Source organism: Chelonia mydas, chromosome 10 (genome assembly GCF_015237465.2).
Source record: "Chelonia mydas isolate rCheMyd1 chromosome 10, rCheMyd1.pri.v2, whole genome shotgun sequence".
NCBI lineage: Eukaryota > Metazoa > Chordata > Testudines > Cheloniidae > Chelonia > Chelonia mydas.
Genome location: NC_051250.2, coordinates 43711656 through 43819052, shown reverse-complemented (window position 1 = coordinate 43819052; position 107397 = coordinate 43711656). Strand labels below are relative to the sequence as shown.

The window sequence follows — 107397 nt, the reverse complement described above, 5'->3', positions numbered from 1 at the left end:
GATAAGGGGGAGGGAAACCTTCCCCAGTTCCACATCTGAACACCCCTCGCGCCCATGTAGTCACTCCGGGGGGGCAGGAGCAGCTGCCATTTCTGTTGCTGAGCTTCTCCCATCTGCAAAGTCTCCCTGGGGCTCGCCCCAGCCCCGCCAGTGCAGTGGCAGCAGGAACCGTTACAGGCACTAGGTTGGGTTCTGAGAGTGGTTAGATTTCAGCCATGCCGTTCCAGTCTCCTGTTAGGTCCTCCCCACCTCTGGGGTAGATCTGAGCGGTAGGGGTGAGCTCCCCACCCCCAGCCATTCAGCCTCTGACAACACCCCATCGCTCAGCCTTACCACCCCCTTCACATGCCTTGGAGCAAGGTGAGCTCTCCCTGGTCTTCCTCTGATGGGCAGCCTCTTCTTCAAGGAACCTTCCCATAAAGAGCTTGGGCGGGGCTTAGACAGAGCCAGAACTAGAGGCCAACTCTGGCCTTTTAATGAAAAGGTTTAATTGATTTCATAATCGAAAACACAGTGTAAAACCAGCCCTGAGAGCCCCTGGGCCACAGGCAGCCCTGGCCTTGGGCAGCTTCTTTGAGAGCCACCAGTATCCACCAGGGCCTGGCATAGCTCCAGCTGGTCACTGCAGGCAGTTCTGCGCATGAGGAAGTGTAGAAAGCAGCCCCTAGCCCATGATGAGCGCAAAGGTCCCAGGAAGGGCTGAGGCATCGCCTGGCGAAGGGGTGTCAGCAAAGGAACGGTTATGGTGCACTGGACTGTCAGATGACTTGGTGTCAAGACTATCTCCCAGCTTTTGTAGCCTCGCTGGACCTCACCCCCAGGCACATGAGAAATTCCTTCTGGCTCCAGGACTTTTGCATTAAAGCAACTTCTGCGGAGCCAGAGAAGAGAGGAACACAAGTTAGCTAATGAACGGAGACACCAGGTGTCCCAGAAATATTGGAACCCAGAGCAAGCACTTACATTTCCCGCCTCTCCAGTAGGAGGAACGGGGGAGGGGGACACTCAAGAGAGAGGGGACAGTCACAATGAGCAGCCACAGGCCCACAGGTTTCCCGTTCCCTACCATGCTCCCAACCCTTGTGTTCTGGGGGCCCATGCTGCCCTTCCAAGGCTGGAAGAGTGCTGTCTTGGCCAGCAGGGAAGGGCTTGAACCCAGCTGGGAATCTTCCTGCCGCTCTGCTCCTTCCCCTGGAGGAGAATGGGATCAGCATTGTGTCTTGGTACTGTACCTGCCCCTATGCAGCTCACTACACTCACCAGCCCCTGCTCTGCAGCCTGCAGAACGCAGCGCCCAGGCTCTTGCTTCCGCCTCATGGCACGGCCGGCTCATTGCTCCTGGAGACACACCTCATGCACCCGAGCCTTCCGGCCAGCAACATTCAGGTACCCGGTTAGGGACCACAGCTGGGCCAAGAAGGCGAAGGGATTAGTTTACCTGGATGGCTCCGTGGCAGATGCCACAAGGGATTTCAGCCTCCACGCCTCACTCACCCCCATCCTCAAAGAGCCACCAGTTCAAAGCACCAAGACAACGGGGCACAAAACCAATGCCTGCTGGTGGCTGAGCCAGTGCCCTGGAAATAGACTCAGATACCAGCCCTGGCAGGCACTCCAGGTAACACCCACTCTGCTCTCCTCCCATCAGGGTAATTGGTTGCTATGGGAGGGAATGCTACAGGGCAACGGAGGGAAGTACTCAGTTCCAGACAGGGTCCCAGGGGAAGCCCTGAGTGCCCAGTGACCCCTGCACCACAAAGATATGGGCATTGGACGGGGCAGTGAGCGCCGAGGCCTAGGCCGAGGGCACAGAGCAGCCCTAGGACACTTTAGCTGGGAGAGGGGAACTGCTCAGTGGCTCCCTGGGTGAGCGGTTCAGGGAGGGCTCCAGGCTCTGCTGAGACCTTCTGGAGCAGAGATGAAGGCTCCTGCCCCACTCCATGGGAAAAGGTGGGGTCACCTTTCAGAATCTCAAGATGGAACGGGTGGGCTCTGCTCAGCCTCCCTTGGATGGCAGTCAGGAATCCTCTGCACCCGCCTGGCTGGGAGAGCCAGGCTCTGCCCCATTTCCCTGGACAAGGGCATCAGGGCCTTCTGTCTGCACTTCCAGAGCCACAAGGAGCTGCTGGATTTCCCAGCTGCAGCCTGATGTTTCACAACAGGCTTGAGGGGCCAGGGCCCACCAGCCAATGAGCCCCCGATGCTCCTGTCTGCGATGGCCCCAGCTGACCTGGCTAGTCCTCTTGGTGACAGCACAGCTGCTGTGGTGGTTTGTTGGGCTGAGGCTCCAGCGCCCTGAGGTGCCCCGCTGGGACAGTGCCTTCACACCGAGCTGATCGCTGAGGACAAGGTCTCCACAGCTGTCCCAGCCTCTGGTGCGGAGACGGCCCCACATCACCAGGAGCCCCTCGGTGTGGCATGGCTGCTCCTCTGGCCATCCTCAGGGGCGCGGTGTTTGCCCTCCGCCTCTCCTCGTGTCCCAAAGAGGGGAACCCGCTGCTCAGAGCTTCCTGCTTCTGTTCCTTGGGCACTGTCTGGGGAGAGCATGCAGAAAGCCTAGTCCTACCCTGCTCAGCCAGTACAGGCCTGCCACAGGCTTGGGTCTAGGGTTGCCATGTGTCCAGTTTTCGACAGGAACGCCCGGTCAAAAAGGGACCCTGGCAGCTCTGGTCAGCACGGCTCACTGGGCCATTAGAAGTCCAGTTGGTGGCACAGTGGGGCTAAGGCAGGCTTCCTCTGCCTGCCGTAGCTCTGCATGGCTCCTGGAAGGAGCAGCATGTTCCCCCTCTGGCTCCTATATGTAGGGGCAGCCAGGGGGCTCTGCATGTTGCCCTTTCCCCAAGCACTGGCTCTGCAGCTCCCAATGACCGGGAACCGTAGCCAATGGGAGCTGTAGGGGCAGCGCCTGCAGATGGGGCAGTGTGCAGAGCTGCCTGGCAGCGCCTCTGTGTAGGAGCCGGAGGGGGAACATGCTACTGCTTCCGTGAGCTGCTTGAGGTAAGCGCCACCCAGAGCCTGCACCCTGACTCCCTCCCACGCCCCAACCCACAGCCCTGATCCTTCTCCCAGCCTCTGAACCTCTCGATCCCAGCCCAGAGCACCCTCCTGCACCCCAAACCCCTCATCCCCAGCCCCGCCCCAGGGCCTGCACCCCCAGCCGGAGTCCTCACTCCCCCTGCACCCCATCCCACCTTCCCCAGCCCGGAGCACACTCCTGCACCCTGAACTCCCCATTTCTGGCCCCACCCTGAAGTCTGCACCCCCAGCCTAGAGCCCGTACCCTCTCCCACACCCCAACCCCCTGAGCCAGCTTGGTGAAAATGAGTGAGTGAGTGAGGTGGGGAGAGTGAGCGACGGAGGGAGGGGGGGATGGAGTGAACAAGGGGCGGGGCCTCGGAGAAGGGGTGGGGTAGGGGCAGGGTCTCAGAGAAGGGGCAGGGCAAGGGTGTTTGGTTTTGTGCAAGTAGAAAGTTGGCAACCCTACTTGGGTCTCCCAGGGACACAGAGACCCTCAGCCAAGGGGGGCCAGGTTCTGTGAACCTCTCCCACTATTCTGGGGGGGTGGGTCTTTGAGCCCCCCCCTCCTGCCATTCAAACCACAGGGCAAAATCCTGGCTTTGTTGAAGTCAAAGGCACAACTCCCCTGGGCCTCTTTCCCAGGAGATGTAATTAAAAACTAACCATCCTGCCCTTCAAAGCCTGCTACCAGGCAGCACAGCCTAGAGCACCCCCTAAGGCTGGCCCGGCACAAGTGGGGTGCTTCCCTCACAGGAGCATCTGGACCCCTGATTTCAATCAAGGAAACCTTAGGTTCTGCTGACCAGCTGGGGCTCCCAGAGATGTGCAAGGACTGCTGTGACACAGGGGCCTCTCAGTGCCAGAGGGTGCAGGGTTACAGGGATGCCCTGAGCCTGGTAGCCTCATACCTGTTTGCCAAAGAGTGTCAGGTCTCTGCTGCAAGCCTGGGTCATGTTGGGCCTCACAATCACTGCGAGACGCGTGTTTGGGTAAAGTGTATGGTAATTATGTAGCTATACTGGGGATCATGTTCTTAACACTGTGACATGGGGCTGGGCACCAGCAAGTGTTTAACAAGTTTCTTTCAGGCAGGAGACGGTTCTCTACCTGCCTGGGTGTGTGTAGATTGAGTACGCTGTCTATTCTCAATGGAGGCTGTGACATTCTGTACCTTGGGGGCAGGGCCAGTGCAACTTCCACCTAGGTGAAACTTCCACCTTGCACCTGCCTCCCCCAGCCCTGCGGCAGCTCCCCCCCTACCCCCACCCTGAGGTGCCCCCCCTGCGGCAGCTCCGTGCCCCCCCCCCCGCGGCAGCTCCCCGCCGCCCCCTCCCTCCCCTCAGCCCGGGGAGCCGTGCGGCAACTCCCCGCCGCCCCCTCCCTCGGCCCGGGGAACCGTGTGTGACAGCTCCCCATCCCAGTTCACCTCTGCTCCGCCTCCTCCCTGAGCACGCCGCCGCTTCTCCCACCTCCCAGGCTTGCGGCGTCAATCAGCTGTTTGGCGCACAAGCCTGGGAGGGAGAGAAGCAGTGTGGGGCGGTGCTCAGGGGAGAAGGTGGAGCAGAGGTGAGCTGAGGCGGGGAGCGATTCCCCTGTGCGCCCCCCCCACTACTTGCTGCAGGCGGCCCTCCCAAGGCCCCCTTGCCCCAGCTTACCTCCGCTCCACCGCCTCCCCAGAGTGCGCTTTTGGCCGTCCCCAACCACTTGGCGCCCTAGGTGACTGCCTAGTTCACCTAGTGGTTGCACCAGCCCTGCTTGGGGGAGCGCCCTGTAACCCCCATATTCCCCATTTATATATGATTGTGATCCTGCATATAAAGCATGCCTTGTAAGGTAACAGGGGAAAGGTTATGATCTGCTGAAAGTCATTTCTCTATCCATATATGTGTATCATTAATGCATATGTAGTTATGAGAATTGTGTTGTATGGTTGTCACTAAAACATGCTGTAAGTTGGGGAATCAGCCAGATATTAGCTCACCAGAGACAACAGCAAGGAAAGTAACCAACACCCGGTTGGGGTGTCAAACAACCCATCCACAACCATTGTCCAGCAAGGGAGCTACAATTCAACGACTCACCAGCATGAGGCTACACCAGGGGAATTGCTCAACCTTGCCTGGAGACTCAGCAATGCACCCAGACATGCCTGGACTTGTGTCCTCCAAGCACATGGACTGAGGGTATAAAGGCGAACCCAGGGGGCCCATGCTTGGCCTTTCTCCTTCAATCACCTACACTGCAAGCAACAAGGACACTCTGAAGATGCCAACTGAGGGGACTGGCCCAGATTTCAAGGGTGAAATCTGTATACTATGAACTGCAATATCCAGTGGGGTGAGAAAAACTGCTTAATCTAGATGTTGCTCAGTCTAATAGGGTTGAGAGTTAAGACTGCGTGCTTATATTTTATTTCTTTTGGTAACTAACTCTGACTCTTTGCCTATCACTTAATATCACTTAAACTCTATCTTTTCTAGTCAATAAATTTGTTTTACTGTTTATTTTTACCAGTGAGTTTGTATGAAGTGTGTAGCAAATCTGCTCAGGTTTTGCAAAGGCTGGTGTATATCCACTTTCCATCGATGAACTGGTGAACCAATTAAAAATCTGCACTGCCCATCTTGAGCAGTGCAAGACAATATATTCCTGGGGTACAGTGCTGGGAGCTGGGGGGATTTAGCTCTGGTGCCTTTCTCTGTGTGATTCATTAGTTGCTCTGGAAGCATTCATGTAATCTGGCTGGGTGTGGGGACTCCACATGTGTTTGTGCTGAGTGATAGCAGCACTTGGAGGGGTTTGCTGCTGGTCACTAGCAAGGCATTGTGAGAGACAGCCCAGGCTGGAGAGAGTTAAGGGGGCACAGCAGTCCCACAGTCCCAGGCTGCACCCCAGGGATCCCATCAGAGATGCCTAGCTAGAATCTGAGCAAAAGGTCAATCACATGACTGCAAAGTCTTCCAGGGGAAAACTGAGCAGCGGGGAGTCATCTTGTTTACAAGTAAAGACAATGGGGAACTGTAACTGGGGGTGCAGAGGCACCCCAGGGGTCCAAACTGCCAGCTGGCTTGTCTTACGAATGGAGGGGCACAGCCAGTCTGGCTGTTTGATGTTGGAGAGCCGCTTTGGGTGAGCTAACCTTTACGGGACAGGGAACGTCCGGATAGTTCAGTTTAGGCTTTGAAAGCGTGCTATGATTTATTTCATGTGTAACCATTTGGTGCCATTAAATCGACTTGCTTCTTCTCGAGTCTCTGCTCTCTGTTAAATGATCCTGTTTTGTTTTGACTAAAATGTAGCCACATGCTGTGAGTGGGGAGCCGGCGGTGTAACTTGCAAGCTGGTGTGCACTGTTCCTTAGGGGCAGCGGAGTTGTGAATTCTGTCAGCGCCCAGTGGGACGGGGCTGGGTGCTCCAGGGCATGTGTGGGGCTGGGCTGACACAAAGTGAGGTGTCCTTACAGAGAAGGGAATTGACCTTTGGGACAGAGGCCCTAGGGCCAGGGTGGGTTCCTCATCACTTGAGATCTCTAAGTCAAGACCGCGTGTCTTTCCAGAGAATCTCCTATGGGCTCCTGGGGGAGGCTCTCTGGCCTGCACTATGCAGGAGGCCAGACTAGGTCACGATGGGCCTGTCTGATCTGAAATCTACAAATTGCTGCCCCATCCCTCCCCGGCCCCTGCGTTCCCAGGGGCTGCGTTTCCAGCTGAGCACGAGGGGCTCCAGTTGGAGCCAATGGGAGTTGTGGGTGCTCCCCACCTCGGAGGATCCAGCCCATCTGTGCATTTCTAGCCCCACCCGACCCCAGTGGAGTGCGTACAACCCAGCTTGGACTGGGAGCGGGTACTCCCGGTGGTGGGCATGCTAACGGGCAGCCTCGAACCAGGGCTCCCCCCTCTCTAGGACAGGAGAGGGGTGCTGAGATGGGGAGTGCTGGGAGTGTGGGGATGAGTCAGGGAGGGAAAGCGGGGGGCCAGAGGCACTGTTCCCTCTAAGCTGTGCGCGTGTGCACGCACACACAGATCCTAAACCCCGCGCACACGGCGAAACACCACATGCACAAAAATTTGCACAGAAGAATTTTTTTGCACACACGGCCTGTCAAAAATTTGCACAGAAGAAATTTTTTGCATGCACGGCCTGTCAAAAATTTGCACAGAAGAAATTTTTTGCCCACACGGCCTGTCAAAAATTAGAGGGAACATTGGCCAGAGGGGAGCACGGCTGGGGAGGGCAGAGCAGACGATGTCGGGGGCGGGGGGGAAGCAGCAATGGCTCTAAAGATCTCCCTGCCCTCCCAGCCCAGCAGCGACTCAGTTGCTGCCCAGCCCAGGCTGCCCCAGGGGCTGGCGTGAGGCAGCAGCAACCCCTCCCCGCCCCGGCCTCCCTGGCAGCCAGTTACCTGGGGGGCCCGCAAGCTGCGGGGGTAGTGGGCAATGCCGTTGCGGATGAGCTCCACCGTCTCCCAGTGGCGCTCCCAGGGCTCCTGGGCGTGCTCTGCCTGCTGCTGCCTCAGCTGCCCTGCGAGCCGCTGGTTCTCCACCCTGATCTGCGCCAGCTCCCAGCGACGCCTCTCACTGCTCAGGCTGGGGGCAGAGAACAAGCGGAGGGGCTGTGGTGCCCCTTTAACCTCCCCTCCTGGGCCCAGCCCTCTCTGCAGGCTCCCCACCTCTAGGTCCCTCCCCGACGCTACTGGGCCAGCAGCAGGTCTTACTCAATAGCCTCAGGTCCAGCATTCTCCCTGATGTGGGGTCCCCCTGCCCTTGCCTTTTGCTGGGCAGAGACAAGCAGGGGGGCCAGCCCAATCAATCCACCGGATGCCAGCTGGGGCCTATAGGCCCCATCTCCCACCCCCAGTTTCTCCAGGCCCTCCCTCAGCTCCAGCAAGCCCAGCTGGGGCAAATGGAGCTCTGTCCATCCCACACAGGCTCCCCCAGCCCCGCCCATCCTCCATCATCCTGCTCAGCACATGGGGGCCCTGTGGGATGGGGCCAGGCACTGCACCCCACTCTCCAGCCATGGCCCATCAGACAGCTGGGAGCCAGGGGGTGGAGTGTGGCCAGTGGGTGGCTCCAGTGGTGGAACTCCCTGCTGCAGGGAATCAGACCAATCCCAGAAGTTTCCACCTCTTCACACAACCCTTCCCAAGCAGCCAGGGAAGAAGTCTGGGACAGGGACAGAGGAGGAGGATGGGGGAGAGAGAAGCAAGGGGTGGTTTGGATCTTTCATGGCCAATTCTAGGGCCAATTGTGGTTTTGTATCTGGTGGATGTTAGAAATGCAGTGGAGGCTGGGCAGACAGCTGGACAGGCACAACTGTGGCTGGCCTGAGCACCACTCAGATGTTGAAGGGTCTCCTGTAGGGAATGGCAGGGGGAAGCTGGGGAGAGGGTGGATGGGGCATATGGGGCAGAGTGATGGGATCCCTCTGCATTCAGCACTCGCTGCAGGGATGCCTGAATGTTCTGCCCAGCTTGCTCCTTTCTGCCCCCCTCCAGAGCAGCAATGAGTCTGAGTCGCACCAGAGCCTGGCTGTGGATGACAAATCCTGGAACCACATGGGGGTCCCAGCCTGGGGTCCTGGCTTGGGCCCACCTCTCCCCACGTGCTGCTGCTGAGGAGACAACTGGACAGACCTGTCTGTTGGGCTCACACAGCCTAGGCCCCAGAGAGGCTCGGGGTGGGCGGGACTTGCACCCTGCAGCACTGATCTGTTTTAAGTGTCCCAGCCCACGGGGCTTCCCCAGGCCCTTTGGAGCATGTCCTCAGGTGCTGAGCTGCTCTCGCGGGCTGTCCCATGCTCTGCCCCAGATTTCCTGGCTGACTTGGGACCCCTGTCACAGGGACTGAAATATCCAGACACATTTGAGCAAGTTACAGGGCGAGGGGGCGTGGCTCACTATGGGGCTAGTCGGCACCTGCTGCCAGTCCTGGCTCATGGGCCACTTCCTTGTCCAAACAGACCCAGGGGAGGGGCTGAGATGATGTTACTGGGTGGGGGAACTGGCCGGCTCCTCTCCACTCAGGGGTCCCTTTGTCCCGCGGATCCTGCCCCCCCAGCCATTCCCAGCTCTTAATGCCGGCCCCATGCCCCGCCAGCGGCCCAGACCTGCGTACACTGTAGCTGTTCCAGTTGTCCACGCGCCCCCTGGACTGCGCAATGGCGACCAGCCTGGCCGAGTGAATGCGGTCGTCTCTTTCTCTAACGGCCTGGCGCTCTCTGTCTAGCTGGAGGGGGACAAAATCCAGAGTGTAGAGCCACCCCCCCCTCGAGGCCACTAACAGATCATGTCATCAATCAGTCACCCCGTCAGCTCTGCCTGCTCTCTGCCCCTCTCACAACAAAGTGCTTTACAAATCGTCTCAGGACAAGGCTCCAGTGCAATGCAACCAGCTCTGGGGCTTAGGAGGGGATTGGAAGTGGAACAATGTATCAGGCTGAACCTGCCGGCAGCCCTTGAGCTGGAATTGCACAGGCCCCCAGAGCTAACACGGCAGCCTTGGGAAATGTGCCAGGGGATCCTTAATGATCACAAGTGACAGGACCAGCCAGCAGAAGGGCCCTCCGGCAGCACAGCACCCTAACACCATGCTGGGGCATTGGGTCAGTAGTGACCCTGGGGGAAGAGTGCCCGCTGCTGGCTCGCCAATGCCAGTGGCCATGTCTGGGTGACAACATCACTCACATGCAAATGGCAGGTGGAAGGCCATGGCCAACCCCCTGCCAGGCGATTTATAAAGGCTCTGAGCAGGATGAGCAGTGAGGTGGGGGAGATGAAAGGGAGCTCCCTGTCCCTGCCCCCCGAGGCCCAGGCCAGGAAATCTCCTGCCAGGGTTGCCATCAGGGGCTTCTGAGGCCAGTACCCAGAACACACTGGGGGGTGGGGGGGAGGTCTCCTTTGGTAAGGGGCTGTGTCCCATCCTGACATCAGTGGGAGTCTGCGAGTACCAGGCCCTCAGGCTGGGGCCTTCTCTTCAGCCCTGCCCTAGTGAGCCCTGGCCTGCAGCAGCAAATCCCTGGGGATGGGTCTTCCCCAAACCACCTCCCCCCAGCCTTGCTGGACTCCCTGGCAATGCCCGCCCGCCGGAGCAGGCATCCCACACACTGCCCCAGAGGCTGCTCACCTGCCTCCTTTTCAGGTTGAGCTGCAGGTGGCTGGGGGGGCTGCAGTCCCTGGGTGTCCACGGCTGGGGAAGCTGAATCCACCTGCAGACAGGAAAGTCACAAGGGCTGCGGGGCTGGGCACACAGAGTCGGCTCCGGGAGCGCTGGCAGCTAGAGCCCAGGCTCGCCCCAGCTTTCACAGTGCAGGGCCAGACCTCAATTCCTTTTGGCCCCACTGCAGCCCTGAGCCATGCCACCCACTGCTGGCCCAGAGCAACGCCCAGCAGTCAGGAGCCACCCAAGGGCCCCTTCGCTGCTTGTGCCCGAAGTGGGCACCAGCACGTCGTGCAGTCACAGCCTCTCTGATCAGCACCTTTCTGGCAGGACTCTCTGCGCTGGACTGCTAAACCCTCCCCAGAAGCAATGCAGGGATAATTCCGCCCCACGCACCCTCTCCCATCAGTGGGATGTGGCCATCTAGGGAGCGGGAGCGGGGCTGCCTAGTAGCGGTGGCTCTTTAATGAAGAATTGAAGCCCTTTGCCCTGGGTGACCCAAGGTGAGTGCTGCCAGTCACAGCTCTGCTCCCCAGCGCTGGGAACGGCTCCCCAACTCCTGCACACAGGCCCCAGAGAATGACATGATTAAGGCTGCGATTTAGCCATCGAGGTCACGGAATCCATGACTTCCAAAGACCTCCGTGACGTCAGCCAGCACCGGCTGGGAGCTGCAGGACCCCCTGCTGTCTGCAGAGGCAGGGAGCTGCAGGGTACATGGGCTGCCTCAGGCGGCGGGAGCCTTCCGCAGCTCCTGGCCACCGCAGGCGGCAGGGGAACACCCCGCAGCTGCCGACCGCTGCAGACGGCAGGGACCCCTGCAGCTTCTGGCCACTGGGGATGGCAGTGGGAACTCCCGCTGCTCCTGGCCACTCTGGCAGCAGGGGGAAGCCCAGAGTTCCTGGCGGCTGCTGGAGACAGGGGGAACCTCCACAGCTTTGGGCCCCCCTGGGCATCAGGAGGATCCCCACAGCTCAGAACCGCCGTGAAGGGGGACCCTGGAGCTCTGAGCCCCCAAGGGTATTTTTAGTAAAAGTCAGGGACGGGTCACGGGCAATAATGGAAAATTCACAGAAGCCCGTGACCCGTCCCTGACTTTTACTAAAAATATCCGTGACTAAATCTTAGCTTTAGACATGCTTAATCCTGGGGTGCGGGCCAGCATTGGCACAGAGGGCTTGCTCTGCCCAGTGCACTGTAGGGCTCCCCCTGCTGGCCCAGGCAGGGATGCACAGCGATCCAGAGGCTCGGCTGCCCTCAGGGTCCCTCTCTACTTGTCCCCATCTCACTGTCACCCTGAACAGCGCTGAGTGAGCAGCTCCCACATTGGATCAGTTCCTCACCCAATCTCCTCTCCCTGCCCCTTCCTGCACCCATGCCCAAACTGCTGTCGTTCCTCTTTTCTTCCTGCTGCATTTCCTGCCCTGAAGCAGCTCCCAGTTCCCACCCCTGGGCTCCACTCCCTCCCCTGCCCCACGCCATGCACTGAAATGATCAGCAGTGCCATTGTTTACTGTATTTTCCACTGAATGCATCCGATGAAGTGGACTGTAGCTCACGAAAGCTTATGCTCAAATAAATGGGTTAGTCTCTAAGATGCCACAAGTCCTCCTTTTCTTTTTGCGAATACAGACTAACACGGCTGCTACTCTGAAACCCATTGTTTACTGTGCCACTGAAATGTCTCCATTGGCCATTAGAGCTGCCACCCAGAGAGATGACTAACGGTCGGGGCATCCCCCCTTCTGAGACTCTGCTTCAGGCTCTCTGCAGACTCAGGCAGCCATCCCTGTGGCAGGCACCATCGGAAGGTTTGCTCAGCAGGCCACAGCAGTGCACAAAGCAGGCCGGCTCTGGCTCTAGCAAACCTGACAGCTTTCGATAGAGACCAGCACACGCATGGCTCTGCTTCACACCTCTGCCAGAGCTATTTAACAGCGGCTGGTCCGTACAATTACAAACTGGATTAGTGCAAAGCTAGGGCTCGCTTGCATAAGTTCACACAGCAGCTCAGGTGCATGGATGGGAAAGGCCAAGAACGCAGGTCTTTGGGCTCCAGACCAGTACCTGCTCCACTGGACCACGTAGCCCCTTGTAGAAATTCTCCCAAAGACCCACTATATTCCCCATGTCCAGCTACACACACAGAATAGATTCTCTAGGGCCTGATCACATATTCCTGGTGTGCCCCGAACTTCCAGACTACGGGCCAGGGCTCCTTGCTGCTACCTCATCCAGCCCCATCCTAGCCCAGTCCCGTACCTTGTTCCTGTGTTGGCGATAGGCTGCCTTAACCCATTTCTCCTGCAGGTACCTGCTGGCAGCAGGTAAGATGGGCTGGTACCCTCAGGACATGGGGCTGGGCTACCCAGCTATGGGGCTTGGCTATTAGCAAGCGCAGGAGGCAGGGAGAGCAAAGGAAACACAACCCAGCTGACACTGAGGTTCAGGTGACCCAGCGACTGACTGTCCCCCTGGGTCCTAACCTCCCTCCATGGCTGATCGAGGCAGGCCCCAACCACAGGGTTCTCTGGAGATGGTCCTGGTTCCAAGCCAGGGCGCCGTGTGCAGGCACCCCACATGAGGCTCAGGTTCCCCTAGGGATTTGCCAGCCTGTCTGGAAGGCTGTTGAAAATCTGGTCCTAGCAGCAGAGCAGGAGGGTCTTGTCAGAGACTCCTGGGGCTGGCTGTGGACTCTGGGTTCCACAGGCAAACAGCACCCCCTCCGCCCACAGGGCCCTGCCCTCTGAAGCCAGACATGGCTGGAGAGACGCAGGCCTGAGCTGAACCCCCCTGCCTGGCTCCTGCTCCCACCTGTGACACACAGGGCTTGGGCAGCTGCTGGTGGCCTCCTTTGGCACTATGAGCCCTGTTCCTGGCTGCCAGCTGGCGCCCTGCGCTGCCAGAGCTAGTGAGTGTGTACAGACAGCTGGGCATGTAGCACCTGAGATGCTTGGCATGCTCCCCTCCCCCCACATGAGCCATGCCTCCCAGCACCTCTGGGAGCCTGGGACTAGTTATGTGACAGAGGGGGAAACTGAGGCATGAGGCAGCACTGTGAATTGCTTGTACACTCACATAGTGAGTCAGTGGCATAACCAGAAAAAGAACCAGGAGGTCTCCCAGGCCCCTGATCTAACCACTAGATCACACTCTTGCCCATAGCTGGGATGAGGACCCAGGCGTTCTGCCACCCAGCCCCCACTCTAACCACTGGATTCGCTGTCACACAGATACCTGTAATTCAAGTGCACCTTTCGTGGCAGCTGATTTTTGTTTCTCTAAGATCCTCACAAAGCTAACCAGACACTGGGAGAACAGGCCCTGACACAGGGGCTTGACTGGGCATCATTACTGGGGTTGCCAGCAGGAGGCGCAGAAAAGCCATTGGGAACTAAAGATGGGCTCAAAGCAAATGCTGCAGAATTGGGGGGAGCTCCACTCGGGGCAGGGCCAGTCCCTCTCGAACCACGACAGCCCTGCATCTGTCACAGCTGATTCCCAGTAAGAAGCACTTCCCATGCTGAGGCCACCTGTCTTCCTGTGGTTCCTCTTGGGAGCCGGGGCGAGTTACCTCCTGCTGATCACGTGTCCATTGCCATGGCTGCCTGCGGCTCCTATTTCCCCTCTATTCACTTTCCCGCAGTGCACTTTATAAATTATTCTCCTTCCTTCTGCTGGAAACGTGCTGCAGCCTTAAGAGGAAAGTTTCCTATTAAACCCTCTGCAGATAAACCCCATGGGGACGAAGCCACAATGGAGCATTGGTGACTAATCCAGGCCATGCGATGTGAGACTGCTAACAGCTTCACCAGGGTTTTAGAGTAGCAGCCGTGTTAGTCTGTATCCGCAAAAAGAAAAGGAGGACTTGTGGCACCTTAGAGCCTAAAAAATTTATTTGAGCATAAGCTTTCGTGAGCTACAGCTCACTTCATCGGATGCATGCAGTGGAAAATACAGTAGGAAGATATAGATATACACAGAGAACATGAAAAAAATGGGTGGTGCCATACCCACTATAACGAGAGTGATCAGGTAAGGTGGGCTATTATCAGCAGGAGAAAAAAAAGCTTTTGTAGTGATAATCAGGATGGCCCATTTCCAACAGTTGACAAGAAGGTGTGAGTAACAGTAGGAGGGGAAATAAACAAGGGGAAATAGTTTTACTTTGTGTAATGACCCATCCACTCCCAGTCTTTATTCAAGCCTAAGTTAATGGTGTTCATTTTGCAAATTAATTCCAATTCAGCAGTTTCTCGTTGGAGTCTGTTTTTGACGTTTTTTTGTTGTAGTATTGCCACTTTTAGGTCTGTAATCAAGTGACCAGGGAGACTGAAGTGTTCTCCGTCTGGTTTATGAATGTTATAATTCTTGACGTCTGATTTGTGTCCATTTATTCTTTTACGTAGAGACTGTCTGGTTCCCCATGCTTATTGCCCCCACCCCCGTACTGTGACTCACACCTTCTTGTCAACTGTTGGAAATGGGCCATCCTCATTATCACTACAAAAGGTTTTTTTTCTTCTGCTGATAATAGCCCACCTTAACTGATCACTCTCGTTATAGTGGGTATGGCAACACCCATTTTTTTCATGTTCTCTGTGTATATCTATATCTTCCTACTGTATTTTCCATTCCATGCATCCGATGAAGTGGGTTTTAGCCCACAAAAGCTTATGCTCAAATAAATTTGTTAGTCTCTAAGGTGCCACAAGTACTCCTCGTTCTTTAGACAAGTTAGATGCCTTCAAGGCACAAGCACTGATGAAATGCATCCTAGAATACTCAAGGAGCTGACTGAGGAGATAGCTGAACCATTAGTGATCATCTTCGAAAAGTCATGGAAGATGGGAGAGACTTCAGAGGACTGGAAAAGGGCAAATATACTGCCCATCTATAAAAAGGGGGAAAAGGACAACCTGGGGAATTACAGATCAGTCAGCTTAACTTCTGTACCCAGAAAGAGAATGGAGCAAATAATGAAGCAATCAATTTGCAGACACCTAGAAGATAATAAGTGATAAGTAAGTCTGACAAAAGAGGTGCTGTAGTCATCATGAATAGGTCAGAATATGAACAAGAGGCTGCTAGACAACTCTCTGACACCACATTCTACAGGCTGTTACCCTCTGACCTCACTGAGGAGTAACAAAAGAAACTACACCTTCTGCTCAAGAAACTCCCTAAAGAAGCACAGGAACAAATCTACACTGACACACCCCTAGAGCCCTGACCAGGGGTATTCTATCTGCTACCCAAAATCCATAAACCTGGGAATCCTGGATGCCCCATCATCTCAGGCATTGGCACCCTTACAACAGGATTATCTGGCTATGTAGACTCTCTCCTCAGGCCCTATGCTACAAGCACTCCCAGCTATCTTCGAGACACCACTGACTTCCTGAGGAAACTACAATCCTTTGGTGATCTTCCAGAAAACACCATCCAAGCCACTATGGATGTAGAAGCTCTCTACATGAACATTCCATACAAAGATGGACTACAAGCCATCAGGAATAGCATCTCTGATACCATCATGGCAAACCTGGTGGCTGAACTTTGTGACCTTGTCCTCACCCACAACTATTTCAGATTTGGGGACAATTTATACCTTCAAGTCAGCGGGACTGCTATGGGTACCTGCATGGCCCCACAGTATGCCAACATTTTTATGGCTGACTTAGAACAACGCTTCCTCAGCTCTCATCCCCTAGTGCCCCTACTCTACTTGTGCTACATTGATGACATCTTCATCATCTGGACCCATGGGAAGGAGGCCTTTGAGGAATTCCACCAGGATTTCAACAATTTCCATCCAACCATCAATCTCAGCCTGGACCAGTCCACACAAGAGGTCCACTTCCTAGACACTACAGTGCTAATAATATGGTCACATAAACACCACCCTATACCAGAAACCTACTGACTGCTGTACTTACCTACATGCCTCCAGCTTCCATCCAGACCACATCACACGATCCATTGTCTACAGCCAAGCTCTAAGATACAACCGCATTTGCTCCAATCCCTCAGACAGAGACAAACACCTACAGGATCCCTATCAAGTGTTCTTAAAACTACAATACCCACCTGGTGAAGTGAAGAAACAGATTGACAGAGCCAGAAGGGTACCCAGAAGTCACCTACTACAAGACAGGCCCAACAAAGAAAGTAACAGAACACCACTAGCCATCACCTACAGTCCCCAACTAAAACCTCTCCAGCGCATCATCAAGGATCAACAACCTATCCTGAAGGATGATCCCTCACTCTCATAGACCTTGGGAGACAGGCCAGTGCTCATTTACAGACAGTCCCCCAACCTGAAGCAAATACTCACCAGCAACTACACACCATACAACAAAAACACCAACCCAGGAACCAAACCCTGCAACAAACCCCAGTGCCAGCTCTGTCCACATATCTATTCAAGGGACACCATCATAGGACTTAACCACATCAGCCACACCATCAAGGGCTTGTTCACCTGCACACCTACCAATGTGATATATGCCATCATGTGCCAGCAATGCCCCTCTGTCATGTACATTGGCCAAATCGGACAGTCTCTACGCAAAAGAATAAATGGACACAAATCTATCATCAGGAATTATAACATTCAAAAACCAGTAGGAGAACACTTCAATCTTCCTGGTCACTCAATAACAGACCTAAAAATGGCAATTCAACAAAAAACTTCAAAAACAGACTCCAATGTTAAACTGCAGAACTGGAATTAATTTGCAAACTGGACACCATCAAATTAGGCCTGAATAAAGACTGGGAGTGGTTGGGTCATTACAAAACCAAAACGTAATTTCCTCCATATTAATTTCCTCCTACTGTTACTCACAACTTCTTGTCAACTGTTTGAAATGGGCCACTCTCATTACCACTACAAAAGTTATTTTTCCTCCCTTGGTATCCTACTGTTAATAGAATTGTCTCGTTAGACTGACCTCACACTTGGTAAGGCAACTCCAGTGGTGAGCTGGAGGTGGTTCCCACTGCCCACCGGTTCGCTAGAACCGATTGTTAAATTTAGAAGCCCTTTTAGAACCAGTTGTTCTGTGAGGGACAACTGGTTCTAAAAGGCTTCTAAATTTAACCGGCCAAAAGTGGCGCCTTAGGCACCAACTCCATGTGTGCTCCAGGGCTGGAGCACCCAAGGGGAAAATTTGGTGGGGGCAGAGCACCCACTGGCAGCTCCCCTCCCCTCCCCGCCCCACCCCCGGACCCGGCCCCGGCCCCAGCCCCAGCTCGCCTCCGCTCCGCCTCCACCTCCTCCCTTGAACGCGCCGCCCCACTCTGCTTCTCCGCCCCCCACTCCAGGCTTCCCTCGAATCAGCTGTTCACGTGGGAAACTGGGGCAGGCTGAGAAGCAGGCCGCGGCTTTGTACTCAGGCCCAGGGAGGCGGAGGTGAGCTGGGGTGGGGGGGAGGGGGGCGTGAGGAGGGCCGCCCACACTGCAGCAGGTAACCCGGGGGGCGCAGGGGAACCGCTCCCCGCCCCGGCTCTCCTCCGCCACCCTCGGCCTGAGCGGGAAGCTGCCGCCTGCTTCTTAGTCCTCCCCGACTTCCCACCGAACAGCTGATTCGCGGGAAGCCAGGGGGCGGAGAAGCAGAGTGGGGCGGTACATTCCGGGGGGAGGAAGAGCGGAGGTGAGCTGGGACTGGGCACGGGGCGGGGAGCTGCTGGTGGGTGCTCTGCACCCACCAAATTTTCCCCGTGGGTGCTCAAGCCCCGGAGCATCTAGGGAGTCAGCACCTAAGGCGCCACTTTTGATGTGATCAGTGGAGGGAGCGGCTGCTCCCCCTGCTCCCCCCAGCTACGCTCCCCCACCCCTAGGAGCCAGAGGGACCTGCTGGATGCTTTCTAGGAGCTGCCCCAGGTAAGCACCTCCGGGACTCTGCACCTTGCCCCCCGGCAGGTGCCTCTGGCTCTTAGGGGTGGGGTGGGCACCCACTATGGTGGCCCACGAGACCCTCCTGCCCGGTTCTGGGGGCAGTCAGGGGACAGGGGAGGGGGGTGGATGGGGCTGGGGGGGCATCAAGGAATGCGGGGGTTTGGATGGGGCAGGAGTCCTGGGGGTCGGGAGTGGGCAAGACCCCCTCATGGGGTGAGGAGGGAACCCATTGTTAAGATTTTGGCAGATCATCACTGGGCAACTCCCATCTTTTCATGTATTTATACCTGCTCCTGTATTTTCCACTCCATGCACCTGATGAAGTGGGTTCTAGCCCACAAAAGCTTATGCCCAAATAAATTTATTAGTCTCCAAGGTGCCACAAGGACTCCTCATTGTTTTTAAGAAATCACAGATTTGTCAAGAACAAATTGTGTCAAACCAACGCAATAGCTCTCAATAGCAAGGGTAACAAGCCTTGTGGAGGGGGCGGGAAGCAGTAAATGTGGTGTATCTTGACTTTAGTAAGGCTTTTGATACTGTCTCGCATGACCTCATAAACAAACTAGGGAAATTCAACCTAGATGGAGCTATTATAAGGTGAGTTCATAACTGGTTGGAAAAACATTCCCAGAGAGTAGTGATCAGCGGTTCACAGTCATGCTGGAAGGGCATACCAAGTGGGGTCCCACAGGGATCAGTTCTGGGTCTGATTCTGTTCAATATCTTCATCAGTGATTTAGATAATGGCATAGAGAGTACACTTATAAAGTTTGCCGACGATATCAAGCTAGGAGGAGTTGCAAGAGCTTTGGAGGATAGAATTAAAATTCAAAATGATCTGGACAAACGGAAGAAATGGTCTGAAGTAAATAGGATGAAATTCAATAGGACAGATGCAAAGTACTCCACTTAGGAAGGAACAATCAATTACACACATACAAAATGGCAAGTGACTGCCGAGGAAGGAGTACTGTGGAATGGAATCTGGGGGTCATAGTGGACCACAAGCTAAATATGAATCAACAGTATAACACTGGTGCAAAAAAAGCAAACATCATTCTGGGATGTATTAGCAGGAGTGTTGTAAGCAAGACACGAGAAGTAATTCTTCCGCTCTACTCTGCACTGATTAGGCCTCATCTGGAGTGTTGGGTCCAGTTCTGGGCTCCACATTTCAGAAAAGATGTGGACAAATTGAAGAAAGTCCAGAGAAGAGCAACAAAAATGATTAACAGTCTAGAAAACATGATCTATGAGAGAAGATTGAAAAAACTGGGTTTGTTTAATCTGGAAAAGAGAAGGGGGGACCATTTTCAAGTACATAAAAGGTTGTTACAAGGAGGAGGGAGAAATTGTTCTAGTTAATCTTGGAGGATAGGACAAGAAGCAATGAGCTTAAATTGCAGCAAGGGCGGCTAGATCCTCTAAACCAGGGTTTCTCAACCCATAGGTTGGGACCCAAAATTGGGGTTGCCAGAATGTTTCAAAGGGTTGCTTGGCAGCTCCTGTCCCTTGCTGCTCCAGGCACTGCAACCTCTGGGGTCCCAGCACCACTCCGGTTTGACCCAGCTGGCATGATGACGAGAGTCCAGGTAGGACAAATGTGAGCGACAACTCCAGGTTGCAACTCCACTTACACAAATTTGGTCCAGTCAGGGGGGCAGGGCCAAACCTGAACTGTGCTGCAACCCCAGAGGTTGCAACCCTGGAGCAAAGAGCCAAGTCCAGCAAGCCCCACAGCAAAGGAGCTGAAGGAGCCACCACTGTGGGGGTGAGTGCTGGGCAGGACTTGACCAAAACCACCCCAGAGCCTCCACCCCAGACAAACGGCTGTAAACATTTGCAAATGGGTCCTGAGCCTAAAAAGCCTGAGAACCACTGATCTAGACAGTAATCGAAATATCTGAGATAGCGTCTTCAGTTTGCAAGAATTAAATCCAGCAAAGGGGGAAGTGAGAGGGAGGGATCTTGGCTTTTCATTCTAAAATGCTGGTTATCTTGAGGGAGTCACGACTTGGCCAGTCAGAGCTCTTAGTTTGGGTCAGATCTGAAAGTGACCAGATGTGAGCAGGCCAAGGTGTGCCATGCAGGCAGATGGGCCGCACTGTCACAGCTGGAGGAGGGCTGTGGGACAGGCACATTTAGGGTAGAGCAGGGGGTGCAAGATTTTTTGGGGGTGGGGGGGTCAGTTTCAGCTCAGTCAGGGTTAATGATAAAATCTCCAACTTGTACCAACGCTTCTCTGTGGGCAGACGCAGCCTGCTCCAGGGGTAGCCCACACTGGTCTCCTCACAGCAGCAGTCCTGAGGCTGATACCAGCAGAGCTCTGGCAGGTGATGATCTGGGTCAGGCCAGGGCTTGGTCCCGCCCAAAACCTTTCCCTGCAGAATGGGTGCTGGTGACTCCAGCAGATGGAGACCAGATCTGCTCTAGGAATTATCTGAGGATGTTCTCGGGCCTGTGAGATACATCAGGTCAGACTAGATGATCACAGTGGTCCCTGCTGGCCTTGGAATCTATAACCCACGCAGAGGAGGGGTCAGCAGCAGGAACTGATACTCTGGCTCATAACTGTCTGTAACGATGCTGGTTCTGGTGGGACCCAACTGAGAGTGCCAATTCGGACAAATTGCTTAAAGCAGGGCAGTTACAGCCCAAGGCTGGGGTTTCTGTGCACTCCAAGGCAAACCAAACCAGCCAGGTAGAGAGGACTTTGGTCTCACCCCACTGGCTAACCACAAGTCACACAAGCAATTCCCTCAGACACTCCAGTTTCCCAGTATCACCACCAGTGCCACTCGTTATGGGGATAGATGGTTATGAAAACCAATATCCCAGGAAAAGAAAAGAGGTTCTCTCGATCCCAAAGGACCAATCCCCAGACCCAGGTCAACATACAAGTTAGATCTTATCCACAAATCACATGGTTGCCAATCCTTTAGAATCTAAAATCTAAAGGTTTATTCATAAAAGGAAAAAGATACAGATGAGAGCTAGAATTGGTTAAATGGAATCGATTACACACAGTCATGGCAAAGTTCTTGGTTCAGGCTTGTAGCAGTGATGGAGTAAACTGGCAGGTTCAAATCAAGTCGCTGGAGTACATTCACAGCTGGGATGGGTCATTCAGTCCTTTGTTCAAAGCTTCAGTTTGTAGCAAAGTCCCTCCATAGGTAAGAAGCAGGATTGAAGACCAGATGGAGATGAGGCATCAGCCTTTTATAGTCTCCTTCAGGTGTAAGAACACCTCTTTGTTCTTACTGTGGAAAATTACAGCAAAAATGGAGTTGGGAGTCACATGGGCAAGTCAAATGTCCATGCATGACTTAGTTCTTTACAGGAGGCAACTATTGCTCGTATGCTATCCTGAACGTCCCCAGGTAGACTTCTTATGTGGATTGGAGTTTCCCAAGGTCCATTGTCTGTTAAGCATTTCTTGATTGGGCACTTAATTTGCAAATTCCTTTCTCAAGAAGTTGACCAAATGCTTTACTAAGGCTACTTCAGAATCAAAACACATTGATATATAAGTACATACAAAAATGACACACACACACACAGATAGCATAATCATAACCATAACCTTCCATAGACACCTTACATGACAACCTTTGGACAATACTTGCTGCAAATATACAACAGTGGTTGCAACAATGATTTATACGGTCACAGGTTATGTCAGTAACGTCACACTGGCTAAGCAGCAGTTCTGCAGAAAAGACCTGGGGATTACAGTGGATGAGAAGCTGAATATGAGTCAACAGTGTGCTCTTGTTGCCAAGAAGGCTAATGGCATATTGGGCTGTATTAGTAGGAGGATTGCCAGCAGATCGAGGGAAGTGATTATTCCCCTCTATTCGGCACTAGTGAGACCACATCTGGAGTATTGCATCCAGTTTTGGGCCCCCCCTACAGAAAGGATGTGGACAAATTGGAGAGAGTCCAGCAGAGGGCAACGAAAATGATCAGGGAGCTGGGGCCCATGGCTTATGAGGGAAGGCTGAGGGAACTGGGCTTATTTAGTCTGCAGAAGAGAAGAGTGAGGGGGGATTTGATAGCAGCCTTCAACTACCTGAAGGAGGATTCCAAAGAGGATGGGGCTTGGCTGTTCTCAGTGGTGGCAGATGTCAGAACCATGAGCAATGGTCTGAAGTTGCAGTGGGGGGGGGGGGTGGGTCTAGGTTGGATATTAGGAAACACTATTTCACTAGGAGGGTGGTGAAGCACTGGAATGGGTTATCTAGGGAGATGGTGGAATCTCCATCCTTAGCAGTTTTTTAGGCCCGGCTTGACAAAGCCCTGGCTGGGATGATTTAGTTGGGGTTGGTCCTGCTTTGAGCAGGGGGTTGGACTAGATGACCTCCTGAGGACTCTTCCAACCCCAATCTTCTATGATTCCATGGAGTAGCAGGCTGGATACAAACAAGCATGTCAGTTCATATTTACAAATCCAGACTGTCAAACCTAGCACTGAAGACTCAAACAATGGAGTTGTACAAGCCAGGGCACTCTGCCGAGTGGGTAAATGTTGACTAAATGTTTAAGTCTGTATTTAGCATCTGTCTAGCTTGCTTGGTACCATTTATTTTTCCAAGAATGATTAGGGTTTTTTTTTATATTATTAAAAAACTGTTCCTCTGAATTTCTTTACCCAGTAAGGTTACCAACCAGCTAGCAAGTGAGGCCAGTTCTTAGTTTCTTTGAGAATAGCTGTTTCTGCTAGAAAGAGACCCGGAGAATTTCCAAAAATCATCATTTGGTAATCTATATGCAAGAGTTACTAACTGATTAGGATATGACATCCAATATAATAGGGGACATGTGCATCATATATGGATAAAGTCTCCTTTTTCACTATTTCCTCCAAGAAGTTAGCTGTAGCTCACAAAAGCTTATGCTCAAATAAATTGGTTAGTCTCTAAGGTGCCACAAGTACTCCTTTTCTTTTTGCGAATACAGACTAACATGGCTGTTACTCTGAAACCTCACTCCATCTATGTACCTTGTACTTTCACCAGACAAGTTCTATGGAGTAAGTGTTTGAAAAGACCTGAGACAAGGTGGGTGAGATGATCTTTTATTGGACCAACTAAAAGACGACCTCACCCACCTTGTCCCTCTAATATGCTAGGACAAACACAGCTACAACACTGCAAACATCACAAGATATTACGCTACGCAATGTGGGGTTACTGGCCATCTCTCCCAAGAGACAGCACATTGATCCAGGATCATCTGTCTATTCACATTCTTCCTCCATCATGGCAGAGGGACCTTTGGCAGGAAATTGTCAGAGGCCAGTGTTTCCCATTACATGTTAAAATTGTTTCCCATTTATCCAGAAGCCATTGCTTCTGGAAAACTTGCATCCTATGCAAAATAGCTTTTCTAGAAAGCTCTCCGAGGCAGCCTAGCCTGAAGGTCCTGAACCAGGGACAAGTGCATAGGTACTAACTTTCTCTGGCGCCGGTGGGTGCTTGCGCCCCCTGACCCCTGGCCATGCCCTAGAGATGTGGGTGCTCGCGCCCCTCCACCCTTTCCTCACCCTGCCCCATTCCAACCCCTTCCCCAAAGTTCCCACCCCAACTCTGCCCTCTCCCTACCCCTATTGGACCCCTTCCCCAAATCCCCGCCCCGGCTCCGCCTCTTCCCTGAACGCACCGCATTTCCCCATCTCCCCCCTCCCTCCCAGTGCTTGCCATTCAAAACAGCTGTTTCACAGCATAAGCGCTGGGACCTAGGGGGGAAAAAGCGGGCACGTAGCATGCTCAGGGGAAGAGGTGGAGCGAAGGCGAGCTGGGGTGGGTGCAGCCGCAGAGCACCCAAGGAGTCAGGCCTATGGGCGAGTGAACCAGATACATATGAACATTTCTAGTTAGAAGTCTTTGGTACAGAACTGGCCAATTGCATATTCCCAGCTTCTGGTTCAAACGGAGCATTTCCCCTTCAGGTGAGGCACTGTGTCCCCTACACGTTTACATACCGAGTGATTTGCCTCCAGATGAATTTCAGCATTTAAATGATTCCCAACAAGATTTGGCCTTAGCACCTCATTGTGGAGAGAAGCGGCTTCACCTCCTTACCCCTCGTTGTTTGGCTATAGCCAGGGGTGAAAGTAAGTCGAGTTACTTACTGGTACTCTGGGGCCAGCTCTGGCCCCTGGAAGGGGCGTGGCCTAGGGCAGAAGGGGCAGGGTTGAGGGGGGCAGAGCCAGCCCCAGCCCACCCTGTAAGGTAAGTGCCCCCCGCCCACTGGGGTAGCAGCAGCAGCCGCCCAGGGTTCCGGGAGGTATTTAAAGGGCCCGCAGCTCCCCTACTTCTACTGCCCTGGTCCTTTAAATAGCTGCCGGAGTCCTGGAGTAGCCGCGGTGAGGCTCCAGTGGCTATTTAAAGGGCCCGGGCAGTAGAAGCAGGGGAGTCCCAGGCCCTTTAAATAGCTGCCAGAGCCCTGCAGCCACTACCCCAGGGCTCTGGAGGCAATTTAAAGGGCCTGGGGCTCCAGCCACTGCTGGGAGCCCCAGGCTCTTTAAATTGCCCCCTGGGGAAGCTGGGCTCCCCCAGTACAGTTCACCAGCTCTTGCTGTACCAGCTTACTTTCACCTCTGGCTATAGCCACAACAGGCTGGGAGGCTGCAGGGTCAGAAGGGCATTTTCCTTTGGGCTGAGCAGCCCTCACTCACTGCTGCATTCATGGTTTAAATTGAAACGCAGCTCTGCAAAGAGCTACAGCTGCGCTGTTCTGGCAGCCACAGCACTGGCCTGCAGGAGGTAGCTCCTGGGTCATGCTCTAGTCATAAGCAGGCAGCAGATAATTACATCTCCTACATGGAGTAAAGGGTCAGCATGATGTTGCACTCTGTTTATGGAAATATGTTTATGAGGGTGAGTATAATTAACTAGAATATGCTTTATGTAAAAGGTCTCTCATATGGTATCATTACCAAGCTTATGATCTGAATGTGTTCATCCCATTTGTTTGCAAGTATTATTGCAATGTCTGGAGTTAGGAGAATAAGATTAAACTCGTATCACTAATGTAAACATGGTAAGTGATTCTGAAGCACCCTTAATGGCTTCCAATCACCTGTAAATGGCTCTGTTTACTTGCAAACCTTCCAGGCTCCATGCCAACCAGCCCTGGAAGAATGGAGACTAGGGGTCTCACAGGACAAGTGACCATGTCACATGATACTGGAATCCATTTTAAACCTGGTGCTTTTCCATTTAGAAGGAGGGGTGGGAAGCTAGAGCCACAAAGGATTCCTGCCTTAGGCTAAAACTATAAAAGGGGGTGGAGCAGAACAAGAGCTGCCAGTCATGAGAAATCTCTGATTACCACCTGAGCTGCAATTAACAAGAACTGTACCAGGGGAAAGGATTGGGCCCAGACTCCTTTCCAGTCTGGTCCATGAAAGCAGCTTATTGGAACATCTGAGGGTGAGATTTACCTGTATTCAGCTTCTTAATGCATTAGGCTTAGACTTGGTTTTATTTTGCTTGGTAAGTTACTTTGTTCTATTACTTGAAACCACTTAAATCCTATTTTTTATACTTAATAAAATCACTTGTTTATTAATTAATCCAGAGTAAGTGATTAATAGCTGAGGAAGCAAACAGCTGTGAATAGCAGGGATATAGAGGGTGGACAATTTATGAGTTTAGCCCAGGAGTGGGTACACTTTTTGACCTGAGGGCCACATCGGGGTGTGAAATTGTATGGAGGGCTGGGTAGGGAGGGCTGTGCCCCCACAAACAGCCTGGCCCCTGCCCCCTATTTGCCCCCTCCTACTTTCCACCCCTGACTGCCCCCCTCAGAACCCTCAACCCATCCAACCCCCTTGGTTCTTGACTCCCCACTCCCAGGACCTCCTGCCCCAATCTGTCCCCCCCAGGAACCCACCTGCTATCCAACACCCCTGCTCCTTGTCCCCTGACTGCCCCCCCCACCCCTGACCCCTAGCCACCACACCTCTGCCCCAACAGGCCCTCCTGGGACTCCCATGCCTTATCCAACCCCCTGTTCCTTGACTGCTCCCCCCCAAACCTCTGCCCCAGATACCTGTCCCTTGACTGCCCCCTTGGATTCCCTACCCCTTATCCAACCCCTCCCCCCTGCCCCCTTACTATGCCGCTCAGAGCAGCTGGACCTCACACCCCACTGCCCAGATGGAGCCAGCCTTGCTGTCTGCAGGGCAAGCTTAGATTGGGGGAGGGAGGACTGCAGAGGACTCTGGGTGCTGGAGACAGGAGTACTTGCTAAGCTGTTTTCAGGTAAGTCTTCAGCTTTGGGGGCATGGTTCAGCCCCTCGGTCTGCGCTGCAGCAGGCTTGTGTGTCTGGCTCAACAAGATAGGGCTCTGGAGTCCCAAGCTGGCAGAGAAAATAGGCTCAGGTAGTTTCAGCACGTCAGGTGACAGTCCCAAAGGGGTCTCTGTGACCAAACCTGCCAAACAGTCAGGCTACATCCTCATGAAAGCACTACAGCAGCACAGATAGTGCTGTAGTGTAGATACCTGCTACCACAACTGAAGGGGTTTCCCATCACTGTAATAAGTCGTGCCCTGAAGAGGCAGTAGCTAGGTCAACAGAAGAGTTCTTATCCACCTAGCAGTGTCTACGCTGGTGGTTAGTCAGCTCAACTACTTCTCTCAGTATGTAGAAGTCTCACACCATGGGAGACGTAGCCAGGTCGACACGCCCTAGGTCTAGGCCAGGCCTCTATTATGCTGCTGTACTAGTATAAGGTATGTGTAGCAGTGTAGCTTAGTTAGCTTTACTGAACCAGAATAAGCTATTCCAGTGGAAGCACCTATGACAGAAACAGCCCACAGGTTTTTTCCTACTACTTTAGTGCAGACAAGGCCTTAGTTCCTGTGCACACAACTGCTGTTCAACAGGGAATCGGTTTCCCCGGTGCTCTCCTATGCAGCTCCTTCCACCTCCCTGCACATCCCCATTAAAGAGACAGACTAAGAACTGCTGCAACGTGTTTATTATGTGCCAAAAACTACACCACAGCTTACTCCACGCATCTGTAGGAGAGTGCAGTCTTGCCTGCATATACTACAATGAGGTAGAGACTTCACACACAGCTTCACAAAAACCCCACAAAGAGCAGCTGGGATATGCAACAATGCAACATCAGCTCAGCAGGAAAAAGGGAAAAAATATGACACTGGTTCTTTGGCACACAGCTTCCAATAGAGGGGAAAGTAAAAAATAAATTATAAAGTTCTCAAATCCCAGCAGCATTTCAGTTGACTGCACTGTTGCTTTTACATTTCTTAAACAAAGGGAAAGGGACTTGTCCCCTCTAAGAGAAAGGGCTCCTATGAACCTTTGTCTGCCCACCAAGATGCAGCCCTTTTTTAGCTCAGTTACAAAAAAAAATTAAGTCCTGTGACTTTGTGATTAAAAACCCTCTATCAACCCCCCTTAAGTGCAACTTAAAAAAGTGCAACAAACTATTTAAAACTATATACAGCAGCTCAGAGATCGTTTATCCGGTCCAGTTTCAAATCCAAAAATCCTGTCCTTTTCTCGTTGCAAACCCCCTTGATTCACAACTGTGAAACTTGTCTTCTAACCAGCAGCCCCAGACACAAATTGCAATAATGTTAAAAGCTGCCAGGAAAGAAAAATTCTTGTTTCAAACGACTTAAAAACCGTTTTAAGAGTGTAAAAAGGAACTGGTAAAAACCCTCGAGCGTAAAATATGAAATATGATTTGGTTTAAATGAAGAGCAAAGTCTCCTTTGTTGTTACAGTAAAAAACACCAGCTGAACATTCAGTTTATGCCGTTCAGATGGGGGTTAAATGAATGGAAAGGCACTGTATGGCAACTGCAAAAAAATGGAGCCAATGAGACCTGCATTATTACCATCAGTATTGCAAGGAATGTAAAAAAGCGCCTTTAATAAATAAAAAACCAAGGTGAAGGCATCTGCATAGACACCTTCTCAAAACATGGCCCTTTTTGCTTCTTGTCAGCAAATGAGGAACCAAAGTCTGGGAACTGCAGAATCGTTTGAGGGGCCCTCCCCCCTCAAAAAAACCCCAAACAAAACCCGACAAAATTCACTGTGCATTAGTGCAGAAACAAATAAAGACCAGCAAGTGCAAACGTGAATGTAAGATTTCCCCATTAGTCCTCAGGAAGCGCGTTCCCAGTCTGGGTCTGGCACTGGCAGGCACGCTCGTGCTCTCTCCACTTGGCAGGTTAACAAAAGAACTTTCTCCTGCAACTGCGGCAGCTCCTGATGCATCTGCTGCCTCTCTAGCTGGAGTCTCTGTTCTTCTGGTTGCGCATCAGCGGGCGGTGGTGACGCAGGACCTCCATGGAATGTTGCCAGTGCCAGCAGGAGCGACAGAAGTACTTGAAGCAGACCTATGGGAAGAGATGGGCAGGGATTACTGAAGGGGCTCATAGCAAAGCTGGGGGTGGGGGAAGACTGCTGCAAGCAACCGAGTCTCTTCTGAAAGCAGAGACTGGCTTATGGGATAAGCAGTCTTGCCTCTAGAGACCAGTTAATTTGAGCATGCCAGGAGTGATCCAGCATCTGCACTCATCTCTTTGGTGTCAACAGAACAGTCCTTTGCTCCTGAGGGAATTCAGTCTCTGCTCAATCCATGCTCAGTTTCAGAGGGGCACAGCGAGAGGGAACATTGTGATGCTGCCTCAGTGCACATGTAGCGAGGGAACATCAGTCTCCAGGGTCATTATGCTGGCCCCTTGCATTGGTAGTATTTAAATGAGGGTTTAAAGTAGACTTGTTTAAAAAAACCCAGAGACCAAGTCTTCTCCCTGGTCCAAGAGTCCTGCTTTGGGAAGTACACTGGTCAGGAAACCTTACATCGCAGAGCTGTATTACTTAGAGAGAGGGCTATAGTGTATTAACTGCTGAATTCAGCTTTCCTGAGTATAGTAGTTCCATTCCCTAACAATCTGTCCCCTTTCAATAAAAGGAGATAGACGAGCTTCTCTATTCCAAACTCTTATGAGTGCACTCCTTAATTCAGGGGTGTAAAGCACCCCCAAGGACCCAAGCATGCCTACACCCATGGACTGCAGCTTGCAGCACAGGCCATGCCTATTTCATAGCGTTACAGTAGGTGTTAGTGACGTGTTGCTCAAGGCTTGTAGATCAGTGTTTCTAGACTATGGTTCCCTCTCCTAGTAAGCTCAAGTCAGCTTGATCCCCCTTCTACCACAGGCGAGTTGTTCCTTCCAGGGAGTACTAGCATCCCAGTCAAACAGTGAAGTTAACTATGTTTTTCCATCAACCTTACAAAGCTGTCATCACTCCGTTTAGGTCAGCGATGGCACCTGGCTGCTGGATCCCCCAGATGAAGGGGCCAGAAAGACTTTTCTGGCTGAGCTTTTCACTCTGGAAACGTTTCAGTCTGTGCAACTATGAGGGTCTTGAGACACCAAACATGACAGACTGAGCCCTGCATTAAGGCCCCTCCCTGTTCCCAGCTTGCTTCTTGCCTCCAGACCCCACTTCAATACAGATATGGTTTTAGCCCTCACATACAGGTAGCTTGTCTGTTTCTAGCCCTGGTGGCTTGCAGATCAGACCGCAAATACCCTACTGATTTAGCTCAGCAGGCCATTTTATCTGGCTTTGAGCCAGATGCAGCAGGCTGTAGGGCTCCAGTTTCTACAGTCCCTCGCTACCTGCACACCAGACACTCCCAGGAGTTGGTGTTAAGTGGCCATGATCATACTGTGCAATCAGCCTAGTTATTGCCTCCACCCAAGGCTTGCTCTTCTGCTGCAACGCTAACCCTGCCAGGGCCAGTGTCAGTAAACTTGGGATTTTCATGCAGAATGAGGAACAAGAGATGGCACCCTGCCTGCCCCAACGTGCTGTATCAAGGGGCTTTCCTGCCCCTAAGTGCATATTCATCCCCATCCCCAAGCACTGGCTAGTCTCCTTAGCTATGCAGGCTGGGAAGGCATCTGGATCCCCCGGGGGCTGTCTGAGGCACCTGACCAGGAGTGAGAGATAACAAGCATTCCCAATGCCTATTTGGTGGCAGACCTCTAAACACTAAGTATGCTAGTACCCTCTGTGCGCCCCTTTGTCACTACTGCCCATGAGCTCTGGGGACAGAGCGTGGTCTACTCCTCAAGGACATGCTGCATGTGAAATTCCTTTTCCTGGATTGAGCACAGCTGGCTGGTAAGGGATGATCTCCAGTGAAGGCAGCGTTACCTGGTCTCTGCAGAAGAAGGGACCTGGCTGGGCACTGCAGACTTGACACATGGAATCTTCTAGATATGGGTCAATCTGAACCTGCACAAGAGCAAGGAGAGTCAATCAGCCTGAAGTCAAAATACCGGGTGGGTCAGGTCAGGAGCAGCTCTGCTCTGGCTGGGCCTGCGGTGATGCAGCAGCAGCTGTGCAGTGAGGGTGACTGTTCAGGCAATGCCATGCTTGGGGTGGTTATGTGCATTGTGGGACAGCATGCATGGCAAGCCTCTGGGGGCTTCAGTTCTCAGCACTATTTCCAGACAGGCTCAGACCAGGGGTGATGAGAGGTTGTCCTCAGCAAACAGGCCACCCAAGTTCAACTCTGGGGGCCCCAGGATGATCAGAGAAATAACCATCACTTGTCCAGAAGCCCACCCAGGCTGGACTGGGGGAGCATTTCCCTGTTGGACTGACTGGGGCAGACAGTCCAGGAGCAGCAGCTCCCCTACAGAGAGTACCCAATCAGTTGCAGCAGGGGGCTGGAGTTGCTCTTCCCTGGGCAGATCAAACCACCCTGCACTGCTGGCCCCAGAGACTGAAGGGTCTCATGCACAGCTCAGCACCTGGCAAGCTCTTGACCTTCAGAGAGGCCAGTAACAATCAGGCTTGGGCGACACAACCAAGGCCCATCCTGTAACACAAGCTGGGGGTGGGATTCCCAGACCGCTGTGTAGAGAGTCCCAGAAACCCCATTTACAGGGGGCAAAGCCTCCATCTTTCTCTGCAACCCCTGTCCAAGTCAGTGGGCCTGTCCCAAGAGAAGAAGAGACTAGCTGGTGCCCACTGCATTCACCACCTGTGTACAAGGCCACACCTGAGAGCAGACATGTCCTACTCCAACACTTTCAGACCACAGCAGCTTCACTGTTGCTGCCCAATGGTCTCTGGAGATGCTCGCTCCCCAGGCCCATGGGGAGAGGCTGCTCTAGTGCATGGTCCATGGATATGATACTAGGTGCTTGCAGAGGGGGAAATCTGCCTGATCACCCAGCTCTCAGGTTCACCACCCACCCCAGAGATGAGGGGGAGTGGCCAGATGAGCCTTGAGGGTACATGCCATGCTGCAGCAGTGTGGGTGGCACCGGACAGGCTGTGCTCCCCTCATAACAGGTGCCAGCTAAGAGGGGGCAGGAGCCCCAGGCAGGTGTCCTGGGACACACCGAAGGTATCTCTGGAGGCAGGGCAGACTGCAGCTGTTTGAGTGGGAAACCTCTTGGGCCACCACTACTAGCCCATCTGCCTCAGTCAGGCCTGGAGCCACTTCCCAGCTGCAGGGTCCCCTCCCCACTCCAGGCAGCTTTGGCTGGTCCCTGGGCCAGAGCTCTCGGCACAGGCTGAGCACCCCTACTGTCTAACAGGAGGCAGGGTGACAGCCTGAGGGAGTGAGTAGGGCTGTAAAGGGTGGGGTGAAGGACTGCCTAGTGCCCCACCTACCAAATGTGCCCAGCTCCTAGAGACAGTTACTAGCACCCACCCACAGCAGGGCAGCCAGCACAGTCCTGCTTACCCCATGCCAGATGAGTGAGCAACCTGGGTCCCTGCAGTTAGAACCAACCCCAGAGTAGTTTTCCTACTCCAGAGGGACTCCCAGGGATGGACACAGGGACGGCATTTCTGGTGTTTGCTCTCTGCCCTCATGGTTATTTGCTCTCTCGCTAGCACTCCTGAAAGGGCTTATCTGGAGCAGCACTGATGGGGCATTTCCAGGAGCGTGGCCTCTCAGACATCTCCCCGCCACCCACGGGCCCAGCATCCCTGGCACAGGCAGATGTACCGATCTCATCCGGCTCCAGCTGGAACTCTCAGGACTGGTCATTAGGCAGGGTAACCCTGACCTAGCCTCAACCACTTCTTAGTGAAGACAACCCAGGGCTTGTATTGGAGCTGGAGCATTGACCACCACCTCTGGAGTTGTGCTGGAGTGCAGACACCATCAGCCACAAGGAGCCCTTCAGGAGCTGAGCCTGACAGCAGAGGACCTAGCATCAGTGTTCCCAGCATGCTTGGGGTGTGGACTGGCCCCCTAATGATGGTGCAGTCACAGCTATATCCTGTAGCCTAAAAGGAACTCATTCTCAGGACCCCAAAGCCCAGCCTGACTGCTAGGTGAGCAAGCTGCCACGTGGGATAGGAGCAGAGATCTGGAGGCAGACCCAAACACTGCTCGTCCTTTCCACCCCATCACCACCTGCTTGTGACAGGCATCAGCAACCCCTGGGAGGATGCCAGCCAGGCCTCTGGACAGGACTGTTACAGAGGATGAGGCCAAGGAACAGACTGGACTGACTACAGCATAGAGCTGGCGGTGTCCTGGTTTGGTTTCCTCTGCAGACAGAGGGCCTGAGGCTGGGCTATAGGTAGCCAGCAGACTAGTGGTGTTCAGACAGTGTGTCCAGAGGTAGAGCCCGGTGCCATTTGCCCACCAGGCCAGGTAGTCCTAGCAGAGCCTCTCCTACTGACCCCACTTACCTTTTTAGTAAACTTGGTGGTTTTGATCTCCACGAATGCAGCGCTGACTGCCTTCAGGTAACTGCGCTGGTTGTTAAAGGTAACTCGGCCAGATCCTGAAATGAGCCAGACCATTAGTGCAACACTAAGAGGAAACTATTCAGAGGCTGGTGGAGAATCTGCAGGGTGAGCTGCCACCAACCCAACCCCAGAACCACCCAAAAAACTGAACTGCAGCTTCTCCAGGCTCTGCTCTTTCAGGCCTGAGGAAAAGCTACCACGGCAGCTAGCCTAATTCCCCTAGCAGGAGGCAATCAAAGCATGTTCCATCCAAAGAATATCAAGGCTTTGTGGCTATGCCTCCCCCACTCCCACACTTGTGGGAACACATGGAAGCACAGCATAGGAGTTCAATGTGGTTTATGGTAAAGTCCATTCCAGTGTTGGTTCTGCAGGGAGGATACACAACACTGCCTGCTTGGGGACAGAAGCAGACCAGTCACTAGCAGTCAGGATACCCTGCCTCCTGGAGTTCCTTCCAGTTGAATGATCATGGCTGCAGAAGCGGTCTTGTGTCTATTTTCCTGACCTAGGTGTGTTAATCAAACCCTTCCAAGTTCATGCATGGTTATCAGTAAATGTCCGTCAGATTTCACTGCACACACAAAATGAGGAAATAACGTTTCCAACGTTAACCATGATTTACAGACATGTACAATAAGGAACAGTTTGAGAAGGAGTTTGATTTAAGGGTATTTACGTTGTATGTTTGACAAGTGACGTTGACAATTCTAAAGCTTTAACTTTTTGAATCTCAGCATCTGTTAATCGTCTGACCCCTCCTCCTCACAACTGAAAAATTTAAAATTGATAAATGCCCATTACTATTCTGTCAAAATTAGAGAAAAAATAAAAATCAAGTCCTGCCAAGCCTAACTGTACTCTGAGAAAGAATTTCTACTGCAAAGCAAGGTAAGTTCTACCTAGTGACAAACCCAAATACTTGGATGTCAAGTTTCCATCTACGCTGGATGATCCATTTGTCTCCAGAGTGGGCCAGATCCATGAAGAAAGTTCAGACATACATGCATATATTTCCCCAGTCTTTGAGCTCAGGTCCACAGATCCATTACAATGGGATTTTCATACTGTGCCTCCAGGGTAGGAAGCACGATGATCCAAAACAAGGGGTTTTTCTACACGAGTCTCCATGAGTGCACTAAGGCAAGGAGCAGTGTTCTGCCAAAAGAAAGGATGTGGTGTTGGCGAAAACTGGATGACCAACATGCAAAACTTGGTGCACTTATGTACTGATGGCTAATGTGGCTGTTTAGCAAATCTTAATACATGAGACTTTACCATTTTGCTTGGACAACTCATATCCATAGCAAGCCCTATGGGCCATGGCAACACAAGATCAGATTTCCCAGCAGATGCACCACACAGACTGGCCTTTTGTTTTTCATTGTGGCCATCTTAATCTTGTTCACGTTCTTTGAGAGGAGTGCTTGTACTTACAGGCCTGAGCTGAAGAGGAATCCTGTAATGGAATTCCCCTCAGTACCATGCGTTTGTCCCGAATTCAAGATACTCCAGGAACCATTCCACTGTGTTTGCTTCAGCTTTCCTCAATAAAGAGCCCTGATCAGAAACACTGTCCATGACCAGCAAAATGAATTTCCTTCTTCCTAAAGCCAATGTTACTGTCACTATGATGCTGGGGAGAGTCCCTGGGAGCACATGCAAGATCAAAGTTAGGAAAAGAAGATGGTTTCTATTTCTCTGCAACACGTAAGTTGTCAGACGATAGTAAAATGGGAATGCTCTGAAGATAAGCTTTCATTAGGAACTTAGATGTTTCAGACAGGGTCCTGTTCTACTTATCTCAGATATACAGAAACTGGGAACAGCATGGGGAGTGGGTTGTAATGCTCTGATCTGAAGTCTACAATGGCTGATTTCATTCATGTCATGATGTTTCCATGGTTATGGAGACTGGGGCTGGGATAAAGCTGGCTCTGAAATTCTTGCCCAATCCCAGCAAGTGCCTCCCCTGGACAGTGACCACAGACTCATTTGATCAAAGCTATAAGTAGGCTTTTTGCTGTCAAAGAGAGCCTGGCATCAGAGGGCAACTACTGACTTGGCACTTGTTCTAGCTAACACTTGTAAATAGGTATTTTCTCCTGTTCTAGTTCACGGACGGCTTCAGCTTGCCATGTGTCCTGAATTCCTCTATGAGTCTGGCAGGAGTCAGGATTGGAAATTGCCTTTTCCGATTACTCTGAATAGCCTCAGCTTTCTATAACACTTCTCACTGTATCACTAAGACAGCTGGGAACTCATGAACTCAACTGATCAAAGCCCAATATACCAGCATGAAAGATTTTAATCCCACTTTTGCTGGTGAGACCCCCTCAGGCCATGTGATTTATAGGTCAAGAGAGGCCATACAGCCATGGTAGCACTGCTTGTGAGCATGCAGGAGACCAGAGGGGGACAGACGACAGCTCACAGTTCTTTATTCTTGTTGGCCTGATGCTGCTTGACAGCTCCCATGGTGGAAGAAGGGGCTGAGATGAGACCTGTTAGGACTTGGCTGGTGAAGGGTCAGTAAAGCAAGGAGGCCACTTTCAGGTAAGAGTCCACGGAAATAGGCACATCTCTGGTGGTGATCCCAGGACAAACTGACTGGTGCACACTGAGAATCCTTCTACCCCAAGGTTGCATTCAGTAGGGATTGAAGAAATGGTGGGCCTAGCAGCCCTTTACTGCCTGCTGGTTCCTCCACATCCAAGCTGCTACTCATCACCTGATAGCCATGTGCTGGGGTAGGAGGTGGAGGTTGTGGTGAGGCATGGCAACCCTAAACAGAAGCTGGAAAAAGCCAGGACTCTAGGGCACCGTGCTCCACACTGACAGCTGGGAACGACAGCCCAACACTTCCCAGTGTTAGGAATGGCAGGAAATCCCTGTCCCATTCCTACACACCTTCTGAGACAGAGGACTGAAAGCTATCTTCTCCAGTGCAGCTGCAAATTCCAGGTGTAGTTCACAATACTCTGTACACTCTTGCTTGACAATCATCCCCAGTTTTTTAAAACTATTTTACTACTTGATTCACAAACTCTGATTCAAGCTGCTGGCCCTTCTCCTCAGAGGAATAATTCCGTGTCCCTGCACACCTAGTGCAACCAGCAGGTCCACACCTGGTCTTTTCTGCATCGATCTGCCCTGCTGCACCCCATGAAGGTGGGAATCCAGCCCTGGTTTGATCATACATTTACACTTTGAGTTTGTCCCCATAATCCAGCTTCACAGGTGAACAAGACTGTGCTTGGTTTGCTCCAAAAACACTTCCCATGGCTAGTGATCTCAGAGAGGCTGAAGGCTTAGTCTCCCCTCCCCAACATGGGCCAGCCCTGGTGGGGTGTCAATGAAACGCTCCCCAGAAGCTCAACACCTTTATGCATGGAATCCACAAGGGCAGGTAGGACTGTTTGGAAATCTCAGATGCAAGCAGGGATCAATGGGGGCTGTCCAAGGGGGAGGGATCTGGGTGTGAAGGCCCCTTACTGCACTAGCAATGTCCATCCATACATGACCTGCAGAGAAGAGGGAGTGGCTGAGCTCTGCAGTCAGAGGTGAGGATACTGGTGTGAGCAACAGGGATTTAGGTGCCATCTTCCACCTGCCGTGCTGCCCTTCTGGCATCACTCCCCTCCTAGAGGTGGAGCCACCTGCCTTGGAGTCAGTTCTATTCCAATCCTGCCTCCTTTCCTGCCCAGGGCAGGGAGGCATACTGTGTCCTAGTCACAGAGCTGGCTGATCTCCCCAGCAATAGGGGGAGCAGAAGACAGACTTTCTTTGGCCTCAGGTTCTCAGCCAGCCTTGCTCCCCCAGTCTGGCATGAAACCAGCCACTGCCAACATCTTCGCAGTGGGAGCAGAGCTGAAGGGACCATCTCCCGAAGGGCAAACGTAGCCCCAGGACTCAGCTGGGAACAAGGCAGTGAAACCAGCTATTGTAATGTCTGGAACTGCAACAGGGAGGACAGCGGGAGGCAGAAAACTGGAGGGACCATTAGGAGATGGGGCATTCTGACAGCCAGGACTGATTCTGCCCCCAGCCGCCTACATTGCCCACTGTAATAGTGCTGTGGACCTCAGCCCAAAGAAATGCCTTTTCCCAGGAGATATAGACCCCTGGGGCTAATAGTGCAATTCATTCCATCAGCCCTAAGCAGCAACAAGCAAGTGCTGCTTGGAGAGTGACTTGTCCACCGTGGTGGAAGAGCTGAGATTAGTCCCAGGAAGCAGAGGAGTGCAGTAAGAATCCTCCCTCCCAGGGAAGAGGGACGGACACTGCTTAGAACAGCCCTTTTGTTAGGGGCGGCAGGCCTGTCATGGGTCCCACCAGCTTTCCTAGCCACATACCTGACACTCTGGGAACCGGGCTGCACTCACTCATACACTGCCTGGGACTCTGCCCTTGTAACCCAGATAGCCTTTTTCACCTTCTTCCCTCCCCCTGTGCACTCCAGACACTAGGGCAAGGGTACTCCTGGTTTGCAGAGTGGCTGGTCTGCTCTCTGCCCCTCAGAGTGGGCAGGGCCCTGCCAGAAGAAGTGTCAAGGGGATGTTTACATGCAGCTTGAGGAGATTCAAAGCCTGCAGGGCTCACACTTACCAATAGGATACTTGTGCTTGTCTGTGTCGATACCAGCATAGACCACCCCTCCAAACAGGTCATTCATGATGGCTGCTAGGGCCTCTGCGTTCAACATCCCATGCAGGGCCCCCACGAAGACCGTCTTACTGGGATCAAGCCGTTGGGATGGGCTTCGCACGAAGTTGCTGTCTGCCAGGACCCAGGGGATCACCTGCACCTGGAACCCCCATAAGCAGGTAAGTCACCTGTGAGCTACAGCCTGGCAAGCTAAAACCTGGGGCTGCCCAATACTAATCTGTGGGTTACCGGGTCCATTGCAGGTAGGCTCCAGCCCCTCAGGAGCCTTGTTGTTCTGGCTTCGTAGCAGGGCCCTGCTGCCTTTGGAGTCCAGAGTTCCCTGCACCATGCAGGTCTTGCCCATTATCACAAGCTACAGTGCTCTGCTCAGCCCACTCTGCACAGCACCATTTTAGGGGAGTGCCAAAAGACTGCCCCCACTAAGAGGTAATGGACCCTACATCTCTCTGCTGGATTTTTCATTTCCCCCAGTGCTAGCTAACTGGGCTCCCCGACCTGTCCTGAGCCAGCAAAGGTACTATTCCAGCAGAATATTTGATAGCTACCTGAAGGGGGGGTCCAAAGAGGATGGACCCTGGCTGTTCTCAGTGGTGGCAGATAACAGAACAAGCACCAACTTGCAATGGGGCGGGGGGGAGGGGGAGTCTAGGTTGGATATTCGGAAACATTATTTCACTATGAGGGTGGTGAAGCACTGGAATGGGCTAACTAGGGAGGTGGTGGAATCTCCATCTCAGAGGATTTTTAAAGGTCAGACTTGACAAAGCCTTGGCTGGGATGATTTAGTTTGTGTTGGTCCTGCTTTGAGCAGGGGGTTGGACTAGATGACTTCCTGAAGTCCCTTCCAACCCTGATATTCTATGAAATGTTTCTGCCTCTTGAGCAGCCAGTTCCATTAGAGCCTTGATCCTAATCTGCACCGCTGCAGCCACCACATACCAGCACCACACGCCACGGGAGCAGTCCCATTTGTTGGAGCGATGCCCCAACACAACACTGCAGTGCTAGGCTGGAATCAAAAGCACAAGTCCCTTGGGGCAGGCAGCCAGGAACCAGCCAGGCAAGATTGATTTTACCCATTGTCTGTACCTATATTTACTGCCCAGTCACATCACCCTGCAGAGACCTATTGCTGGAACAACTCAATGCAACGTCCCACCTACTGTCAATTTCTACAGGAGCTTCCATCTGTAAGACAGCTGATAGAGGGCTCAAAGCTAAAAATCACTAAGCCTGAAGGTGCTTTCAGTGGCCAGACAACAGGAGGGCTGTCTAGAGCACAGTGCTGTTGTTCCTGTCCAGATAAGAACTGAATCTCAATTCTGTAACCATGCAAACTTGTATAGCTACTGTCCAGGCTGCACCTGCCCTGTGGTCAGAGCAGGCTTCTATCTCAGGAATTCTAATCGAGCACCTTTTACCAGCCCTAAGATCACCAGCCCCCGGATTGAGACAGGCAGTCTAGACTACATCTGGGACCAAACATATCCACAGTTGGAATAGCAATATGCATTATGCATGAAGGCCATTTGTTCTGCAAGCAGCAGGCAGGCTTGATGCAAGAACCAGGGAGCCAAGCCCCTCTCCCCACAGAGCAGTGTAAAAATAACCCTGGCTCTCTGAGGCGGTAAGTGGTTCTCATTCTATACATGCTGAAACAGAGGATCAGCTGCTGGCATGAGGCCAGAGTCCATGGCAAATCCAGAATCAGTCTTGTGGGCTGGTGGATTGAGCAGGGACCTCCAGTGAGGGCTCCCAACCTCCATGAGTCACCTGGGACCAGGATATACCAGGGAAATCCTAAGAGCTGCCAGCCTTTGGTTAAAGGCTAAGCAGCTCTGCTCTTCTGTGCTGCCGCTTCTCACCTTTCCTCCCCATCCTCTGTCCACACTGCCTCTGCTGCAGGAAAGCTCTGGGCAATGCTAGCCAAGAGCCAGCTGCCTAACTGACCCTTGCTGCTCCATGCTCAGCCAGCTCCATGTCTAAGCAGTGCTTCCCTGGAGCAGGATAGCCAGCCGACACCACAGCCCCACCCACCCATGGTTTCTTGCTGTGAAGCATGAGGCTCATGGGAGCAAGGGGGTTGAGTGGAGAGCATTTAAGGACCTTTTCTATAGGCCATGCTGCCGCTCTGCATTAACAACCAGATTAGCAGGTGGGGGCAGGAGGCTGGCAGACAGCCCATCAGCCAAGTATTCTCTGCAGAGGTTGGCTCCAAAGGCTTCCTCGCCAATGAGTTATGGATTTCAGCCTCCTAGCAGAGCAGTACCAAGGACACTGCTGCACCATAAGCAGCCACCAACCCTGGTTTTAGTCAAGCAAGCACGAGCTCAGCAGTGTCTTGTTTTAGTTGAGCCGGAGGGCTACCAAGTCCACTGACCTCCTTACAGCGCATCCTGCGGCTGGACATCTTGAAGTAGTACTCACTCAGGCCGTCAGGGCTCAGCAGGTCTTGGGAGCAAGCCTGCAGCAGGGCCCGCACAGACTTCTCTGACTCAAACACCAGGTAGACATACCCTGGGGGGAGGGGGAAAGAGCACCGAGTTAGAACAGCAGCACTTGCAAGAGGGGATCATCCCTATCCCAGCTCAAGCCTTTTTAAAGGCCCCCCCAGGACCCCATTGGAACTGCATCCACTTTAGTCTTCTGCTGCATGGAATGGGATCAAAGGAACAGCTAGCGCTCAGCCCTGTGCTTTATCCTTCCACCTGTACCATCACTCTATGTTCAATGGAATCTGTTTCAACACCTCCGTGTCAGCTAGGTGGTTGGGATCGGCATACAGTGATGGTATCAGTGTCACAAGTGATGGGTGTAACTATTCTGGTCAGAACATGCTCCCAACAGACCAGCATCCTTGGCTTCACTGCTATGATGCATCAACTCAGAGCTCTAAGTTCACGGAGGACAGCACAGAAGTGTTTCATTAAGTGCTAGTGCTTGGATCCCAAGACTGCTTAATACACTGAGCCAGGTCATTGGGCACCTAACCAATCCATTTGATTAACAGTTACCCATTAGTCTGATTAGTTTGACTGTTCTTGGGCAGACAGTCCAGGGGGACAGAATTCAGCTTGCAGCAGATTAATTGTAACGAGTAGCCACGTACTGTATTTAACTGCCTGGTGTTGTGTGCCAGTGCAGGACGCTTACACTGGTTATGGTGCCTGGCAATCCAGTCCCACCTCGGAGTTCTGGAGCACCAGCTTAGCTCTGGGCAGGAGTTCCCCATATGCTTTCCAGTCTAGATATGCATTGCCTAACTCTGGACAGGTTAGCAGCATTTAGTAAGAGAAAAGAAGCCGTGCTACCCTTGTGCAGAACAGGGAGAGAGTGGCGTGTTCACCCTACAGTGCTCGGTCCCATCTAGTCACCAGCATGCAGCCGTGCCATCCCAGCATCAGTGCTGTAACATAGCATGGGAAAAAAATAGGCCTACCATGTCTCCATTACCTTTAGGCATATTACCTTTGGGAGGGCAGCGAGGGTGTTTGCCATCCTTACCAGGCCACTCCACGCTCAGTGAGCCAAACACACGGAAGGTGTTGATCAGTCCCGCTGCACACAAAGAAAGTCTCATTCAGAGGCAGCGGGAGAGCACACCCTGGAAATTCAAGGACTGTGATCCCTGGAGCCATCCCTTCCCTAGGGGCTGATGCTTGTGTGCACGACTAGCCCCCCTCTAAGAGGGACTGAATGAAGCTGTGCTATGGCCAAGGCAGCAGAGTTCGGTGCTGAACCAGGGCCCCCAACAAGCATGTAGGTTTTTAGGCAGAGGCCAGCGACTTCAATGGGTCTAGTCACATGCTCAGAGTTAAGTGTTTGAGTACTGTGCTGAAATGGGACAACGCTGGGTTAACCCCCAGCTACCCAGCACCTTTAGAGCCATTTGCTCGACATTTTTCTGAGTGCGTGGGGGTGGGGGTGGGAGAGAGAATAGCGAGCCTTTGAGACACACCAGCCCTGGCAGTTTTGGGGAAGGTATTTCACAGACTCCTTTGGAGACATCCAGTTGTTGCCAGCTGCCAAGTTGTGTACAGAAAGCCCTCTGTATTTTAGCCTAGCCCTGCCCTGGCAGGTTAAACACCCTGGGTGCATGGAGACTGCCTGCTGCAGTGTGGAGCTGTGGAGAGAGCTGGCAGCCCTAGGAAAGGAGTGTAGTGTCAGGGCCCTTCCTGAGGCACCCTAGCAACAGCTTCAGGACTGGCTCTTGTAGAGGTCTGCAGCCCAGAGAGTGCAGGAGGCTACTTACCTTCCGTGATATCCCATGGAACACCTCCTAGAAACACTTTGCAGGAATAGACCGGGTTCTTGTAGTTCCGGGGAGGGAGCTGCCCGCTCCAGGTGCAGGTTGCCTCGTTCACAGCTTAAAACAGATTCAAAAATAGCTTTATAGGACCATTTGGACCTATTTCAAGCTATGGATAAGTTTCTGCCTAGCTCCCTGGTCTGATATGGTCTCAGGAGGCTGCCACACTCAAACAACGATACAGCTTCTAGTCAAGAGTAGGCACACTTGTCCATACAAGGCTACTTTTCTGCCAGCCTATCAGACCCAGAACTGTGAAGAACAGTATTCTCGCATCCCAGCGCCACCCGCTGCATCGAGGCCAGTCTCCTCTCCCCCCCACAAGCGAGGGTCAGCAGTTAGGTGACAACTTTATGGACCACACTGCCAACTTAGACTGTAAGGTCCATGGGGCCAGGACCATCTTCCTGTTGTCTCTACAGCTCCTAGCACAGTGGGGCTGTGGTCTGAGACTGGGCCCATAGTAATGTAAAATAAGTGATGAGACCCCGAGCCCCAACTTACCTGCTGCTTGCCTATGAAGCCTGGCCTCTCTTTCAATGCTGAAAGGGTCCTCTGGTGAGTCCAGCAGGTCCCAGGAAGGCCACACAGATGCCCCAGGCCACCTTTTAGATGCACTGGCTGGGGAGGAAGTTACTGCAGCCAGTGCAGCTTGATCTTGATCCAGTCGTGACCCCACACCTATCTTTAAGGGGTCCCTTGACACACCGCTGAGGGGCAGGAAGGGCAGAGGTGGGGAGATCCGAAGGCTTGACTGCAAGAAACAAAGTGCTCTGTAATCCCCAGTCCAAGGGGATACCCATGACAGCCCGAACTCCTACAGGGCAGCCAGCAGCCCTCCTACTTGACAAGAGGAGCAGGTGTTCCTACCCAGTTATGCAAGCCAGAAGGCAGGGTCCTTTTGGGTTTATGTCTATTGAAGAGTAATCGCATGGTTAAGTCACTAGTCTGGGATGCTCCCTGTTTAATCTGGGGCTGTGTTCCATCTGCAGGAGGCAGATTCCTCCTTCCACCTTAGGGCTGTCTTGTCACTGTAACTAGAGTCAGGGACAGTGTCCAGCACATTGCATGTTGGAGCCTGGCCTTTATGTGCTACCACAATGCAACACAGGAAGTGGGCAAGCACTCAAGGCTGTGATGTTTGGATAGCTCAGTCTTACAGCTGCTGACAGAAGTGGAGGGCAGAACCACTAGCATCCAAATATGTGCCTTGCCTGCCATGTGGCAAAGCCACTTGAAGGTGGCCAGCATGTCTGGTCCATAAATCTGCAATTCACCATCAAGTAGGAAATCTGCTAAGTCATGATTCCACTGGGGTGTGAGAGAGACCCAGTGTAGCATTACTGCTCTGTGCCTGTGGCCATCTCAGGCACATCTGCACTAAGAATGCAGACAATGGAAATGCTGCCCCCTGAGGGGATGAGGAGTTCCCTCCTAGTACCCACATGGGGCAAGCCCAGGCTGCCCTAGTACTAGTCTGTCAGACAGAGCAGGTTCTTACGCAGCATCTACCACTGATCAGTGCAGGGTGGTCACTGACATTTAGGCCGGCTGCAGAGGGGCAAGTATTTGGGCCACAGGGAGCCAAATGATGGCCAGACTGGCAGAGTGCAATCCAGAGTCCTCCTGACATTAGACTGCCTTTCAGTACTCTTCTTCAGCTGGGCAAGATATGCCACAGCATGGATTCCAGACACTGCTTCTCCACAGCAGGGTACTGGGTGAGGCAGGTGACAGGCCTGCAGCTAGCACTTGGTGTTTGAGATTCCAGAGGTGTCGCTCTGATCCACCCCCTTCCTTCCAGAGTACCTAGAGCTCTATGGAAGCAGGTCCCAGAGAAGTCGGTTTCAGACTACAATGCTGAGGGGGAAGCCACACTTTGATCTAGGAGAACACATACTAACATACCAGCTAAAGTAGAACTTTCAGGCACAGGACACGTGGGCATGGGGATCAGGATCAGTTCACTCAGGCTAGAAGTAATGCTCTGGATGCTACATGTCTTGCCCATAAGGAGTCAAAGTTCACTCCAAATGGAAGAAGGTTGAACACAAACGCTGTCCTCTCAGACTAATTCCTCTACTGGTCCCAGGCAAGGTTGCTCTACAGCAACCAGGCCACGTCACTTGTAGAGATCTAGGTCGGTGTTTACAGCCTAAGGGACCAGCAGATCTTCTAGTCTGACCTCTTGTGTGTCACAGGCCATCAGTGCCACATAGCAACTGCATACTGAACTTGGTCTAATAGAAGATTAGATTACCCATCTTGTCTCTAAAATTAGCAATTAGTATTACGGCCCATGGGAGGCTGGACTATGATGTGCCAAAGGCAGAGAATAAGAGGGACAGAGGTGCACCAGTGCCCCTGCAATAGCAGGGAAATGATTAAGTGAAAGATACCCAGATCATCCTGGTAAGTGACCCCCAACCACACTGCAAGGGAAGGCAAAAACCCTCGAAGTCACTGCCATTCTGACCTGGGGGGGAATTCCTTCCCCACCCCCCATAAGGTCAGTTACTCACATCCTTAGGGTCTAAGGCCTTCCAAGGATTAAAGGCCATCTCAACAGACTATCTGGAGTCCAGGGAGAGCTTGACTTTCTGAAGTACCTACTGTTGCTGGATTTTGCACCATTTCCCTTTGTGGCTTGGAGAGAAAATCTTGGGTAGGTATAGAGTAGCCTGCAGGTCTCCTTTGGGTTTGGCTACAAGGATGCTCTGAACACCCAGTCTGAAAAACCCAAAGCACTTTAGACTAAACAGAGGCTGCAAGGAAGTGCTGATCACAGGGATCTCCAACAACACCTCAGAAGAGGAGAGGAAACTCCTATGACATTATTCAGGCTAGCGGAGCAGTAGACTGCTTGTGGCAGAAAGAGTGGGTATGCAGAGAAGAGGTCTGAGAAGTGAGGTGGGCGAGAACTGCAAGCTGCAAACCAGAGCAGAGGCATTGTATGGTGCTGACAGGCTTGGAGGAATTTGTACACTGAACCCAAAGTTAATGAGCCTCAAAAGAGCTGCCCAGAATCAGCTAATTGATTCTCCCAGGACAAATGGGTTTGGTATCCAGGACTAGAATTTGAAGACATCTGGACATCCATGGTTTGCTAATCTAGAATCCACAGCACACAGCTGTGAATCAAGTGCATTAGGAGAACACTGTATAGTGAGCTGCATGCTGTGGATTGTAAGTACGTGGGCCTTGACCACCAGATGAGGAAGCAGCAGTTCACTTTGAGTGACATGTGCAGAACATACAATTACATGTCCATAGAACTGACGTTTTTGCCAATCCGCTTCCTTCTGCAAAGTTCATTCAGTGTCTCAGTCCTGTGAGGTTGTCACCAAGAGAGCAGGTGGAGAGTGAAGATCAACATTTGCTCGTGGCATCTGAGTGCCCAGCACAGGGTGGGAAAGTAGGTAGGAGAGACTCTCACAAATCCTGTTTGCACACTAGGAAAGACATTACATTTTAAGCCCTGCCAGTCAGGTGTATGAGTGTGATAAAAGGATAAGCAGAAGAGACTTGTAATGTGCAAGCTACCCTTACAGAACATGAGAAGCAAGACCGTATCCTTTACCTTCCCCAGTGACAACTAGACTCAGCCATCTGGAGTAGGACCAGAGCCTTGTCTACATCAGCCTTTTCCTGCAAAAATTTCTTGATTGCCAGCACCAATTCAGCTGCAGTGGTGGTGGGAATGGCAGACTGCACAAAGGTGAGAAATGTCCGAAGGTGGCTAGTTCAAGTTGCTTGAGAACTACAACCCAGACTAATTGTTGTCCCTTCTGAAAATTAAAGAAGTCTTTCCCAAGTTACTAGCACTCCATATTAGTGAAAGTTAAAGACCTGATTTTGCTTTCTGCATTTCCCTCAGCTTGGTGAGGCTATCAGTTTTACTCTCAGTGCTGCAGTGTTTGAGTTGCAAATCCTTCCTCCAAGACTGCTACAAAAGAAACTAGCCATGCCACAGGCAATAGGACTTGGATAACTTCTATCCTAAAATACTTTTACTGCTCTAACATGGCCAATTACCTATTTCCCCTTCCTTTAACTAGTTCATAACTCCTGGGGCAGGGGCACTGTGTTTGAAAAGCACATGGCAAGTACTATCAAAAGAAACCAACCAATTAAATTTTAGAAACCCGTTTCTCTCTGAACTGGTGAAAGATGTGGGGAAGTGTATTCAGCCTTCAATTTTAAAGCCTTGTTTAATACAGTTTAAGATTTGGGTCAGATTTAAAAGGACACTGGCAACTTTAAGAACATTTCTGAAGGATATCTGTAACAGGCACAACACTAAGCGACAGGTAAAAAATACCTGACTACTCAGTTTGCTTTCAACAATTGATGGCATCCTCCCACCACCATGTCAATTCACTGCCCCCCTCCTTTAGGGCATTCACTCTAGCTCAGGGGTTCTCAAATAATGTACTACAACCGCCTCCTAACAAAAGTTACTTCACAACCCCAGGACGGGGGCCAAAGCTGAAGCTCAAGGGCTTCTGCCCCAGGCAGGGGGCCTGCAATCTGAGTCCTGAGACCCAGGGCTGAAGCCCTTGGGCTTCAGCTTCTGTCATGTGTAGTGGGACTTGGGCTTCAGCCTTGGGCCCCAGCAAGTCTAAGCCAGCCCTGGTGACCCCATTCAAAGGGGGTCCTGACCCACAGTTTGAGAACTGCTGCTCTAGCTGTTTGAGCTTTACCAAAGCAGCTTCTTTAAACATGAGAACTGACTGAAGTCGCAACAATTAGCATGGGGATTGAAGGGCAAGTGTGTCCTGGAACTTTGATATAGAGTGACTGGATTTGAAGTCTAAGGACCCTGATAAGCAATGCCATTAAAAAAGTCTCAGTAAGTTACCCCTTTAGTGTCCATTGTTTAAAGAAAAATTGGTACAATGGTCTACTCCCCTCACCCTGGGAGTGTAGTGCTGGGGTAAGCCAGTCTGCATTCCAAACCCCGGATGAAGGCAGATCCAGAAGGGAAGCAACTCCCTTAGTTTCAGGCTAGGAGCTATTGAGAGAACAATGGAGCAATTAATTCCTTTTTACTGTCTCAGGATAGAGTCATGGTGTTCTGCAGCACAAATGCTGTTCTCCTAAGGTGCCAGGAGTTGAGTGTTTGATCTAAGAGGGGCAATGCAAAGACTTGAGGTTAGGAAAACAAGAACCATCTTACGATTAAGTCTGAGAGATGGTCAGATCCAGAGCTGAATCCACTGGTATCAGAGTCCGAGGGGCTGCTGGAGCGGGAATCCAGGAGAGCACGACTGTCCAGGCGGGAGCTCCTCAGAGTCTGCGTGGGAAACTTCTCTCCCAAGTCCGAGCCAATTGGGTCCAGAGGCAGGAAGCCCAGAGGGGGCTTTCCCAAAACGTTCCCCAGAGGGCTACTGAGCATGCTGAGAACTAGAACAGAGAAACCCCCCTCATTAGCATATTGGACTTATTTCCCCATCTCCACCAGCACTCCCGAAAGGCTCTGGTATCAGGCAGCATCAAGGAGGCTTGGTCTGGTGGGGAGGTTTGTTGGACAGAAGCTAGACACATGCTTTCTCCAATCTCCTTTGGCCAGGCTGTGTCTGGAAGTTAGTTGGCTCCTGAAAAAAACACTGCATGGCTGCTCTGAAACAGATGCAACAGCATCATGATTAACATGCACATCCCAGAGTCAGCAGTGCCAGCATGGGTGGCCAGATGGATGTTTAATACTATCTGTCTCATTAGCTGCCCTCCCAGACCGGGGAGAGCGGAGGAATTGAGTGCCAAGGCCCCATTAGCACTGGTTGCAAAAGCACAGTTCTGCTCCCAGTTTGACTCACTTGGTCTCAGACATGTTGCACAAGTGCATGCTGGCAAAGTCTGGGCAGTATCCCTTAGCGTCTCAGCAAGGAATCAAGTGCCTGGAGGGCACGCACACCACCCTAGTGCCATCTGGGGCAATGCACTATGGGACACCCTACTGCACAGAGGTGGAAGGAACAAGGACCTGTTATAACAGGTATATAGGAGTGGCCATGAACACTGGAAGTGGTTACAGCTAGACATTACATGTAGCTGCCACGGCTTCTGACCCTACCAGAGCATGCTGATAAACATGTCAAACAGGCCCATGCCCAGAAGCCAGCCCATAGCGCATATCACCTTCTGACATTGTCCGGGAATTGCCCATTGCCTTTGTTTTTCCACCTCTGGAGAGGCAAGACATGGACACATCACTCCTCCCACAGCAGCATTCCCTCCCAGTGCTGGGTCAGACTGTACTGTTGCAATCCAACGCCAAGCCTTACCAGAGCATCTCCTGTCAGCACCTGGTCCAGAACTCCACATGTGGGTTTAAGCCTTGGACACTTACACCAGCCCCAAAGAGTGGAGACTTCCCTTGTGCAAGGATGTGATCAAACATGGTCAGTTACCACCCAGGCCAGGCTCTGCAGAGCCATCTCCCCAGGGCCCTGACCTGTGCAGAGGGACAGTTCTGCAGCAGGCTCCATGGTTTAGAAGAGCATTTATAGATAGTCTAAAGTCTGCGGTGGCTTCAAAGACTATGCCTAGTTAGCCTGAGGAGGAGCTGGTTTTCAGAAAGGCAGTCTTCATCAGAGCTCAACATTGGTCAGGTGGCCATCACCCCACCCTTAGGCCAGGACTAGGGCCTAGAGGTGTTACAGAAAACATTAGCCAATGTGTTCTATAGTTCTAGGGTAGACCAGTCACTTTTCCTATACTAGAGAGTGAGAACATGTTGGCTAATGTATTCCAGCACCTACCTTTAAATCCGTCAAGCCAAGACCAGAGGCACCTCCTCGCAAGTCGGAAATGGAGAATTTATGTACATGTCGGCACTGCGCAGTGCCTACTTGCAGCTTAAAACGTGAATGGCAAGAGACTGCTAGAAGTTAGAGAGCAGCATTATGGCTATTTAAGACAGACAAATCTTAGTGGCATGCTGGAGTATTCCAATGCTTGCTCATCCTCACCCACCAAGCACTGAAAAATCTGGGCTGTACCTTCACCGACACAAAGCACCATGCAGAGGTTTACAGTAGGATTCCTTCCTGCCTGTGTCCATAGCACGTGGATGATCCCTATGGCAGCGGTTCTCAACCTTTCCAGACTGCCATACCCCTTCCAGGATCAGCCTGAGCCCCACTGGCCGGGGTTGAAGCACGTAACTTATCTTTATGGGGCTGCCTGTGGTGTGGGACCCCAAGCAACTGCCCTGCTTGCCATCCCTGCACTAGTGATCCCCCTAAACCTATTCCCATCCTTCAAGGCTCAATCCCCAGGTTGAGAAACTGATCTAGAGGAGTTGATGTACCCCCTGGAAAACCTCTGCATGCCCAGAGTTAACCTCTGGCCTATGGCACAGGAACCAGCCAGTCTGCAGGTCTGGTTTCTCAGGACACTGGAGGCCAGATATTGCACAGCACTAGCTTAACTTGCCCCTTTTAGACTATAAGCAAGTGTCAGTTTTTACTACTCTGTTAATTCCCAATCTGTCCTTATGCCACAGCCTTGTCTGCTAGGACTTTCCTCCACTGCAAACACCAGCTCAGCTCTAGCTGGGGGAACAACAGGAGGGCTAGCACAGACCAGGTGCCTGCCACCAGCCTGAGTAGCACCATGAAGCCTTCTCTGTACTAGTGCTGACTGTTGATACTGCTGGTGGAGCTGCACTGGCAGTAGCAAGCATTAAGGAAAAGCTAGTGTCAACAGCTTAGGGGATGAGGAGAGACTGGGTCTCTCTCCAGAATACAGGTTTGTTGTATGGGTTGGGAGACATTCTGTCCAAGCTAGAGTAAGCATGGTTTCAAGCTTATCTGAAGTCACATGGCATCTTTGAAAGCAATACAGCTAGTGTATTGTTCAGGGAAGACAGCTGAATTTGTTAAGAGTCTAAAAAACTGATTAGTCATTGAACATTACAAGCTCTGATGGATAGCAGGCTGGTCCTGCCACCCAAGCCTCAGAACTGGCAAATGCACCATTGCTGATCTCTCCTTGACACTTAAAACTAGGGAGAAAGTTTTGTTAATTGTGGGCTATATGTAAATCCCACAGCCAGCATTATCTTGCTGGAACACAGCCATACCAACACACTAGCAGCTGCCTACATCCAGTGTTTGTGTTAACGAGCCATCTCTGCAGTTAGAATCACAGTGACAGAGTTAAACCAAAGCTCAGGTTAACGGCTCCAGGAGATGTGGAAGCCTGGCAGAACACTATGTGGGGGGGTGGGAAAGGATACTAGTTACTTGCCTCATTTGTTTGTGGACTGCCCAATTATCTCTGCAGTTGTGCTGGGCTTTCCTATAACTGCTCCACAGTAGGTACATTAACTTGGTGCCTAGCTACATTAGCAAGGTCTGTATAGTGATGCTGAGTGGCTTGAGCCATGCTAATTTCCAGGTGGGGTTGGGAATATTTTCCCTCAAGACAGTGTTAAACTAAGTGAAAGTCTTTGAGTTAAAAGCTGAGGGCCCAATCCTGCAAATTTGTTAGGAGTACTGTTCTACCAAGGTCAGCGGGACTTGCTAAGCACTAAGCCAAACCGTGTTTGCAGGATGTTTGCAGACCCTAGGTTTTAAGCCATTTGTGATGACTGCATGAAGCTATTCAGTCTAAAGGTTTCCTGCTTGCTCTTTAGACCTACCTGAGCTGTACTCCAGTTCCCAGCTCTGTAGGTGGAACTTGTAACATCTCAGACACTGTTTCCAGCTTGGAAACAGGAGACTTGTGTGCTGAACCTCCAGGAGAGGAGGATCTCACAGGAAGCAGGTGTGCCTGCAGCGCACAAGACAGCTTTCAATGGATGAAGGAAACACCAAGCCAAAAGTCCTCCAAGGTGAGTTATTCACCTGGAAAACTGACAGCCTCTCAGTCACTGACCAAGAGCTACATTAGTATCCATCATTAGGAATGCAAAATAAAAATCTGCCAAGTCTGACTCTGCTCCCTTCCCCCATTAATTGTGTACTTTAGTTCCTCCGAAAGCTCTCAGTAGCCTAGGATATACGTCAAAGGCTGGCCTTCTAGTGTCAGAAGAGCACATCTTGTCTGTTTCCTTCAGACTACAGACAGTTGAATTATCAAGACCGTAGAAGCCATGTAAATGTAACCTTTTAAGGGGGGAGCAATTAGTTTTAAATTTAGTTAAATTACAAAGTAGTCTAACAACCACTTGAGAAATCTTGGAAGAATAGGTCTGAGAAAGATTTATCCCTGACTGAAATGTCAGGGTGATGAGGAAGCTCCCCGTTTATAGATCCTTCAGTAGACACAAGGGAGGAGCCAATGTGCTGATATTTCAAGCTTGTAGAAGATTTCTGGAACAGTTCTCAGGCCTTCACTCAGCATATAGCAGCGAGACAGGCACAAGCCAGTTCTCCTTGATAGAAGAGCAAGAGAAGCAGCTTTCAAACTTACAGCTGTAGCCAGAGTCACGCCTGCAAATTTCAGAATGTACAGAAGTTAGCGTGAGACAAGACAAGGTCTGAGGTTTAGGAGTTTTAGAGCAGCCCTTCTGCATGAGCTGGCGAGACACTCCTCCAGTCTGCCTTTATTCAGCAGTCTGTTTCATGAAACAGAGTGATGTTCTAGAATCAGCTTCCTCTACCTCAAACTTTTCCGGGTGGCCTTGTGCCCTGACATGGTTCACTGCAAGAGGTTATCCCTTATGTCATCATGGGAACTTTGACAGAAGTGCAGTATCTGCTAAACAGACAAGCCATGCTAAGGCATCACACCCAGGCTAGTGCCCCTGAACAGCGAATACAGCTATGCTGGTAGAGGCTGATTGTGTAATGGAAGGAGCTAGAACTGTGGACACAAAATGTGGCTATCAAAGTGAACTCTCCTTCGCTCTAGTCCACATTGTGGATCTGACCTAAATTTAGATGTTGGTGACCAACATTGCAGTTTGCACTACTGTAGTAACGCTTGAACCCAGACGCAAATCTACCGTGCCTGTTTTATGCTAGGGTTTTGCAGATTATAGCTGTTTACCCTGTCTACACTATTTCAGCTATACCAGCAGCTGCCTGCCAATGGCTAGAATTCCCCTGTAGATACAGGCTTCCAGCTGCTTTTCTATTTCAGCTTTCATTTAAGTCTGAAGCATGAGATTTTCAAAGTTTGCTTGGCACATCTAAGTTCATAAGGGAAGGAAGATAGCCTGAAGCAGCAGGCCAAGCCACCATCACCCTTTCATTATAGGAAGAGCAATGGCACAATTTAAGGACGGGACACAGAGCTGATCCTTGTGTAAGATCAGGGAAGGCATTTGGAATTGATACATCGCCACCTTACTACCAAAGTCACAACACACACGAGACTTCACTTCCAAGAACTGAATTTGCTTCTATTTCCTCAGAGAGACTGCTCGAGACACCGAAGAAAAGGATCATCCATAGACTTCTAGCTTAGTTAATTTGGAGAAATACTAGTGATGAGAAACTTGCTTTAGAGGAGCCTTTTGAAAGCTTATAGTCACGCGTACTGAATTTATTGAAAACATCTGTCCAGCAAAGGAACCTACTCATCTGTTGACCAGCTGATCACAGGAATCAACAACTTTCCTCTTAGTAGTTGTATAGAAGACCCCAGTAAAGATTATATTCAGAAAAGAAACTAGTGTAGGAGGACTCAGGTTTGGGTGACCCAAAAGCTTCTGCTCCCTTTAATGCTCTCTCCAGCCCCTAAAGATCATTGGGCTCAGCTGTACAGTGAACAATGACAAGTTAGTGTTGGCCAGGGGGTATACCACCCGCACTTCATATTCAGCCTCCTTAAAAGTTGAGGCATATGCAACTCATGGATTAATGTGTTTCACATGCACACTCGGGGAAAGAAGAGATGTCTGGAACTTCTGAATGTGGCCTGAGGTTCTGAACCGGCTCACTGTCCAAGATATGAGGCATGCGAGTGACCAGGCAGACCTGTTGCTCATAGCGTGTATGCGCTCTGCGCCTGGCTGTGGTACTGAGTGTGCAGACACTTGTTTTGAGAGTCAGGCTCTGTATGCATTTTTGCTCCTTTCTGGAAGCGGCTTCCTTCAGCTATGCAGGGAACTGCTGTTTGCAGGAGCCACTGGGGCTTGCATTTGCAAGTCCGTGAAGCCCAGACATTTGATCAGTTAGCTGGCCAACAACTTGCATCAAGATTAGTTATAAAAAGGACATTCTAGTCTCCTGATAGAGGGACAGAGACCCTGGAACAAGAGTACTCTGTGCACAGAGCAAACTGCCAAAGCCTCCCCATCCCTTGTCAAGACCAACAGCCAGTGAAGTCAGGATCTCTTACAGCTCCTTGCTCAGTTCAGCAAGGAGACAGCTGACCCAGTGATGCCCCTCAAGAGCTAGAAGTGGAAAGGTGAAGTCACCTGTTTCCATGAGAACTGGGAAATCTTCCCAATTCTAAGTGTCCCAGGCACACTGAAAGGAACAAGAGGCACCACGGAGATTTGCCATGCTCGTTTAGAAAGAGGCGCATCTCTGCTTACTACAGCAGACAGAACCCAGAGCGGGCCTGATGGCAATGCTGTGCCTGCGCAGACATTTGAGTACAGCGATGAAGATAAACCAGTCTTGCTAACTGAGCGCTACTCAAAACAGGGACGGTAAGGAGCCAGTTTACCAAGCGAGATGGACACAGAAGATGGCTCACACAGAGGTGGGATGTTGCTGCCAGATATGGAGACTCGTGCCCACGCGGTCTCAGAACTAGGCCTGCTGCTCCCTGGAATTGCACTGCAATGGTCCAGGAATGAACAGAACTGATATAAGGGAAGCCAAGCACCAGTTGCACACGTTTTGGGGAGGGCAGAGACTGAAGCCATGTGTCTGGGGACCTGGATATTGAACACCGTGCAGTTTTTCAGTGCCAGTTGTGGGAGCAAGCTTGCAGCAAAAGAGCCAGATGTCTTGAATAGCCTACTCCAGTTCCAGAGAAAGAGCTTGCCACTGTTCTCACCTGGCCAGGTAAGAGCAACTTGTATATTTATAGTCCGCCAAAAAAAAAAAAAAATAGTGACAGGAATTGCCCCAAGATCTGTATGGAGACGTGGCATGAGGAAAGCGCCTGCAAGACAAAATGGCATTCAATTGATGCCATAATCCCAGCCTCAGAAGGGGTAGCAAGCTAGCATCACCAAGTCTGCTCCACAAAGCAGAACCAGATGCAGGGATGGACTCACTCTGGCAATCTAGCAAACAGCACCAGGCCACCTACAATTCTGCCTCCTATCTTCCGGCAGAAGACAAATTTTAAGAACATTTGAGATTTGATGTTACTGTACTAATACTGTTAGCACATGAATTGGCAGCCTTTCTGGGGCTGTGGAATGCTCCAGCTCCCTGCAGGGAGCGGATATTACTTTCCACAGCTATGGCAAAGTCACTCCCAATTATTTCAGTGGGAAGCACCTGGATTTAAACACTGGTTTTACTTACTATGTTAAGTTATCTGGTAACAGCCACACACACCTCTTCATGTAGCCTGGGGGGGCCAGCCAACATGCGGCTCCTTACCAAGGCCCTGATTCTGGGGCTGGAGCTATATATGCTAACTTTCCAATTTGCTGGGGGGTGCTCACTGCTCAACCACCTGCTCTGCCCCAAGCTCTTCCCCCAAGACTTACATGCCCTCGCGCTCCCCTCCCCCCCCCCGCAGCCTCCTGCGCACAGGAAACAGCTGATTGTGGTGGACAGGGGATTAGGCACTGACTGGTGGGGGCTGCTGGCAGGTGGAGGTGCTGGGGATCAGACGGGGGGCTGCTGATGTATTATTGTGGCCTTTTGGCAATGTACACTGGTAAATTCTGGCTCCTCCTGAGGCTCAAGTTAGCCACCCCTGATGTAGCCTGACATATTAGGCTAGAGGCGGGCAAAGTTTTTGGCTGAGGGCCACATTGGGTTTCCAAAACTGTATGGAGCGCCGGTTATGGAGGGCCAAGTCTCCCCAAACAGCCAGGGGGGCCCAGCCCCCCACCTCTTATCTGACCCCCCTTACCCCAACTGCCCCCCCCCGGACCCCTGCCCCATCCAACCCCCGTGGTTCCCTGCCCTCTGACAGCCCCAACCCCTATCCACACCCCTGCCCTCTGACCACCACCCCAACCCCCCTGCTCCCTGCCCCCTTACTGTGCTGCCTGGCGCACCGGTGGCTGGTGACGCTACAGCTGTGCTGCCCAGAGCATTGCGCCGGTGGCACGGCACACTGAGGCTGTGGGAGAGGGGGACAGCGGGGGAGGGGCTGCGGGCGAGCCTCCTGGGCCAGAAGCTTTGGGGCTGGGCAGGAGGGTTCCATCCGGCCCATGAGCCATATAGTTTGCCTACCTCTGTATTAGACCATGTCTCGACACAGGTTGAGTTTTGCACAATGATGAGCACACGGTTAAGCATTTTGAGTGCGAGAAGGTGCCCTGGATTTGTAGACATTTACCTGAGAGTTGTTGTAGGGCCTCTGCTTTGCTTTCTTCCCTGCTAATAGGACCAGGCTTACCACCTGAAAGGTTTTAGGGTTAACACCAAATGCCAGTGTTTTACAATAAAAAAAGCTAACTGGAACTTCCAACAGCATGAATGTTTATTTTTGAAATGAGATGCTAAGATGTCAGGTGGCCATCTGCATGCTCACTCAGAACAGCAGAAGGAAGTTTGGGAGGATCATGAGCCAATAGTTACAACACAAAACAGTCAGGACTCCTGGGTTCTATTCCTGGCTCTAGCACCAATTCAGACATCATGGGGAGTCACCTGATCTGTACGCCTCAGCTCCCCATTTTACAAGCAGGGATTGCATTCTTGCCTCAGGGGTGAATAGGCTGAACTCAGCGTTTGGAAGCATTGTCCCTTGTATGGGCAGCATGCAAGCAGTTCATGAGAAGAGTTCCAAGCAGGTGAGGTGCGAGAGGCAGGCCTGAATACTTGGTCAAGGCATGACTTGAGAAGCAGGCTGTCTAGAGACTTGCCAGGATGTTGTGGGTAGGGACAGAAGGGATGCTCAGGGATCAAGACTAGCCAGAACGGAGTTTATGGAAATAGGCAAGATTTGCAAGATTCTGCCGAAAGTTCGGATGCTTTCAGGCCTAGTGTATGCACAAGTAGGTAACCTAGACAGCATGCACAACTGCATGCTTATTTAGAGAGCGGGACAAATATGCAGCATGGCATGGTATCCACTGTGTATTCGCATCAGTTCCAGCAGCCAAGGTTTAAAAGCAAAACTGTCAGGTCAGATTTGATACATTTGATGTTTTGCAAAGCCCAGGAACACACATTTCTATATATAAGTATCAATTAGATGTTCCCTCACAAGTGTCTGCTGCAATGCTTAGGGTGCAAACTAGAGACTGATAATATATGCAAGAACAGGGGAAGCAGATTCATTTCCATTATCCAGTTATATATGCAGCCTAGATGAGTGCCTAGTTATGAGAATAGCTGGATTAAAAATTCTCTATAATGCAGGACAAGTCTGAAAACATGGGTTTGCTTGGCCATGCACCTTTAAGCTAGACACCTGACTGCAAGAAAAAGCAACTTAAATGCACCTAAAACAGGCATCAAAATTTAAACAGGCTTGTAAAATATTGCCAGACCAGCTGAAGTCAGTTTGTAACTGATCTGAGCCTGACACCAGGATCTAGTTGCACTGACAAAGCAAACAAGCTTCCACTGCAACAAGAATGCGCTCAAGGTTAAGATCCCAGCCATCTTCCTTCCACTTAGAGTCTTGCCCCAAGCACATGTATTTTAGCCCAGGAGTCAGATTCTGATAAATAGCTGACCTCCAGCCCTGCAGTGACTTGTCTGCCACATGATTTAGGGTATTCTCCACTTGCCTTCACTTTCCATTCCACCCTTCTTTTCTACTCAGTACTTCATGGCAGAGAGCATTTTAGCAGGAGGGAGGCTGTGCAGTCCTGTGGCTCTCTAAAAGGAGGACTCTGCCGGTTCCAAATCGCAGCAGCACAGCCATCACATCACCTGTGAGTCAGCTGTTTTGACACTTTAGGGCCCATCCACACTAAGACGACAATGGAATCTGTGGACTCAGTTACACATCAAGATATGCAATGCAGAAGAGACCAAGATGTGATTAACCAACTCCCCTAATCAAGATCAAGTCCACTAATGTGGGCTGAGTCTGATACATGCCACCGATCTGGTCACTTGGCTAGCTGGGAACTGCCTTTAATAGGTCTCCACACCAAACAAATTGGGAGCCCCAAGAGCATTCGTGGCCGCTCTCAGCATCTCAGCTCAATTCTGAAAGTGCTTTTGTCACAACAGAGACCCAGGAATACTGTGCTTGTGCCCCACTGACTCGGCTTTGAGAGGCTCAGGAATACCTCCTGCAGCCTCCCTAGAGGAAACTCCCTGCCATTTGTGCAGAGACCCCTTCACTCCCAGATGTTTGGGGACACACCTGAGAAATCTCAAGCCTAGGGTCAGGCAGGTACACCCTGACTGCAACCCTTTCGGAGCCTCCCCCTTGCAGACCATGCAATTAACCCTTTTGCAACAGTGTTGTAAAGACAAGTGTGGATCCTGGTTCATCTGACGCCAAGGAGTCAGGTATGCAGTCTGTAAAAGGAGCAAACTACGGGGGTCTCGTCTGTCTGACCAGACCAGCCATAGTGGCTCTTCTGCTGGCAGTGCATGTGTCATTCCCCACCAGTTGGCTTTAGCCCCATGGGCACAGCTGTGACCATTATCCTGCAGCATCAAGCAATATACGGCCTAGTTATGCCAACTGAACAGCAGACTATTATGGTCAGGTGCAATGCAGCATAATGCCGAAGAGCTGAAGTCTGTTTGCGGCAGCAAACAATCTGAACCCTCTGACAACCCTATTTAAATCATGTATAGTGGAAGGGCTGAGAGCTTTACTTCAGCTGTCTGCAGATACCAGAAGCCACAGATCACAGCTGTAACAGACTGGCCTGGTACAGACCAACAGAAATCTTTTAACAGTTCTCAGTGAAGGCCTGAGGGGCCAGATACAGCCAGCAAGACAGAGCCTCCTCCACAGGTTTACCATGTTATAGTGACCAGGTTGCACATATGGACTTTTACCTCTGCTTGCTTCAGTCACCAGGGCTAGTGTACCAAGACTGGATGGTTTTCCACCAAGACCTGTGCTAGGAATTATTTCAGGGAAATTCTTGGCCGGCACTGTACAGTTTAGACTAGATGGTCACAGTGGGCCCTTCTGGCTTTGAAATCTATGGAAGTGTGCACCTCACCTCTTGTGTGAGCCTGAGACAAGCGTGGAGCAGTGTGGTCCCACCATTAGGGTCAGGATTGGGAGTAACAGTGTCCCAGTGGAAGGGAGTTTGGATGAGGCCATGCAAGACTTCAGCAGCAGTACAGAAGTGTGGGTTTGAGAAGCTGTGCTCCATGCCTTGCTGCCACCCCCAGTACTGGCAATGCAGAGCAGACAGATTAGGGAGCTTGATCTGTAAGCGATTAGCAGGCCAGGGCTGTTCAGAGCTACTGGAGCAGGCTTAGAATGCCAAGGTTCTCCTCCACCAGATTACAGGCTGGTTCAACTTTGAGATGCTAAGTGCGAAGCCTGCCAGTCAATCTACACCCTATAAAGCTGCACCAATAGCAGAACTTGGCTATGTCACTGCCCCCAAAATCACAAAGGACCTCAGGTTCTGTGATCAACAGGTGCATTCACAATGGACTTTGACTACTACTTGCACACTTATGCAGCTACAATGGCAAATCATTGGCATACACCAGGACAAAGGACTGTAGGCGTTCATACCATCATTATGCCTAACCTTGCTCTGAGCTGGGAGAGGCAGTGATAAAGTTGTCTGTGCCCTCTCTACCCTAGTAAATGAGTGAATACCATCTCCAAATGGCACTGCACTGGTACAGACCAATGGCAGGGTCAGCACTAACAGTGGCTACATCTTACCAGGACTGCTTTAAGACAACAAAGCAGTGGGATTTCCCAGCAGAGACTGTTTAAAGAAGCTCCTGAAGGAGGGTTCTCTGTGCTATGTGCTTTCACACAGTGCTGCACAAGATCAGAGATTAAACCTCACTTGAACTGGAACCCAACCAGCAGATCTGATATCACTGGTATGTTCACTCAAGCACCTGTGTATTTTGCTGCAATAGGTATTCTGTTACATCAACGCAAGTCAGTCAAATGACATGTCTCAAAAAGGAGGAGAGGGTTAAGATTGCATGTTTTAGGCATAGCAGGACTCAATTCAGTTTCCATTGGAAGAAGGCACTGAGAAAGCCACCGACAGTTTTAGCATGTGTATACATATTACAGACATTGGGTTCGGTTAAGAATCCAAGATGGCCTCATGAGGCCAGTCGGCAGCTACTGGGCACTAGTCTAAACTTGATGTTTGACAGTATTTTGTTCTAATACTGTAGTGGTTCTCTCTGAACTGAATTTGAGCAGCCCTCTACCTGGACAGCCAGCCAAACACGTTCAATTAATTGTTTAATACTTCATTAGCTATTTGCACTTACAATGTTTTAGAACAGCTCTAATGTAGGGATTACTGATGGGATGAGGCAAGTGCTTGTGCAAGACGGTTTATGGAAGTGCAGCTGCTGAACAGAACCCCACAGTGAGAGGGAAGATGTGGATTCCAACAGTCTCAGGACTAATGGTCCTCTCTCAGCACTACTTCAGCTTTGGTCCCTTTGCATGCAGCAAAGCTACTCTGTGGGACTCACTCCTGCTGCAGCAGCGTAAGCAAGCCCAGGTTAGCACTGATGCAGCACATCTATTAGGTCTGCACCAGTGTAACTGCACCTATGTAGACATGGACTCCATATAGAACTTGAAGGAGGTAGCTGCTGGGCTAAAAGGGCGGGGGAAGGCAGTTAAGACCACTTGCAGGCAAGCATCGAGAGATTAAGACTTAGATCAAGATCCGTATGAACACACCAACAAGAGGACAAGAATTTGTTCCCCTTGTTTGTGGTGGGTAGAGATTTCCTTACCCTTTGCCCCAGGAATGATCTCAGATGTCTCCCTTTCACTAGAATCGAGAGAAGGGCTCATTTAGGATACTACGGTGACCGTACAGGAGAACCTTGACAAGCTAGACCTCTTTCCGAATCAGGATAAACCTAGAGAGCTTATTCTAAGCTTGTGGCAGGTGAAGTTCTATGTTGACAAATGCCTGGTAATACATCAAAAGAGTTCCCAACCACTACTACACATTGCTCATTTCTGAGTCAGCTGTACCTACTTGGGAAAGGCCTAGGGGACACTGTCAACAGCTTGATGAAGCTTAAGGTGCAGCAGCTGTCAAGAGAGCAAATGTAGAGATGCATAACGAGTGGGATGGAGAATACCAGAAATATTATGCCATTGTATCAGCTGGTGATAGGTCCTTGCTTTGGACACAGAGTTCAACTTTTGCCACCCACATCTCAAGATGGAGCAGACAGACATTTGATATCCCATACATTTCTCTGCTTACCCAGATCCCATTCCTACCAGTGGGTTGTCTTTGCAATTGAATAATGACAAGGCAGGAGGCTTAGCTCCTCCATGAAGGCCAACAGTTGCTTCTTAAACTAGAAGACAACGTATTTCTAATAGTATTAAGTTGCTTCCTCTGAATTAAAGCACATCTACAGTGCATAGAACAATGGTCACTGGACTGACCTTATGCATTCAGTTCGGGGATGGTCCAGGAAGGTAAGCTTGGATAGTCGACAGGATCCAACTTCTGGATCCATGCTAGCCATCCCTGCTATTGGGATTAACACCCTCCCACAGGTGTTTATGGCAGTTTGCTTTAGTGGATTTCCAGAGCAACACAACACAGTACCTTCCTACTAGAGGCTAGGTCTGCCAACACCTGTACATTAGGCTTCAATTCAGGAAACATCTCTATTCAAAACAGCATGTAAGCACATGTTTCAGCGCATTTCTGCATTGGGGCTGTAGCTGGAAGGGTCCAACAATTATACAAGTTGAAGACCAATTTGCTGCTTCACAGATCTCTTCTGATGCAAAAGATTTTAGTCCAGGAAGTCATAACCTGGTGATAGGCTTTTATTTTTGTTTTGTATGCCTCAACACAGCCACTTTGCAATCAATGCATTAGATGTCTTTCCTATATTGACCAGTAGTAAAAGGCATCAAACCTTCCAATATATTCTTAAATGCAGTCAGATTAACAGCTATGAGTGTCTGCATTTTCCAGGGTTGAAGAGATTTGGGTTTGTTTTTTTTTTTGGTTTTTTTTGCAAGAGGAAGTTACTCACCTTGTGCAGTAACAATGGTTCTTCGAGATGTGTGTCCCTATGGGTGCTCCACTTGAGGAGTCTGTGTGCCCCTGCACCCCTAATTGGAGATTTTTGGTAGCAGTGTCCTGTGAGCCCATGCATGTGCTCTCCCTCCCTCGTGGTCTGCCTCGAGGCTATTTAGCTCTGCACGGGTGAACCCCCTCACTTCTTTCCCAACCTCAGAGCCCTATGGAGAACTCCGAAGTAGAGGGGAGGAGGGTGGGTTGTGGAGCACCCATACGGACACACATCTCGAAGAACTATTGTTACTGCACAAGGTGAGTAACTGCCTCTTCTTTGAGTAGTGTTCCTATGGGTGCTTCACTTTCGGTGACTCTGGAGCAGTACCCACCACTGGAGGCTGGGACTTTGGAGCAGAATCTTTTACTACAGAGAGTACTGTAGAGTCGAAGATTGCGTCAGTGGCCAAATCTTCAGTGATTGCATAATGTTCTGCGAAAGTATGGACAGAGACTCCAATCATTGCTCTATAGATTGGGGAGATAGGGGTATCCCAATGGAATGTGACTGAGGTAGGAACTGATCTCATGGAGTGCGTATGGACAGGAGCAAGTTGCGCCCTTGCTAAGTAGTTAATGCAACTAGAGACCCATCTGGATAGTCTGAGATATCACAGCTTTTGATCTTTCTGTGGACGAAAGGAAGAGTTTAGGGGATTTTCTGAAGTCCTTAGTCCTGTCCAAGTAGAATGCTCATGTCCTAATATCTAGCATATGCACAATTGTCTCCCAGTTGTCACAATGTGGTTTTGGGAAAGACAGGGAGATTGATCTGTCGATTCATATGGAAAATGTAGAAAAATTAGGGAGAAACCTGGGATATGGCCTTAGAGTTATTTTTTAAAAGACAAAGGCCATGAATGATGGGTGTGCCCTCAGGGCCACTATTTCTTTTATGTGCCTAGCTGAGGTGATGGCAATTAGAAATGCTGTCATCATGGACAGGTGTAAGAGAACAAGTTTCCCTGGACTCAGAGGGAGGTCTAGTCCAAGCCCTGAGAATGAAATTAAAGTCCCCCAGGCTGGAGCGGGTGGTGTGTCATGGGGGAAGAGAGTCCCAATGCCCTTAAAGAATCTACGCATTAGTGGTTGAGCAAACTCCAAGTGGGAAGCCATTTTCGCCATGAGATGTACCTTAAGGGAGCTGAGTGAGAGTTTAAAATGTAGTGCAAAATCAGAGGGAGGAAAGATGAAGTTGGGTCTGTGTTTGGAATGGTACAAACTTGGAGTCGTTTCCATTTTGTAGGTATGTGGAGTGGTCAACTTGTGGCTGTGTTGCAACATGTGTTTCAGCTTGTCAGAGCATTCTGCTTCTAAGCCTTGGAACAAAGAAAGATCCAAGCCTGGAAGCAGAGGACCCATGGGTTGGGGTGAAGGGTCAGCCCACTGTTTTGAGACAGCGGGTGAGGAATGGGCTGACAGAGGAACAGGAGGGCATACTGCCACCTGTGTCAGGTGAGGGAGCCAGACATGTCATAGTCAAGAGGGGCAATCACCAATAACTCTTGCTTTTTGCTGAATTTTCAACAGAATCTTGGATAGGGTAGGAAACTGGGAAAAGACATACAAGTGGGCTCTGTCCACTAGGAAGGTGAGGGCAACTGTCAGTGAATGTTTCCCCAAGCTGGCCCTGGAGCAGTAACAAGGACCTTTCTTGTTCCGATAGGTAGTGAAGAGATCCATAGGCTGGGTTCCCCAAAGGGTGGCTATATCTTGAAGCACCTCTGAATTCAGTACACACTCATTGTCGTGAGAAAATTCCAACTGAGACTGTTGGTTATCCTGTTCTGTATCCCTTGTAGACAGATAGCTGAGATGAGCACATTGTGATGGGTGCATCAATTCCAAAGTTTGAATGCTGTCTTGCAGAGAGAGGGAGATCTGGCAGCTCCTTGACCGTTTATACAAAACATACAGGTCACATTAAGTCCATCATAGCCGTTGTGTGTTGTTTTTGATGAAAGGCAGAGTTCGTGCACAGGCACTCCTGACAGCCCTTAGCCCCAAAAGAGTGATATGGAAGGTCATTTCTGTGGAAGGCCATTTGTCCTGAACCTTGTTGCTGTGTAGGTGAGCTCCCCAGCATATTAGGGAGATGTGTCCCAGGGTGGTGAGGAGCACTCTCGCTTGTACTGCATCAGGTTGGTGCTGATAAAGTCCAGTCACTGTACCGGGGTTAGTATGCCACTACAATGAAGTGAACCTTGGAGAATACCTTGTGTGGAGCAGTCTGTACCTATAATGATCCTGCCCCAAAGGTAAGCAGTAGGAAATCTCCTGTACGATGGTTGTATTGAGATATGAAGTAGGCACCCTGTAGGTTCAGGCCTAGAAATCTCTCTGCTCTAGAGCTGGTCCTAACTGCTGAGAAGGTAAGGTGACTTCTGAGTGGCATGACAGGTGCCTAGATGGCAGCTGATGCTGTAAGGTATCATTGTTCAAGCCCCTGATCAGCTCAAAGTGCTTATAAGAGGCAGTTTGAGAGGTCATGGACTGGGGTACAGACTGTTCTCGCTTTTGAGCCCTGGGCCTCTTACACTGTGGCTCATAACAGCACAGAGATAGTGAGTATTCAGAAGATTGTGATCTGTAGTGTGGTTGAGAGGTACATCTTCTCTTCTGTTCCATAGTGTAGATTCTTGAGTGTAGAGCGGTCTGAGAATCCTTCAGGATGTGGAGAGAAAAATCTGTCTTCTCTGCAAAGAGTTTGGCCCTTCAAATTGGAAGTCTGTAGCTCTTTGGGCAATCTAGAGAGGTGCAGCGAACCAAAAAAAGCCAACCCACAACCCACCTCAGTACCACTGTCATGGAGACTGGGCGGGCAGCTGTAACAGCTACATCCAGTGGTGTCTCTAGGACCGGTCTGGCTACTAACTGACCTTCTCTAAGAATAGTCTGAATCTGTTTGTGTGTTTCCAGTAATGTTCCAGAAACATCCTGGGTTTCCCAAGATTAACAAAATTGTTTTGGCCAGGATAGTTTGGTAATTTATGACTAAACAGTAACGTTGTTGATTAATATACCACCTTGCAAAGCCTGATCATATGGAGTTGACTTGGCATTATGTTGCTTGCTTCATGCATTAACCACATCTACTATGATGGAGTTGCATTGTGGATGTTGAAAAAGTCTGCCTCTTTGGGTAGAGATGTAGGATTGTTTTTGTTTACACTGTTGTGGTTGGTGCAATGGAGGCTGGCTCTGCCAGATTTTGGTAGGATCTAGAATCAGCTTATTAATTGGGAGGACAGTTCTAGATGAGAAGGTAGTGTGCAGAATTTCCACCAACTTGTGATGTGTATCTGCCACCTCCTGTAAGGGAATCTGCAATTCGTTGGCTACCCTCTTGGTAAGATCCAGAAAGTTCTTAAATCTTCACCTAGTGATGAGGGGTGGGCAGCACAGTCTCATCTGGGAGAGATGAGAAGTGTGCTGAAGAGGAAGCTTCTTCAGGTTCCCCCCCCCTTCTTTCCTGTTCTGAAAAAGCTCTCTCCTGTCCTATCTCAGGTGCCAGGCTGTAGCAAACCATCTGGTGGACTCTGAGAGACACCGGAGACTGTTGCGCCATGTGTGTATATACCTGAAGAGTTACAATATGGCCTTGGGAGGGAGAGGCAGGAAGGCAGGCATGGGCGGTTGGCATGATGGATTGGGGATGACCCTTGTAGTGTGGTGGTGGGCCACCTTGAGGGGCCAGGGAATGATCTCCTCCTGGCCAGTGTCAGATTCATCAGTGGGTAAGGGTGCCGCTGACTGGGGTATTGGTAGTATACAGCCCAATGCTAAGAGTGATTCTGGGTGCTGGGATTGTGCTTGATACCAGGGTCCTGGTATCAAGTAATGGGGATTGTGGTTCTTCCCCAATCAGGTCTCCTGGATTGGAGAGCTCATGCAGTACCATGGGTTCATTTGGTACCACAGAGGAGGGTCCATGGTACACTGTCAGTACTGATAGTTGGGCAGAGCACTCCCTAAATGAGAGTTTTGCCCAATACAAAAAGTTTGTTGGTGCCACTTTTTTAGATACGGTATGGTAATGGTCTCTTCTTGGGTACTGAAGCCACAGGTCTCCAGAGTATCAGAGCACCTGTGTTACCATGGGCTCATCTGGAACCCCAGAGAAGTGTCTGTAGTTGGTATCAATGGTTGGGAAGGTGCAGAACACTTCTAGATGGGAGTTTTGTTGCATCTGGTACCAAAGGGTTTCTCTATGCTGCTCTTTTAGAGATGGTATGGTAACTGTCCCCTCTCCTTAGGGGATGGTACCATTGCCTCAGAGCATGACAGTGGAAGCCTCTGGTGTCTCAGTGCCAAAGCAGAGCAGACAGCAGGGCTTCTCTATGTCGCTCTGATACGGTAAACTGTCCCCTCTCGGTGAAGTAGTTGCCCAGAGCTTACAGAAGCCCCTTGTCAGTGTGGAGAGCAGAGCTCACAGCAGGGCAGAGCTCAGAGCGGGAAGACCCTTCAGGGCAGGAAAACTTCAGGTTTCAGTTTCCAGAGGTTTGAGGTGCTGAACCGGTGCGGCAGCTGAGCTCACAGCAGGAAGACCCTGTGCCGAACTGGAGTGGCAGCTGAGCTCACAGCAGGTTCCTCTGCTGGTACTGTCCGACTGAGGTGGCCCCTCTGGGGAGTCCCACTGGCTGGCCAGCTGCTCAGGGATCCATGTGGAGATGGCTGCACTGGGGAACACCCCTCTGGCTGGCCAGCTGCTTGGAGGAGCCTTTCCAGGGGGAGTCTGTTGGTGGCTTTTTTCCCCCCTCTTCCTCTTCACCACTCGACCCCTTTTGAAGTGAAGGCTCCGGGAATGATCTGGGGTCAACACCCACTGGAGTCCCCTGCAGACTAAAGTGTTCTCTATAGAGAGGAATTTTACTTCAGCTCCCAGCTCCTGTGAGGCTGCAGTTTTAGGTGTGGCAGGTAAAGCACTTCTGTGAGGGTCTCCCAGGCACAGTGAGTGTCTGGCCATTACGGGAATGGACTCCTGGCAGGAGAGGCACCACTTGGAGCAGAGAGCCAGGCAAGCCCCTGGGCAGGGGGTTGTCATCCTCTAGCAGGGAAGAATATGCAGAAGAATAGTCTTTACTTTTATTAACTGAAAAAGAAAAATGAGTAGTAGATGGGGGGTGGCGGGGGGAGAATGCCTCCAGGGAAGGAAAGTGAAGTTCTTTTCCTTTCTCTTTAAGCCAAAGAAAAAACACTAGCCTGAGTACTTTTAGGGAGAACAAAGTTAACAAAAACACTACTTATGTTAATGACACATAAGGAAGGGACAACTGCTTGTTCCATCAGAGGCCAAAGGTGGTAGAGAAGGAAGTGGGGTGGGGGGGTTGCCCATGCAGTGCTAAATAGCCTGGAGACAGACTATGAGGGACGGAGAGCACATGTGTGGGCTCAAGGGGACACTTACCAAAAATCTTCAATTAGAGGTGCAGGGGCACACAGACACCGAAAGTGGAGCACCCACAGGGACACTACTTGAAGAACCCTGAGGTCTGTGGAACAGCAGTAGCTTTTAGAACTAAGGCTGGGTAGAAAGGCAGCTCTACCTGCTCACTATGGAAGGTCCTGTTCTGAGATACTGTAGTCCGCATCCTCAGCTCACACACCACATGCAAAAGTGACAGCCACCAGAAAGGCCCCATAAGCAGACAGCTTTGCCACCACTGTTGAGATGCAAAGATGTGGGCTTGAGTTCCAGTCCCAAGGGCTGTGCTGCTGAGCCAGTAGCAGAGAAAGCTGAAGCCTCTTCCCCAAGCTACTGGTGCAAGATCATATTGGCTGCTCCGGCGCACACAAGAGGCATACCTGAAGTTGGCAACAAGGGGAGCACTAACTGGCTTTTTGGCAGGCTTGTCTGCTCCCTCTGGCTCTGGGGGAAGGGAGACTGCCGTATGCCCTGGAACAAGTTCCCTCAGAACCCAGATCACCACAGACTACCACAGTGGGGAGCACTGAACCTCCAGGGATGCACTTAATGTGACATCTGTTACCTAAGCACCCTTGTTAACAAGCAAGAATTTTCCTACACTGTGTCCATGTACTACCACGTATTGCTGTGGTAACTGAGTGTCTTCTAGGTAGAGTCAAGAACTAGACTCATAGGACTGGAAGGGACCTTGAGAGGTCATATAGTCCAGTCCTTGGCACCTCTCCCCTTTACAAGATAAAATCTGATTGGTAGGGTTTGATTTTCTATGGCTCCATTGATTTTTAAGTTACTTTTGTGGGTTGGTCAGGCAGCAGGGGAGGAAGCCAGCTCTTAGTAACAGGACAGACTGGAGATTTTTTTTTCCTGAAGATGACTCAGACTTTAGGTCAGAAAGGACCATTGTGATCTAGCCTGACCTCCTGCACATCAGACCACAGAATCTCACCCACAGACTCCTGTGACAGACCCCTAATCTCTGGCTGAGTTACTGAAGTCCTCAAATCATGGTTTAAATTAGGGCTGTTGGTCAGTCAGTTAACTCACATGCCTAACTCAAAAACTAATTTATTGGTTAGTCTCTAAGGTGCCACTAGTACTCCTTTTCTTTTTGCGAATACAGACTAACACAGCTGCTACTCTGAAACCTGTCAAAACTAATTGTGATTTAAAATTGCAGTTTTAATCACTGTTAATAGAATATCAACTGAAATCTATTAAATTTTGGATTTTTTCTACATTTTCATCTATTGTATTCTGTATTGTAATTGAAATCAGTGTACATTACAAATTTGCACTATAAAAATAGTATTTCAATTCACCTCATACAAGTACTGTAGTGCAACCTCTTAACATGAAAGTGCAACTTAAAACCCTACATTTGTGTTACATAACTGCACTCAAAAACCATGTGAAACTTCAGAGCCTGCTAGTCCACTCGGTCCTACTTCTCATTCAGCCAATCATTAAGACAAACAAGTTTGTTTACATTTGCAGGAGATACTGTAAACAAGAAGCAGGCAGCACTGTCACCTGAAAGTGAGAACAGGTGTTCATGGCACTGTTGTAGCCATCACCACAAGATATTTACTTGCCAGATGCACTAAAGATTCATGTCACTTCATGCTTCAAACACCATCCCAGGGGACATGCATCCATGCTGATGACTCTTTCTGCTCAACAATCCAAAGCAGCGCGGACCAACGCATGTTAATTTTCATCATCTGAGTCAGATGCCACCAGAAGAAGGTTGATTCTTTTCTAGTGGTTCAGATTCTGTAGTTTCTGAATCGAGTGTTGCTCTTTTAAGACTTCTGAAAGCATGCTCTACACCTCATCCCTCAGACTTTGGAAGGCACTTCAGATTCTTAAACTTTGCATCATGTGCTGTAGCTATCTTTAGAAATCTCACATTAGTACCTTTTGTGTTTGTCAAATCTGCAGTGAAAGTGTTCTTAAAACCAACATGTGCTGGGTCATCTGAGACTGCTATAACATGAAATATATGGCAGAGTGCAGGTAACACACAGCAGGGGACATACAATTTTCCCCAAAATTGTTCAGTCACAAATTTAATTAACACATTTAACAATCAGCATGGAAGCATGTCCTCTGGAATGGCGATCAAAACATGAAGAGGCATATGAATGTTTAGCATATCTGGCACAAATACCTCGCAATGCTGGCTACAACAGTGCCATGCAAATGCCTGTTCTTGCTTTCAGGTGATGTAAATAAGGGCAACATTATCTCCTGTAAATATAAACAAACTTGTTTGTCTTAATGATTGGCTGAATGAGAAGGACCGAGTGCACTAGAAGGCTCTGAAGTTTTACACTTTTATTTTTGAATGCAGTTTTTTTGGTACATAATTCTACATTTGTAAGTTCAACTCTCATGATAAAGATTTGCACTACAGTACTTGTATTAGGTGATTTTTTTTACAGTGCAAATAAATACTTGTAATCAAAAAATCAGAAGATTAAGACTGGAAGAGACTTCAGGAGGTCATCTAGTCCACGCCCCTGCTCAAAGGAGGGCCAACACCAACTAAATCATCCCACCAAAATATAAAGTGAGCACGGTACACTTTGTATTCTGTGTTGTAATTGAAATCAATGTATTTGAAAATGTGGAAAATATCCAAAGATATTTAAATAAATGGTATCCTATTGTTTAAGTGTGATTGAGATTAATTTTTAATTGCTTGACAGCCCCAGTTTAAATACTTCAAGTTACACAGAATTCAACATTTACACTAGTTTAAACTGCAAGTGACCCATGCCCCACAATGCAGAGGAAGGCAAAAAACCCTCAGGGTCTCTGCAAATCTGACTGGGTGGAAAGCTCTTTTCTGACCCCATACGTGGTGAACAGTTAGACCTGAGCATGTGGGCAAGACCCACCAGGCAGAGACACTTGAGTAAGAATTCCCTGTAATGACTCAGAGCCCTCCCCATCTAGTGTCCCATCTCCAGCCAAGTCCGACTGGCAAGGAGACCCAGCCAACTGCAGCACAGAGGGGAAGGCCAGTTGTGGGAGTGGCAAACCCTGATGGGAGAGAAGACATGTCTAGAGACTGGGAATGAGAGAGAGCTATAGAGCGGCTTCCAAAAGGGGACATTAATGGAACAGGCCCAGTTTCTTCTCTGAAGAGACAGGACAGGTGTATATAAGCAAGCATTTGGGAAGGTAGTAGGGCACTCCTTTACTGGGGACAGCTAAGGAAACAAAGCAATATGTCTGAAATGGATAAAAGGATACAGTCAACCTATGGAATGCACTGTCATGAGAAGATTAAAATAATCAGCTATATGGATAACATCTAGTTATATAAGATAGACTAAAAGAAGACAGACCCTATGATACAGGGCATAAGCAAGCACTGCCAGAGTTTAAGAATGTTTCTCCATGGACTAGTCACTCTGTCCATATGGAGTCACATGTACTTTAGAGCTAGAGAGCTGATACTAGTCTGATCCAGTATGTCAATATTGGCATTCATACTCATGCCAGGTACTGAGTTAACAGTATACAGGCTTCATACCTGCCAGCGAGAGCAGAGAGACTGAACATGTGTTAAACCTCCCATCAGAGCCTTGCAGCCCAACTGGGATCCCACAGGACCTGCTGCCATAATAGCAGGAGAGGATAAAATGTACTTTGTTACAGGTGGGATTACACCAGGAAAAAACCACCGGACTGCAGAAATTTGAGGGAAAACACTAAGTCTCAGTTTTTCAAACAGAATTTCTATGTAAAGCATGTTTCTCTTTAAGAAAAATAGAGGTTTTAATACTTAAGTTTAGGACAGGGATGGAGATTTGATGTCTATTATGACAAGAGTTAAATATTTTTACATAGTTTAATCAAGATTTATTTTATTTTTAGTGGTAAAAATTGTGTCTGAATTCCATTATATATTAGCCAACTGTGGTTCTTGTGTTTTAAGTAGTGGGGGAAGCTGTCTCTTGAAGGATCTAAGGTTTTTGTGGGTGGAAGCAGGATTTAAAAGGTAGTCCCTTGCAGAGCTCTACCTCACATATCCTTGTGCACTACTGTCATCAATTATGCAGGCATACAAACTAAACCAGCACTTTCATCTCTTTCCTCCTCTGTCCTCATACAGTGTCCCTTTACTCTTCCCCAAGGAGAAACGGGTAACCTGGATGCTATGAACACTGCATATTTACAGTTATTAAATTGGGAAGGGAATACTGCATTACATGGGACACTTAGCTGGAAAGCCAAGGCCAGCATTTATTTCCTGCAGCTTCCCTTCCTTGGGACACAAGAGAACAGGTTTCTGGAACTTGAGTCAATATTCCTAGTCTGACAGACAGTTTTAGTGGCAGCAGTGGGTTTAGTGTTCTCCTGCCACAAGACAGCAGTTAAATCCTATAGCCAACAGATGCAGCAATTTTGGACTGCGTCAGCTGCTACCTCTAGCAGAGCCTCTCCCCAAGCAAGACAGCAGCTTCAGGAGTGGAGGGTACTCCTTGGCAGAGGGGCAAAGTTTCTTCCACCCTCTCAAAGGTGGATTGTCTCCTCTACAATGCAGTAGAGTCAGCAGGAAAATGCACTGCAAGCCCCATGTCCTGGGACTGAGCAGTTTCCCAGCCCCTGGGGAGGCATGAAGCAGCAGTCTGATTGCAAGAGAAAACTCCTCAGTGTTGCAAAACAAAAGCAGCATTTTTGCCTAGTTGTGTCCAGCATAATGGGGCCCTGACCCTGACTGGGGCCCTGTACACAACTGCAATATCAAGCGTATTTGTATGCCAGTTCCACAGGAGGCACAAGGTGACACCAGTATAATTTCCCTATTACCAGACGTTCCTTTTCAGGCTCAGGTACAGCCAGCACCTGGCAAGGGCTGTATGCAGATTTAGGGAAAGTCTGCCACAGATTAGAGTACCCGAATTCCAGGTCATCAATGCTCAATCACTGACACTGCAGGAAACCAAATCAGCAATCAATTTTAGACTGATTGTTAACTTTTTGTACTTCCATCCTCCTGGCCAGCTCCCTGTGGATTTATACAGCTGAGTCACTGCTAGAACCGTCCCAACTGCTGTTCGCTGGCAACACCTGCCCCTCCCAGCCAGGCTCTACAGACAGACAACCCAATGCTGAGCCCAGTGCATCTGCAGTCAGGATTTCCTGATTCTGATCATCCCTGGCTCAGTGCTGAAATGCCAGCTGCAGCACCAATGAGGGACTGGGGGCAGCCAGCTGGGAATCAATACCTGCATCACTGTAGTGCCAGAGATTACTGACAGGCACTAGGACCGTTCACATGCTGTTCTTGGCCTTTGCTACACAAGGCATGGTTGGACAATACCAGCTGACCATACCTGCTGGCCCCTCTGAACACTAGTGAAGGTCTCAAGTGGGGAAACACCCCCTATGCCTACCCCTCTCAAACAGAAGAGAAGCCACTTCACATGGCGCTTCCCAAAGTGTTCCAGACCCAGTCTGAATCCCCCCAGCCCTACCTCCTGCAAAGCTTTTCATGGCAACTCCCTGGTCCTAGGGAGGGAGGGACGAGACTCTGCAGATGTGGGAGGTGCAGACGAACAATGGAACAGCTGCACGCTAATACCAGCATTTCACTTCTTGAGCCAAGCATATGCCACACCCACAGCAAGACAAGCCATGGTTGCCCATTCAAGTGCCACTTCTGCTTCTCCAGTCTCCCATTTCCCTCTGCTTGGTGCAGGATGCACAGCAGTTAGACTATGAGAACATAGCCAGCACATTCCACTGGAGTGGAGAGACTATAGTGACTGCAATGGCACTGCCAACAAATGGCTCTAGGTATATAAATATGGGTAGATTGCAAGTTTGCACATGGGCCAGTCTATGCTCTGTCAAAACCAACTCCCTTTTTCTAGATTAGAGGGGTAGAAGCCCCACAATGGATAGTGACTGGGTGGCAGGAGGAATGCAAGCCTTTGAGGCTTTAATTCTGTGTGCTCACCCTCAAACAGGGTATTTCACCACTGCAAGGTACTCAGCCCTTGCATCCAGGAGGCCTGCGTTCCTGAGCATTTTAGTATCACAAGTACTTAGTACTTTCCTGCCATCAGTTCCACTGATCTTTGCAATCCTATTAGTGAGGAACTTGGAAATATATGTGATGCACTACAGAGCTGTGGGTAGTTCAGTACCTTATTTGTGAAGGATGTGTTCTACAGACACCAAAATAATTAAGTGATCAGGAAGGTCACTGGAGTACCCCAGACTAGTTTCCAGTTGAATTTTCTATTGATTCAGAGGCTATTTTAAGCTGCACAATCTGAACTCATATGAAGTTCATAGTGGAGTTGTGATCTGTGTTGCATAAATATCCATTTTTATTTGCTGCTTCCTCAACATGCAATTCACAGTTAAGCCTTCCACAGAGCAATGTACCATTTCATCCCACTGAATAGCAGAGAGCTGCCATACAAGTAACAGTAGCTAGTGAGAATGGAGGCTTTGTCAAAACAGCCAGGCAGGATGTTGGCTGAGAAAACATCTGAGACAGCTATAGCTGATCATGTGGGGCTCAGAGCAGCAGCAAGAGGCTGTCACACAAAACTGCTTTGCACTTCCATTGTGCATCATGTCTTACATTATGGCTGTAACAATACTAGGAAGTACTGTCAGACCTGGATGTTGCTGGCTTGGTTTCAACTGCAGGGGTGCTGATAGCCGTTTAACGAAACTATAAACCCCGTATCTGATGGAAACCACTTCAATCCAATGGGTACAGCAGCACCCTCCGTTCCAGCACCTATGTACAACTATGCTGTCCACAGGGCCTTAGTTAAGCTTCCATAATCCACATTCAGTACCCAGTTGCCTATCAGACACCTCCCAAAATGTTGTATGCTATTAATTATCCAAGGCTGCTGCTCCATTCAGCTCCGATTAAGAACTCAGATTTCCCCCACCACCATTTTGGAGGACTGAGTGATGGAAAGTCAGCCATCAGCTCTCTATTCCCAGCTTCACTGGAAAGGGCAAGACAGACAAGACGTAAGCAAAGGTACGACAAGATCAGGCACAACTGCTGCCTGGGAAGTACTATCCCTTGTTTGGTGCTATATGGAGCATTTACGGGTCACCAGGGGAAGCCAGATGGATTTTTTTCGGATTGCACAGGAGGACAGGAATCCAAGCCTACTGGAGTGCCAATGGCTCCTAGGAAAACCCTCAACAGGAACTTCTTTCCAGGGGTCTGTGCATAAGCCTGTTTAATACTCATCGCTCCCTCCCCTATGGTGGCTACATTGCTTCTGCAACAGTCACCTGACAAGTCCCACCCCCAGCCATGGGAGGAAGCCGCAGTGATGCACTTGCACCTCCAGGAGGCCTGCTCTGGGTAACATGCAGATCAGTTTTGCAGTATCTGAAGTGACATCTGGTGCTGCCCCGGCAGACTGACCCACTGCTACAACCAAGTGACAGGTGGTAGTGGGAAGGAAGACATGCTCCTACCAATTGTGAGCTTTGGCATGAAGCTTGTGAGCAGAACAGCCTGCAACACTTTACATCCTGCTCAGGGAAGGTAGCAGTGGTCACTTACACTCCTCCAGAACTACCCCAGAATGGCCACCCATATGAAGAGTGCAAGACACTGCAACCCACATTCCTATCAGCACCTGCAACATGTCTGGGGCCTTCTAGGTCACCCCCATCAATGCACAAATATGCACTAGCCTTTTAACAAACCAGCAGGTTGCTTCTATAAAAAGGAGGAGTTTCTGTAGCAACCAGGCTGAACTTGTGCAAACTCTGCTGAAGCAGGAGATATTTCCATGGACTGATACTTCAGTGAATGTAACACCATCTGTGAGATTGTTCTTTCCAGATCTTTATTATAAGGACCTGAAAGATGAGTCCCTATTCCCCTCTTGCACCCTACTTGACCACACCACAAGGATGCCACTAAATCCTGGTCTAGAAAACTGAGGGGTACAGCATTGCTCTTCACTTCAGTTTCTATAGAGAATACCAGGCTTCTAGAACAGTGCTCAGATCTAGAGCACTCCATTCTGCTGATGCTGAGCTAGACCCCAGCTGAAAGCCAGGGTGAACAGCATTTGGAAGGGCAAAACAAGAAGCCAATACTTTGCTGCCATGCCCTCACTCTGCTATTGGGGAGAGACTAACACTTACAGACCAAGCGCCATTCCCCAGAACATGCTGCTTTGTTTTAGTTTGAAAATGGAGAGAGTCCCTCCTAGCCCTTTTACAGAGCTGGGAACCTTCTGGTTGAGTTTGGTACTTGGAGCTCAGTCTGCACCCCTACCACACCCCATATGCAGAGTGTGCAGCAGACCCAGTGAGTGCAAGAGCCTAAGCTTGTGTGCTACAGCAGCATTTGCTGCCAGGCAGGGGGTCCTTCTGCAAGCATGCAGCCCCCTCCCTGTACAGAGACAGCTTTCTGCCGGCACACCCTATTTTGCCCAGGTAGCAATTTGCCAGTCGATTTATCTGGAGTGGAGTGAGTTTAACGCCACTTCCACACTGCAGTGTAGGTGTTTAGCTCAATCTCCAAATATACCCTAACCTACTTGGAAGGAAGGTATGAGCAGATTTTTTTTTTAATAAAGCCTCTTGCCCATCAGCACATTAATCCCTCCCCAGACATCACAGGATCAGGAGAAGCTTGGGTATTTGTAAGTTAAGTTTCCTGTTTTTCCAGCCAAGACTGGAATAGTTGCAGAACACTAAGAACCAAAACCTCCCCTTATTCTGTCCCCCTGAACTCACCACCCCATTACACTCAGAGCATTTATAAGGCTAAAAGAAATCCTTCAACCAGTCAACCTGCTCCTGTAACAGTCACTTTTCTGGGCAATAGCTTCACATTTTAAAAAAAGCAAATAATCAACAACTGTTGCTGTGTGTCAGCAGAAAGCAACTCACCAGACTGTGTGCTGGTCTGTGCTGCAGTATCCGAGTCCTGGGTGCTCCATGGTCTGTCCCACCCAGTCAGGTTGAGAGACTGCAGGCCAAGGCACAGGTCGTTTGTGTCTGGGAGCCCACGGGGAGACTCTTGAGCAGAGTTGGGGAAAAGCATCCTGCTTGCCACTGCTCCTTCAGAGTCTTGGAAGTCTGCTCAGGTGGAACAAACACACGCTGAAGAGTTCAGAAATTTTTAGGAGGAGTTTTCCAAAGCTTCAAGCCAGATCCTGCCCTATGATGAAGCCACTGAGACTAACAACTTCACCCCAAAGGGGAAGACTGCCATATGTCCAGGAACCAGCCCCCTCCCTCCCTCTGCCCCCCCTCCACCTTCCTATCCTGTCTGCATTACTGACTGGGCCAGCATGTGATCAGGCTGCTGATGCTTACTGTGCTAACAGTGACGTCACTCAGGCATGCAACATAACCGCATCATTTATTACAAAATAAAGGTATAGAGGATAGATTCCCTTGAAAGACGAGACAGCATGCAGAAAGGAAAAGGCACAGCTACAGTAAATCAAGGGAGGCAGCCAGCACAAATAAGCTGTGAGCTACAGCACAGTGGAAAAGAGGCTCGAGACAGCAATCCTCAGCAGCAGCAACAGCTCTGACCCACTAGTTTAGTGCTATCCAGCTCTCCTGTCCCTGCCCCTCCCCCTCCACCCACAAACCCAAAAACACTTTAGTCCTGGACAGGCTCCAGACCCGATTCAGCCACCCAACGCAAAGCTTCACAATTCTGCTAGCATAATCTATTTGCTTCAACTTGGCCATTGAGCCTCCCTGACTCTGCATTGTTTACTATTCAATAATATGGATAACCTTCAAAAAAATCCTCAGCAATAGGAAGAGAAGTGCATTATATTGCAGACCAGTCTGAGCCTACATGTCACACTAGGAAAAACTTGGCCAGGCAGAGCAGAATTCCCAGTTCACATTTAGACAGGAATTTTCATGGCTCACTGACCTTCTATCCCTCCCCACCCCACTGCCCCCCATGGGGGGGTGTCCTCCAGCCAGAGCTATTAAAGATGCTGGATTCCTGCCTTAGTTTAGGTGTCTGTGCCAGCATGCTAGAGAGAAAGGCAGACAGACAGTTTAGCATGAGAATGCCAGTTTGATGCAGGATCTGGGGGCTGATTAAGCCACAAGATGCTCAGCTACCTTAACCAAAAGGTGAGTCACTCAGGGCATTTGTAAGCCAGCTCCCAAGCAGAAGGACAGTCTCCTCCATGCTGCCCCCATACCCCCCACCATTGCTGCCATCCAATGAACACCCCACCCCCTCACTCTTCAGCAGGGTGCTGCAGTGACTCCTGCTTGCCACATTTGTCACGTGTAATTATAGCTACCCCAGGCATCACTACCAGTCTGGCACTCAGCTCTGACCTCCCTTTGGCCCCACAGCAGAATCCCAAGTGATTTACTGGTCTACATGCCTAGCACAGCTCCAGATGCTGACACCGGTCAAATACCCTAAGGTAGAACCAGGTTTATGCTACAGCAGAAGATGGACCCTACCTAACCCTCAGATTGGGAACCCCAAAGTTTCCTAACACATACAGTATGATGATCACTGGGATGTCTGGGACCTGCAGGTCAGAGAGAATAGGACATGGTAATGCTGCAGCCACACCTGCTGGCACTCTGCACTCTGTCCTCACCACCCTCATGACTAAGGCCTACAAACACTGTAGACTTTTTAAAAAACTGATTGTCAGACTAGTACAGCCTCTAGTGTAGACACAATGGTGTAAAGGTGCATATTACTGGCAGGGCTAGTAGCCCTGCCTATAATGGGAAGTTTGGTGCAACCTTAATGAGGCCATTCTCAGTTATCTGTAACTTTGGCAAATTGTAACCTTTTGGGCTGAAGTTTTCTGTGCCATGTGTCAGCCTCCACAGAAATTTCCCCAAAGATCAGCCTAAGCATTCACCCGTTTCCAATAGCGAGGCTAGGGAAAAAAGCAGAACTTTACCATGGAAAAAACAGGAGATTTCTTTGAAATGCTCTAGCATCCCCATGCTTTGGAGCAGGGACCTGGAAGTTGGCAAAAGGCACATCCCTGATCCAAAGGCTGCTGCTGCCATCCATCTGTAGATCCACTTATATGACAAACCTTTCAAAACTGTTTGCACATGCTGAGAAGAGGCTTCAGGGATTTGATAAACAAGATTCCATCCTGCACATGCTCCAGTCTCTCAGCTCCTAGTGCTGACCAAGCACATGGCACTGGCCAGGGGGTGAAGGCTCTCCCTGTAATGGCTGCTCTGGGCCAGGGCAGGGCTGGCCACTGGAACAGAGAGCAAGAAGCCCCTCAGTTACCCTCAGCTGATATCCAGGCAGTCATTTGATTCAAGGCAGGGGGAACAGAGATCAGATGGGGGAGACTGGGACAAGGAGCCAGGGGAATTGGGGACAGATCAGATGAGAAAACTGAGGGAAACTAGGAGTTAGTGAGGATGGGAATGTGGGGTGGGCAGGGACTGGGAACAGAGGTAGGGCACATGGAAGGACTAGGAACTGGCTGGGCCAGGAGACTAGGAGTGGGGTAGTTTGGAGCAGTGAGACAAGCTTACTGGGCAAGCAGACTGGGATTGAAAGCCTGATAAGTGGTGACTAAGTGGGAAGAATAGGGCTGGGACTAAACTGGGGTGGGGAAAAAACTCATACCAGTAAAAGGGGTATGGGCACAAAGGGGTCAACTGGAGGGAATGGGCAGAAGAGCCCATTTCCCCCCCAGGACCTGGAATGGAACCAAAGTTCCCAAGTCTCAGCATTCCTCTGCTGCCAACAAATACCTGGCAAGGTGACCCTTCTACCTCTAGTGCTGCTCCATGCAGAGGATGGCACTATTGCTGTCAGTTACTCTGTTCCCTCAACTGGCAGAGGTCTGTACATGGATCCAAAGGTTCCAACCCAGCTTGGGACCCATAGGGTGTCAATAAGACAAAATTTGAGTTTAAACAATTAACTGAATCCAGTCCAGGTCACAAAAGCTACCTGAGAACACTGCCAAGTCAAGCACTCAGGAGTTCAGAAATGCCAGAATTCAGGTGCAGCCTTAATTCATGTATGTATTACAACAGTCTCATCACATTAGACCATTTTTGACAGGACCCTGCCTCATTTACTGCATGGAGTCCAGGTGCTGTGGGGACAGGTCAAGGCTGTTAGTGAAGGAGCCTGTAGAATCCCTGCCTGTTTAGTCAAGGAAGTTGGGAGGTGAGTAGTGAGTGAGGCAGAAAGGAGGGTGTGACAGGGCATGCATGCCCCACACTGGGACTGAAGGGGTTAACCCCTCACTATGGGCTGAGGAAGCCATGCCCTCATGGACCTACTGGGCATGCTCAGAGAGCAAACCCAGTATAAGAGGGAGCAGCCTGGCTCAGTCTGGGCAGACCACTGTAGGGGAACGTGGTGTGCTGCTGGCCCCTCTGAAGGGCTGTGGGCACCCCACAATGTGGAGGCCAGCCAGCTGACAGCAACCCTCAACCCCCCAGGCACTGGACACAACTGAGGGAGAAGGAACCGAGGGAACTAGGAAGCCATGAGATGCAGAGAAGCGGGTAGGAAATAACCCAGAGAGTTAACAGACAACAGGAGGCTAGCTTGGTGTGTTTTGGCCAGATCCCTGCCACCAAGAGGGCCATGGGTTGGGACCTGGTGGAGAGGGAGGGCCTGGGTCCCCCATCCTGGCCACTGCCCCCTGAGGTGGCAACCCATCCTGACAGTGACAGACTGGCTACACAGCCCCAAGGGTGTGCAGGCACAACCATGGGCCTGACCTGTGACAGAGGGTCTCATGATTAAGGCAGTTAAATGCTCCTGAGGAATTCATTTCTATCCCTGCCTCATCCACAGAATTCCTATGTAAAGCTGGGCATGTCACTTAAAACTTCACAGGGGGTCACTAAGTGTTCCTCATTTTCTGGATGCCCAATTTAAAACCTTTGGTTTGATTTACACATGCACTGACCACTCTTGGCTGGCAAATTAATTCAAATGGGAGCTGTGCTGTGAACATAATTAAGTGCTATATAATGCTAAGGATTCTGAAACAAAATCAGCTTGTAGGGGTCTCAAATTGGGCACCCTGGATCAGTAGGTACTTCTGACCTTAACATGGGCAATAGGGATCCCACCACTCAACTCACAGGAACATCTGTGGTTCTCATCTCAGTATGAGGCTTCACAAAAGAGCCCATGAGGAAATAATTCTGTCTTTAGAGCAGGGTTTGACTAGCATGCAGTATGAGGCCTAGGATTACGCTGAACAGTGAGAACAAAGTACATAGCTACTCCTTCACTGAGCACTATCCATTCTGTGCACTGACTGAAATGTGACCTGTGACTGTGCTGAGGACTATCATGAGGCATATGCATAAGGGGATTGAGCTGAAGTTGCAGAGGCAAACTGGCATTTCCTAACTTTTGAGTGCTTGCCTTTGCAAGCTGCATGATCTTCTCATGTAGTTTTTGCATGCAATACTGGTACAACTTATTCCCCTTCCTGCACAGGCATAAGCTACACCAAAGATAAACACTTATGTTCTACCTATAGCCACACTAGGGTGTGGAACTACTTTAGCTCTAGTAGTATAGTTAGAGGTGCAGCTTGTTTCAGATGAGGCCTGACAGTCTTTAAACTTAGTCATGATGCTGTATTAAAGACACTTTTTCCAGGCAATTCAGTTAGTTCCCACAGCAACCATAACTCAGCTCTCATCATGCAACATTTCTACATATGCTGTTTATGGGAGTGCCATAGCCCAAGTCTGTGGGAACCATCTTTCTACTGATGACTTGCACTTTAAAAACCACTACAGTGACTAACTTGTCCTGACCTCCAAATTTAATAGAAGGAAAGAGGGCAATATGCATTAGAGCAGTGATCATCCTTTCCAGAATACTGTACCCCTTTCAGGAGTCTCATTTGTCTTGTGTGTCCCCAAGTTTCACTTAAACTACTTGCTTACAAAAGTCAGACAAAAATACAGATGTGTCACAGCACACTATTACTGAAAGGCTTACTATCTCATTTACCATATTTATATTCCAACTGACTTTATACTGAAGAGTACAATTATAAACAAGTCATTGTCTGTATGAAATTTTAGTTTGTACTGACTTTGCTGGTGCTTTTTATGTAGCCTATTGTAAAACTAGGCAAATATCTAGATGAGTTGATGTACCTACTGGAAGACCTCTGCATACCCCAGGCTGAGAACCACAACATTAGAGAGCACATTCAAGTCAGACTCTGCTAGTTCATGTCATACTGGCCCAAACTAAACACCCTACAGACCACAAGACATTTTCAGCAGAAAGGCTGCCAGTAATTAACATTTCCAATGGCATCTTAAGGTGACCTGCAGAGGAAGGAATGAGTTCATGTCCTCCTTGCTATAATGAGAAAGGCCTGAGACACTCCAAATTTATTTTTAAGCCTGGCAATTCAGGTCATCTACAGCTTTCCTGCATCCATTCACTATGGGTGAATGGACAATTAGCATGACACAAACATGCTTTACTTTTAAGAGGGTCCCAGCTTTGCAGAAGATAGGTACAGGTCATGCAGGAAGATGCTAGATAATACAATTTCCAGAATCCGCTTGAGAACACTACCTCCCTAGCTTTCCAGTATGCAGCCTTCTAGTAAGATTTAGGTAATTAAGACCTGAGGTAGGAAAGACCTTTTTTGTTCCTTTAAGTTGTATAAATCTGTCTCCACCTGCACCCACCAGTTACTCAGATCAGTTAGACAAACCTCAGCTGCTGCCTCCACACTCAGCGCAGTCTAGCAAAGTGCACTCCTGCATCCCTGCCAAGTTTAGCTTTCAAGCCAAGTGACCCCATAAAGTACAGAAGTCAAGTGAACATTCAAATCCAAAGGTACAGGATGCATCTTTAGCTAACCCTCCATTACAAGGCCCCTCATTTCACAGAAGGTAAGAAGTTTCAGGGTCTTTGTAAGACCCTGTGGTTTAGATCCATGTTGGTCCTTAGATGCCACATTGCAATGCCCAACACCCTGCCACCTAGCAAAATCCACAGCCTCAAGTTTGGCTTTAGGCTCCCTAGAAACTGCATGAGCGCACTTGCACCTAAGAACAGAGTTCACAGAAGCCAGCAAGCTGAGTGCAGAGCAACCTAAGCTAGCCAATAGGAAATGGGGGTGGCCTAACCCCACCCTCCAGAGGAAGTCAGGTGCCTTCAGGTTTGTACCACTGTAGTGCTTCACTGTAGACAGGACCTATGTTACCAGGAGTAAGTCTCCTGCTGACACAGGTAATCCATCTCCCTGATTTTCTAGTGATGACCAGGCCTAGGAGTGGGCATCTCCCTCTGCTCTGATTCAGCCATGCATTCTACTAGAGAGAATAAGTCAGACCCCGGTCCAAGCCCCTGCTCCCCATCACGCTGAGGAGGAAAGTGAACCAGGCCTCACATCCTGACTGAGCGCTCTAGCCACTGGGTTAAGAATTATCAGAGCCACCTCATTGGATGGCAGTGTTTTGAGAGAGGCATGAGGCAGCAGGCATGCCTTCAGGAGACCCACACCCACTTCACAGCTAAGTACCAGGACTGAGGGGGCTGTATGCATGTCCAGCGGCAGTTTAGATGCCAGGGGACTAAGCATCTGCAGGGTTAGATGGCAGCTGGGCAGGGGTTTTGAGTATCTGAATTTTGGACCCAGGCACCTAAATCCCTTTATGGGTCTAGCTCTGAGCGTACATTTCTTTACCTCCTCATGGTTGGCATTAGGTGGAAGATTTTAGGCCACTGAATGAGAATTCACTTGCTAAAGGGTTTCTGCCCATAATGAAACTGAACTGGAGTTAAGGCTGTTAGTGTCTAAGGTCTTTGAGAATTCACATTTACCACACTAAGGGCTTGTCTACACAATTAGTTTGTGGCAAGCTGCAGTATGAATCCATCCTGCACTAGTCAGCCACTGCATGGACCCTCCTGACACATTAACAGTTCATTAACTCACTTTAAATCAAGTCCTCACTGAAATGGGACTAAGTCAAAGCACATTAACAAATGCAGCAGGGTCCTCATGGACAGCCTGTAGCAGGCTAGTGTGGGGTGGATTCACACCCCAGTTTCCCATGAACTGTAGACAAGCCCTTAAAGAAAATGGAATCTTTGAGATCTATTGTTTATAGCTAGTGGGTCTTTCTGCCCACTGCAGCCAGGGAACAGGCAAGAAACCCTGAAGGCTTTCAGTTAAGTGTTGCTTTTCCCATAATCTGAGGGTATGTCATGTCTACACAGCAAAAAACCCCACAGCTGGCCAGTGCAGCTCTGGCTGTGGGGCTGCTTCATTGCTTGTAGATGTCCAGGCTTGGGCTGGAGCCCTGGCTCTGGGACCCTTTGGGGGCAGGAGTCCCTTGGCCTGGAAGTCTACACAGCAATGAAATAGCCCTGCAGCCCAAGCCTGAGTCGGCTGGCACAGGGCAGCCATGGGGTTCTCTTTACTGGGTAGACATACTCTGAGTAGTGCCAAAACTTGACATTTAATGGTGTATTAACTGCTTCAGAGCCAGTGGGGGAGTTTACCTTGTTTGTGATTAACTGAAAACTTTGAAAGGCCAATGATTAATGACAATTTCAAGAACCACAGAGGGGAAAGACATTCTTTGTTCCTGGCCTCTGCAGCAGGAGGAAGTAGGAGTTAGACTCCACAGGACATACTTGCCTAGATCATACACAAATCCATTTCACTGACAGAGCTAGAACTCCCTACTATAGCAGCGTGCAGGAAACCACTGCAGGAGAACCTAAAGTCTGCACCAGCAAGAGGAGCAATTCCAGCTAACAGCTGCTGCAAGAGCACTATACAATGCAAACATACTAGAAGGCTAACATTACCAGCTCAGCTGGTGGAGAAGAGGCTATCATCTCAGTGCCTGCCTACACCAGGGGTATGATTTTTAAATTGCACCAACATGTCATGCATTAATTGGTCGGTGTAGAACCAGTTAGTGCACACTGCAGGTAATACATTAAAGCGCACTAGGGAACCTTTAGTGCACACCAGCAGCATCCACACAGATCTTTTAATATGCAACATGTTTACTTTAGAAGTTACTCCCACACTTTTAGACAAGCCTTAAGACTATTACTACATGACCCAGGGTTGAGGGGGATCTGCTTCCAATCACTGATGAGTCAGATTTGATGGAGACCCACTTTATTGAGTTGCTGGAAACAGCTACTGAGTCCACACAGAAAGTCACCCTTTAAAGTCTGACATCTGAGATGCTATGCATCTCCTCCCATGCAAGTGTAACAATTCTCAGCTTTCCTGATGTTGGCCCAGTCACAGGTTTAGTCACAAGTTATCTTCAATTGTCGAATCTCACCTGTGCCTGAACTAGGATATCCATGTTATACCCTGCAGAACTATGGTTAAGGCTTCAAGATAGTTCTGTATTTTGGGGCACTGCTTCTGACCAACATGCTGGAGAAGTATTCAGGAGCCCAAACTCAAAGGTGCAAGTGAAGAAATCTATTCTACCTGGCATTTTAGTTGAATATTTCCCTGTGGTTGCAGACTGAACAAGGTGGGGAATGGTATGAGTTGTGATCATGCTAGTTGATCTGTGGTGTTTTTAAAAAGCTTTTAACTTGTGACTGCTGGAACCACCTTAAAATGAAAGCTTGGATCCTGCAGAATGACCCTTATGGGCTGGATCAACAATTCTTGTGGGGTAGGCATCTGACTCCTCTGCCTTAAGGACTAGCACTATGCCCCATTACAAATTCCAGACCCTCAGAACTGGGGTTTAATTTGAGATAGTGGGAAGTGTACTTTCTTCTCCCCCCAAAACAAGAGTGGCTTAAGGCATTCTCCTTATGCTCAGGGGAATGGTCTTGTGGGTATGACACTGACTGGAATTCAGGAGATCTGGTTAAATTCCTGGCTCTGCCTTTGACAAGTCACTTCATCTCAATGCCTCAATTCCCCATCTGTAGAGTGAGGATAAATACTTCTGCTCCAATCCTTAATCTCAGCTGTTTAGACTTAAAGCTCTTTGGAGAAGGGACTGTCTCCTAGCACACAGGTCCCCCAATGCCATTATATTTCCAAAAATGCCACCTTTGAGACTAAGCACAGGCTGCAAACTAAAAGGCAAACGTTCAGGAGTGTTATACTTGCAAGTGCAGTGTTAGAGGCTGCCAGACAGGTTCTACAGCTAGAGTGTTACCAGCAACCAATATAATGCTGTATTGACATCTGAGTAACCTGGATTGTTAGTGAAGCTGAGCTTTGGGCAACTTCTGGAGCAATTCATTCATTAAATCTATGAAACATTACTAGGGACAACCCCATAAGACTCAGCTGTTTAATCTTAACCAGTGTTAAGACAACCACAAAGAAAATAGTGACCTTTTAAAAGGCTAACATACTGTTAGGCTTAGTATGGAGCATTCAGTCCCACTGGTATTAGTTTTTCTTCCATGTCAAACAACTTCTTGAGTCTAAATGACTCTCCAGCCATATAAACTACACCAGTCAATTGAAAGCTTAAAGCTTTATCTGCAGAAGGACCACCAAGCTTATAGCGTTGTTCCCTTTCCTGTGTCTGCACATCTTCCCACTCTTGAAGTGAAGGATCTTTACATGCATTTGTGCACTTCCTCAATTGCACTAGACAATTATTTAAGTATTAGTGAAAAGGGTCCAAGCCTCTACAAATCTTTATTCTACATTGAGTAATCCTTTTACACATGCTGAAAGGGGCATCTTAAACTAAAACTGAAGCACAAACAAAATCCAGGATGAGCTGAGGAAGTCAATGGAGATAACTGGCAACTGAAATTAAAGCATGAATGATTCCCCTATGGCTTAAGTCCTTTTCCTAACTGTTTTCCAGGAGTTTAAGTTAGATAAAAACTGTAGTACTATTAAAGCTACATTAACTTACAGTTGCACAGTTAAGCTCTCAGGTGAGGAAATGCCATACTTGAGAATGCATGCAGAACCATAATCCTGCCCTTTATTCATGTGAATTATGATACAGCATTTAGTTATACAACTACACTATAGGACTGCATAGTGAGTGAGGAACAGTTCCTGCAGGATCCTGCCTTGTTCAGTCCTTAAGAGTTTGGACAAAGCAGCTAGGACTACATTCTACAAGAAACAGTAAGTGATCTTGATCCTACTGCAACTGCAGAGGGGCAGAATTAGAATCACATGGACAACATGAGCTTTGGCATTCTTGACTAGTGATTAATTGTACATTAATGTGGTTAAATTTTCTAGCTTAAGGAAGTATCATTAACAGATACTGATTAGACCCCACCTAATGCCCTGTCCCCATGCAATATACTCACTGATACAGGACTCTGCATTTTCCAAAATATGGAAACTCCTGGTGCACTGAGAGCAAGTGTTCTAACTAGATAAGGCAGGGCTCCTTCAGCAAAAGCATCTTCCCCTTTGCCAAGAGGAGAGATGTAACTGAAGCTGCCCATGCTTGTGAAGGGGCTACACCATCAATAAAAACTGACTTAAGTGGTGATAGCTTGGGTCTTGTGGCCCTCTGATGTTTTGGCCCCACCATATCCAAGATGGCCTCCTGCAGAAACCTTAGGAAGCTGCACTCTATAAATCTTCTTGATGCTACTGATTAGTCATGTTTTTAATTTATTGGGTTTTTAATCCCCACACCAGTCCTGCAATGTTTTCATCCTCTGTACTTAAGTGAGCTGCACCCTTATTTCAAGGAACAAGGATTTTAGCCTCCTGTTGCAGAGAATGAGATCTGATCTTGACAGATTGTGTCAGCTGGTTTTAGAGAGACCCCTTAAATATTTTTATTTTCTCTTTCAGCTAGTGTTATGGCTTTTGCCAATCCAAGAACCACTTTGAAAAGCGAAGCCAGCGAAGAGCACAACATACTGTGCAAGACAGAACAAGACTGCATACCTATTGTAATTACATAGTGCTTGGAATGGCAGTCTTCAGTCACAAACGAAGTTTGATATTTTAAGACCAGCATATCGATCAAGGCAAACTTATGCCAAAGTCTCATAGTTTGCCCTTGTATGTGTCATGAAGACTCTCCACAAGGATAATCTGGAACTCAAATGTGACTGAGTAACAGACATGCCTATTAAACAAAAGCTGCCCAGTTAGTTTCCTAGCGTACACAATCCTATGGCAGCTGTGCTCCACACTGACTGGAGAGTAGGATACATCCATAACCATACCCACTCTTCCTGAAATAGAAGACTTGGATCCACTGACTGAAAGGGCCCAGGAGAGGTTTACTAGCAGCAGGCTGGATGAACAGATGGACTCCTCTTTGCAGCTTGCAAGCATAAGCCGAGTCTTCACTAGGAGCATTTTCCTAGTATAGCTATATTGGCAAAATTTTACTAAAGACCAGGCCTAAGGCCAGATCTACACTACAGACCTATATCGGTATAATTAAATCACTCAGGAAAAATCCACACCCCTGAGTGAGGTAGTTACTGACCTAACCCCCAAGTAGATCGCACTATGCTGACAGGTGAGCTTCTCCTATTGACACAGCTACCACCTCTTGTGGAGATTGATTAACTACACCAATGGGAGAAGCTGTGTCAATGTAGTAGTGTCTTCACTGAAGGGTTGCAGTGGTGCAGCTGCTCTGCTGTACACAAAGATGAGGCCTAAGAAAGTGTTTAAACATCAAAGTAGGACACAATCCAAAATAAGTCTTGCACCAAGCAGATTAGCACCACTGCAAAAGGTGACAGTTTAGTTGTTTCAGTGCAAGTTTGTGTGTAAACCAGAATGAAGACCCTGACCAGCCCTCCAGCAGGAAAAGAGACTTGACCCTTTTTGATATTTCTATGGTAGAAACAAGTAGAAAGAAGCTGCTGAAAGACTCAGGCTCGTATGCATCACAGGGCTGCACACAGATCTGCAGTGGTTTCCTTCACAAAACATCTTTATTATGCTCCCCACTTGTTAGTACTCTTAAAAGAGAGACATTAAAAAATACCAAGCAAGACAGGTTTACATATTACATCCAGCTATGGAATCCCTGTATTGCAACCATCTGACATTGCTCTGTGCTCATAAGAGCACAAACCAGCCAAGTCACCTGGCAAAAGGTCACGTCTTCCTTTTGTGATGGGTGTTGTGCAGACTCCACTGAAATCCAGAGAGTTATCCAGCATGGCATTTATTCTGCGGAAGATATCTGCATTGCTGCAAGTAGAGAGAGCAGGTGCATCAGGGCTATCCCAGCAGTCTTTGGTGGTCCTCCCAATATCTTCCTTCTAGGCAGAAAGTGAAAAGTGTTAGTGCCTTGCCATGCTAATCAGATGTTAGCTGGCCTACTTTGAACAAGGTATGATTTTTACAGCCATAGTTTGGTTTTAAGTTCAATACTTGGGTTACTTTTACCTTTAGGTCTCTACACTTAGAGCCACATCTCAGTATAGTTCCTTTGTGTCAAAGGAAGAGGGTCAAGAGCATGGGTGAGCAAGCTTTTGTTAGTATAAAGAATGACCAGTGAAATCAGAACACCCCTCCTCAAGTCTTACCTGTTCTGTAAAAGACAACTTAGTCAAGCAGTGTCTTGCCTGGGGCTGCACAAGTCAGCAGCATAACTGGGATATGGGACTCAGTTCTGGTCTTCCAGTCCTATGATCAGATCACAACAGCTACTGAGAACCCTTTCAGTACTGATGTGCAAGAGGCCACCTAGCTCTGGGTTGACAAGGCCCTGGAATTTGGCATATCCAGGGTACAGGTACATTTGAGCCAATATAGGATTTCCAAACACACCATCTTGAACACAGTTGCCCTTCTGCAGTTTGTCTGCACTGCATAGTCTGGGGGTGGGGGTTGCCCATAGGTGGATTTTAAGTTATGGGAGGTAGCACTTTCTTCATAGCTTTGATAGTGGACGACACACACAGTGGTCAGTCTGACCCACCAGTCTAGATGGTACTTGTATAAACACTTGTTTCTTCTGAAGAGATTGTGTAGAAGCACCTACAGTGGCTGGACACTCTTACTTGCTAGAGGGGCAGGAAAAGAAACCTGGGACATTTTGGGGTGCAGCAAAGCTCACATGCCTTGTCTGTAGTGGTGCCCCCAGGGCTAGCCATGCCCCACTAACATTAACCACAACCATCCTTGCCCACATTAACAGCAAATTCTTGTTGATCACGGTTAGCATTTAACATACTGCATTGAGTCAGACCCTGCCTAAGCCTCCCCCTAGCTGCTGGGGAAGGAGAACCTCACTTGATTTTCACTATTAGGTATGGAGCTCTGGACACAGCAATTCCAGGTACTATGGCCCAACTCAGCAATCAGAGCAGTGGGGTTAGTTAGAAAGCGACCCTCTTGCAAAAAAAAAAAGTGGTGACAACACCTGCTTTTGAGAGGTACCATGAAGTCTACAGGAATGATTTCACTTAGAGGGAAGTGGGGAAGGAGCACTTGTGATCCTGGCAGACCAGGTGCTAGCTCCTGCCAAGGTCCCCATGTCTCAGCTGAATACTGAAATACTGAGCTGGAACCAGTCTGGCTCACCTGTTAAAATAGGTATTAGAATTATATGAATGTGTTTAGACTTTATGGAATGCTTGTGAAATGCTGCATATATTAATTGCATTTATAACATTGTATTGTAAGGTAATGTTCAAACATTTGCATTGTAAGCCTCTAACTGTAAATCAGACAGCAGAGAGGCATTAACTAGCATGAAATGCTGGCCTCCTACAAAAGGCATTATGTCTTGTCCAACTAGGAAGGCCCATCAACAGATGAGTGGAACATTAGAGGTCTCACACAGGAGACTTGCAAGCGAATTTGTCCAATTGACGTAGTTTGCAGCTCAAAGTCAGAGGGAGGAAAGGAACAAAAACCCTTACCAAGGAGGAACTATACCATTATTGCTTAGACTCTGGGGGCAAGGTTTTCTAGGCATAAGCAAGAGAATGCCAGTGATGAGCCTGGGTTAGCCTTAAGAGCACACAAAGCTTGCTTATTACTGAAGTTTTTAGTACCTTTTGAAACTGAAGATTTTAACTCATTTGTCTGTTTACACTTGCTTTAACCTTTCAAGCCAGAGGTTCACATACTCTGGTCTGTGACCTCCATTCAAGTGGTCTGCATGTAGTTCCCTCTAAGGTGCACGCCTGGGCAGCCACATAAGAGAATGAAGGGCCACCTACCTAATTAGTGGAGCCATGCAACTTTCCTCAGCTCAGGGGGAGAGGGCACATCATTGCATTAGAAAGGTAAGACTACCGATATTAAATATGAGTTGTGCGCTTTTATTTGTAGAACAAAAATGTTAATCATTAAGGTTTTTTATATAGCACATTCATCCAAAGTGCTTTATAATAGTTAGCTAATGGTACAAAAAACATTTGGAAAGATTAAGTAATCTGCTGAGGGTCTCAGCAATTTGAGTGGTCCACACTCGCCAAAGTTTGAGAACTGCTGTTTTAAGCAACTCATTTTCTTTTCCTATTTAATAAACCTATAGTTTGTTATAGGATTGGCTACCAGTGTAGTGTATGGTGAGAGATTTAAGGTTCAACTGACCTGGGGTAAGTGACTTGCCCTTTGGGACTTGCAGTAACCTGACTTGTTGTGATTCATGGTGTAAGGGACCATTGCAAAGATAGGCCCACCTAGGTGGTGAGACAGATTGGGGTACCCAACAGGACTGTCTGACTCCATGTTAAGGCTGATAGCACCTGAGGAGTTGATGCCTGGTAAGTGGTTGGTGAAATGTATGTCTAGAACTCACAGCCAATTTGGTGCTTGCATGCTGGTTCTTAAGTCTGCCCTGAGGTTGGTACTCATGCTCTTTAGCCACTGCAGAGCAACATGACAGCACTGTGAGCTAGTCCCCTGCCCATCACTCCAGTCAGCAGCTATTAACTGGAATGACAGCCAAAGTAAGCTGAGCATTAGCCTGACTTTAGGGAGGAAAAGCATAACTAAGTGTTGGTCTTTTCCTGTCCTCCCAGAAGCCCTGCCTCATGGTGACCCTCTAGAAGAGGGAAGGGAGAGCAATGTACTCCCTGGCACCATCCCAGAGTGTTAGCACTACATTCTCAAGCCTCTGCTGACCCAGGAGCAAGATGCCACACTTTGTGCTGTGCTATTGGGTTGGGGACACCTGCCCCACTCATCCAACTGAAGTGCCAATGCAGCCAAGAGCTGTGCTCCTGTGGGTGTCTGGGTAAGTCCCCTGCACAGGCACACAAAAGTTATCATTGATGAGTCTTGCAGGGAAGGTTTAAAACAGGGGCAGGAAAATACAATTCCTGCAGTCCTGACCCCTGGAATGGCAAAGGAGTCATTTTCACTGTGCAACCCTGGATTCCACAGCCTTTAACAAGCTGGCTACAAAGCTCGATTCCTAGCATGAGAACAGAACACACATCAACTGCAGCAAAGCTGATACAGGCCAGGCTGTTGAAGCTACCAGCCATTAAATCTGCTCCCATGAAATGAAGGAAAACAGGAAAGCATTCTGCTCTGTTTTTAAGACGGAACATGTGCTTGGTCAATACATACCGACTTAGAATTATGCAAGTCAAATTTCTCTTCAGGAATCTTTGACACAGCCTGTATCCACAAAAACCAACAAGGAGTCCAGTGGCACCTTAAAGACTAAAATTTATTTGGGCATAAGCTTTTGTCTTATGCCCAAATAAATCTGTTTAAGGTGCCACTGGACTCCTTGTTGGTTTTGTGGATACAGACTAACACTGCTACCCCCTGATACTTGACATACATAATCTCCTTTATTGATAACCAGTGGTTACAGTCTCACTACAACGCTCGTATGGGAAGGAAGGCTTATATGCCAGAAATGCTGCTATCAGCACAAAATCAAGCAGAGACTGAAGAGACAGATGCTGGGCTGGTTTTATTTTTAGAAGCCCTGTTAAAGTTCTCTCCTGTAAGTGAACGTAACTGCCATACTGGGCCAGACCAAAGGTCCATCAAGTCCAGTATCCTGTCCTCTGACAGTGGCCAATGGCAGGTGCCTCAAAGGGAATGGACAGGTTATCAAGTGTTCCATGCCCTGTCACCCAATCACAGCTTCTGGCAAACAGAGGCTAGGGACACTATTCCTGCCCATCCTGGCTAATAGCCATTGATGGACATATCTTCCATGAATCTATCTAGCTCCCTTTTGAACCCTGTTATAGTATTGGCTTTCACAACACCCTCTGGCAAGGTGTTCCAGAGGTTGACAGTTCATTGCATGAAATACTGTGTTTTAAACCTGTTACCTATTAATTTCATTTGGCGGCCCCTTGTTCTTGTATTATGAGAAGGAGTAAACACTTCCTTATTTACTTTCTCTATACCACTCATGATTTTACAGACCTGTGATATCCCCACTTAGTTGCCTCTTTTCCCAAGCTGAAAAGTCCCAGTCTTACTACTCTCCTCAAATGGAAGCTGTTCTATACCCCTAATAATTTTTAGGGCCCTTCTCAACCTTTTCCAATTCCTCATATATATACAGACACACGCACGTGCAGCTACCACTGGCTCAGAAGGCAGGATCCACCTGGCAGGTGTGAACCAGAAAGTCTTTACAACTTTATCCTAAACCCAAGTACATAGCCCATGTTCCTCAGTCCATCCACTGGCTCCAGCACCAGTGTTTTTGCACCTGTTTAAACATATTTAGCTTTATCAGTACAACTTTCCCAGTTTTCTTCACTTCCTAGTTCCAAGTGCAGTTATAACTTTGAAAACTTTCAAGCCTTCATCATGTTTCTTCTAGTTTTTAGATTAGAAATTGAGGTATTCTGTACCCTGAACAACTATGATACCTGAGAACTTGTGGATTTGTCAAATCCTGCTGTATCACCAGGTAGAAGCTAGGCAAATGATGGAACAGATTTTAGTGATAGTTTTAAGTGTTAACACCTATTTAACCCCAGTACAGCTGACAGCTCCACTGTTCCCAAGGAAAGGTGCTTGACCATGGTTTCTCTCCCAAATTAAAGACCTTGAATTTGACTCAATCTATGGAGTAGAATAAAATCTACTCCCTACTTTTATCTCTAGTGATACAGAGACCAGGGAGCTCTGGGAAAGGACAGGAGGAAAGCAGGGAACCATGTTAATGCTAGTCAGGCTTAACTAATGTGGGAAGTTCAGAAGCTGCCATGGGAGGAAGCATGCAGAAGGCCATTCTGCAGGGCTCTTTACAGTGTCACGCCTGGTCTACACCAGGAAATTAAGCTGATATAACTACATTCCTCAGGGGTGTGCAAAATCCACATCCCAAAGCGATGCAGTTAAACTGACCTAATCCTTGGTTTAGACAGGAAAATTCTCCCATCAACCTAGATACCACCTCCCAGGGAGGTGGAGTACCTACACAGACAGGAGAATCCCTGGCATCAGTATAGGTAGTCTCTTCACTGATGCACTACAGCAGCACTGCTTCAGTGTTAGTATAGACAACCTCTCAGTAAAGCAGCTTCCATGCTGATTTGAGTGGCAATTCAGAACAGCAAAAAGCAGAACCAACTCAACTTCTAGGCCTTTGTACAAAAGTAGCAAAAAAGGGTACTTCCTCCTTAGATATCACCTTCAAGATTCAAGTTCAGCTAGAATGGATTTACAATGATCTGATTTAAGGTAGCTTTACTAAGGTCTTGTCTACACTTAAAACATTACAGTGGCTCATCTGTACCACTGTAGTGCTTCACAGGTAGCTAGACACTACCTACACTGAGAGGATTCTCCTGTTGGTGTAGGTAATCCACCTCCTCAAGAGGCAGCAGCTGGGTCAACAGAAGACTTCTTCCATCAACCTAGTACAGTCTACACCACGGTTCAACCAGTAAAGCTACATCTCAAAGGTGTGGATTTCTCACACCCCATGAGCTGTAACTATATGGATTAAAATTTTAGTGTAGACCAGGCCTATACACCAGAGTGATATATGCAGAGTCACAAGAAGTTCTATTTGTTCAAATCCATAATATGAATATTGCTTTAATCTCCCAGACAAACCTACATTCCTTAAGTCACATGGTCATCTCAAGTGAGAGCTTGACATCAACACTTTGGTTCCAGGGAAGCTGTGCCAGTAATCCTTGCCCTGCAGCCCACAAGCCTAGCTGTTTTGCAGGGTACTGCATACAGCTCTACAAGCCTTCCTGTAAAGGTAGACTGTTCATATCTTGCCCCCATTGCATCTCCCTTGACTCCTCCCACCTCAAATATTTGAAACATGGCCTTGATTCATGGGCAGAAGAGACTTCCACTCAGTATATTGATACTATGGTGATGGGTGCTCCAGAAATGTGATGTAAAGTCACATGCAAATTAGATATAGCCTTCTAGATCTTGGTAGCATGAAGACCACACATTACTAGCACAAGTGGTTTACTAGTTAGTGAAGACTAGCCAACAAAGAGGTAAGATTCAAATCACTGCAGTGGATGCTGCCAAAAGCTTTGGTACAATACCTTCATCTCTGCTTCCTTGGTCAAGTGATACCGGGCTACTCTGACTAAAGCACCAGTGCAGAAGGTCTGGAGAACCAGCTCCAACAAGCAGCATCTGTGCTGAGGCAGGATGAAGTGACAGCATGGAGAACTGTTGAAGCATTAGTCTTTGCAGAGAGGGGTCTTTCTGTACTGGGTTGTCTCCAACTGATTGTGCAGAACCAAAATTACTACATAAAAGGGTGACCAGATACGGTTTAAACAAGCCAGTGCAAGGATATGTTTAGTTTACCAGAAGCATGAGCAGCCTCACTCATAGCCAAGAACATACGTATTTAAGCACTTCAGGGAGCTTCATATGTCTACACACAGCTACTACTGAAAAAGGAAACAGGATGGGCTAGAGTGACATAGCAGGAGGGAAGCTGGATCACTGGCTCAGTCTTGAGGGATGGTGAGAGGAAGGGTTTTCACTGAACCCAGAGATGAGTAGCGGCGCTTCATGATAGACAATGGAAGCGATGACTCAAAAGATTAGTCTGAGGACATGAACCAATGAGCCAGAGGTGAGGCCCAGCATGAGTTAGTGACCAAAGGGAGTTACCATCTGCCAGCTGTGAGGCTTCAGAAGTGGACACTTGCTGGAACTCAGACCACTGGATTTTAACTGGCTTTTTCAGCTGAGACCACATTTCAAGAGGCCCAGTGAGACTGAGCTCTCTTCTTGCGCTGAGTGGGGTCTCACTTGGGGCTGAAGTATGCTGATGTATGGGGGTACTTTGCAGTAATGCTGCTCATGCTGGACTTAGAATCATAGAATATCAGGGTTGGAAGGGACCTCAGGAGGTCATCTAGTCCAACCCCCTGCTCAAAGCAGGACCAATCCCCAATTTTTGCCCCATACCCCTAAATGGCCCCCTCAAGAATTGAGCTCAACCCTGGGTTTAGCAGGCCAAAGCTCAAACCACTGAGCTATCCCTCCCCCCAACTTCCCTTAACCAAAGCTCTCAACCCTGGAGCCTGAGCCAGCTCCATCTAAGCTTGCTGGAAAAACTTTTTAGAATGTAACATGAAGTTTTCATGTGGGATTTGAACAGTGTAAGGAAGTCAAACATGGTGGTCATCCAGGGTAGTTTAGGCAAAACCAGGTTCTAGATTAGGTCCTTACCTGGTCTAGAACAGTGAGGTTTGTTTCTGCTCACCAAGCAAACTTAAGCCTTTTCCACACAAGGAACATTTTGTAGTAGCTTCCCACTGGTGCTAACCTGGGTTCAGTTCCATCTCTGGCTGTGATGTCAAGAATCCTAGTACAGACAAGTTGGATTCTGAAATGGGGCTTGAAATGCCAAGGCCTGGCCTACACTGCAAGAGCTATGCCAGTATAACTAGATAGGTAAGGGTGTGATTTTTTTTAAAAAAGCAAGCCCTGGTGCGGATGCAGGTGCCTTACACTGGTACAGCTCATTTCCCTTTCTAAACAGGAGTAAACTATATCATACACACACTTATACTGTGTAACTGCATGCACATTAGGGTTTTTGCTGCTTTAACTACACTCCAATGGCCCTAGACCAAATGGTACCCCAGGTGAGGAGTATTTTTGGCCCCTGCCCCTAGCTTTTGTTAAACTTTTGCATATATTGTTTTTAATTAAATTTGTAGCCCATTTCATAAGTTCAATGTACAATTTGCATGCATGGTTTATCCCTATCATAAGAATAAATTTCCATGCTAGGATCTGTGCATCTGATTTATTTGTGCCATATATAAGCAACTAAAAATTGTTTCTTCTAAGCTTATCACTAACAATAAAAACAGCACCCAAAGCCCAGTACCCCTCAAGCCCTGCACTTCAGTCAGTTGTCTGTCACCTGCCCCTAAATCCAGCCCTGACTACACTGACAGTTAAAGCAGCAAAATAAGTTTGTGTAGACAAGCCCTAAGCTGTCTAACTCCACGTAAAATACCTGGAGTCTCAATGCTCCAAATGCCAGTGGAGCAGAACTGGTGAGGGAAATCTTGCAATTTAGTGTAGACAGGCCCTTAGAAAATGCTTTGTTCTGACCAGCTGTTTCCAGCCAATCTCAGAACCATTGTCAGAGAACACAGCTTTTGAGATGAAACACTTCATGCAATTGTGTTGCTTTTGCCAAAGTTTTGCTTTGAAAAAAATGGAAAGTTCTGATGTCAAAACATCCCATTTGCTATTTTTTTAGAGCAAAGTATTCTGATTTTGTTTTGAAGCCACTTGTTTTGAATTTTGTATTGCATTAATAAAAGTAGAATCCAAGATATGCAGTTTTGATTTTGCCAAACATTAACACACCACATTTTGATCAACCCAAAGTGAAGTTTCCAGAATTTTCTCCTTAATTTCAAAATTTTGGGGTTTGGTCCTAATTAGACCATCACACAACATCAATCTCAAAGTCCTCTGCACAGCTCTAACAGGGACCACACTGGTTTCAAATGTAGAGCGCCAGAGAGCAGACACCCCCGAGTGCAGTAAGTTTCAGTGCTGTAAAGCCACAGTGTAGACAGTGCACCAGCACTGGTAGCTACGCCCCTTGTGGAGGTGGGTTTTTTCTCTCCAGAGCATTGGGAGAGCTCTCTCCCAGTGCTCTGCTGCGACTACACAGGCCATGTTAAAGCACTGCCATGGCAGCGCTTTAACATTGCCAGTGTAGACTAGCCCTTAGTTGTTCAGAGAACTCTTCTTACCTCAGGCTATGTTTACACTACTGTGGTAAGTCAACCTACACTACACAACTCCAGCTCCATGAATAATGTAGCTGGAGTCGATGTACCTTAGGTCGAGTTACCATTGGGTCTATAAGAGAAAATCTCCCATTGACTTACCTTACTCTTCTCATCAAGGGTAGAGCACAGGGATCGACTAGAGAGCGATCTACAGTCAATTTGGTGGGTCTTTACTAGACCTGCTAAATTGACTGCCAGTGGATCGATCTCAGAGCATCAATCTCTGCAGTAGTGTAGATCTGCCCTCAGTGTCAGCTAGATAAGAGACCTAGACACTAGTGTTCATGTAGAAAGACTTTCCTCCATCAAACAGTTTTTCTAGCCTTGTCATTCAGTTCACAATTGGTAGGTAAAGGAGCAGTTTACAGTTTTGAAGGTGTGATAGGGTAAAAGCTATCCAGCCCTTAATGCTGCCATGTTTTTTCCAGGGAACCAATTCAAGTTCAACCAAACCTCCAATGAGGTTATGAAAGAAAGTGTTTCCAATCTGACTGCCAGCTGCCTTGTTAGAGTCAAACCCTTCGCTTCCCCTGGGGTATGGACTGTGTGGAAAGTTAAAAGTCTGGAACACAACTTGAGCCCTGACTACCTGAGAAGAATGCTTGGGGCCTGTCTTCTGTTGCTATGCTGTTTCCATGCAGACACTGCCCAATGATAGAAGACAGACATACAAAGCCACTCTCTAATAAGAACTTTACTTAGGCCTCCTTAAATTCCTACCACCAAATATAAGGTGTTTAAATGGAGACTCACATACTATCACAGTAAGGACAAGAGCACTACATTCCTGGAAACAGTGCATCCTGCAGGTTCCAGCACTGTAGCATTGAAGTTCCCATTAATTCTCACTGGAAACCGAGTGTTGGTGTTGAGACCAATTTAAGGGAATACAAACAGATTAACAAGAACCACATACCTGCTCAGATGTGAGAGCAGACCTGAACCTCAAGATTTTAGTGAAGATTTTATGGATGCCAGCTTTGCATACTGTTCCACCTCTCCAAAACCAGCTGCTGCCATTTTGATGTTAACACAAACTACACTGGGTAATGCCTCTCCTAGCAACCCAGGCTCATTAGTGTTCACAAGCAAACAACTATACAAATTGTGGAATGATGTGCACAGCACATTCCTGACAGCATCAATATTGTCACACTAGTGCACAGACAGAAGCAAGAGCCATGCTGGCTTCAGCTGCTCTGGTTTCAAACAAGTTAATTCTTGCCAAATGCAGGGAGCAGAGTGCACAATAAAGCAACTGGCCCTGCAAAAAGCAATTAATACTAGCCCTGTTAACCTAGTTACAGTCAGTAAGCAGCAGTCTGACCCAGTTCTCACTCTCCCTGCACTCAGGAATCATGAAGTTTACACAGCTCCAGTAACATGTCTAAGTAGTCACCTAAGCACTGTGCATCATAGGCCAGATCTACACTACAGACCTATACCTGTATAACTACAGGCTTGTGGGAGGGGAGGGTGAAAAATCCACATCTCAGCCATGTAGTTCTACTGACCTAATCCCTGGGGTAGCCAGTGCTATGCTGACAGGAGAGCACCTCCTATCGCCTCTGCAGGAGATGGATTTGCTCCAGCATAGAACTGTCTTCACTTAAGTAGTACAGCTGTGCCCAGGCAGCATTTTAAGTGCAGACCTGCACAGTCTTCCTGTTTCCCCATTTCCTCACTAACTCTTTCTTCATTGGGAAGAAGACAGGGCAACCTACCCTCGTCCGTCTGGCTAACATTTCCCCTTTCACCCTCACCATCTGGGCCTACCTCAGGATATCATACTAGTTTGTGATGTCCAATTAGGTGGCCCAGAGGGTTGTGCAAGAATTTGTTGTACAGCATATGCTGTGCATGCTGTCCTACAGCTTCAGACAAAGTCAACTGTCAGGGACCTGGTTAGAACACAGGAATCCTTACAAATCACAAGCCCAGGGATTGTTCCAGTCAGCTGGAACAAATTATGATTCTAGTGTTCCCAAATAGCATGAAGTCCAAAACCTTCATACTGTGGAAACATGGGTAAGGCATGCTTTAGCTCCATTTTGCAGTATAATGGTGCCAACTACTGTGCCACAATTTAGACCACCACCACCTCTGTATGTGTGAGATTCTGTAGCGTAGAAAGGACTCAAGCAAGACCATTTGCCTTAACTATCTTTAAGCTGAGGTGTCAGCATGCATGGGCCAGAGCCTGCCCAGCTGATTTCTCTGGGTGCCCTGTGTGACAAACTGAGGTGTAATAGCATGACACTGCACTGTCAAGATTAGCTACTGCACTGCATTTTAACAGACTGAATGGAGAGGGGTGAGGCAGAAGCCCAGGAATTGCTGCAAGAAAGGCAATACAGAACAGGGGAAGTGAGCACACAGGAGGGTGGAGAAGGAAGAGATATAGGGCAGAAACAGTTGAAGAGCAGGATGGTAGGAGTGACTGTCCCCCCAATTAAGTGAGACAGTAGAATATTAAACAGTAACAAAGGCCAGACTCCACCTTTGATCCTTATGAACCCTTCCCATGGACATTAGTAGGGGCTTTGTTGTGGGTGGAGGGGGTTTGGACTCCTACATTCATGCCCAAGCCCAAACCATAACTAAGCTGAATTTGCTCTATCATTTGAGATCACAGTCTTACATAGCTCTAACAGTGCTCAATGCCATTTCCCAGGCCAGCAGAGGCAGCGCAGAAGAGTATTATATCAGAGTGAGGATATACCGTATTGCATAGTTTAATCTTGTCTATACTAGCCAGGAAGCCATGTTGAACAGTTCCTGCTAGCAAGATGCTGAACCATTCTGGCCATTACTGATTTACGGAGATTAGAGTGCCTATCCACAGCAGCTCTGGAAGACCACCTCTGTAGGCCAGCCTGACACCAGACTCAACCCAGCCTCACAGCTAGTTGGGCACAACAGATCTGAATGTTTTTGTTTGGTGGAAATTTACAACACTCTGTATTTAACATGTCTCAGGATTTTGAGACCCAGGATTCCCTTGATACATACATCTAAGACACCTAATAAGAACTTTAGACTACAGGTCCCTCTGAAAGGAAATGCAAGGAGTTACAACATCGCTTAAGAAACAAATACAGGAAAACTGGATTAGTAAAGTAACTAGTGATGGGGAGCAGAACAGATTAGGAAAAGGAAACAAAAATTCCAATGGTACCAATTTCAGTGTATAGTATCTAGAGCAGTATAAACAAGTCATTGGCTGTATGAAATTTTAGTTTGTACTGACTTTGCTAGTGCTTTTCACGTAGCCAGTTATAAAACCATGCAAATATGAGTTGATGTATCCCCTGGAAGGCCTCTGCATACCCCTGGTTCAGAACTATTGGCTCCACAACAGCATAGATGCTTACTACTGTAGTAAAGTTACCTGAAATACAGCAGCTAGGTCTATGGAAGACCCTGATCAGCCCAGCAGTGTCTACACCAGGTCACCTTAACTACATTTCAGGGTGAGTTTCACACCCCTGAGCACCAGCACTATATTGGCCTATTTGGGAAAGTAGCCTAGCCCTCAGCTGTGGCAGTAAAAAGGAGGCCATTCTAAGAGCTGCTGCCCATTGGACCCAAGTGAAGCTGGGGCTTATGGAGCCCCACTATGCCTTTTGGCCCCGATTACACTACAGACACTGCAGTAGGACAGCTATAGCACAGTGCACCATACAGCTGACACTTCCTACAACACCTTCCATTGCTCTCATTACTGTGGGCTTGTTTACACTTGAAACACTACAACTATGCCAGTGTGAACCCCATCTATGCAGAGGGTTGATCCTATTGGCATAGGACAGGTAATCCACCTCCCCAAGAGATGGTAGCTAGGTCAACAGAAGAGTTCTTTTGTTGACCTAGAGCGGTCTATGCCAGGGTTAGGTCAGCTTAACTGACCAGGCTTGTTGGTAATCCTGCAGCAGTAGCTAGGTCTTCAGAATAATTCTTCTATTGACCTAGCTGTGTCTATACCAGGGGTTAGGTTGGCATAGCTCCAGTGCCATTCACACCTCTGAAGGCCATGCTACGACAATTTTTAAAATACAAGACCAGGCCTTAGTCTGGGAGTCTCTCCAGTTGCTGCAGCAAGCATCTGACCCCACCCCTCTCAGCCAAAACCCCATTAGATAGAGTCTGACCCTGGACTAACTAATTCAATAGTGTCTTTTGGTGAGAGAAGATAAACACCCATGGCTATTGTTAAACACTACATTATGGCATTACAGCCACTTTGGACATAATTCCCCAATATCATTTAATGCTTTAAGTTACCCACTTTCTTATCTAAGACAAATAAACTGTGCTATAATTAGAGCACTATATTGCATCACCAGAGCCACTCAGCTAGGCAGGCAGTCATCAGGTAGCTGAAAAGTGGCTTGACAAGTTACTGTGACATACGTCCTAGTGTTGGGGGATCACTGCCAACTGTGGCTCATGTGGAGCATCATTCAGCAAAGTTTAGTAGCTCCTACAAGTAAAGGAGCAGTACATGACAGTACAGTGCACTGGCACATCTCTGAAGCTATCTTGTTCTCCAGCTTTTGTTAAGCATATCTAGATGTTTTGGTTGTGAACAAAGCATCAAAAAGTGATCGAGTACAACAGATGTAGAGACATTTACAGAATTCAGGCAGCCTGGAACAATAGCTCTGAGAGGTCTGAACAGCCCCATTCATCACAGTGAGGTGTTAACCCACATGCTAAATGAAAACTTAAATCTCAACATTGTTAGCTATGTCATGCCTCCTAAGTATTGTGGGGATCAGATTTGCACAATTTATTGTGAGCAACACCTAACTGAGGCCACAAGAAGGGAGCATTTCTGTACCACTTAGGGCTTGTCTACACTTACATTTTATAGTGCTCTAACTTGCTGGCTCAGGGGTGTGAAAAATCAACCCCCAAGCACAACAAGTCTGAGCACTTTAAAGCACTAGTGTAGACAGGCTCCGAGCACTGGAAGTTGTGCTCCCAGGGCCAGAGCTAATCCCCTCATGGAGGTGGACTACCAGGAGCGCTGGGAGACCTCTCTCCCAGCGCACGACCACACTAGCAGCACTTAAGTTTCCAGTGTAGCCATGCCCTTATTCTCTCCCTTACCCCACTCCCAGTTAAGCAGCCAAGCAGAACTCAGAGCACACAGCTGCATTTGGCTCATACACACAAACTCACTCAGACAAGAACTTGGAAAAATCACCTTCCATCTCCCCCAACATTCAACAGCTGGTGTGGGTACAGGCAATGGAGTTGAGGGCAGGGTGACCAGATGTCCTATTTTTAAAGAAGCCATGCTTTTTTTGGGGACTTTTATATAGGGACCTATTACCCCCACCCCCATCCCATTTTTTCCCCCACAGTTGCTATCTGGTCACCCTAGTTGAGGGGCAACATGGTCATGGCCCAACCACTTCTTGGACAGAACAAACCTGAGTGATACCTGACCCCATGCACAGGTTGCAATGCTGCTCACTCAGACTATGTAGAGCAGTAGTTCTCAACCAGGGGCCCAGGACCCCCTGCAGGGCTGTGAGTAGGTTTCAGAAGATAAACCAGAGAGCAGGACAGGCATTAGACTCCCTGAGGCCCAGGGTAGAAAGTTGAAGCCCGAGCCTCACCACTCAGGGCTGAAACCAAAGCCCAAGCAACTTTGCTTTTCAGGGCCCTGGGCAACTGCCCTACTTGCTACCCTCCCCCCCCAAACAGCTCTGGCTTTTAATCTACTGGACATGCAGGAAAACAGTTGTGGCACAGGTGGGCCATGGCATTCGTATAGCATATGGGGAAGGCCTCAGAAAGAAAGGTTGAGAACCCCTGGTGTAGGGATTCAGGCTGCTGAATCGTAAAGTGGGGGGACAGATTTGCCCCCACCTGTAAATGGGGCTCCACAGCCCCTCAGTGTGGGAAAAGTTGCACAACTGTCTTTCATTTAAAGCACAGGTACTTTAAACAAACCTGTTTAAACAAATCCTTGCCCAACTCCAGCAGCAAGGATATGGTTCTTTAACCCAAGCACTAAATTCAGAAGAGCAGAGAATAACTTTCATTATGAAATGTGAAGGATCAAGGACCCATATCCTTCATGTACTTCTCAGACTGGATACACACCTTTTAGCCAGGGATCATTACAGCAAAGCAAATCCTGAGAGGTCTGCTTGCACATTTCCCTGGTGACATCCTAGCCATATGCGCCCTAATAGGCAGCAGTAACTATGGCAGACAGACTGAAACTAGCCAGTGTTTTTATCTGACAACTTCTTATGGTGTGCAGACCTTTCTTCCTAAGGGATTTAGGTGTTTTCTTCACAAGCCCCCAATGTTCAGACTGAGCTGTACCTTTGCAGAGAGGTTCTCTACAATCCGAGTCTCTTAAGATTAACTAGGAAAACAGGTAGTGAAGCACCAAGTGCTAGTCTCCTTGCTCACAACAGGACAACATAAGGGAACGAATAGGGCTTCAGCCCAAGCCTGAAGGGAGGCTGGAAGAAATCATAGCAAACTATGGTACACTACAGAAGAGCTCTGAACCCAAGTCCTTATGCCAATTTCTTACCATAAATAGGTTTCAGAATAGCAGCCATGTTAGTCTGTATTCGCAAAAAGAAAAGGAGTACTTGTGGCACCTTGGAGACTAACATTTATTTGAGCATAAGCTTTCGTGAGCTCATGAAAGCTCATGCTCAAATAAATGTTAGTCTCTAATGTGCCACAAGTACTCCTTTTCTTTTTGCCATAAATAGTTAATTCAAACTTTGATTTTCCAACCACCTTTCCGGGCAGTCTAAGAGCACGGTGCTCACTCCCCCAGCTCCTTCCCCTACCCCTGAGCAGCAGCAGGTGCGGCAGCACAGAACCGCTGCTCGCGCTGGACCGGCCTCCCCCGCCCCACGCTGACAGCTGCTCTCACCCGAGAAGCTGGAGACAGTGCGAGCCCAGGGCCTCTGCGCCAGGCCGAGCGGCGCCCGGCAGGGGTGAATGACCCGCAGCCAGCGCTGCCGGCCCGGCCCCTCCCAGCCGCGGGTGCGGGAGCCACAGCGAGAGCCCCGCCGGCAGCCCGCACTCACACCCGGCTCACCCTGCCCCGCAGGCCGGGCCCCTCTCCGCCCCGCCGGCAGTGCGAGCCCCTCACCCGCCGCGGGCAGATCCGCAGGGGCGGCTGGAGCCTTCCCCAATTCAGGGACCCCCAGCCTTCCTCTCGGCAGCGCCGGGGCCCCATCCCCAGGCCGGGGCGCCCTGGGGGAACAGCGATGACCAAGCACCCTCCGGCGGGTGTCGCCCCGCGGTCGGCCCTCACCTGGCGTGGTCGCCCTCTTGCCGCTGCCAACAGGTGCCGCTGCCCCGGCCGGGCCGGGCGTGTCCGCGCCGGGGCGCTGCGCGGGGCTGCCGGGCCGGGAGGCGGCTCCGCCGAGGCTGCTGCTCCGGGCTCCTCCGCGAACGTGTGAAACCACGTGAGGGGGCGGCCCGCCTGGCGCTGCGGGGACCGGCCCTTAAAGGGGCCGAGAGCGGAGCGCCCCGCCAGGACCCCGCCCCACCGCTGCGGGGACCTAGCGCCGTCCAGGTCCCCAGCCGGCGCCGGGACACCCGAGCCAGCAGCCCCCACCCACTCACCGCCCCGGAGCCGCCGGCCCTTGCGCCCGGGCACCTGCGCGAACTCCACAGCTGGAGCGAGCCGGGCACGGCGGCAGGCTGCTCCCCTCCCAGACACGCAGCCGGGTCCCACAGCCCGTGCCCGGGGGCCGAGGTCGCGCAGCCCAAGCCAGCAGCACCGCGGAGAGGGGAGGCCGGGGTGCTGGACGTTGCGCAGCGAGGGTGGAAGCCCACACGCACTCCGCCGGCCCCCGCAGTAGAGCTCGCAGGAGGAGCCAGAGGGCGGGTCTGAACGCCCCGGCGAGCCGCTGACGCCGGCACCTGCTGGCCACTGCACCCCACGCCCCTTGCTCCAGGCCGGCCGCGGATGGCCAAAAGCTCAGAAACTTGCGCGGAGCGACAGCGGCCAAACTGGCGCGGTCAGAGCCCAGCCCAGCGGGTCTGGCTACGCCACGGGTGCCCTGGACCCTCCCCGCGGGCCGCAGCGCCCGAGACCTGCCCCCGCCGGCCGGCCCGCTCCCCGCGCCAGGCTCGAGCCACCCACCGCGAGCCAGGGGGCCTGCGCAGGGCTCAGACACGGCGCGGGGGGAGGTCAGCCCCCCGCCACAGCAGCCGCTCCCACCCTTCCACCTACCACCAACACTTCGTCACGAGGAGTCTCGCGCGCCCCGCCCCCTCCCGCCCGTGAAAGTCAACACGCGGTCCCGCGCCGGCCAGCACGTGCCGCCCCGCCCCCGGGGCTCGGCGGAGGGAGGGGTGCGGCGCGGGGAACTCACCAGAGGGAAGGCCATGGCGCTGGGCGGGCGGGGTCGCTGCTGCGGGGCGGGTAGAGCTCGCTGGTCTCTCGCACCAGCAGCAACGGGCGCTGCTTGGCCCCGGAGGGTTTTATAGCCGCCCGCGCAGGCGGCGCCCGCTTCGCGGGGCCCAGGGGGCGTCGCCAAAGGGCGGGGCCGGCCGGCCCGCCCACACGCGTCGCGCCCGCCGCGGGGCCCCGGCCCCGGGGAGTTTGCAGACGCTCCCTAAGGGCAGTTAAAGGGGGCGCCGCGCGTTCTCGGGGCTGGCTTGGCTGCTGCGCAGCGGTGGAGCCAAGACTCCTGGGTTCTGCCCTGGCGCCGGGAGAGCAGCGGGATCTAGTGGTTAGAGCGGGGGGGGGGGCCCGGACTCCTGGGTTCTGTCCCAGCTCAGGGAGGGGAGTGGTAGCTATTGGTGAGAACAAGGGACCTGGGATTCAGGACTCCTGGGTTCTGTGCCAGCTCCAGAGGGGGCTGGGAGCCAGGACTCCTATAATCCATTCCCTCTCACCCCTCACTGTGCTTTGCTCTTTACTCCATGGCCTGGGCGAGGTGTGCAGTCAGATGGCAAGGCTGAATAAGGCACTGGGTACTCATGAAGTACCAGGATTGCTAGAAATTTGCATGTATGGCTTAGAAATCCAAGCACGGCATCATAGGGCCATTTTGGTAAAATGTAGCCAAGTTGCAATGACCCTCTTTCATCTTTAACATGACAGTGCAGCCTGCACAGGCGCCAGGTGCCAGCGGGCAATCCCCCCGAACCAATGGGCAGGCAGGAGAATTGTGCATGGATCCATAGCAGGATTCAGCCCTCCGTGACTATGGGCTTTTCTTCACATACAGTGCTATAGCAGTGCAACTGCGCCCGTGCTGCTGTGCTATTGTGGCACTTTAGTGCAGATACTACTATGGAGATGGGAGAGTTTCCCACATCAGCATAGTTAATCCACCTCCCTGGGAGGCGGTAGCTCTCCTGTTGACATAGCACTGTCTACACGAGGGGTTAGGTCAGTACAACTATGTCAGTCAGGGTTGTGGATTTTTCACACGCCCAAGCAATGTAGTTGTACTGATATAGGTGTGTAGTGTAGACTGGTCTCTGAAATATATTTTTAAGTTTAAGGAAAATGACCAGTTAAGTGTTCAAAGTCCAACCTGTGCACATCTAGCAAGCATTGACATCAATCCCCTAATCCTCTAAAGTCTTAAGCACAAAAGTAACCCATTGCGGGTAGTTGTGCATCAAATTACTCAGAGTCTGGATCTCAGCTGGAACAGACTTCACTGGAGCTAATGCCAATTCACACCAGCTGAGAGTCTGGCACCATGTTAATAAATCTGCAGGATTGGGGCCCAGGTTATAATACTGTGCTCTATCGTGTCTGTGCATTGACTGTGTCAGTTAACTGACTAGTCTTGTCTGGTTTGTTGAAAATATTTTTTTATTTGGTTTTGATTGTTTGGGCCTTTCTGGAGATGCCTAATATAACCCACTATTTAACTGTAAGTTCACTGGCTGTTTTTAGCCCTTTTCTTTAAAATTTCTTATCACTGCTAACACTGGTGGTTATAACATCAAGAACAGCATAGACAGGCATTTTAAGTACCATGCTATTCAACTTGGCTAGGAGCATATCTGCATAATATGCTGCTTAAAAAGCCATTGGTTCCCTAGCATTCCTAGTTTTGCTACAAACACTAGCAAATTTTAGGAAAAAATTCTTCATATGAACAAGACCTGTCTGAAATGAGAATGGTATAGGAAGGGGTCAGACTGAGGAGAAAAACAGGTGCTTTTCCAAGCTCTGCCCATAAAATAAACTCTGCCCACATGAGATGCTGCTCATTGTAGTTTGTACAGATGTTCAAATTACAATTATGCCTGCAGGCTGTCTGGTCTCCATGAACTCAGCTCTTCCTCACTCAGATCCAAGAACACCATCTTGGGCTCGGTGAGGCAGGTATACCCCAACCCACTGGGCTTCTTGACTTGGTTTCCCCATAGGCAAGGAGGGCTGAGCTGTCATTCATAGGAGGTTGTGCAGATCTTCATACTATCACCCTGTGTCTCATTTCTGCCATGCCTTAATGAGTGGTGAAATAGTCCACAATGTTGACATTCAACATATATCACTGGGTGAATGAGTTAGCCACCAGTGAAATGAAAGAGGCAGTTCACATCTCTCAGAATTATTTCTGGTTCCCCAGGCAGACTTCACTGCATCAGGTTT

At 49.5% G+C, this 107397-nt stretch overlaps 1 protein-coding gene across 12 annotated transcripts; it reads right to left on the bottom strand.

Moving 5' to 3' along the window:
* Nucleotides 1–27059: 27059 nt before the first annotated feature.
* Nucleotides 27060–105313, bottom strand: CPEB1 (cytoplasmic polyadenylation element binding protein 1). 12 transcript variants are annotated; one of them, XM_043523988.1, is made up of 12 exons: nucleotides 105149–105313; nucleotides 87656–87833; nucleotides 75500–75688; nucleotides 47029–47255; nucleotides 42354–42603; nucleotides 41793–41906; nucleotides 41009–41098; nucleotides 39921–40057; nucleotides 37481–37679; nucleotides 32813–32907; nucleotides 30305–30385; nucleotides 27060–28470 (listed from the first exon to the last, which is right to left on the bottom strand). In XM_043523988.1, exons 1-12 carry the CDS (start codon nucleotides 105161–105163, stop codon nucleotides 28360–28362), a joined length of 1686 nt encoding a protein of 561 aa, XP_043379923.1. In that variant the 5' UTR covers nucleotides 105164–105313; the 3' UTR covers nucleotides 27060–28359. The 12 variants fall into 12 exon arrangements, with proteins under 12 accessions (XP_043379923.1, XP_043379921.1, XP_043379924.1 ...); XM_043523986.1 differs by having other exon boundaries at nucleotides 40994–41098; nucleotides 105149–105305; XM_043523989.1 differs by having other exon boundaries at nucleotides 87656–87830; nucleotides 105149–105293.
* Between the last annotated feature and the right edge of the window lie 2084 nt (nucleotides 105314–107397).

What these genes read in the sequence shown, in the direction of transcription:
- CPEB1 (XM_043523986.1), bottom strand. An exon ending in GCTTCATAGGCAAGCAGCAG is followed by an intron (nt 41,907 to 42,353) that starts GTAAGTTGGGGC and finishes ATCTGTTTTAAG; the next exon opens with CTGTGAACGAGGCAACCTGC. An exon ending in TCCATGGGATATCACGGAAG is followed by an intron (nt 41,099 to 41,792) that starts GTAAGTAGCCTC and finishes CTTTGTGTGCAG; the next exon opens with CGGGACTGATCAACACCTTC.